A 141,100-nucleotide genomic window follows, 5' to 3' on the forward strand; every position below is an offset into this window, starting at 1 on the left:
CCCTAACATGTTGTATCGGATCACATGTTAAGGTTAACGACATCGAGTGCAGTGTTCGGTTCTAGTCTTGTTATGTTTCAAACTAATTTTCTTAGAACAAAGGTATCCCCTAACATGTTGTACAGTGTTCGGTTCTACTTGTTTAGTGATCTGAACACATCAATCAATGTTCTGATCACATGTTGCATCGAGTGCAGTGTTCAATTCTAGTCTTGTTATCTTTCAATCTGATCTTCTTAGAACAAAGGTATCCCCTAACATGTTGTACAGTGTTCGGTTCTACTTGTTTAGTGATCTGAACACATCAATCAATGTTCTGATCACATGTTAAGGTTAACGACATCGAGTGCTGTGTTCAATTCTAGTCTTGTTATGTTTCAATCTGATCCTCTTAGAACAAAGATATCCCCTAATATGTTGTGCAGTGTTCGGTTCTACTTGTTTAGTGATCTGAACACATCAATCAATGTTCTGATCACATGTCAAGGTTAACGACATCGAGTGCAGTGTTCGATTCTAGTCTTGTTATGTTTCAATCTAATTTTCTTAGAACAAAGGTATCCCCTAACATGTTGTACAGTGTTCGGTTCTACTTGTTTAGTGATCTGAACACATCAATCAATGTTCTGTTCACATGTTGTATCGAGTGCAGTGTTCAATTCTAGTCTTGTTATGTTTCAATCTGATCTTCTTAGAGACCGGGCGAGTTGGCCGTGCGCGCAGAGGCGCCCGGCTGTGAGCTTGCACCCGGGAGATAGTAGGTTCGAAGCCCACTATCGGCAGCCCTGAAAATGGTTTTCCGTGGTTTCCCATTTTCACACCAGGCAAATGCTGGGGCTGTACCTTAATTAAGGCCACGGCCGCTTCCTTGCAACTCCTAGGCCTTTCCTATCCCATCGTCGCCATAAGACCTATATGTGTCGGTGCGACGTAAAGCCTCTAGCAAAAAAAAAGATCTTCTTAGAACAAAGGTATCCCCTAACATGATGTACGGCGTTCGATTCTACTTATGTAGCGTTCTGAACACACCAAACAATGTTTTAATCACATGTTGAAGTTAACGACATCGAGTACAGTGTTCGATTCTAGTCTTGATCACTTATTTTGTGTTCTGAACACATCAATCAATGTTCTGATCACATGTTGTATCGAGTACTGGCTGTCTCATAAGGAGCTATGTATAACCGCCATCTTGCGTCCGCCATCTTGCGCAAGCATCCTTAGGGCGTCTCTAGCCATCTTGTGCAAGGATCCTTAAGCCACCTCATAAGAGCAACCACCATCTTGCGCAAGCATCCCTAGGGTGTCTCATAAGGAGCCTTGTATAACCGCCATCTTGCGCAAGCATCCCAAGGGAGTCTCATAAGAAACTATGTATAGCGATCATCTCGCATAAGCACCTTTAAGGAGTCATGTATAGCCACCATTTTGTGCAATTAGCGTCGAGAGATGGCTGCTGTAGAATTTTTCTTTTTAAATTATCCGCCATCATTTTTCAACTAAAGAGTGTAGCACTGAGGTTTGCGATGTAAGATGGCGGATGACAACTGACAAAAAGCGCGTGAGTTTGTTTACTAAACAAGAGCACGTGGAATTTGCCGCCACCACAGTTCAACTAAAGATGGCAGCACGGTGCTCTCTTGATTAAAGATGGCGGATGACAGCTAACAGAACTTTTCAAATTACCCGCTACTACAGAGAGCAGCACGTTGCTCTGTGGATTGAAGATGGCGGATGACAGCTGACGAAATTACCCGCAGCACAGTGCTCTATTGATTAAAGGTGGCGGACGACAGCTGTCAAAAAAGCACGTGGCTTTGTTTACTAAACAAGAGCACGTGGAATTTACCGCCACCACATTTCAAAGGTGTCTAGCTAAAGAGTACAGCACTGAGGTTTGTGATGCAAGATGGCGGATGACAGCTGTCAAAAAGCACGTGGAATTTGTCACCGGCACAAAGAGGGCAGCACGGTGCTCTCTGGCGGATGACAGCTGTCAGAAAAGCACATGGGTTTGTAAAGCGTGTAGAATTTACCACCACCACATAGAGGGCAGCACGGTGCTCTCTAGATTAAAGATGGCGGATGATAACTGCACGTGGCTTTGTTTCCAAACAGGAGCATAAAGAATTTGCCGCCACTACATTTCAAAGGTATCTAGCTAAAGAGTGCAGCACTGAGGTTTGCGATGCAAGATGGCGGATGACAGCTGTGATGTACCACATTTCAAAGGTAAGTAGCTAAAGAGGGCAGCACGGTGCTCTCTAGATTAAAGATGGCGGATGACAGATGCACGTGGCTTTGTTTCCAAACAAGAGCATAAAGAATTTGCCGCCACTACATTTCAGCTAAAGAGTGCAGCACTGAGGTTTCGGATGCAGGATGGCGGATGACAGCTGTGACGTACCACATTTCAAAGGTATGTAGCTAAAGAGGGCAGCACTGTGCTCTCTGGATTAAAGATGGCGGACGTCAGCTGCACGTGGCTTTGTTTATCTCACGCTAGTGAGGTTAAGTTGGTAGCACTAAGGTTTAGGCCCGCCAAGATGGCAGCACTGCCGATGACAGGTGACGAAATTTACATCTAATACGATAAAGAGGGCAGCACAGTGCTCTGTAGTTTAAAGATCGCGGATGACAGCTGTCAAAAAAAGCACGTGGCTGTCAAAGTGCTCTGTAGTTTAAAGATGGCGGATGACAGCTGTCAAAAAAGCACGTGGCTGTCAAAAAGCACGTGGCTTTGTTTACCACGCGCTAGCTAGGTTTGGTTGGTACCACTAAGGTTTAGGCCCGTCAAGATGGCAGTACTGAGGTTAGCGATGCGTTGTTGTCTGTCAAAAAGCACGTGGCTGTCAAAAAACACATGGCTTTGTTTACCACACGCTAGTTAGGTTAAGTTGGCACTACTGAGGTTTAGGCCCGTCAAGATGGCAGTACTGAGGTTAGCGATGCGTTGTTGTCTGTCAGAAAGCACGTGGCTGTCAAAAAACACGTGGCTTTGTTTACCTCGCGCTAGTTAGGTTAAGTTGGTACTACTGAGGTTTAGGCCCGTCAAGATGGCAGCAGTGAGGTTAGCGTTGCGTTGTTGTTGATGACAGCTGTCAAAAAGCACGTGGCTTTGTTTACAAATTCATATCTCCCGCCAAAATTCAAATTTCCCGCCAAAATTCAAATTTCCCGCCAGAATTCAAATTTCCCGCGGGAGGAGGCCGCCGAACTGTCCAATTATACTACTGAAGTGAGAGCAGCTTGTAAACGTAAAAGAAGGCTTATAAGAAGTGGCTCCAAACAATGGCCGAGGCAGATAAGGAGTTGTATGTAGATGAAAGAAACAGAGCGAAACAAATAATTGTTGAATCCAAAAAGAAGTCGTGGGAAGATTTTGGTAACGACCTGGAAAGGCTAGGTCAAGCAGCAGGGAAACCTTTCTGGACAGTAATAAAGAATCTTAGGAAGGGAGGGAAAAAGGAAATGAACAGTGTTTTGAGTAATACAGGTGAACTCATAATAGATCCCAGGGAATCACTGGAGAGGTGGAGGGAATATTTTGAACATCTTCTCAATGTAAAAGGAAATCATCCTGGTGGTGTTGTGAACAGCGAAGCTCAAGGGGAGGAGGAAAATGATGTTGGTGAAATTATGCTTGAGGAAGTGGAAAGGATGGTAAATAAACTCCATTGTCGTAAGGCAGGAGGAATAGATGAAATTAGACCTGAAATGGTGAAGTATAGTGGGAAGGCAGCGATGAAATGGCTTCTTAGAGTAGTAAAATTAGCGTGGAGTGTTGGTAAGGTACCTTCAGATTGGGCAAAAGCAGTAATTGCCCCTATCTATAAGCAAGGGAACAGGAAGGTTTGCAACAACTATCGAGGTATCTCACTGATTAGTATAGCAGGCAAAGTATTCACTGGCATCTTGGAAGGGAGGGTGCGATCAGTCGTTGAAAGGAAGTTGGATGAAAACCAGTGTGGTTTCAGACCACAGAGAGGCTGTCAGGATCAGATTTTCAGTATGCGCCAAGTAATTGAAAAATGCTACGAGAGGAATAGGCAGTTGTGTTTATGTTTCTTAGATCTAGAGAAAGCATATGACAGGGTACCGAGGGAAAAGATGTTCGCCATACTGGGGGACTATGGAATTAAAGGCAGATTATTAAAAGCAATCAAAGGCATTTATGTTGACAATTGGGCTTCAGTGAGAATTGATGGCAGAATGAGTTCTTGGTTCAGTGTACTTAGAGGGGTTAAACAAGGCTGTAATCTTTCACCTTTGCTGTTTGTAGTTTACATGGATCATCTACTGAAAGGTATAAAATGGCAGGGAGGGATTCAATTATGTGGAAATGTAGTAAGCAGTCTTTCCTATGGTGACGACTTGGTCTTAATGGCAGATTGTGTCGAAAGCCTACAGTCTAATATCGTGGAATTTGAAAATAGGTGCAACAAGTATGGTATGAAAATTAGCCTCTCGAAGACTAAATTGATGTCAGTAGGTAAGAAATTCAACAGAATTGAATGTCAGATTGGTGATACTAAGCTAGAACAGGTCGATAATTTCAAATATTTAGGTTGTGTGTTCTCCCAGGGCCGGCCCCCGTGGTGTAGGGGTAGCGTCCCTGCCTCTTACCCGGAGGCCCCGGGTTCGATTCCCGGCCAGGTCAGGGATTTTTACCTGGACCTGAGGGCTGGTTCGAGGTCCACTCAGCCTACGTGATTAGAATTGAGAAGCTATCTGACGGTGAGATAGCGGCCCCGGTCTAGAAAGCCAAGAATAACGGCCGAGAGTATTCGTCGTGCTGACCACATGACACCTCGTAATCTGCAGGCCTTCGGGCTGAGCAGCGGTCGCTTGGTAGGCCAAGGCCCTTCAAGGGCTGTAGTGCCATGGGGTTTGGTTTGGTTTGGTGTTCTCCCAGGATGGTAATATAGTAAGTGAGATTGAATCAAGGTGCCGTAAAGCTAATGCAGTGAGCTCGCAGCTGCGATCGACTGTATTCTGTAAGAAGGAAGTCAGCTCCCAGACGAAACTATCTTTACATCGGTCTGTTTTCAGACCAACTTTGCTTTACGGGAGCGAAATCTGGGTGGACTCAGGATATCTTATTCATAAGTTAGAAGTAACAGACATGAAAGTATCAAGAATGATTGCTGGTACAAACAGGTGGGAACAATGGCAGGAGGGTACTCGGAATGAGGAAATAAAGGCTAATTTAGGAATGAACTCGATGGATGAAGCTGTACGCATAAACCGGCTTCGGTGGTGGGGTCATGTGAGGCGAATGGAGGAGGATAGGTTACCTAGGAGAATAATGGACTCTGCTATGGAGGGTAAGAGAAGTAGAGGTAGACCAAGACGACGATGGTTAGACTCGGTTTCTAACGATTTAAAGATAAGAGGTATAGAACTAAATGAGGCCACAACACTAGTTGCAAATCGAGGATTGTGGGGACGTTCAGTAAATTCACAGAGGCTTGCAGACTGAACGCTGAAAGGCATAACAGTCTATAATGATAATGTATGTATGTATGTATAATAATAATAATTGTACCGGGTGGTACACCTCTACGCCGCACGTTTAAATCTTCTACCTTAAAGTACTCCTCTACAGGAGAAACAGTGAACTTAAAACTGGACCTACTTAAACCTTTCCTCTGAAGATGTCACTGTGTGAATTTCGACGTGTTTTTGTTTACTATTTATCAAGAAGTTTGGACATTCTCTCACAGATGTCACTGCCTAAATCTATGATCATGCACCCTGGTGCGAAGTGAAGGAACTTTCTTGAAGAAATTTTTTCATTCATAGGTTTGTTCTTTACTAAATTTCGTTCATTCAGTAGTGGGTTGGCAATATTTATCTCTCCGCCTGTTTTGAATCTAGACAATCCAGAATTTCTGTAATTAATTTCTAACCAATCACTGGCTTATTCTTCGTTTTGATGTGTAACTTCAAGACTGATCTATAAAGTAAGAGGGTGTGGCTTGATTATTCATGAAAGGTCTCGAACTTTCCCCGAGGGTTTATATACTGCTGATTTTCTTGTCTCTCGGCCACTTGATTAACATCTAACCTAGTGTATGGACGTGTAGCAGGAGGCGGGAAGCGCCTCTTTCATCTGGCAGCAGGTCTTCTGCAAGGTAATGGCCTTTTAACATCTTTATTTCTTGCTACCTCAGCAGTTTAACCCGCGGGAAAGGTCCGAAACCTTTATGATGTAACCTAATTTCCTAAATATGTAAATTTCTACCAGCTTATGAAAAAAAACTTAAGTAAATTTGTGCCTGTAATTCGGGGATAGAGAGTGATTTACCCTCTCGAGCTCCCCTTTCATTTTGGTTTGAGGTGACTACGTTTTGGTAACTGAATTTCTTTTCTTCCGTAATGTTCAGATTTCTTTCTTTCTTATACGGATGACCTCCATAGTTTGGGAATAGCCCCTGTTTCATCGGCCTAGTGCCTTTTAGGTTTTAAGAAGTTTCATGTAGGAGTGCAAATACACGCCTCCGTTCCTTTTGTATGTCGGGCCATTTACACTACCTGTTCTTTTTCTGTTAAGGCCAGTAGGTTGGGTACAAGATGCCCCCGTTTCATTTTGTAAGTTTTGCCTTGAGGGCAATTGATGGTAAAGCCTGGTATGGCCTTTAATAGGCTCGAAAAATCGAGAGCGGGTCAGCTCTTTTATGTATTGTAAACCTGCCTCTGGGAGGCCTGATATTGTAATGAGGAGCAAGGACTCCGTGTATTAGGGTATTTCTGCTCTTGAAACAAATTTGGGTTTTGAACTACCACTCAAAAATTGTAAAACTAAGGGCTTGAAGCCGAAATGTGTTAAAGATTTAAAATCTTGAATTTTCTTTCTTTCCCTTTTCTGAATCTTGTTTTTAATTTGCTATGTAATTGTTATCTCACGAAGTTAACTTGTTGCTGTTCAAAAAATATAACCTTCCATTTCTGTTTAAATTCTTTCTTGACAAAGTAGTTAGACCCATTCACCCCAAAACCTTCTTTCACCTCTCCTGATACACCAAACGACGGTAAAATAATAATAATAATAATAATAATAATAATAATAATAATAATAATAATAATAATAATAATAATAATAATAATAATCTAATACCGCTTTTCTCACATTTTTGGGCTCGGGGGTGCGAACTTTATCGCACACGTGGATATGGCACTGTTTTTATGGCAGGATGACCTTCCTGACACCAACTCTATATGGAGGGATGTAATCACATTATTACATGCTTCTGTGGTGGTTGGTGGTGTAGTGTGTTGTCTGAATATGAAGAGGAAAGAGTTCGAACAAACACATGTCCCGAGTCCCCGAGCCAGAAGAATGAATCAGACACGATTAAAATCTCCGACTCGGCTGGGAATCGAACCCGGGAACCCCTGAACCGAAGGCCGCAACGCTGACCATACAGCGAAGGAGGCAAATAATAATAATAATAATAATAATAATAATAATAATAATAATAATAATAATAATAATAATAATAATAATAATAATAATAATAATAATAATGGCACGTGTCCTCTGAAGAAACCTGGTGCAGGTCTTCGAGTTGACGCCGTATAGCCGACCACCGTTTCTATGAGAATGGAGCCCTACCTATGATAAATTCTAATGATGAAAATGGTACACACATCAAGCCATGGGAATCAACCAATGAATGGAATCAGAGCCGGGTCCCCCTGAACCAAAGGCTAGCAAGCTAACCATGTAGCCATGGAGCCGGACAAATATGTGATTTTATATAGGACTGCCATTGGCAAAATGTGAAGAACCCCTTTGCAGCTACGAAGAAACTACACAGTTACGCTCGGTTCAAGACCATCAGACCCCACTTGTTAGTGCACGGGTCCACTGGATTTGCTATTATATATTATATTATATTAAATTATATTAATATATGAATATATTATTAATATTATATTAATATAATATTATATATATTATATTTGCTATTATACTATTATCTTTGAAAATCCAGAGCAAATGCGGAGACATAGCTGTAACTGGCACTGTTTAGTGGTACCCTTCATAAGTAAATAGCCATTTGACGCGCATTTTTCAAATAATATTGATCTGTCTCAGTCTCATCCTTGGCTTTGACAATATGAAAGTGACTGAGGTATGAGCGATGCTAGTAATGCCATTCCTTGTGCAGCCAATCCCGGCTATGAATGGTGTGAAACCGTTGCTCATAGGGTCGGTTGGTGCATGCATTTCACTGGGCTTGGCAGACTGATTTGTAATAGCAACTTCTGGCTCAATGAGGAAAGCAACGGGAAACTACCTACTCCTCATTTCCCTAGTAAGCCTCTTCAGTGTTGCCTAGGCCATCTATGACAGCTGATGGCGGAGCTGTTGAGGATCCAACCAGCCTTAGGGCTGAAGACTGAACATACATACAGCTCAGAAACTCTTAGTTTGTGGGAGGTAGAGTTTGTGTTGCGACAGAAACAAGATAGAAAATGTCAATTTAAAAAAAAAATACTCTACTCATGACCTATTTTATTTCGATAATACGCACCATACTGTACGTATTTTATGCCAAAACATGACCTAGACACTGGCCCATTAGAATTTTTGACATCAACAGTGTTGTGGCCCAAGAATTTCTACCTGCTGGTCAAACTATTGAATCGGTGGTATTAATTCGATGTCTTGAGACTTCCGGGAGAACTTTTGAGGTGCCAATGATTACAATTATGGAGAAATAACTCCTGGAGCCACCATCATAACAATGTGCCAGCTGACCCATTGCTGTTGATTTGTGAAGTTTTGACGAACATGAAGGTAAATGTTATTTCTCGTCAACCCTACTCACCTGAGCTATAGTCGTAATATTAAAGGAAGCGCTCTGACAGCTAGCCCAGGAGGGTGGGCCTACTGTAGTGCCGTTGCACGGTGTTGCCACAATACTACATACCTTTCTCCTTCCCGCTCTCACTCGCACTCACTAGGAACCATTCGCGATAAGAATGTTTTGGCACCTCCAGGCGGACAGCAGGCACGTGACCTTGACGACCGAAGTGGGTCCGACCACGTTTCCATGGTAAGCATACCTGTACTTCTGTCCAGCCAGCCAGACAGTATATGGACCCTCCCTGTACTAGCTGTCAGAACGCTTGTTTTTATATTAAAACTAAAGTCCCGGCAAACTTATTTCTGTTCTCCTGAAACGACGAAGATTTCAGTAAATAGAAGAGATAAAAATGAAATTACTGATGAAACAGTGCGCTATATCCCAAATTACCTTCCAGGACTGCTTCCTTATGTGAAATGTCACTACAAGGTAGGTCTCTCCAGATCAGTCGATGGCCTCTGACGGACATTTCGTCAAACGTTGGTATCAAGACTGATAATAGTTGCAATAAAAGAACATCGAACTGTAGGGAGTCATCAAAAAATATGGAGTGCGAGGAGTCCGCAGCACAACTTACCCTGCGGGGCGAAGAATTAGATTAGTACCCCCCAGATCTTATTGTGTGATCGAAGATAGACAGGATGTACGGTGCCACTCCAGATATTTCAATTTAAATGAGGCGACAATGACGCTTATGTTCTTTGAGCCAAATGTGTTAAGGCGCGTTTGGTAGTGTGTGTATAAACCTTACTATTCAAACAAGGAATACACTGAATCCAAAGAAAAAAGAGGGGTCCGAGGATCTTACGTCAGGAGTAACGGCTAGGATAGCTTCCCTGTGGCTGTAAATGTGATCTCGAGTTTATGTCAACAGTAGTTCAACATAATAGCACATCATCTCAGTGATATTTTTATTATTTATACTATATTTCAGAGCAGAGAGCTACGGATTACATACATTCACAGCAGAGTACGTTTTTGATATGGTGGTTTAACTCACACGTTAAGCATAAGCACAGACTTGGATGGCAGGGTTGAAGACGAGACCTGACGGACAGGTGAAGACTGTACCTTTCCCTGTGGTCAGGTCACACTTGACGAACTTATGTGTGTCCTTAGGGTAGGGCAAGTGCCACCTGTCAGCTCTAGCAGCTGCGCACAAGTTGGATGGGTCAGGCTGGTGGTTGTCATTGTCATGATCATCATGATGGTGATGGTGGTCATCGTTGTGGTGGTTGTGGTTGTCCCAGTCATGGTCGTGATGGTGATAATCTGAGTGATGATCATGGTGATGATGCTTGCCTACTTCTTGAGGGTCCTCGGCGGTTGCAGTGTCGTCGACTTTTACATCTTCAGGAACCTGAGCTGGCTGTTGTTCCACATTGTCCACGGGAGCGGACTGGACGTAGGCCAGTGCTGCCAACATACACACGACGAGAAGACCTGAGGGGAAATAAAAATATTGTGTATTTCAAGTGTGATGCGTGGAGTGCATATATAATTTGAATTATATTTTGGTTTCCTTGTTAAATTTACGTAGTATTGTACTCTGTGAAATGATGATTCGTATATTAAGTTTATATGGTCTAACAACGGCGTTATTATTGATTGATAAATATTGGGTAAGAAAATTAAAAAAAAAACAACATATTTTTAGTAGTTGCATTCTGATTTGAAAAATATCATGGGGGTAAAATCGAGAAATGTCTTGATGACACTTGATTTGATTAATTGATTTTATTAAAGGTTAAGGCAAAATGGCATGGTCTTACATCTAATCAGCTGAATGCATTTACACCTTGTTGTTCACGACTTAGTATGTATTTTTATATATACCTGCATTAAAATTGTTTGTTAACGGAAATTATTAAAAGAACTTTTAAAATTTTTAAAACATGAATATTGTGCCCTACCTACTAAACAATTTAAAATGATTATGTATAACAAAATGGGGATTAAATAATATAGATATGTAATTAATTAATTAGTCACTAAATTGTATATAACTTCAGAAGACATCAACGATTTCCATGTACTCCAATACCAAATACCTACTAAATCTGTGTTAATAGTCCGTGCCATTTTCTATTGGGTAAAAGATAACATTAATCAAAAGTGTGTATTACGCTAGTGATTTCTCCGATATGTAAAATTTTACATTTTAATTATATTTGACAGAATTTGTGATAGACTACATATCAGTTTCAGTAACATGTCTATTTCACTACGTATTGCTATATCATTTCTCAGTGGCAATGGAGGAAAACAAGGAAACGGCTTGTGATTTTTTCCCTAAGATATCTTCTCCCCATGTGATATGAACGCCAAATCAAGAAAATTATACATTTCTTAGTTTTTGATATTTACCTATGTGCTATTCTTTACAATTGATTCTGAATGTGCCATTAGTTACTCGATTTGGGAGATGCATTGCTGGATGCTATTTGATGATTATCGCGAAATTTTTCTGAAAGTCCTATAATTTCTAGGAATTATATTGTTATTAAGGACCGTAAATATTTTACTTGAATTATTGTTTCTTTCCATCCTTAACTAATACTGATAAGTGACATATCACTGTAGATATTGTTATCCAAGATGAACAGTTACTCGGTGAGTAAGAAATACATTGTGGGCAAATCCTTCAACTATAAATTTGGGACCACTGTTTATAGAATAACTCTCTTATCTGTAGATGTATTTGTACCCGAATGTACAAGACATTGGGGAATTGTTTCCAAGAGTATAACATCTTGCATACAACTCTGAAGAAAAGTAATTATCAGCTGGAATCCACAATTATTGTTCCGTATATTAAGAATTAGAAAGTTGTGTCACTGACTGCCTGGGAATGAACGTCAATTGTGTGGTAAAGAATAATTCTTCGAATGATGTTCACAAGTGTAGGAAAGTGCACTGTTTAGAAAAGTCACTTACCTTTCATGCTGATGTTCTGCTTGTACTACAGACTGTTGAACATATCATTGACTGGCGGGGTTTATATACGCAATGATTTCCCTTATCTCACTCAAAAACCGCAGTATTGTGATCAGGCGTTAATAACAGGAACACTCATGTCAAACCTTGTAATTCAATAAGAGGTACAGCTGTCAATCACAGAGCTCATTACAGTTCCTGGAATTTTGATAACCTGATAGCATCACTAGGAGATGTGCGTTGAAGTGCGCCATTGTTATCAAATTCCTCCTTCATTCTGTGGTTGAGAGCATGAAATACACCCACGTAATTCTAGAGGTGTCTTTCGAGGAGCTCAACGTTAAGGTTGTGTTGGTTATTTGATGAGTAGGTAGGTGGATTAGTGGTCGGTTGGTTGGTGGAGGCATGGCTAGCTGACGTCCATTGGTCCTATGTGGTAGGGTATCAGCTTCCGGATTCCAAGATAGCGGGTTCAAACCCAGCAGAGGTTTTCGGAGTTTTGAAGGGCCGAAAATGTCCATTCGATACTCCATGTTGTACGATGTTGGTATGGTGACACATTTGGTGTTTACCCGACAAAATTAATTGAAAATCTAAGCCATAGATGCCTCAAAACACATTCGGCTTACTCTGCATAGGGTAAAACGAAACGTCAAAATTGACGAGCAGACGGCCAGATAGCGTCCAATTGAAGTGCAATCGCAGCGTTTGTCTACCCCTTAAATCCGTTTCTTGATACAGGGCTGGGGATGAGGTGAGATTAATATGGGATATTTTTACGGTGGATGCCATTCCTAACGCCAAACTTAGTTGAAGAGATAATGTGGAGAAAATGAACAATCGTGAATGAAACGTGTTAAGGAGGTGGAAATATTCGGCTATGACCTATGAAATAGAACTGTTGCGGCCTTTGCCTGGAACTGAAATAGGGAATTCACATAAAATCATTCTCAGGACAGCCAACGATGGGGTTCAAACCCACGCGAGTAGTATAATAAGCGGGTTCTGCCGCACCTCCGCCGCCGCACGCCTCCTCCTCCGCCGCCGCCCGCGGGAAATTTGAATTTTGGCGGGAGATTTGAATTTGTAAACAAAGCCACGTGCTTTTTGACAGCTGTCATCGACAACAACGCATCGCTAACCTCACTGCTGCCATCTTGACGGGCCTAAACCTCACTAGTACCAACTTAACCTAACTAGCGTGAGTTAAACAAAGCCACGTGTTTTTTGACAGCCACGTGCTTTTTGACAGACAACAACGCATCGCTAACCTCAGTACTGCCATCGTGACGGGCCTAAACCTCAGTAGTGCCAACTTAACCTAACTAGCGTGAGGTAAACAAAGCCACGTGCTTTTTGACAGCCACGTGCTTTTTGACAGATTTGTAAACAAAGCCACGTGCGTTTTGACAGACAACAACGCATCGCTAACCTCAGTACTGCCATCTTGACGGACCTAAACCTTAGTGGTACCAACTTAACCTAACTAGCGCGAGGTAAACAAAGCCACGTGCTTTTTGACAGCCACGTGCTTTTTTTGACAGCTGTCATCCGCCATCTTTAAACTACAGAGAACCGTGCTGCCCTCTTTCGTCACCTTTCATCGGCAGTGCTGCCATCATGACGGGCCTAAACCTTAGTGCTACCAACTTAACCTCACTAGCTCGAGATAAACAAATCCACGTGCTTTTTGACAGCTACGTGCTTTTTTGATAGCTGTCATTCGCCATCTTTAATCTATAGAGCACAGTGCTGCCCTCTTTAGCTACTTACCTTTGAAATGTGGTGGCGGATAATTTGAAAAATGCTTTTCGACAAGCAGCCATCTTTAATCCAGAGAGAACAGTGCTGCCCTCTATGTGGTGGCGGCAAATTGAAAAATTCTACGTGCTCTTGTTTGAAAACAAACTCACGTGCTTTTTTGACAGCTGTCATCCGCCATCTTTAATCACAGCGCTGCCCTCTTTAGCTACTTACCTTTGAAATGTGGTGGCGGATAATTTGAAAACTGCTTTTTGACAGCAGCCATCTTTGTGCACCGTGCTGCCCTCTTTAGCTAGATACCTTTGAAATGTCGTGGCAGACAATTCCACGTGACAGCAGCCATCTTTAATCAAGAGAGCACCGTGCTGCCCTCTATGTGGTGGTGGTAATTTGAAAAATTCTACATTCTCTTGTTTGGAAACAAACCCGTGCGCTTTTTTTGTCAGCTGTCATCCGCCATCTTTAATCCAGAGAGCACCGTGCTGCCCTCTTTAGCTACTTACCTTTGAAATGTGGTGGCGACAAATTCCACGTGCTCTTGTTTGGAAACAAAGCCATGTGCTTTCTTGACAGCTGTCATCCACCATCTTTAATCACAATGGTGCCCTCTTTAGCTACTTACCTTTGAAATGTGGTGGCGGATAATTTGAAAAATGCTTTTTGATAGCAGCCATCTTTGAGCACCGTGCTGCCCTCTTTGTGGTGGCAGGCAATTCTACGTGACAGCAGCCATCTTTAATCATGAGAGCACCGTGCTGCCCTCTATGTGGTGGCGGCAATTTGAAAAATTCTACATGCTCTTGTTTGGAAACAAACTCACGTGCTTTTTTCTGACAGCTGTCATCCGCCAACTTGCATCACAAACCTCAGTGCTGCGCTCTTTAGCTAGATACCTTTGAAATGTGGTGGCGGCAATTTGAAAAAAATCTATGTGCTCTTGTTTAGTAAACAAAGCCACATGCTTTTTATGACAGCTGTCATCCACCATCTTTAATCAATAGAGCACTGTGCTGCTATCATGCAGGCAATTTCATCACCTGTCATCCGCCATCTTTAATCTACAGAGCACCGTGCTGCTCTCTGTAGTAGCGGGCAATTTGAAAAGTTCTGTTAGCTGTCATCCGCCATCTTTAATCAAGAGAGCACCGTGCTGCCATCTATGTGGTGGCGGCAAATTCTACGTGCTCTTGTTTAGTAAACAAACTCACGTGCTTTTTGTCAGCTGTCATCCGCCATCTTTAATCTATAGAGCTCAGTGCTACACTCTATGTGGTGGCAGATAATTTAAAAAGAAAAATTCTACATCAGTCCTCTCTCGACGCTAATCGCACAAGATGGTGGCTATACATGACTCCTTAAAGGTGCTTATGCAAGATGATCGCTATACATAGACGCCCTTGGGATGCTTGCGCAAGATGGCGGTTATACAAGGCTCCTTATGAGGGATGCTTGCGCGAGATGGTGGTTGCTCTTATGAGGCGGCTTAAGGATCCATGACTAGAGACGCCCTAAGGATGCTTGCGCAAGATGGCGGATGCAAGATGGCGGCTATACATAGCTCCTTATGAGACAGCCAGTACTCGATACAACATGTGATCAGAACATTGATTGATGTGTTCAGAACACAAAATAAGTAGAATCGAACACTGTACTCGATACAACATGTGATTAAAACATTGTGTGGTGTGTTCAGAACACTACATAAGTAGAATCGAACGCTGTATTAGGGGATACCTTTGTTTAGATTGAAACATAACAAGACTAGAATTGAACACTGCACTCGATGTCGGAAGATCAGATTGAAACATAACAAGACTAGAATTGAACACTGCACATTGATTGATGTGTTCAGAACATAAAATAAGTAGAATCGAACACTGTACTCGATGTCGTTAACTTCAACATGTGATTAAAACATTGTCTGGTGTGTTCAGAACACTACATAAGTAGAATCGAACGCTGTACAACATGTTAGGGGATACCTTTGTTCTAAGAAGATCAGATTGAAACATAACAAGACTAGAATTGAACACTGCACTCGATGTCGTTACATGTGATCAGAACAATGATTGATGTGTTCAGATCACGAAACAAGTAGAACCGAACACTGTACAACATGTTAGGGGATACCTTTGTTCTAAGAAGATCAGCTTGAAACATAACAAGACTAGAATTGAACACTGCACTCGATACAACATGTAATCAGAACATTGATTGATGTGTTCAGATCACGAAACAAGTAGAACCGAACACTGTACAACATGTTAGGGGATACCTTTGTTTAGATTGAAACTAACAAGACTAGAATCGAACACTGCACTCGATGTCGTTACATGTGATCCGATACAACATGTTAGGGGATACCTTTATCCTAAGAACCGAACACTGTACAACATGTTAGGGGATACCTTTGTTTAGATTGAAACTAACAAGACTAGAATCGAACACTGCACTCGATGTCGTTACATGTGATCCGATACAACATGTTAGGGGATACCTTTGTTTAGATTGAAACATAGCAAGCCTAGAATCGAACATTGTTTGATGTGTTCAGTACAACTTCAATGATTAACACACACTGTGCACATATCGCATAGCTAAAAACACACTGTGCACATATCGCATACCTAACACTTCAAATGATTTGCTTAGTACGAAAATAAAAAATCTATACCGCGTAGCTAACTCGTTCATCACACTGCTAAGACACTTAGTAATTGTGAATACACTCATACGAAAATCAAGAAAGCACACTGCGTAGCCAACTCGCTCGGCTCACTCGCTTAGTAATTGCAACACACACGGATAAGAATGTTCCGAGATACTTACATGTTTTTTAAGGGAGGGTGAAAGATCATAAATTATATGTACACATGTTGTCTCCTCCAAGTTGTAAGATGAAATAGACGCAGTACTGCGAGTTTCCGCTCTAGCTGGCGAACGGAAGTAGCATGATATCTCAGCAAAAATAATACGCGTGAGCTTGCAAGTCAGACACAATGATGGATACCGCGATTCAAATCCTGGTAACTTATGCCGTCGGGAAGGGTATCCGGCGAGCATCTAGCTGTAAATCCCCGATTCTCGACAGATTCTTAATCCCAGTTCTTTGACGTCAGGAAGGGCAACCGGTCGAAAACTATAGTGTATGATGTAAGAGGCTAGATACTGCCAGTTTTGTGTCAGGAAGGACAACTAGTCTTAAAACAAAACAGATTCTTAATCCGAGTTCTTTGACGTCAGGAAGGGCAACCGGTCGAAAACTATAGTGTATGATGTAAGAGGCTAGATACTGCCAGTTTTGCGTCAGGAAGGGCAACTCAACAAATTCTTGCGATTTAAAATCTTGGTCAGGAAGGGCATCCGGCTGTAGTGATACAGCGATTTACAATCTAGCTGTAAAACCCCCGATTCTCGACAGATTCTTAAGCGAGTGAGCCGAGCGAGTTGGCTACGCAGTGTGCTTTCTTGATTTTCGTATGAGTGTATTCACAATTACTAAGCGTCTTAGCAGTGTGATGAACGAGTTAGCTACGCGGTATAGATTTTTTATTTTCGTACTAAGCAAATCATTTGAAGTGTTAGGTATGCGATATGTGCACAGTGTGTTTTTAGCTATGCGATATGTGCACAGTGTGTGTTAATCATTGAAGTTGTACTGAACACATCAAACAATGTTCGATTCTAGGCTTGCTATGTTTCAATCTAAACAAAGGTATCCCCTAACATGTTGTATCGGATCACATGTAACGACATCGAGTGCAGTGTTCGATTCTAGTCTTGTTAGTTTCAATCTAAACAAAGGTATCCCCTAACATGTTGTACAGTGTTCGGTTCTTAGGATAAAGGTATCCCCTAACATGTTGTATCGGATCACATGTAACGACATCGAGTGCAGTGTTCGATTCTAGTCTTGTTAGTTTCAATCTAAACAAAGGTATCCCCTAACATGTTGTACAGTGTTCGGTTCTACTTGTTTCGTGATCTGAACACATCAATCAATGTTCTGATTACATGTTGTATCGAGTGCAGTGTTCAATTCTAGTCTTGTTATGTTTCAAGCTGATCTTCTTAGAACAAAGGTATCCCCTAACATGTTGTACAGTGTTCGGTTCTACTTGTTTCGTGATCTGAACACATCAATCATTGTTCTGATCACATGTAACGACATCGAGTGCAGTGTTCAATTCTAGTCTTGTTATGTTTCAATCTGATCTTCTTAGAACAAAGGTATCCCCTAACATGTTGTACAGCGTTCGATTCTACTTATGTAGTGTTCTGAACACACCAGACAATGTTTTAATCACATGTTGAAGTTAACGACATCGAGTACAGTGTTCGATTCTACTTATTTTATGTTCTGAACACATCAATCAATGTGCAGTGTTCAATTCTAGTCTTGTTATGTTTCAATCTGATCTTCCGACATCGAGTGCAGTGTTCAATTCTAGTCTTGTTATGTTTCAATCTAAACAAAGGTATCCCCTAATACAGCGTTCGATTCTACTTATGTAGTGTTCTGAACACACCACACAATGTTTTAATCACATGTTGTATCGAGTACAGTGTTCGATTCTACTTATTTTGTGTTCTGAACACATCAATCAATGTTCTGATCACATGTTGTATCGAGTACTGGCTGTCTCATAAGGAGCTATGTATAGCCGCCATCTTGCATCCGCCATCTTGCGCAAGCATCCTTAGGGCGTCTCTAGTCATGGATCCTTAAGCCGCCTCATAAGAGCAACCACCATCTCGCGCAAGCATCCCTCATAAGGAGCCTTGTATAACCGCCATCTTGCGCAAGCATCCCAAGGGCGTCTATGTATAGCGATCATCTTGCATAAGCACCTTTAAGGAGTCATGTATAGCCACCATCTTGTGCTATTAGCGTCGAGAGAGGACTGATGTAAAATTTTTCTTTTTAAATTATCTGCCACCACATAGAGTGTAGCACTGAGCTCTATAGATTAAAGATGGCGGATGACAGCTGACAAAAAGCACGTGAGTTTGTTTACTAAACAAGAGCACGTAGAATTTGCCGCCACCACATAGATGGCAGCACGGTGCTCTCTTGATTAAAGATGGCGGATGACAGCTAACAGAACTTTTCAAATTGCCCGCTACTACAGAGAGCAGCACGGTGCTCTGTAGATTAAAGATGGCGGATGACAGGTGATGAAATTGCCTGCATGATAGCAGCACAGTGCTCTATTGATTAAAGATGGTGGATGACAGCTGTCATAAAAAGCATGTGGCTTTGTTTACTAAACAAGAGCACATAGATTTTTTTCAAATTGCCGCCACCACATTTCAAAGGTATCTAGCTAAAGAGCGCAGCACTGAGGTTTGTGATGCAAGTTGGCGGATGACAGCTGTCAGAAAAAAGCACGTGAGTTTGTTTCCAAACAAGAGCATGTAGAATTTTTCAAATTGCCGCCACCACATGGAGGGCAGCACGGTGCTCTCATGATTAAAGATGGCTGCTGTCACGTAGAATTGCCTGCCACCACAAAGAGGGCAGCACGGTGCTCAAAGATGGCTGCTATCAAAAAGCATTTTTCAAATTATCCGCCACCACATTTCAAAGGTAAGTAGCTAAAGAGGGCACCATTGTGATTAAAGATGGTGGATGACAGCTGTCAAAAAGCACGCGGATTTGTTTATCTCGCGCTAGTAAGGTTAAGTTGGTAGCACTAAGGTTTAAGCCCGTTAAGATGGCAGCACTGCGGATGACAGCTGTGACGAATTTACATCTACTACGATAAAGAGGGCAGCACTGTGCTCTATAGATTAAAGATGGCGGATGTCAGCTGTCAAGAAAGCACATGGCTTTGTTTCCAAACAAGAGCACGTGGAATTTGTCGCCACCACATTTCAAAGGTAAGTAGCTAAAGAGGGCAGCACGGTGCTCTCTGGATTAAAGATGGCGGATGACAGCTGTCAAAAAAAGCGCACGGGTTTGTTTCCAAACAAGAGAATGTAGAATTTTTCAAATTACCACCACCACATAGAGGGCAGCACGGTGCTCTCTTGATTAAAGATGGCTGCTGTCACGTGGAATTGTCTGCCACGACATTTCAAAGGTATCTAGCTAAAGAGGGCAGCACGGTGCACAAAGATGGCTGCTGTCAAAAAGCAGTTTTCAAATTATCCGCCACCACATTTCAAAGGTAAGTAGCTAAAGAGGGCAGCGCTGTGATTAAAGATGGCGGATGACAGCTGTCAAAAAAGCACGTGAGTTTGTTTTCAAACAAGAGCACGTAGAATTTTTCAGTTTGCCGCCACCACATAGAGTGCAGCACTGTTCTCTCTGGATTAAAGATGGCTGCTTGTCGAAAAGCATTTTTCAAATTATCCGCCACCACATTTCAATGGTAAGTAGCTAAAGAGGGCAGCACTGTGCTCTATAGATTAAAGATGGCGAATGACAGCTATCAAAAAAGCACGTAGCTGTCAAAAAGCACGTGGATTTGTTTATCTCGAGCTAGTGAGGTTAAGTTGGTAGCACTAAGGTTTAGGCCCGTCATGATGGCAGCACTGCCGATGAAAGGTAACGAAAGAGGGCAGCACGGTGCTCTGTAGTTTAAAGATGGCGGATGATAGCTGTCAAAAAAGCACGTGGCTGTCAAAAAGCACGTGGCTTTGTTTACCTCGCGCTAGTTAGGTTAAGTTGGTACCACTAAGGTTTAGGTCCGTCAAGATGGCAGTACTGAGGTTAGCGATGCGTTGTTGTCTGTCAAAACGCACGTGGCTTTGTTTACAAATCTGTCAAAAAGCACGTGGCTGTCAAAAAGCACGTGGCTTTGTTTACCTCGCGCTAGTTAGGTTAAGTTGGCACTACTGAGGTTTAGGCCCGTCAAGATGGCAGTATTGAGGTTAGCGATGCGTTGTTGTCTGTCAAAAAGCACGTGGCTTTGTTTACAAATCTGTCAAAAAGCACGTGGCTGTCAAAAAGCACGTGGCTTTGTTTACCTCGCGCTAGTTAGGTTAAGTTGGCACTACTGAGGTTTAGGCCCGTCACGATGGCAGTACTGAGGTTAGCGATGCGTTGTTGTCTGTCAAAAAGCACGTGGCTGTCAAAAAACACGTGGCTTTGTTTACCTCACGCTAGTTAGGTTAAGTTGGTACTAGTGAGGTTTAGGCCCGTCAAGATGGCAGCAGTGAGGTTAGCGATGCGTTGTTGTCGATGACAGCTGTCAAAAAGCACGTGGCTTTGTTTACAAATTCAAATCTCCCGCCAAAATTCAAATTTCCCGCGGGCGGCGGCGGCGGCGGAGGAGGCGGCGGAGGAGGAGGCGTGTGGCGGCGGAGGTGCGGCAGAACCCGCTTATTATACTAACACGCGTCTCCAGAATGAAGGTCTATAGCCGTAGTACGATATACGCGGCCACTACGGTCGGTTGAATTAAAGATAAAGTAAATATTGAAAAATCAATGTGGGAAGAAAACACGGATGGAAGATTTTGAGGAAACTGTTATACAGCTTCGTTCGTGCCACAAATTATGACAAGTTGAATGATGCAATTGTTTATTACACTTTTTGTAGTATTTCAGTTGCCAGGATTCTTGGCTGGATAGTCATCGTGGTAGCCTTTAGTTCAGATAGCCCAGCGTTCGATTTACTGCTGTATGGGAGATATTGGTGGTGGTCATCTCTTAACACTAATTGAAGGTAAAATTATAGGCCGACTCTTCGAAGAATGGTGATATCGGCAGAGAAAGGGAAGATAACATGTGCTGACCAAGTGATGTGGGATACAAGAGGTGAAAGTAAGGAGACTGGTAAAATGAATTGGCGTATGGCTTTTAGTGCCGGGAGTGTCCGAGGACATGTTCGGCTCGCCAGGTGCAGGTCTTTTGATTTGACACCCGTAGGCGACCTGCGCGTCGTGATGAGGATGAAATGATGACGAAGATGACACTTACACCCAGTTCTCGAGCCAGCGAAATTAACCAATGATGGTTAAATTACCCGACACTGCCGGGAATCGAATCCGGGTCTCCTGTGACCAAAGGCCAGCACGCTAACCATTTAGCCGTGGAGCCAGACAGGAGACTGGTAAAAGCAGGTGAAAGAAATATTAGACCCAGCTATGATCCGTAGCCGCCACCGCACCCTCACCTAGGGTCCCCTTTTAGTCACCTCTTACGACTGGTAGGGAATCCCGTGGATATCTTCTAACGTCCCCAACCACAGGGGGTACTCTAGGAGGATTTTAGCCTGTTTGATTCATTCCTCTTGTTCGGGGTTGTTAGGATGCTCTTCGTCTCCTATGATATTAGCACGAAGATCTTGCTTCCCAATGTGCGTAGTGTGTATACTGAGGAGCTTTTCGCCATCTTAGAAGCTCTGTAGTTTGTTCAGGATGACGAATGAGGCCACTTTATCGTATGTACCAACTCGTTAAGTTCTCTGCACACCATTGACATCTTTTTCCTCACACCCACCGGTGCGGCGGATGCATGAGCTTCTAGCCAGGTTGTGTGATGCGACACCATAATCACTTTCGCGAAGCTCCCAAGCCACGTTGAGATTGCGGGAAATGAACTTGCGGACGAAGCTATGAAAGAAGAGACATTTTTACCACCTACAGCTGTGAACGTACCTGCTACGGATATTTGTTCTCAGCTACATCCATCCATCTTGGCGTCCTGGGAATCGAAGTGGCTAACTATCCGAACTCCCAACAGGCTGAGATCACTCAAGAAGGTAACTGCCGTGTGGCGGTCCTCTTTCCGGCCTTCGCGGAGAGAGGCCGTAGTTTTATATAGGCTGAAGATAGGTCATGGGACATCTACGCACTGTTACGTCCTGAAAAGTGAAGACCCCCCCCAGTGAGGTCCCGACTTCACCGTGGCCCACATCCTCACAGTGTGTGCCGATCTTTCTGGCCTAAGACGGAACCTCTGTCTGCAGGTACGACTCGACCTCATACTTGCCGATGACGGGAATACTGACGATCTCGTCACTCGCTTTATGTGTCAGAGTGGACTAATCAAGGGCTTTTTAAATTTTTAAATTTCATTCAAATTCCTCCGGTCGAAAATTGTTTTACTTTTTTATAATTTCTGCTAATTTGCTCTGAGAGGATGGTTACCTAGTTGTACTTCCTCTTAAAACAACAAGCATCACCATTGGTCTTAGTGATCGTCTTAATAAACATTTCTTTCTTTCTTTCTTTCTTTCTTTCTTTCTTTCTTTCTTTCTGAATCTGCTTACCCTCCAGGGTTGGCTTTTCCCTCGGACTCAGCGAGGGATCCCACCTCTACCGCCTCAAGAGCAGTGTCCTGGAGCGTGAGACATCGGGTCGGGTGATACAACTGGGGAGGATGACCAGTATTTCACCCAGGCGGCCTCACCTGCTATGCTGAACAGGGGCCTTGGTTGGGGATGGGATGATTGGAAGGAATACACAAGGAAGAGGGAAGGAAGCGGCCGTGGTCTTAAGTTAGGTACCATCCCGGCATTTGCTTGGAGGAGAAATGGGAAATCACGGAAAACCTCGTCCAGGATGGCTGAGGTGGGAATCGAACCCACCTCTACTCAGTTGACCTCCCGAGGCTGAGTGGACCCCGTCCCAGCCCTCGTCCCACTTTGCAAATTTTGTGCCCGGACCTCCGGGGTTGGCAGCTAATCACACTAACCACTACACCACAGAGGCGGACAATAAACATTTACATGCAGTATATCACGCTATCAACCATCGCAGGGAGATGTAAGAGTGATACATCCCTTCACTCAAGGTTGGAGTCAGGAAGGGCATCCGGACGTAAAATTGGACAAATCCACATTATTATTGATCCTGGATAATTGGGAAAAAGATCAGGGGAGAAAAGTGGCAGTGTCTCAGATCTCAGTTAGTCCGGCCTAGAGGTGTAGAGGACAACGCGTGCGCCTGTCACCTGGCGGCCCTGGGTTCGACTCACGGCCAGGTCAAAGGTTTTTTAATTTTAAATGATTAATATCCCTGGTCTGGGGACTGGATGTTTGTGTCGTCCTTAATGTTCCTTTCCTCACATTCAACACTTACACTTCCGCCATTTCCAAAATACACGCAGGTGCAAAGTAGGGGCAAAATATCTTAGGTCGACGCATCGAATAAATAGAATTTTATAAGGAAACTTAAGTTACTTATTCGCACTAGCAGGATTATTTTACACATACGTTTTAGCGTCATGTGTCAACTAGGGCGTCATTAAGTGAAACATTTTTCGGAACCACAACTATAGGTCATAAATAACCGAGGTTATTCCGGTGTATGTATTGTTAGGCCTAGGATTTGAGTATTTACCCAGGAACTTGATGAAATGTACTATCCGAGCATCTTCTTGGAAAGTGTCGATACCACGGGAGAATATCCACTGTCGATATAGGATCATTATTAAAAATTATTATTAACTGCGATTTTCAATGTGAAATAAATAATTTTCAGTTTTTCATACAAGTTAGGTTGGTCAAATAAATAAAAAGTGAGAGGAAATGACTAATAATGTTATTAATTTTACGTCCTCCTAACTACTTCCTCGGTTTTCTGAGACGCCGAGACGTCGCAGTTTTGTCCCGGAACAGTTCTTTTACGTGTCAGTAAATCTACCAATACGAGGCTGACGTATTTGAGCACCTTCAAGTACCATCGGACTGAGCCACGGGTGGACCTGCCAAATTGGGGTCAGAAGACCAGCGCCTCAACCGTCTGAGCCACTCAGCCCGGCACTAAATGACTAAACTTCTCGTCCTCCGTTAAGAATATATATATTTTGTACAAACTAAAGTTAGAATTACATTAAATTTTATGATTTAATACGACGGATGTCCGCCTCTGTGGTGTAGTGGTTAGTGTGGTTAGCTGCAAACCCTGGAAGCCTGGGTTCGATTCCAGGCTCTGCCACGGAATTTGAAAAGTGTTACGAAGACTGGAACTGGGACCACTCAGCCTTGGGATGTCAACTGAGTAAAGGGATTTCGATTCTCTCCTCAGCCATCGTCGAAGTGGTTTTCCGTGGTTACCCACTTCCCCTACAGGAAAATGCTGGGATGCACCTAACTTAAAGCCATGTCCGCTTCTCTCCCATTTCCTTGCCTATCCCTTCAAATCTTCCCATCCCCCACAAGGTCCGTCTTCAACATACAGTAACAGGTAAGTCCGCTTTGGCGAGAGGTGTTCGAGGCGGTAGAGGTGGTATCCCCCGTTTAGTCCGTGAGAAAAACCAACCCTGGAGGCTAAATGGGTTAAATAATCATGAAGGATAATACTATATTAACAGACATATATTTCGGCCCATCCCTTAAATTCCAATCCAAACGACATTTTTCAACTACCGTTATTACTTTAAGTGGGTTTTTTCTTTGCTAGTTGCTTTACGTCGCACTGACACAGGTCTCATGGCGACGATGGGACAGGAAAGGGCTAGGAGTGGGAAGGAAACAGCCCCAGCATTTGCCTGGTGTGAAAATGGGAAACCACGGAAAACCATCTTCAGGGCTGCCGACAGTAGGGTTCGAACCCACTATCTCCCGAATACTGGACACTGGCCGCACCTAAGCGACTGCAGCTATCGAGCTCGGTTGGTATTTCTTATTAACTATGACTATTACTTTAAGTGCTTTGTTTATCATTTTATCTGGCCGTTGTCACACAATGTTTGAACATGCAGAAAGACGTAGGCCTGCACATAGACAGAAATTCAACTAATGATTTCTTTTCAGCCGAGCTGAGTGGCTCAGAAGTAGTATAATTGGATGGTTCTGGCGCCTCCGCCGCATCCTCCGCCGCCCGCCTCCTCCGCCGCCGCCGCCGCCGCCGCCGCCCGCGGGAAATTTGAATTTTGGCGGGAAATTTGAATTTTGGCGGGAGATTTGAATTTGTAAACAAAGCCACGTGCTTTTTGACAGCTGTCATCGACAACAACGCATCGCTAACCTCAGTACTGCCATCTTGACGGGCCTAAACCTCACTAGTGCCAACTTAACCTAACTAGCATGAGGTAAACAAAGCCACGTGTTTTTTGACAGCCACGTGCTTTTTGACAGACAACAACGCATCGCTAACCTCAGTACTGCCATCTTGACGGGCCTAAACCTCAGTAGTGCCAACTTAACCTAACTAGCGTGAGGTAAACAAAGCCACGTGTTTTTTGACAGCCACGTGCTTTTTGACAGATTTGTAAACAAAGCCACGTGCTTTTTGACAGACAACAACGCATCGCTAACCTCAGTACTGCCATCTTGACGGGCCTAAACCTTAGTGGTACCAACTTAACCTAACTAGCATGAGGTAAACAAATCCACGTGCTTTTTGACAGCTGTCATCCGCCATCTTTAAAGTACAGAGCACCGTGCTGCCCTCTTTCATCACCTGTCATCGGCAGTGCTGCCATCTTGACGGGCCTAAACCTTAGTGCTACCAACTTAACCTAACTAGCTCGAGATAAACAAATCCACGTGCTTTTTGACAACCACGTGCTTTTTGACAGCTGTCATCCACCATCTTTAAACCACAGAGCACTGTGCTGCCCTCTTTCATCACCTGTCATCGGCAGTGCTGCCATCTTGACGGGCCTAAACCTTAGTGCTAGCAACTTAACCTAACTAGCGCGTGGTAAACAAAGCCACGTGCTTTTTTGACAGCCACGTGCTTTTTGACAGCTGTCATCCGCCATCTTTAAACCACAAAGCACTGTGCTGCCCTCTTTCGTCACCTGTCATCGGCAGTGCTGCCATCTTGACGGGTCTAAACCTTAGTGCTACCAACTTAACCTCAATAGCGTGAGATAAACAAATCCACGTGCTTTTTTGACAGCTGTCATCCGCCATCTTTAATCTATAGAGCACAGTGCTGCCCTCTTTAGCTACTTACCTTTGAAATGTGGTGGCGGATAATTTGAAAAATGCTTTTTGACAGCAGCCATCTTTGTACACCGTGCTGCCCTCTTTAGCTAGATACCTGTGGTGGCAGACAATTCCACGTGACAGCAGCCATCTTTAATCAAGAGAGCACCGTGCTGCCCTCTATGTGGTGGCGGCAATTTGAAAAATTCTACATTCTCTTGTTTGGAAACAAACCCATGCGCTTTTTTGACAGCTATCATCCGCCATCTTTAATCCAGAGAGCACCGTGCTGCCCTCTTTAGCTACTTACCTTTGAAATGTGGTGGCGGCAAATTCCACGTGCTCTTGTTTGGAAACAAAGCCATGTGCTTTCTTGACAGCTGACATCCGCCATTTTTAATCTATAGAGCACAGTGCTGCCCTCTTTATCGTAGTAGATGTAAATTCGTCACAGCTGTCATCCGCAGTGCTGCCATCTTAACGGGCCTAAACCTTAGTGCTACCAACTTAACCTCACTAGCGTGAGATAAACAAATCTACGTGCTTTTTTGACAGCTGTCATCCACCATCTTTAATCCATAGAGCACAGTGGTACCCTCTTTAGCTACTTACCTTTGAAATGTGGTGGCGGATAATTTGAAAAATGCTTTTTGATAGCAGCCATCTTTGAGCACCGTGCTACCCTCTTTTGTGGTGGCAGGCAATTCCACGTGACAGCAGCCATCTTTAATCATGAGAGCACCGTGCTGCCCTCTACGTGGTGGCGGCAAATTCTACATGCTCTTGTTTGGAAACAAACTCACGTGCTTTTTTCTGACAGCTGTCATCCGCCATCTTGCATCACAAACCTCTGTGCTGCGCTCTTTAGCTAGATACCTTTGAAATGTGGTGGCGGCAATTTGAAAAAAATCTATGTGCTCTTGTTTAGTAAACAAAGCCACGTGCTTTTTTTTGACAGCTGTCATCCACCATCTTTAATCAATAGAGCACTGTGCTGCTATCATGCGGGCAATTTCATCACCTGTCATCCGCCATCTTTAATCTACAGAGCACCGTGCTGCTCTCTGTAGTAGCGGGCAATTTGAAAAGTTCTGTTAGCTGTCATCCGCCATCTTTAATCAAGAGAGCACCGTGCTGCCATCTATGTGGTGGCGGCAAATTCCACGTGCTCTTGTTTAGTAAACAAACTCACGCGCTTTTTTGTCAGCTGTCATCCGCCATCTTTAATCTATAGAGCTCAGTGCTACACTCTTTAGGTACATACCTTTGAAATATGGTGGCGGGTAATTTAAAAAGAAAAATTCTACATCAGCCATCTCTCGACGCTAATTGCACAAGATGGTGGCTATACATGACTCCTTAAAGGTGCTTATGCAAGATGACCGCTATACATAGGTTCTTATGAGATGCCCTTGGGATGCTTGCGCAAGATGGCGGTTATACAAGGCTCCTTATGAGACGCCCTAGAGATGCTTGCGCAAGATGGTGGTCGCTCTTATAAGGCGGCTTAAGGGTCCTTGCACAAGATGACTAGAGACGCCCTAAGGATGCTTGCGCAAGATGGCGGACGCAAGATGGCGGCTATACACGACTCCTTATGAGACGCTTTAAGGGTGCTTGCGCAAGATAGCTGCTGCTCTTAGCTTAGAGGCTAACGTGTCGTGCTAGTTCGATTCGTTAAATTTGGGGCTTAAATGCATAATGTTAAATATCTCGAAAACGGTGCATCGTAGAGCAAAACGGACAAAATTTTTCTACCCAATACCTCGGTTAGCAGTATGGGGAACAAGTAAAACATAGTCTAATGATGAGATCAACGGTTCGGTTCTAACTTAGGCCCTTTGGCATTAGCTCTGTTTCAGCTTGTAATGAAGCAAGTCTTCGTAACATGATCAGGTCTAGCTATGGTAGAGAGTATAACGTACCGTGCAGGTTCGATTCATTACATTTGAGGCTTAAATGCAAAATGTTAAATATCTCGAAAACGGACAAAATTTTTCCACCTGATACCTAGGTTTGCAGTATCAGGAACAAGAAAAATCATAGCCTAATGATGAGATCAACGGTTCGATTCCTACTTAGGCCCTTTGGCATTGACTGCTATCTATTTCTATAAGATGGCGGCTATACATAGCTTCTTATGAGACAGCTTAAGAGCGCTTGCACAAAATGGCTGCTGCTCTGATGAAGAAAGCTAGCTTTGCATCGTGCAGGTATTTTTTACAGCACTATACCTCATACCTTTGAAATGTGGTGGCAGGTAATTTGAAAAATTCGACGTGCTTTTTATTCACAGCGGCTATCTTTAGACAATAGCGGCTATACATAAGCTGTTAAGGCCTCCTCTTATGTCAAGGCATAGCTCTATCGAACAAGTTTAAACCTGCATCGGAATAGCTAGAGTAAGCACGTGCTGCGGTGATGACGTCATTAAGCATGTTTAGACTTGCAAATCACAGAAGAAACGTAACAAGGCTGGAATCGAAAACTGCACTCTATGCCGTTAACTTTATCATGTGATCGGAACATTGATTGAAGTGTTTAGAACACTAAATAAGTAGAACCGAACACTGTACTCGATACAACATGTCAGGGGATATCTTTGTTCTAAGAAGATTAGTTTACCGCACATTCCTTAGCTAAAGGGCTAATGGGCTAAAGGGCTAATGGGCTAAAGGGCTAATGGGCTAAAGGGCTAAAGGGCTAAAGGTGCAACAACCTCATCGATCGCTATCAGCAAGAACGCTTGTACTTTGTTAAGTGTAGAAAATTAATCTTTATTGGTAAATGGTTTTATGTTCAGAACAAGGAATGGAACCTAGGAGTTACGTCTTACCTAATAAAATCCCTGAGGTGCGATGAGTTACGTTTTTCGAACTAGTGTTTGGAACACTGAACTTTTCAAGATGGCAAGAGTGAGGTTAGCAATGTTCTGTTGTTGGATTTTAAATTCCGCGCTACAACATGCATAAGGTGGCAACCCTTGAGGTTTACTGCCGTAAAGATGGCAAGAGTGAGGTTAGCAATGTTCTGTTGTTGGATTTTAAATTCCGCGCTATAACATGCAAAAGGTGGCAGCCTTGAGGTTTACCGCCGTAAAGATGACAGCAGTGAGGTTAGCGACGCTCTATTGTCCTTCAAAGTGAGGTTAGGGTTCGTCAAGAAGACAGCTGTCAAAAAAGCACGTGGCTATGTTTACCAAACAAGAGCACGTGGCTGTGACCTCACGGTCACGTAATCAATCCTTAGCTCGACGTCGTTAAGAGCAGTATTAGGATTAGCTATTCTTAAAAGTCTTGGGAACAGAGCAGCAGTATGAATTGCCATGTTTCAAAGCGTGTACACATCACCTATCGATTTTACATGCATCGACCATCGTACTAAACTTCATCCGCTAGATCGTGCTGCTATCTTATTATAACCTATACCCATAAAATTAAAGTACAATGAATAGCCATGTTTCAAAGCGTGTACACATCACCTATCGAATTTGCATGCATCGACTCTCGTACTATACTTCTTCCGCTAGATTGTGCTGCTATCTTAGCATGACCTTAAAGTACAAAGAATAGCCATGTTTCAAAGCGTGTACACATTACCTATCGAATTTGCATGCAACAAATATCGTACTAAACTTCTTCCGCTAGGTTGTGCTGCTATCTTAGCATAACTAAGACGCATGAACTTAAAGTACAAAGAATAGCTATGTCTCAAAGCGTGTACACATTATTATTGATTTTGCATTCATCGAATCTAATACTAAATTTATTCCGCTAGATTGTGCTGCTATCTTAGCATAACCTATACGCATGACCTTAAGGTACAAAGAATAGCCATGTTTCAAAGCGTGTACACATTACCTATCGACTTTGCATGTAAAAATATCGTACTAAACTTCTTCCGCTAGGTTGTACTGCTATCTTAGCATAACTCATACACATGAACTTAAAGTACAAAGAATAGCCATGTTTCAAAGCGTGTACACATTACTTATTGATTTTGCATGCATCGAATCTCGTACTGAACTTCGTCCGCTAGATTTTGCTGGTATCTTAGCATAACTTATACACATGAACTTAAAAGTACAAAGAATAGCCATGTTCAAAGCGTGTACACATCAACTATCGAATTTGCATGTATTGACTCTCGTACTAAACTCCTTCCGCTAGATCGTGCTGCTATCTTAGCATAACCAATACGCATGACCTTAAAGTAAAAAGAATAGCCATGTTTCAAAGTGTGTACACATCACCTATCGATTTTGCATGCAACAAATATTGTACTAAACTTCTTCCGCTAGGTTGTGCTGCTATCTTAGCATAACCTGTATGCATGAACTTAAAGTACAAAGAATAGCCATGTTTCAAAGCGTGTACACATTACTTATTGATTTTGCATGCATCAAATCTCGTACTAAATTTATTCCGCTAGTTTGTGCTGCTATCTTAGCATAACCTATACCAATGAACTTAAAGTACAATGATTAGTCATGTTTCAAAGCGTGTACACATCAACTATCGAATTTGCATGTATCGACTCTCGTACTAAACTTCTGCAGGTAGATTGTGCTGCTATCTTAGCATAACTAAGACGCATGAACTTAAAGTACAAAGAATAGCTATGTCTCAAAGCATGTACACATTACCTATCGATTTTGCAAGCATCGACTCTCGTACTAAACTTCTTCCGCTAGAGTGTGCTGGTATCTTAGCATAACCTATACGCATGGCCTTAAGGTACAAAGAATAGCCATGGTTTAAAGCGTGTACACATTACCTATCGAATTTGCATGCATTGACTCTCGTACTAAACTTCTTCCGCTAGATTGTGCTGGCATCTTAGCATAACTTATACACACGAACTTAAAAGTACAAAGAATAGCCATGTTTCAAAGCATGTACACATTACCTATGGATTTTGCATGCATTGACTCTCGTACTAATCTCCTCCCGCTAGATTGTGCTGCTATCCTAGCATAACCTATACGCATGACCTTAAAGTAAAAAGAGTAGCCATGTTTCAAAGTGTGTACACATCACCTATCGATTTGCATGCAACAAATATCGTACTAAACTTCTTCCGCTAGATTGTGCTGCTATCTTAGCATAACTAAGATGCATGAACTGAAAGTACAAAGAATAGCCATGTTTCAAAGTGTGTACACATCACCTATCGATTTTGCATGCATCGACTCTCGTACTAAACTTCTTACGCTAGACTGTGCTGCTATCTTAGCCTAACCTATACGCATGAACTTAAAGTACGAAGAATAACCATGTTTTAAAGCGTGTACTCATTACTTATCGATTTTACATGCATCGACTCTCGTACTAAACTTCTTGCGCTAGATTGTGCTGCTATCTTAGCATAACCTGTACGCATGAACTTAAAGTACAAAGAATAGCCTTGTTTCAAAGCGTTTACACATTACCTAATGATTTTGCACGAAACGACTATCATACTAAACTTTTCCCACTAGATTGTGCTAAAATCATGTAAGTGTGCTGCTATCTTAGCATAACCTATCGATTTTACATGCATCGACTATCGTACTAGACTTCTTCCGCTAGAGCATGTAGCAATCGCTTTTGTGTATCCCTAACCCATGTGCATGAACTTAAAGCATAAAGATGAGCTATGTTCAAAAGCGTGTACACATCACCTATCGATAATGTATGTATCGAATATCGTACTAAACTTCTCCTGCTAGAGCGTACGAGTATCACTTGTGCGTGCACGAACATAAAGCATAAAGAATAGCAATGTATAAAAATCTTGTAAACAAAGCAGCAGCATTACGTATAGTCAAGATTAAATGCGTGCACACATCATGTATCCATGATGCACACAGTACTAAACTTATTCCATTAGAATGTACAAAGTTCGCATGTGTTTGTACTGCTATCTTAGCATAGCCTATGTGCATGAACTTAAAGCATAAAGAATAGTGATGTATAAAAATCTTGTGAACATAGCAGAGTGTTAACTACGTAGGTGTAGACATTGAACTTTACATGCTGAGGCAACATACTACGTGACCGTGACGTCACAGCCACGTGCTCTTGTTTGGTAAACATAGCCACGTGCTTTTTTGACAGCTGTCTTCTTGACGAACCCTAACCTCACTTTGAAGGACAATAGAGCGTCGCTAACCTCACTGCTGTCATCTTTACGGCGGTAAACCTCAAGGCTGCCACCTTTTGCATGTTATAGCGCGGAATTTAAAATCCAACAACAGAACATTGCTAACCTCACTCTTGCCATCTTTACGGCAGTAAACCTCAAGGGTTGCCACCTTATGCATGTTGTAGCGCGGAATTTAAAATCCAACAACAGAACATTGCTAACCTCACTCTTGCCATCTTGAAAAGTTCAGTGTTCCAAACACTAGTTCGAAAAACGTAACTCATCGCACCTCAGGGATTTTATTAGGTAAGACGTAACTCCTAGGTTCCATTCCTTGTTCTGAACATAAAACCATTTACCAATAAAGATTAATTTTCTACACTTAACAAAGTACAAGCGTTCTTGCTGATAGCGATCGATGAGGTTGTTGCACCTTTAGCCCTTTAGCCCTTTAGCCCATTAGCCCTTTAGCCCATTAGCCCTTTAGCCCATTAGCCCTTTAGCTAAGGAATGTGCGGTAAACTAATCTTCTTAGAACAAAGATATCCCCTGACATGTTGTATCGAGTACAGTGTTCGGTTCTACTTATTTAGTGTTCTAAACACTTCAATCAATGTTCCGATCACATGATAAAGTTAACGGCATAGAGTGCAGTTTTCGATTCCAGCCTTGTTACGTTTCTTCTGTGATTTGCAAGTCTAAACATGCTTAATGACGTCATCACCGCAGCACGTGCTTACTCTAGCTATTCCGATGCAGGTTTAAACTTGTTCGATAGAGCTATGCCTTGACATAAGAGGAGGCCTTAACAGCTTATGTATAGCCGCTATTGTCTAAAGATAGCCGCTGTGAATAAAAAGCACGTCGAATTTTTCAAATTACCTGCCACCACATTTCAAAGGTATGAGGTATAGTGCTGTAAAAAATACCTGCACGATGCAAAGCTAGCTTTCTTCATCAGAGCAGCAGCCATTTTGTGCAAGCGCTCTTAAGCTGTCTCATAAGAAGCTATGTATAGCCGCCATCTTATAGAAATAGATAGCAGTCAATGCCAAAGGGCCTAAGTAGGAATCGAACCGTTGATCTCATCATTAGGCTATGATTTTTCTTGTTCCTGATACTGCAAACCTAGGTATCAGGTGGAAAAATTTTGTCCGTTTTCGAGATATTTAACATTTTGCATTTAAGCCTCAAATGTAATGAATCGAACCTGCACGGTACGTTATACTCTCTACCATAGCTAGACCTGATCATGTTACGAAGACTTGCTTCATTACAAGCTGAAACAGAGCTAATGCCAAAGGGCCTAAGTTAGAACCGAACCGTTGATCTCATCATTAGACTATGTTTTACTTGTTCCCCATACTGCTAACCGAGGTATTGGGTAGAAAAATTTTGTCCGTTTTGCTCTACGATGCACCGTTTTCGAGATATTTAACATTATGCATTTAAGCCCCAAATTTAACGAATCGAACTAGCACGACACGTTAGCCTCTAAGCTAAGAGCAGCAGCTATCTTGCGCAAGCACCCTTAAAGCGTCTCATAAGGAGTCGTGTATAGCCGCCATCTTGCGTCCGCCATCTTGCGCAAGCATCCTTAGGGCGTCTCTAGTCATCTTGTGCAAGGACCCTTAAGCCGCCTTATAAGAGCGACCACCATCTTGCGCAAGCATCTCTAGGGCGTCTCATAAGGAGCCTTGTATAACCGCCATCTTGCGCAAGCATCCCAAGGGCATCTCATAAGAACCTATGTATAGCGGTCATCTTGCATAAGCACCTTTAAGGAGTCATGTATAGCCACCATCTTGTGCAATTAGCGTCGAGAGATGGCTGATGTAGAATTTTTCTTTTTAAATTACCCGCCACCATATTTCAAAGGTATGTACCTAAAGAGTGTAGCACTGAGCTCTATAGATTAAAGATGGCGGATGACAGCTGACAAAAAAGCGCGTGAGTTTGTTTACTAAACAAGAGCACGTGGAATTTGCCGCCACCACATAGATGGCAGCACGGTGCTCTCTTGATTAAAGATGGCGGATGACAGCTAACAGAACTTTTCAAATTGCCCGCTACTACAGAGAGCAGCACGGTGCTCTGTAGATTAAAGATGGCGGATGACAGGTGATGAAATTGCCCGCATGATAGCAGCACAGTGCTCTATTGATTAAAGATGGTGGATGACAGCTGTCAAAAAAAAGCACGTGGCTTTGTTTACTAAACAAGAGCACATAGATTTTTTTCAAATTGCCGCCACCACATTTCAAAGGTATCTAGCTAAAGAGCGCAGCACAGAGGTTTGTGATGCAAGATGGCGGATGACAGCTGTCAGAAAAAAGCACGTGAGTTTGTTTCCAAACAAGAGCATGTAGAATTTGCCGCCACCACGTAGAGGGCAGCACGGTGCTCTCATGATTAAAGATGGCTGCTGTCACGTGGAATTGCCTGCCACCACAAAAGAGGGTAGCACGGTGCTCAAAGATGGCTGCTATCAAAAAGCATTTTTCAAATTATCCGCCACCACATTTCAAAGGTAAGTAGCTAAAGAGGGTACCACTGTGCTCTATGGATTAAAGATGGTGGATGACAGCTGTCAAAAAAGCACGTAGATTTGTTTATCTCACGCTAGTGAGGTTAAGTTGGTAGCACTAAGGTTTAGGCCCGTTAAGATGGCAGCACTGCGGATGACAGCTGTGACGAATTTACATCTACTACGATAAAGAGGGCAGCACTGTGCTCTATAGATTAAAAATGGCGGATGTCAGCTGTCAAGAAAGCACATGGCTTTGTTTCCAAACAAGAGCACGTGGAATTTGCCGCCACCACATTTCAAAGGTAAGTAGCTAAAGAGGGCAGCACGGTGCTCTCTGGATTAAAGATGGCGGATGATAGCTGTCAAAAAAGCGCATGGGTTTGTTTCCAAACAAGAGAATGTAGAATTTTTCAAATTGCCGCCACCACATAGAGGGCAGCACGGTGCTCTCTTGATTAAAGATGGCTGCTGTCACGTGGAATTGTCTGCCACCACAGGTATCTAGCTAAAGAGGGCAGCACGGTGTACAAAGATGGCTGCTGTCAAAAAGCATTTTTCAAATTATCCGCCACCACATTTCAAAGGTAAGTAGCTAAAGAGGGCAGCACTGTGCTCTATAGATTAAAGATGGCGGATGACAGCTGTCAAAAAAGCACGTGGATTTGTTTATCTCACGCTATTGAGGTTAAGTTGGTAGCACTAAGGTTTAGACCCGTCAAGATGGCAGCACTGCCGATGACAGGTGACGAAAGAGGGCAGCACAGTGCTTTGTGGTTTAAAGATGGCGGATGACAGCTGTCAAAAAGCACGTGGCTGTCAAAAAAGCACGTGGCTTTGTTTACCACGCGCTAGTTAGGTTAAGTTGCTAGCACTAAGGTTTAGGCCCGTCAAGATGGCAGCACTGCCGATGACAGGTGATGAAAGAGGGCAGCACAGTGCTCTGTGGTTTAAAGATGGTGGATGACAGCTGTCAAAAAGCACGTGGTTGTCAAAAAGCACGTGGATTTGTTTATCTCGAGCTAGTTAGGTTAAGTTGGTAGCACTAAGGTTTAGGCCCGTCAAGATGGCAGCACTGCCGATGACAGGTGATGAAAGAGGGCAGCACGGTGCTCTGTACTTTAAAGATGGCGGATGACAGCTGTCAAAAAGCACGTGGATTTGTTTACCTCATGCTAGTTAGGTTAAGTTGGTACCACTAAGGTTTAGGCCCGTCAAGATGGCAGTACTGAGGTTAGCGATGCGTTGTTGTCTGTCAAAAAGCACGTGGCTTTGTTTACAAATCTGTCAAAAAGCACGTGGCTGTCAAAAAACACGTGGCTTTGTTTACCTCACGCTAGTTAGGTTAAGTTGGCACTACTGAGGTTTAGGCCCGTCAAGATGGCAGTACTGAGGTTAGCGATGCGTTGTTGTCTGTCAAAAAGCACGTGGCTGTCAAAAAACACGTGGCTTTGTTTACCTCATGCTAGTTAGGTTAAGTTGGCACTAGTGAGGTTTAGGCCCGTCAAGATGGCAGTACTGAGGTTAGCGATGCGTTGTTGTCGATGACAGCTGTCAAAAAGCACGTGGCTTTGTTTACAAATTCAAATCTCCCGCCAAAATTCAAATTTCCCGCCAAAATTCAAATTTCCCGCGGGCGGCGGCGGCGGCGGCGGCGGCGGCGGAGGAGGCGGGCGGCGGAGGATGCGGCGGAGGCGCCAGAACCATCCAATTATACTACTCTCAGACTATTGATGCACTGGCTTTCTGACCCCAACTTGGTACGTTCGATCCCGGCTCAGTCCCATGAAATTTGAAGGTGCTGAAGTACGTCCGCCTCATGTCGGTAGATTTACTGGCACGTAAAGGAACTCCCGCGGGATTGAATTCCGGCACCTCGGCGTCTCCGAAAACCGTAAATGTAGTTACTGGGATCTAAGGCCAGTAAAATTATTATTAATGAATATTTTTGCAGTAACTGAGGCAAAACTCACAGCTAAATTGAAATTTCATGACTTAAAATTTGTAGTAGTGTAATAGTTGTATTTACACCCGGTGGCTCGCTAGCGCCGTACCTTCTACTTTAAAGTGTCCCTCATGCACTAATGATGAATGGAATATCCAATAACTGATTTACACACGTTAACTTCATTATGAAGAGATATCAACCGGATGGTCGCTCGCTTCGTGTTCCTCAGTGATACCCTTCAAATGCGCCCCTTGTATTAGTAAACCTCATTTTCACAGGCTCAGTAGTAGTCTGGTATTTGGTACAGTAGTATTAGAGTTGCTGTCAACATATCGACTATAGCTGGTGTGTTGAGCAAAAACGAATACACAGACATAATTGTAATGTATGAAGAATCTGGTGAGAATGCAGTCGAAGCTCACAGACGGTATGCGCAGGAGTTTCCAAATAGCCGCCAGCTATCTATACAAGTATTTCACCGAACAGAGTTGCCATATGGAGCTAATGGATCATCCAAAGCACACAAAACATACAAACAACGTGTTGGTATAGTGGAATGTCTGTACGTGTATAAATTAATGAATTATTGAAGGTTATTTTCTGCATCTTTACCGTGTTTAAAAATGCACCCTGTTACGGAATGTGAATTGTGAAGTGACAGCTATTTGTTTCACATCCGGAATATAGCACGTTATAGAGCTGCTTTGCAAATCAGCGATTAAGCATCCCATTCAACGCTATTGTATGCGGGGCACTTATAAGTAGAATGTACAGGGCTAGAGGGCCACCTGGTGTAGATAAATAATAAATTGTTGTAGATGGTATGAACTAGGAAAAATATTCCTATAAAATAGAATATAGTGTATGTTGATGTTAAAAAAGTGAAGTATAGTTCACGAAAAGAAAATCACGATAATCAGAATGACGTGCCATAATACAAACACTTATGACACTGCATGTAGTTACTAATTTGATAGTTAATACTTAATTAAGGTACACTACACGACAACTACAAATAATACTATGGCTCATTGGATTTTTTCGCTCATTGATGACCGAGCTCGATAGCTGCAGTCGCTTAAATGCGGCCAGTATCCAGTAATCGGGAGATAGTGGGTTCGAGCAGCCCTGAAGATGGTTTTCCGTGGTTTTCCATTTTCACACCAGGAAAATGCTAGGGCTGTACCTTAATTAAGGCCACGGCCGCTTCCTGCCACTTCCTAGACCTATCTCTGTCTGTGCGACGTAAAGCAAATAGCACTGATGGATTATGCTCTTCAAAGATTACGGAAAATGACATTGTCACTCTTCACAGACAGCTTTGAAACTTCGATATGGAACATCATTCATTCATCAACATGAATATTTTGATGTCCGCAATGAGACGTTTTACAAGTGCACTCATTATTAATGTCAGTGCTAGCTTTCAACTGCTGACAGAGACGAGAGATAAAATTGTTTAAACTCTATGAAACTAATCATACAACTTTTCCTTGTTTGAGTTAACACTTCCCGTACCGCTTTCTGTGGAGACGGTGGCACTTCTTAATTCTTTGGTGGTAGCATTGTGTCAAGTACAAACCCGTTAGAGGTATAAGAGGTGTACTTTTGTACTTGCTAACATGAAAATATAGCCTGAATAACCTGGTTTTAAAACGTATTTCAGGACTAATATGTTGAGTATTCGGGCCGAAAGCAGCTTGTATCGTGAATAACTCTGTCATCAACTATCATAGATGGCTTAGGCGTCTTTAAAGAGACTTATATTAGAAATTAAGAGGGAGGTATTATCCCAAAGTTTTGCTCACCAAGGCGGCAGTTGTTATTACATACCATTCTGAGAAGCTCACTAAAGTGCGAGCGGCAATCGACCCTATAAACAACATTTTCACACCACATATGACAGGTAGAGGCAGCATTACTAGCACCGCTCATACCACAGTCTAATATACACAGTCGCGAAGCTTGGCTCATTTTTTTCATCCATGCGACTCCAGCGCTCCGCGTGGCCAGCAAGCTTCTGGTCTACTGAAATATTTAAGTTGTGTATAATTTTCAAGGTTAGTGTGAGGTAGTTCCATTACAAGTGATTCATTTTCTGTTAAATTAACATGGTGTTCACGAAATGAGATATGTGTAGTGCAGTTAACTGCTCCAATAACAAGAAGACACCAGAGCTATCAGTTTTTAGGTTTCCTAAAGATGCTGAAAGATAAGGCAAGGCTTATTGGCTACGGTTTACATTTTCGCATAATAGACCAATATTGTGAAGATGTATAAATAGAAGTTCAAATAAGTAGGTTTTTGGTTTGTCAATTATCCAGAAGTATAACTCAGTGGGGGAAATCCACCCAATCATTAAATTAAATAACGTTTTAACCCAATCTTTTCCTCTAACACTTAGCGATATTTTAATTTTCAGGAGTAGAAAATGGCTTGTAAACAGTAGGAAGGCTGATTTAATGAAGAAATATGTTAACTATTTGTACAACAACATACAGTTATGCTCGAATCATTTTGAAGACAGCCAGTTTATGTCAGTCGAAAAGAAGAAATTAGTGTGGAATGCAGTTCCAACAGTATTCGACATTCCAAATAAACCTCCACGGATTTCCTTAAAGTGAAGGTTATTGATTAGAGATGATGGATCCATGTCAAAGAAGAAGAAATTATCTTGTAGGCAGTCAAGAGGTGTTGAGAGAACAGGAGCTGCTGTTAGGACAGAGACTGTTTCAGACATCGCACCATCTGTATCGAGTAATCCAGTAGAAGTGTCAGCGGCAGAAGAAATACATACATTGAATGAAATTATTGATAGCCTGAAGAAGAAGTGCAAATATAAGTCAGCTGAAGTGGTTCGTTTGCGGCGGAAGTGTAGGGAGCTAAAGAGGTGTACATGCACATAAAAATGTCAAGGTAGAAAGCATAAAGTAGCTGGGAAAAGTGTTCTCTCGGACAGAGAAAAACTGAAATGTATAGGTTCCAAATACCTGACGAAGGAGGCACTTAATGTATTGTTACATCAAATTAGGAAACCAATACTAAAATAAGTGTTGAGTTAGATGGAATGTGGAAATTAAGTTATTCGCTCTAAACTTATTATACTGTATTCCGCAAGGTTACCGATTTCTGTGTCAGTACTTTGATCTCCCCTCAGTACGAACACTGCAGAAATACATGGAGGATGTTCGGCTTAAATGTGGATTAAATGAAGGTATTTTTCAATTACAGAAAGAAAAAGTAAAATATTTTCCAGAACATGAAAGATTAGTGAATATTTCAGTGGATGAAATGTCATTAATGTGCAACATGGCATATGATCCTTCTAGTGACAGTATCATTGGGTTTGAATATTTAGGTGATGACCGTACACCAAAAGTAGCAAATAGTGCATTTGTTATGATGATAAATGGGGTTTTAGCAAGTTCAGGCAGCCATTATTATATTGTCTTACTCAGGATGGAATAAGTGTCGATCATTTTCCATAGGAATGTTGTGAAGGTACTAAGCTGTTGCTAGTGAAATTATTTGTGAAACTGAGATTATATTACATCATCAAATTTTGCAATGAAAGTTTTCAGTGCCATAGAAAAAACACGAAGTACCTAAAATTCAGGTTGATGAGATCTTAACCAAATTCAGTTCAATAAAAGGTCTTATAACAAGGCTTTCCATGCTGTAGCAATAAACAGTCTAGCCTATCAGCGTGTTCTGTAAAATTTACTATTAAAATAGTTGTTCAGATGGTTGCAATATTTATAATTTACGTAGAGGTACAATCAGCTGTTGCGTAGAGAACAGTACCGGCTTGCTGCCCGCTGCGAGCGCTGGTGTCGTTCCGCTTGTTAACAGGATGCCATTTCATCACTAAGGAGCTTCGCAACTGTGTGTATTAGACTGTGGCTCATACCTCAGTCACTTTCATACTGTCACCCACCGCTGATCTGGAATGTAGGGCTGTCGCTCAGTAGGCAGATTGGAAATTTATGTAACATCTCCCTTGATAAATAATTCCAGTCCTTATTTTCTCTTCTTATAAACGACTCTGTTTCTCCTCGTGATTTATATTCATATTTATATTCATTTTGTGATCTTTACTACTTTTTAAAACTCCATTGAATATTGTTCGTCTACTAATGTTAAAGTAAGCCATCTCTCCATAGAGAGGTCGGAATATTCCGCTTGGTGGAACTGTTCATCTTCTTACTCACAAGTCTTCACAGCCTAAAGTTTGCAACATTTCTGTAACACTACTCTTTTTTCGGGAATCACCCAGAACACATCGTGCTGCTTTCTATTGAATCTTTTCCAGTTATCTTATCAAGTATTCCTGGTATAATAATGGCGTCCGGCCTCCGAGGAGGCCTAGTGCTGGTGTTTCGAATTGACGCCGTATCGGCGACTTACTTGTGTATAAGGATGGGGCCCTACCTGCGATGAATTCTAATGATAAAGACGGAGCACAATCGCCCAGCCACCAAGCCACCAGAATTTATAAATGAATATTAAATTCCCCGAACTTGTCGGAAATCTAACTCAGGACCTCCTGCACCAATGACCAGCATGCTAACCATTTAGCCATGATACCAGTCAGTAATCCTTGTTTGTGTCCCATGCTTTATAACCATATTTTTGGGGTCTTATCAGTGACTTATACGCCCTCTCCTTTTCATTTTTACTGCAAACCTGTAAATACCCTAATAATCATATGAAGATGTCCGTAACTCCAATGAAGGTCTAACCTTCTAAGCAGGAGGAAAACATAATTTCTCTGCGTATGTATCCACGTTTGTTACTCAGTACTGAATCACCATATTTCGCTGAATTCTGTAAGCTACGGGTTATTGCCTATCAAGCTACAGCATTCGTAGAGGAAAGATCGGTTCGCCATGAAATATTTAGCCGCGTTCTACAGTCCCATCATTTTCGCTGACCGTCTGAATTTGAACTAATTGTAAACCCGTTTCTGTAGGACTATAGTCAGTGTGTTTGTTACTAACCGTCAGATCGTAATTGTACTGAACGTCGATGGATATCTGGCATCGATAAACTAGGACAAATACATCATATCGATAATTTTAGCAAGTGTAATCGTGGCAGTCATATAGTTAAAATTGTCGAAAATAAAGACCAAGGATACTTACATGGAAGGAGATGAATTCTTATGGTACTTTAAAAAATTACATAGTAAATTACTGGTATATATACCCCTTCATCGCACGGGAATTTGCAGTGGATTACATGTTTCCTTCAGGAATTTATGGGAAGTAACATGGTTCTATTCGCTCGTATAATGAGACAGGTTAAAATTATATTTTCCTACGAAAGCGCTTGGCAGTAACGTGAAATGTGATGAAGTTAAACAAAGTAGAAAGAGAATGACTACGATATCCGTTTTTTTGTACGGTACAGTCCCTGGTAAGAAGTTGTGCGAAATTCTCCATCGTTCGCAGGTTGCATATTGTATGTCTGACCAATGGCGTGGCTCTCTGACGTTGATGATATTCCCCTTAGTATCTGCCCTATCGAAAAGAGTAAAATGGCTCTTTAGCTTTTCTCGTTATATTTTGCGTTATTACCCGTCGTATGATAAATAGGTACATGGCATAAAAGGAATGAAAAACAAAACATATTCGCAAACTTTTGATGGACCTAATGTTGACTAAAATATTAGAGAATCTTCCTATAAATACCAACTCCATGTGATGACTATGCACCTGATAACACAATCCTGAGTTAGTAGTTTCCAAATACATAGTTTGGTTCGAATAAGTCCAGCAGTTTTCCACTCTTAAGGACGGACGGACGGACGGACAGACAACAAAGTGATAAGTTCTAGCTCATGTTTCCTCGGTGTTCAGTTACATTAGGTGGGGTTATTTTTGAAGCCGAACAAATGTTATGCATTCATTGACGAAATGAAATGTCGTATGGCTTTCAGTGCCGGGATACCCCAGAACGGTTTCGGCTCGCCAGGTGCAGGTCTTTATATTTGACTCCCGTAGGTGACCTGCGCGTCATGATGAGGATGAAATGATGATGAAGACAACACATACACCCAGCCCCCGTGCCATTAGAATTAACCAATTAAGGTTAAAATCCACGACCCAGCCGGGAATCGAACCCAGGACCCTCTGAACCGAAGGCCAGTGCGCTGACCGTTCAGGCAACGAGTCGGACCATTCATTGATTATCTTCTGTTATGAACACTTCAGATAACTGTAGGTTTGTGATTGTGTGCGTCGCTGGCCGCAGAGCAGGAAGCCCGTAGGAAACAGAAAGTTTCTCCATCATTTGAAGAGTAAGCGAAATTATGTACATAACACAACTTATTTAAAATGGAGAGCCGTTTCATATATAGTCTACAGATTTTACATATAATCAATAGTGAATGAGAAAATATAAAAAGGAACTCTTTTGGTCTTCGTATAAACCCCTAATGTATTCAGTGATTTTTAAATATTATGCATATCGAAACCTGTTCCTGGATGAGTGGACTCTAAATATGTAGTTGGGTGGAGATCTATTCAGCCATTTACCCGTGATGGTGGAACAGACGGACATACAGACACGAAAGATTAAAAACGACCGATACGGCCTTGAGTTGACCAAAACCGGATTAATATATCAACATATGGCGAAATAAATGACATTACAACTCTATTTATAACATTGGAAATATGCTTCGAAGTATCTCGGATTATCTCTGTTTTCCATATAGATGTTCTGACGTTCAGGACCATACCCTGGAGATAAAAGTTTTAGAAGACTTTATCAAAAAATCTTATCATCTAAAACTTTCTACTGACCGAAAAGAAAATAACACGAAGGAATACTTATGTCTTCACAGTACTTCCCAGCAGGAATAGAGTTAGTAATGGTGGTAAAGGATACTACTTTAAGGGGATTTACAACTAGACAACTGTCCACCATTAGCTCAAATAAAAGGAGAAAAAGAATTTTCTATATTCCGAAAAGGTACAGGAAAAGAATGAAAAGGGACTTTGTAGGCCTCGCTGACCTACGCAAGGATGTCTGATAGGGAAGGCGAAAGGAAGAAGTCAGGAACAAATGAGAGGCAGTAGGCCCTGTGGACACAAGCTAACCATCCATCTACCAACCAAACGACCAATATTTCATGTTCCAACTAATGAAATAACAAACGAACGCCTTAACTTTGAAAACTCCTGTGATGACACCTCTTGGATTACGTGGCTGTATTGCATGCTCTTGCCTACAGAAGGAAGGAGGAATTTTGTAAGGGTGGTGAACTTGAATGCATATCTCCCAATGATGCTATCAGGGAAATCAAACAAGCTCTGTGATTGACACCTGTTCTTCTTGTTGAATTACAAGGTAAGAAGCAGGTGTTTCTATTATTAACGCCGATATCAACAATGCGTTTTTTTTGTGTGAGATAAAGGAAATCATTGGATATATAAATCCCGTGAATGTATGATAAATTCAACAGTCAGTAGTACAAGCTGAACGTCACCATGAAAGGTAGGTGACTTCTTCTAAAGAGTACACGTTTCTACACTATTTAATCTCATTCGAACAAAGTTATTCCTTTTCATAAAATAGACGTTCTTTCTCAGACAGTCGGTGATTCTCTTTTCTAATTTTTAATATATGGAACTGAAAGGATTTAGGATTATTGCTGAGAAAAATATTTTTCAAGGGTTTTGTATAGGATATAATTCTCTTAGGAACAATTCTCCATTTCTTTCGTCATTCGGGTACAAATATATCTACAGATAAGAGAGTAATTCTATAAATAGAGGTTCCAAGGCGTTGGTTAAAGGATTTGTTCACAGTAAATTGCTTACTTGTCAGACAAATGTTAATCTTGGATGGCAAAATTAACAGGAAGATATCACTTATCAGTACTAATTGAGGAATATAAGTATCAATAAATCGAGTAAAATATTTAAAATCTGTTTTCTCCATTGCCAGTGAGAAACGATATCGGCACGTGTAGTAAGATGGACGTGTTACTAAAACTGATATGTAGCATATCACAAAGTCTGCTAAAGAGAATAAAAATGTTAAATGTAAGATAATGGTGATATCAGTCACGTAATATTCAATTATTATTAATGTTATCACTTACCCAAAAGAAAACTGAGCAGTCTTTTAAAACAAATTAACCTTACTTGCTATTTTTGAAGTACACTGGAATCGTTGATGTCTTCTGAAGTGTCATTAACACATTTCTCGATTTTCCTCCACGATATTCCTTAAAACAGGATGTAATTGTCCGAAAGCTGTTTGTTAACGTTTGCCTCCATCGTTATACAAATTCCTGTCGAACATGTAAGATTTAACTAGCAATAAGAACAGAATTACTACAAAAATTAGTATAGGAGTAATAATTTCACAGAGTACAACACTAGGTATTTGTAAGAAGGTAACGAGGAAAAATATTCAAAATTAAGTATGTACTCTCACACATCACAGTGGAAATACCAAATATTTTTATTTTCTCTCAGGTCTTCTCGTCGTGTGTGTGTTGGTAGCACTGGCCTACGTCCAGTCTGCTCCCGTGGACACTGCGGAACAGCAGCCAGCTCAGGTTCCTGAAGATGTAAAAGATGTCGACGAAGCTGCAACTGCCCAGGACCCTCAAGAAGTAGGCAAGCATCATCATCATGATCACCACTCGGATCATCACCATCACGACCATGACTGGGACCACCACAACCATCACGATGATCATAATAACGATCATCATCACCATCATGATGATCATGATAATGACAACCACCAGCCTGACCCAGCCAACTTGTGCGCAGCCGCTAGAGCTGACAGATGGCACTTGCCCTACCCTACGGACACACACAAGTTCGTCAAGTGTGACCTGACCACAGGGAAGGGTACAGTCTTCACCTGTCCTTCAGGTCTTGTCTTCAACCCTGCCATCCAAGTGTGTGCTTATGCTTAACCTGTGTAATACCTCATCATATTAAAAATATGCACTGCTGTAAATGTATGTAATCTGCAGTTGTCTGCTTTGAAATAGAATAAATAACGATTAGGTTGCATATATATTCCTTCCAGTTTTATTTGATTGTTTTTTTTTCAAATTATAGGTGAAATTTCTGTTCATCCAACAAATAGCTATGAGCCACATTTATTCATTGTTACGATGGAGTTTTGGCTGAATGATCACCGTAGTGTCCTAAGGTTCTGAGGACCTCGGCTTCTATTCTTGGCTGGTCAGAGGATTTTACCTGGGTATGGATTAATTCTAGTTCGAATACTAGGTGTTTGGGTCTTTTAAATATACACTTCATCTACATTCAACCCAGCATACTACCAAGTTAAAGTAGCAGTGGCTAAAGCATCTTCCATGCAGGGTTGGTGTCAGAAAGGGCATTAGGCAGTAAAACTGGTTCAAACGAAAGAAATTCAGACCCCTTCGTAATAGGGAAAACGGGTTTTGAAGGTGAAGGCAAATATGGCGGAAATGATGTGCAAAATAATAATAATAATAATAATAATAATAATAATAATAATAATAATAGTAATAATAATAATAATAATAATAATAATAATAATCTTAGTCTTCTACCGCTTTTCCGACTTCTGTGGGGTAGCAGGTGTGAACTGCGTTGCACAGGTGGACTTCTCCCTGTTTTTACGGCCGAATGCCCTTACTGACGCCAATCCTGTATGGATCGATGTAAGAAAACTATTGCGTGTTTCTGTGGTGGTTGGTGGTGTAGTGTATTGCCTGAATATGAAGAGGAAAGTGTTGGGACAAACACAAACAGCCAGTCCTCGAGCCAGGAGAACTAAGCAGACGCGATAAAATCTCGGACCCGGCCGGAAATCGAACTCGGGTCCCTCTGAGGCGAAGGCCTCAACGCTGACCATTCAGCCAAGGATTCGGATAAAATAATAATAATAATAATAATAATAATAATAATAATAATAATAATAATAATAATAGTGGTGTGTGGCCTCCACTGAGGCGTGGTACAGGTCATTCGAGGTGACGCCGCATAGACGTCCAGCGTTTCTATGAGAATGGGGCCCTCCCTACATATGATGAATTCTAATTGTGAAAATGGCACACACACCCAGACCCCGAGCTATGGAAATTAACCAATTAAAGTTCAAGCATGGAATCAGACCCGGGTCCAGCTGAACCAAATGCCAGCACGCTAACGATTTAACCATGGATCCGGAGAATTATGTGTTATTAAATAGGACTACTATTGGCAAATTATGAAGAACGCCTTTCCAGCCACAAAGAAACGATGCTAGCAGTTATGCTCTGTTCAAGACCCAAAGGCCCCACTTGTTAGTGCATGGGTCCACTGGATTTGCTATTTGTTCTGAAAGGTTTATCTTTGAAAATCCCAAGCAAATGCGAAGACATATCTGTAACTGGCACTGTTTACTGGTACCCTTCATAAGTAAATCGCCGTTTGACGTGCATTTTTCAAATAATTAATTATAGCTCAGAAACTCTTAGTTTGTGAGAGGCAGAGTTTGTGTTGCGACAGAAACAAGAAAGAAAATGCCAATTAAAAAAACTCTACTCATGGCGTATTTTATTTCGACAATACACATCATACTGTAGGTTTCTTATGCCAAAATATGACTCCGACACTGGTCCGTTACAATTTTTGACATCAACAGTGTTGTGCGCCATGAATTTCTACCTGCTGGTCAAACTATTGAATCGGCGGTATTATTTCAATGTCTTGAGACTTCCGAGAGAGATTTTGACTTGCAAATGATTAGAATTATGGAGAAATAACTCCTGGAACCACCGTCATAACAATGCTCCAGTTGACCCATCACTGTTGATCTGTGAAGTTTTGGCGAACATGAAGGCATATGTTCTTTCTAATCAACCCTACTCACCTGAGCTATAGTCGTAATATTAAAAGAAGCGCTCTGACAGCTAGCGCAGGAGGGTGGGCCTACTGTAGTGCCGTTGCACGATGTCGCCACAATCCTACATCCCTTTCTCCTTCTCGATCTCATTCGCACTCACACTGAACCATTCACGACAAGAAAAGTTTTGTTTCCCCAGGAGGACCGCAGTCACGTGACCATGACGACCGCAGTGGGTCTGCTCACGTTTTTCTGGTAACCGTACCTCTGCTTCCTTCTGTCCAGCCAGCCGGATAGTATATGGACCCTCCCTGCGCTCGCTGTCAGAACGCTTGTTTTCCTATTACGACTCTAATCCTGGTAGACATATTTCCATTCTCCAGTCCGAAATTCACCCTGAAAGGACGAAGATGAAACTTAAATCACTGATAAAACTGTCGCAGGTAAGACCTTTAAAGAGTTATTGTCAATCTTCGGTTGCTTTTCTGAACAAGCTTCGTACTGGGCATCCACAAAGCACCATTCAGTATGTAGTATGACCTATTCTCGCTGCTGTATATGAATCGAAGGGACGATGTATTCCGTTGCGTAGCTTCCAGATATTGCCTGCGAACATTCTTCCTGCAACTGTGCACGTAGATCTCGCAGAGTTCGAGAAGCTGGTTGATGTCGGCGCAGACATCGCCATGTCACATCTAAAATTTGTTCAGTTGGTGACAAGTCTGGTGACCTTTCAAGCCAATAACGATATTTTGTCACCTCGTTGAGCCTGTTGGATGGTGCGACCTATATGGACACATGCTTTTACATTTACAATGGAAATTTGATTCATCGCACATTCGACTGGAAATGGGGCCGCAGAATCTCAATGATATATCACTGTGTTATCTCCAGCACATCCAAAACTTACCATCGAAATAATCCCTGGAAAGAACTTCAACTTTGTCATTGCGGACTTCAAGTTTTATTATTTGCTGAATTGATGATCTCGTCGGAATAAAGATATAACAATCATATTTTTCAAACGTGAAAATTTATTGATTTGTTGGTTACATCCTTTTACCGGGGAGGTCTTCAGTTCAACTAATAATAGAATTTGTCTTCATTAATTTGTCCATATATAAGTCAGTGCTAAACACGAAACCTGGACACTCTATCCTTTGAGGAAAAATTCCAACATGTTCAGTTGTGTAACATTTTGGCCCCGAAAATTTTCGAAATATGGAGGAAATTTTAATGAAGCGCAGACCTTCGTTTCGGGGTGACTGGTGGACTAAACGGTGTCTTATCACAAAACAGATAGCACAATCGCCGCTAAATTTTGTGAGATCTACAACTTTGGTCCTATGAAATTTGCCACTCCTCCATCCCTTATACGTTAGACAGAGCTGCATTTATTGACTGTAACCAAATCTCCCCAACTCGATTGCGACTAGCATTATAATAAAATCTCTCCATATTCACTGTGAATCGTGGCATTAAAATGAGCCTGACGTTATAATAGAAACTCCCGAACTCGATGTGAATGGCAGTAGGAAACCTGGCCTGCGATTGTCTTCAAAGGTTCTCAACGCGCACCTTACATCAGAAAGTCTGGGGTCGCCCCGTGGTGTTTCTCGGATAATGCTAAGGGACATGCAATATAATATAATCTCACTCACTGCGTATACAGTGATTTACGTAGAAATCCGTATGAAGTGTAGAATACCGTTGCGAAGCACAGGCACATTTGCTAGTATGAAATATTTAAAAAAATACTCCGCATCTTTGAATTTCTTCGATGAACTCTTTGCACCTCACACGCCATCTCATATTCAAGCAGGTTACTATGTTTTGGAAGGCAACAAGTGCCGAGAAGAAACAACTGACAGTCACGCTGAGGCAAGTATAAAAGTATTTATTGCATTATTTGAGAAATTGATGTGTTTGTGTTCCTATCCGGCGAGCCTCCCTCCGTTCGTGAAGGCAGGCTGGTATGGTACTTGCCTGTGGACTCGGCGGTGTCGGATGTATGAGGACACTCTCACGTTAACAATGTAGGTATTCATCTCGTTAAAGCTATCTGGAGGAAACACACACTGTAGCGCAGGTCTTAGAGCACCAAACAGAAACATAAAAATAGGACCCATTGAGTTCCAATATTTTTCTAAACACACACACACACACTCACACACACTCACACACTCACACACACACACACACACACACACACACACACACACACACACACACACACACACACACACACACACACACACACACACACACACAATCACTACTGGTCTGAATTTAGGGCAGTCGCCCTGGTGACAGATTCCCTATCTGTTGTTTTCCTAGCTTTTCTTAAATGATTTACTGAACATCTCCCTTCGTAAGTTATTCCAATCACTAACTCCCCTTCCTATAAATGAATATTTGCCCCAATTTTTCCTCTTAAATTCCAACTTTATCTTCATATTGTGATCCTTCCTTCTTTTATAAACGCCACTCAAACTTATTCATCTACCAATGTCATTCCACGCAATCTTTCCGCTGACATCTCGGAACATACCACTTAGTCGAGCAGCTCTTCTTCTTTCTCCCAATTCTTCCCATCCCAAACTTTGCAACATTTTTGTAACGCTACTCTTTTGTTGGAAATCACCCAGAACAAATCGAGCTGCTTTTCTTTGGATTTTTTCCAGTTCTTGAATCAGGTAATCCTGAACCTCACCAGGATTGCTATTGATCCAGGCTACGGATGATAAAAACTGATTAGCACTATATACTAACACTGGCTTTGTGTGACTGCTACAATCTCAAGACACACCCTATCATACCGTCTTTCTTCCAATGAATTCCATCTCCTCTGAATGCTCCTTTATATGTTCTTAAAAGGGACGCCACACACGGGGAAACCATATGATACATACACTTCTCCTTTGTGCAAACTCAATCTTGGTTCCCACGCTCCCCCCGCTTAAATCGTACTAATAAAGGCAATTGCACTTAGTACATCGGATCAGCTCGAAGCACACAGTAAGTTACAAATTTCCTGTTATTTTAACTTTAGCGAAATTTGTTCCCATGAGTAATTATCATCATATTTTCATACCTTTCTAGGCCTGCTTCATGCCGTTATTCTTCTTATAAGTGTGGTATCTGTGAATCCTTAGGCAGTATTTGAGTCTTTCTATCCTTTTCCCTGACTTTGTCGCTCTCTCACACATATTGCCACGCCCAGTCTAGCTTGCTTTGCGCCCCTTCAAGCTCCAAGCTTCTTTTCAGGCCTTTCCAGTTTCGACTCCCGGTACGGCGTTCATGATACGTTATATAATATCTCTATCACCATGGAACGATATGGTTCAATATGCAGTAACCAGTTTGACCTATCCCGATGACTTATTGTACCACATACATCGGCACATTATTGATATTTCCATTGTTGTTATGAAAAATACGTCATGTGTCGAAACAGACAGTAGCGAAGTTCGATGTTGTGCATGTCCGTAACGGAACCAGGATGTCGTTTGTTCAACGGAACACGTTGTATTTGTTTAAAGTACTGAAGAGGTTGTTATAACAGAAGGACATTTATTTTAGAGTAATATTTTCGCTCATAAGGGATAGGACGTGGAAATAACTCATGTTTGGAACATATTTCAGGCGAATTTCATGATAAGTTTCACAAAGGTCCTCTGATTAACACTGTTAGGTTACAAGTTTTTGACATGTTCCACCTTACAGAAAGTGTTCCCACTCAAAGAAGAGGTTGAATAGCTTGGCCTGTTACGGTGACAATAACCACGAGTGGTTCCTGACCAAGGAGTTACAGTTTTCGACAATAAGTTTTCGGCAGACAGCTTCTAAAATGGTTATGCTTGCAACGTACATACTTTCAAGAAACTGGGTCGATTTGCTCATCGAATACAGACTAGAAAAAACTTTTAAGTGATGTTGGATTTGCAAACATTACGGTGTGCTTTGTGATAGAGGGCTAGAGTGGCAATGGTATATGACGATCCCGCCTTCTTTTCGAACACGTGTTTTAGTGAGGAATGTCACATTCTTCTCGGTGGGTACACGAATAGACAGACAATTCGCTTCCTTGCTTTTGAACGCATATACATCATTGTTCAGAAACCCCTCCACTCTGCTAGTGTAACAATATAATGTGTCATATCTGCAACAGGTCCACTGGGCCCGAATTTTGTTGAAGATGATGTTTGATATCTTCTGAAATTATCCATATTTGATATAGAAACCTCATTACCTCATTATTTCTGAGGGATCTGTGAATATATCTTCGCGCATATAACATCGCACATAATATTCGTTAGTTCTAACACCTGTCACACTGCCAGAAACTCACTCAATTTTCTCCGTGAAAATGTTCTTGAATACATAATTTCCCGTGGAACGCATTTTTACTGTCCTTCGTACTCATATGACTTGAAACCATCCGATACCTACGTATGGGGTATTTTATTGGTGCCTATTTTTAGCAGAATCTTTCGAAAATTGTGGAATTGCAAGAAAATATCGTAACTCTTTTCGCAATTTGCAGCGACCTTCATTTGAAAACATATTTCAAAGTCTATGCGAAAGTAATGAGTATTGTTTGTTAGGCATTTTGAATATTCTTTTTAATAGAGAATGTTAGTGAACGACGAATGAAAACGTTGCTTAACTCTATGAGTAATTTTTATATTTAACTAGCAAATGTACCCGTGCTTCGCTACGGTACTCTACATTGTATACGGATTCCTCCGTAAATTACTGTAAAGGCAGTGAGTAGGCCCGTAACTTGGCAGGGTGGGCTCGCGACCACGGACCCTTAGGTGAGTCTCCAAAGCGACTTCAATTTATTAATATATATATTATATTTCACCCCCCTACCGAGGGGTTCTAGGGGCGTCTTGCTCCCACAGTACTTTTTCCACATAGTAGGTTATATTTGTACGCCCCCACCGCAAAGGGGGCTGAAGTTGAACTTTAAAAAATCCGAAGTGTCAGTATTCATGTCAGCTACCCCGAAATCTATGGATTCGACACTATTTTCGATTATTTGTATATATCACTCCCCCCCTCGCCACAAAGGGCGTGAAAATGAAAGGCCTCCACACGTAATACCGTGCGAGTTGAAATAGAACGAAAGTTGACCAAGGGAGGTCGAAAAGGATAGATGAAAGTGAGAAGCCTAGCACAAGGAAACAGAAGCAATGTCAGGACTCAGCTAAGGCCCCGCGATCGCCAACCCATACTCCCTACTTAACAGCCCCTGAGGTTGCTTGTAGTCGCCTCTTATGACACGGCATCATGATAGCACTCGAATTCGACTGCGACTGACAGTAGTAAAGGGAACGTGCCATTATAATGAAAATACCTTCCCTATTTCCAGTCATAGTGTAGTTGGGGAAGTATCATGAAATCGCAGGTGGCCTTGGGTGTTAGCAATCAAAAACGTGATGGAGTTTTTCCGTTTTAATGCCAGGCCACCGTGTGTACTTCCAGTCGCTGTCGAGTTGGAGAGTTCCCATTACAATGGGATATCTTGTTTCCTTTTTCCAATGATAATCAGTTGGGGAGTTTTAACTATAATGGCAAGCGGACTTGTCTACCGACAGTATTAGTCCAATTGGGGAGTTCGAGTAGAAGTCAGAGTCGAGTTGGGAGTTTTAATTATAATGACAGTTCTGCTTACTTATTTTTTTGCTATTTGCTTTAGGTCGCACCGACACAGATATGTCTTATGGCGATGAAGGGATAGGAAAGGCCTAGGAAGTGAAAGGAAGCGGCCGTGGCCTTAATTAAGGTACAGCCCCGGCTTTTGCCTGGTGTGAAAATGGGAAACCACGGAAAACCATCTTCAGGGCTGCCGACAGTGAGGCTCGAACCCACTATCCCCCGATTACTGGATACTGGCCGCACCTAAGCGACTGCAGCTATCGAGCTCGGTTGCTTACTTAGTGCCGGTCACAGTCGAGGTGGAGGGTTTCCGTTATTACGGTAGATCATTTTTGCTATTCCCAGTCAGATGAGTTGGAAAGTTTCGGTTAGAAAAGAAGGCCCATTTGTCTACTGTTAGCGAAATGTATTTAGGGTTCTTCAATATAATGGCAGGCCCACTGGTGGGCAGGCGGTCACAATCGAATTTCAAGGTTCCCATTATCATTATAGGTCGTCTTTGCTATCCCCAGTCACTGTTGATTTGCGACGTTTTCATTGAAATGGCATTTCCGCTTGCCTATGGCCAGTTAGTATCAAGTTGGCGACTTTTCATGACAATGTCAAGCCTTCTTGCCTATTACCAATCAAAAATGTGTTCGGGCGTGTGGGTTATAAAAGTAGGTCCCCTTGCTACTGCCAAACCCAGTCAATTTGGGGGTTCCCATGATAACGGCAGATCTTCTTTCCTATTTCCGGTTATCGTGTTTTGATTATATTGCCAGGCCCCCTTGCGTATTGGCAGTCACAACGAAGTTGGACAGTTTTCATTGTAATATTATTCCAGTTTGTCTACTGCGAAAAACATTGAGTTGAGGAGTTAAAATTATATTGGCAGGCCCCCTTACCTTCTGCCAGTCACAACCGACGTGGGGTATTTTCATTACAGTGGCAGATCCTCTTGCCTATTGCCAGTCACAGTCGAGGTGGAAGGTTCCCTACCGCTACAGACAGTAGATTTGAGCAGCTTTGGTTATGATGACAGCCAACGGCCGTAGCCGTGTTGAAGCACCGGATCCTGTGAGATCTCCGAAGTTAAGCAACACTGGACGTGGTCAAGATTTGGATGGGTTGCCACGCGCTGTTGGGTGGGGTTAAGGGAATGGAGGAGCGGAAAGGGACTGGCCACCCTACCGTACGTAAACTCCGGCTCAGGCACACCTCTCCGGAGGTTCGGACCTGCCTTCGGGCAGAATACACCCTTTAGTTATGATGTCAGGCATACTTTCTCTTATTGCCTGTCACAATGGACTTGCGCAGGTTTCATTATAATGGCCGGCCCACTTGCCTATCGATAGCCACAGCCCTCTTTCCTATATTCAGTCATAGTGTAATTGGCGAGGTTTGGTTATAATGGTAGTCCCGCTTGCCTACTGCGAGTCACAATCGAGTTGAGGAGTTTTAATTATAGTAGCAGTTCCCCTTGCCTACTACCAGTCACATTCAAAATGGGGAGGTTTCATCATCAATGCTGGTAGAGTTTACCAGTGCTAGTCACAGTCGAGTTTGAAGTTGCTATTATAACGGCCGATCTCCTTTCCTATTTCCAGTCATAGTCGAATTGGGAAGGATTTTTATAATAGCAAGCCCCTTACCTACTGCAATTCACAATCGAGTTGAGGAGTTTTAATTATAATAGCACTCCCCCTTGCCTACCACCAGTGTCAATCAAGCTCGAGAGTTTTCATTTTAAGGGCAGACCCCCTTACCTAGGGCCAATCGCAGTCAATTCGGAGAATTCCCATTTTAACGTAGGTCTTCTTCCCTATTCCCAGTCAGTGTCGATTTGGCCAGTTTTCATTATGTTGGCATGCCCCCATTTCTACTTCCAGATAATCAACAGTGTGCTTGGAAAAATTAAGTAACACTGATGATCTTCCCATAATTAGGAGTCTATTCGTTTATGGGATCAATTTCATTTAATTTGTCACCAGTACACGTACTGAAGCGAAGGAAGAACAGAGTCATTGAAGAACCTCTTGATAAACAATGTTTCGTGTTTTATTTTCTGGTGCACATATAAACAGGGACTTGCTGCTGCTGACTCGGGAACATGCGACGTACAGTTGCCCGTGGGAAAAGCAGGGTGATCTGAGGTCAAGTCCAGCAATACTCAACGTCTGGCCTTGGGATTTATTAATAGTCATCGCAAAGCAGAGGCTGACTGGAAACTGCAGACGCTTGAACTCAAACGGGTAGTTGGTTGGGATTAGTGGTATCCGCGGGATAAGAACTGACTCTCCTTCACCGCATCCAGTCATGATAGTTGCCTCTATCACATGTTTGTGGAGGGCGTTTACCTGAAGTCTTGTCCCATTGCACAAATTAGGTGGGCTGAGATTGCGCATGAGTATGATTGGTGCGCCGATCTTTAAGGTAATTTTGTGCGATGGAAGCCCCGGAGCCGTTATAGAATTCAGGAACTCAGGAGGATAGTGAACTGCGTCGTCAGAGTTGATTACTTCATTGACAGACGTATAAACTGTCTCCTCGCCGTGGAACATTGTGAGGATAGTCGAATTAATGTACGCCGCTTGTTCATTAGTTGGAGTTAAGATCGCTCTGCAGCAGAGCCATGAGATGGGTTTGCTCCTAATATTTTCTACGTCCGGGTACACCGATGAAATGAGAGCTTCAAGGTTAGAAAGCGACAAACAAAATTCATCAGAAAGAGTAATGATCCCGTTACTGTCTCCCAGTGAGCCGTTCCCAATCGACAACAATATTTCAGTGAATGTATGTATGTTTTCATCACCACCTAGATGTACCCTCATATTCTGTGTCAGAGACAGTTTTTTGATATTTGGCCAAAGTGATGATCTCCGTAATGAAGCGTTCACTTCATCTGCTCTGCTCCCTCTTGGAACAACCGGTAACGTTTGACGAAAATCACCAGAAAAGAGGATAGGGACACCTCCAAAGAAGTTATCACTGTTTCGGATGTCCCGCAGCGTTCGGTCAACTGCTTCAATCGCCTTTCTGTGAGCCATAGTGCATTCATCCCAAATTATAAGACTGCAGTCTTGCAGAACCTTGGATATGTTACTTTGTTTTGTGATGTTACATATTGGTGACTCTGTGCAGTCAAGATCTATAGGCACTTTAAACATCGAGTGAGCAGTTTTGCCACCGGGTAAAAGAGTGGCTGCGATCCCCGAAGAGGCTACTGCTACAGCAATCTTACTATCCTGTCTGATCTTAGACAACAGTAAGTTAATCAGGAATGTTTTTCCAGTTCCGCCCGGAGCGTCTAAGAAAAACATTCTACTTTCCTTATTTCTAACACAGTTTAATATTTCCCGATATACTACAGTCTGTTCATCTGTAAGTTTTGGTTCATTTAATAGAACAAAAGACCTTAACGCTTCTTTATTGTAATTTGTTTCCCTGAGATAGTCAGCATTTAACGTTTGTAAGATCTGAGGGGAAGGAAGGCCGTAAATGTTCAAAGGCTGACCGCCAATCGATAGAACGTATTCTTCGAGGTCTTGAAGACATCTGTCTTCCACATGGGCGATCATTTCATGAGCAGTACCGTCGTTACAGGGGGAAAGTTGTCGTAAAAAATCTTCTGCTAGGCTCTCCTTATATTTGTTCCACAGATCCAACGGATCAGAGAGACTGCAAAAGACTAACAATATGCCAAAAAGCCGGCGAAGTTTTGCTGGGCTTTGTGAAACTATCGCCTCCTTCAGTGTCTCTTCCCATTGAGAGTCATCCAGGAGTAATCCATGGGCTTTGCATGCACTCCGATATGTAGGGTGAAGTATGCCATTGACGGTGCGAAGGTCAGTGAAGGATGTTGGTCCCCTGACAGTGAACAGAAGCATGCGTAAATAGAAGCACTCGGAATTATTAGGATGGACTGCATACACTCGGCTAATTACGTGCTGCTTTCTAACGCCCGAAAATGCTACCACAGGTACTCCTTTCTTTCTTCTTACAAATGTACCTTGCTGTTTGTTATACGTATAGTAAGAGGGAACGTCTTCATACAACAGTGTCTTAGCAAAATCATCTGTCTGACATAAGTTAAAGAATGCCATTAAGGTGGTGTTACGTGGATTTTCTACTATGTCATGAGCCGTTTCTGCAGTAAAGACAATTCTTTGAAAATTTTGTAGATGAACATCTAAATGCATTACTGGAGGATACCTTTCATGGATAGGAAATGAAAGAATTCGCCAAACTGCTTCTGAGCTGGATATGTACCTTCCGCTCTGATACTGGCACACTTCATCATTTTTGTCTTGCAAACCTAAGACTGCCTGATCGCTTCCTTTGTTGATGTACTTACAGATGTATTTGATGGACTTAACACTGCTACAGTATTCAACATTGATGTGTGTTTTGAATACCCTAGACAAAACAGGACAGTATGGCACTATCCATCTATTATCCACTTCCATATCCTGTCCATTTATCATAAGGCGTGCAGTGAAGCCACCCATAGAAGGAATCCTGCGCTTGTAGGATGGGTACCCATCGTTCCCTGTGACAGTTTCATTGACGAATGCTCGTGGGTATCGTTTTGAGCATCGTCCACCTTTCATACATGGTGAGCCTACGTTGAAAGATCCGCATGGTCCATGGACCATGTGACATTTAACTATGTTAAAAAGCTGTGGATCTTTATCAGGATCTGGAAATTCAGCACTAATAACCTTATCAATATCGACGGGTCGTATCTTGTCCTCAAGCCATAATAATATGTGGGCGTGAGGCAAGCCACGCTTTTGCCATTCAACAGAGTACATAAAACAAAGAGTTGGCCCAAATATTTGTTCTCTGGTTAGTAAGTCCATGAGAGATTTTAATTTCATGTGAAATACACGTGTAATAATGTCGTGACGATCATTCGCTGACTGACCATTATATACGGCATTACCAATTTCTTCCCATTTTGGATTAGTTGTAGCTGTAATAAAAAGATCTGGACATGAGTATTTTCGCACATAACAGAGTGCATCTTGAGATCGCTCGTGCATATATCGGGGTCCTCCAGTGAAAGTGGACGGTAAAATGACTAACCGTCCCAAATCTGCCATGTTACCCTCGTCCTTCCTCAGGGCGTCTTTAAGGTGAATGTAGCTCTCAGCCCTTAATTCCCTTTGGTGTGTTCTGATATAGACTAACCTTTCAGTCTCTATTTTAGCATACATGTCTACCCAGAACTGATTGGACAGTTGACGGTAACAATGTAAGTAGTTTACCTCGCCTTGTCTTATCATTATACGATAAGAATAAAACTGAAGAGAAGATGTTTTCTTGAGAGGGGTCTTTAGTTCTCCGGTTCGTGGGTCTACGTGGTACAGTAGGAAGTGGTAGCCATCATCTCCACGAGGGAACATCAGGGGATATTGAAGAGCGTCGTATGATCGGTGGGTTTCAGATATTCGTCTCAGGCCCTGGTCTCTTGTCCGAAGCACGATGTCTCGCTTATCACATTCGTGTCCAACCAATATGACAGCTATCTCGTTTGTTGTCGGCTGATTATAACAGCCTCTGTGCTCACCAGCAGGAACTCGGTCGGCGTGGATCACAATCTTGTGGGTGTCACCGTCCGGCATTGTCTCTAGAGTTGTCTTCAGTTCCTTGACATATGGGTTCACATCATGTAACATGCCCTGCAAATCATTAACTAAATGGGTTTTTAAATTTGGTATTATTGCTGTTCTTTGATCTACCTGTGCTTTGTGGTCTGCAATGAAATATATTTGAAGATATTTAGAATTTTCATTGTTTGCAGGGAGAAGTGAACCTATTAAGTGGTATACTTGTCCTTGAATTTTGAATGTTGGCATAAAATTTCCTTCCACTACTTTAGTAGCTCCGAAGCTTGTCATTTGGAATGCGCTGTTGTAGGCTCGCACAAATTGAAGAAAATGGCGAGAGTCAGTATGCGTCCCATTTAACAGAGAAATAAGAAGTTCCGGTAGAGGAGTTAGATGATTTAATTTAATTTTTCCGGAAGAGCAGCACATTCCCTCTGGCTCTTGCTTCCATTTGAGAGCCCTACAGAAAGGGCACACTTTACTCAAAGACCCTATATGGGCTCTTGGATGGTAGTCGATAAGAGGGTTATAAGCAAATGCACTTCGCTGCTTTTCATGCCATGGAATCATATTAGGACACCTAGATTCAATTGACGTTGAATGTAATTCTCTAACATTGGCATGTCTCACTCTATCTTCATCTAACCGTCTGAGATATTCATCAGTGGTCTCTGATGAACGTCTTTCTGCTGCACGTAGTCTTTTCTCTTCCTGCTGGACATTTTGCATTTCGTTTAACGATGCGTAGGTACTTCGTCGTTGTGTTAACGCCTGAGAATATTCCTCCGCAGCTAGGTTTTCGCGTGTGAGGGAATGGTGCTCTCTGTCATGCTCCATTCGAGCCATCCGCTGATCCTCTGATTCTGTTTCTCTTAAACGCATCTGTCTAAATCTTTGCGATCTGAGTATTGCCTCGCGGTCTGAAGCAGTCTCAGAAGCCCTAGATGTGGACTGGCGTGCTCTCTGTGAGCGAAGCCTGGCCTCGCGCTCAGAAGCAGTCTCCGAATCACGGTCAGTGCTCTTCCTCAGTCTGTCTGCATTGAGTCTGGCTTCGCGGTCTGAAGCAGTCTCAGACGCCCTAGATGTGGATTGGCGTGTTCTCTGTGAGCTAAGCCTGGCCTCGCGCTCAGAAGCACTCTCCGAATCACGGTGAGTGCTCTTCCTCAGTCTGTCTGCACTGAGTCTGGCCTCGCGGTCTGAAGCACTCTCAGACGCCCTAGATGTGGACTGGCGTGTTCTCTGTGAGCTAAGTCTGGCCTCGCGCTCAGAAGCACTCTCCGAATCACGGTGAGTGCTCTTCCTCAGTCTGTCTGCACTGAGTCTGGCCTCGCGGTCTGAAGCACTCTCAGACGCCCTAGATGTGGACTGGCGTGTTCTCTGTGAGCTAAGCCTGGCCTCGCGCTCAGAAGCAGTCTCCGAATCACGGTGAGTGATCTTCCTCAGTCTGTCTGCATTGAGTCTGGCCTCGCGCTCAGAAGCACTCTCCGAATCACGGTGAGTGCTCTTCCTCAGTCTGTCTGCACTGAGTCTGGCCTCGCGGTCTGAAGCAGTCTCAGACGCCCTAGATGTGGACTGGCGTGCTCTCTGTGAGCTAAGCCTGGCCTCGCGCTCAGAAGCACTCTCCGAATCACGGTGAGTGCTCTTCCTCAGTCTGTCTGCATTGAGTCTGGCCTCGCGGTCTGAAGCAGTCTCGGAAGCCCTCAATATCTTAACTTTTTTAGCTTTTGATATGGACCGTCCAATGTTAATTCGCTTCCTAGCAGGCATGGTCAAAGGAACAGTCACAAAAGTGTCGAAACCCAATCAGTAACTCTGTAATGGGCAGCAAAGTGCATGTGGTGGTGATTATTTTCTGTTGGTGACGGTGGTGTTGGTGATTATTGTTTTAACAGGACGTACAACGGGGCAACTATCCTCTATTAACACTAATCAGAAGAAAACTGAAAGAGATCCGATACTTCGAAGAATGAAGTTATCGGCAAAATAAAGGGAAGGGCCGCAATGAGCTCGAAAATATCAAAAACAGAAACCCCTCCCAGAGCAGAAACTGGGAAGGCAGGAAGTACTAAGGGGTAATAGTCAACAAAATAGAGGTAGTTGTGATTATTGTTTCGAGAGGTAGTACAAATGCGCAACAATCTTCTGTTAACACTAATCAGAACGAAATATGAAGAGATGCGATACTTCGAAGAATGAAGATATCGGAAAAGGAAGATAAAGTCCACAAAGGGGTTAAAAATCGCAATCAGCAACAGAATTGAAATGGCCGTATTGGTGATTGTTTCAAAAGGAAGGACAACTCCTCAACAATCCTGCCTTATCACTAATCAGAACGAAATTGAAAGAGATCCGATACTTCGAAGAATGAAGATATCGGCAAAAGAAAGGGAAAGGCCGCAAAATGCTTCCAAATAACAACCACAAACCCCGCCCAGAAAAGAATTTCAGATGCAGTGGTTCCCAATGAAATTAGAGTATCCGAAAATTTCTAAAGTGGAAATAAATTAACGTACCGTCGCAACACTTCTGAAACAGGAAACAATATTTCAGATATTTTTAAACGCAATAACTGACATGACACTCACATAGATATGTTAACAATCTCAGTTAGAAAGTAACAATGTAATACAGAGAAGAACTAAGCGCCACCAGTGTGAATACCATTAAGCAGTCAAGTTCCTTTTGCTCAGAGCAATATTGATTTCGGTTACGCTTATCGACATGGATGATATAGACTGCTGAAGCTGACCGAAGTAGCTGTTGCCTGTGACTCACGGGTGGCCCAGATTGGTTGCGCAGTAGTGTCGTAGGACAGGTATCCTAATTAGGATAAAACCTTCAATACTGGTATTTTGAAGGTTTATGATGAGCCGAAATTATTATGTTATTATATTTATGTTTCGTGTCCATGGACGTATAACGTGCGGACGTACGGCACACAGATTTCCAATATGGCGTCAAGGAACAGCACCATTAGATCTCTGATGTAAAACATGTATAAATTCTATGTAGATTGTTTTAGAGAGCGATTGTTTTCTTTTTTGTATTCCGAGAGAGGCACTGAATGTTTTCTTCTATCTGACAGGATAAGTTCGTAGCGATAATAAAGTTGCTTTTAGAATACGTAAAAGTGTTCTCGTGTGATATTTTTATTGCGTAAAATAGAAAATCGCATATAGAGAACGACAGTAGATGTTGGTTTTCCCCACAGGAGCACCGTGACTGTGTAGCACACAACCGCACGTGTATCTTATTTCTTTGTTTATAGCTGTCTCTCTTATAAAGGAAAGATTTCCATGTAACATCTGTACGTAATTTCTTTCCTTATATTGCTGTTGGTGTATATAGTGACCTACTGTATTTTGCGTAGCGTGTGCATCGTAGTTCGTTTCTGTGAACCGCCTGTTGCGTGGTGAAGGTGGGAGGGGGGGGGGGAGGAATACATCCGGGTTATTCCCTGCCTGTCGTAACAGGTGACTGAAATCGCCCCAGGGGTCCTTAACTTGGCAGGGTGGGCTCGCGACCACGGACCCTTTTAGGTGCACTTACTTATGCCACGCTCCTCACTTTAGCTATATTATCCGAACTTCCGTGGTCTATTCTTGTTCTTTGCAGACTCCGACGGCATAAGAACATTCGAGGCCTCATTTCCACGCCCTTCGCGGATAACTTAATTTCGGAAGAGTCGGATTCCTCCATTTTTGTCACTGATTACTGTTAATATAGGATGGTTGCCCCGTTGTAGTTCCTCTTGAAACAAAAATCAGCACCATCACCACTCTCTTCTCTCATCCGACTTGTGTTCTTATGTTTGAGAGATCTCGGGAGTTGGCCCAATTTTAAGATCGTATGCCGTTCCTGAGGCCAACCGAATGTGGAGGATTGTATTGAACAATTACGCCTTTCTGCTGGGATTCAATCAATCAATCAATCGATCGATCAATCAATCAATCAATCAATCAATCAATCAATCAATCAATCAATCAATCAATCAATCAATCAATCAATCAATCAATCAATCAATCAATCAATCAATCAATCAATCAATCAATCAATCAATCAATCAATCAATCAATCAATCAATCAATCAATCAATCAATCAATCAATCAATCAATCAACATACATACGGAGTAATTAAGGAAGAAAATAATAGTTAAGAAATCTGACATTAATGGAAAATAGATTATAATAACTGAGGAGAGCCGGATGACGACAAATATGTAAATACCAAGTGAATGTATTGCTCTTACTTATGCCCCTCAATAAATTATGCTGGTGTGAGTTATGGATATAAGAAAGCCGTAACAGAGGAGCAAATTAGGCGCAGGGATTCTTAGGTAAACATATAAGATGACTAATGGTGTTATTACTGAAGCTGTTCGAGAACGGTTATAGGCCTAACCTCCAACGATATTCCGCCATTATCCCGCAGAATGGCCGATTGACACCTCTCTTGTTATTCTACCGCCCCCACCCACAGGGGGACGTTGTCGGTCTGTCGGTCACTCAATGCAGAGCATGGTACCAGCAGAAAATTGTAAATTTCTCCGTCATGTGAAGAGTAAGGTAAATTATGAACATAACGAAAGTTGTTTATAATGAAGAGACGTTTCACGTACGGTAAACGAAGTTTACAGAAAATCAATAGTATAAGAGAAAAAGGAGGAAAACCATTCTGGTTTTCCTATAAACCCCCCATCTATTGTAATATTTTAAAATGATATGCACATAGAAACCTTCCCCGGGATGAGCATACTCTAAATATGAAGTTTGGTTGAGATCTATTTAGCCGTTTCGACGTGATGGCTTTCGTATAAACATCCCGTGTATTGAAAGATTTTAAAATGATATGCATATCGAAACCTTCCCCGGGATAAGTATACTGTAAATATGAAGTTTGGTTGAACAGACAAACAGACAGACAAACAGACAAACAGACAAACAGACAAACAGACAAACAAACAAACAGACACGAAACGTAAAAACCACCGATTCGGTCTTGAGTTGACCTAAAACGGATAAATATCTGAAAAATTGGCAAAACAAAAGAAATTACAGACAGCGGACCCCCTACAATTTTATTTATATAGATAATTTCGCTGCTGTAGAATCCTGGAGCTGACGTTGCCATGGTACGGTATTCTACATTGTATTCGAATATCGAAGTAAATAGTGTACATGCAGTAAATAAGATAGTTTTAAAATTGCATGTCTCTTAGCGTTATCCGAGAAAGAGCATGGGGAGGTCCCCGTACGTTTCCAATGTAAAGTGTTTGTTACGGATTTGTGATATAACGGCAGGCTCACTTGCCTACTGGCATTCACAATCAGGTTGGGAAGTTTACATTATAATTGCAGGCCCCATTGCCTACTATGCGGACAGAATCGATTTGGGGAGTTTTCGTTAAAATGGCAGCCCCCCTTTCCTACCTCCAGACAGATTACAGTTTTTATTATAATGGCAGGCAATTACCCTACTATCACTCGAAATTGAGTTGTGCAATTATCATTATAATGACAGGCCCCTTTTCCTACTGCCAGCCAGCGTACTGCCAGTCACACCAAGTTGGTGAGTTTCCATCAAAATAGCAGGCCACTATGCCTAATGCCAGTCACATTTTAGATGAGTACATTTCTTTATAATGGCGGGCACCCTTGCCTACTGCCAAACACAATCGGGTAGGGGAGTTTTAAACAAAACTGCATGCTCACTTACCTTCTGCAAGTCAAATCGAGAAGGGAACTATTCATTACAATTGTAGGCCTTCCTTACTAATGACAGTTACACAGGAGTTGGAGAAGGAACCCTTTCCTACTGCCAGTCAAAGTCGGTGTGGGGAGTACTGATTACAATAGCAGACCGACCCTTTCTCGATCGCTAAATCGACATCAGTGAATATATATAGATCGACATACGAAAGTATATGCGTGTTTACAATATTGAAGACCTTCATTTACAGATTAACTGCTACTAAACGTACGTCATATCGACAAAGGATTATACCATAAGACACGCCGGATTTAGTGGCCTAAATGGCTGGTCCAATGATATGTCATCTATTCTTGGGTCAGATTTAGAAACGTGGAACAGGGTAAAGGTTTTGTAAGATCATCTCACATTACATTACTTTTCGGATAATAATGTGACAGCTACATACGTAGCATTTGGCTCACATATGGCTACTGAGTGGGCCAATTTTCGTGAAGAGTTTGATGATTCTGTATTTCATATAAGTAATTGAAAGTATGAATAATGCATGTGAAAATTCCAAATTGACTTAACATCGATTAATAGAGAAAAATCAAACGTAAAAGGGATACAGATACGGCATAAAGTCATAAGACCAAGGTTGTAGATCATTCCAAATTGAACGGAGATTGTGCAATCCGTTACGTGATAGGAATTTCCGAAGGTCTGCACCATCATTAAAATTGCCTACATATTTCGATATTCTTCGGGGATAAAAAATGAAAAATTTAATGATATAGGATTTTTCTTTCGTTACAGGCTAAAACGTATAATTTTGTCAAATTTCAATTATCTTCTTATTCTTCTGGCAGATTATGCCACAATGTGGATTTTGGGCGAGGCGGGTAAAAATTAGGACTTTCAGGAAATCAAAAATTATGGAGATTGTTATTATTACCCCTTAAACGGAAAGCTGTACGAAAATTTCGCCAAAATAGTCAGTGTAGAGGTACACAGTCGTTACGATTTGATTTATATAGATAAGGAATCTGCTCCATGTAAAACACCTTTTGGGCTATGTCCGCTGGACTTAACCTGCAAAAGTGACCATTCATGATATCTCCCTTATTAATCCTCCTGACGAAAAAATGCACATGAAAAAAAAGGTTTAGAGGTGGAATTCCATCAGGTTTGGTCGATTTCCAGTCAGGTTGGTCTTGTTCTGTATATATTGTGGAAGAGTAAAATCACCATTTCGGTTCCTTATAAACCGCCAGTCCATTCCGGAACATGAAATGTTATTTACGTTTAAAACCTACCTTTGGACAGGTGGATGCTAAATATAAATTTTGTTTCGAATGTCTTCAGTAGTTTTCAAGTTGTAAGGAATACGCTTTACACGCACCCGCTCGTGAGTTAAGTCCGATGGGACTTCTACAGAAAAACGGTCCTTTAATGATATCTCCCTTATTGATCCTCGTATCGAAATGATGCACATGAGAAAAAAAGGTTTAGACATTAATTTCTACCAAGGTAGGTAGACTTCCATAAACTTTTGTTGTGTATATTTTTTGGAAGTGCAAAATCACTGTTTCGGTTTCGTATAAACCCCCAGTTAGTTCAGGGATTGAGAAACAATATTTGCCCTGAAACCTATCAAGGACAGGTGTATTCTAAATACGAATCTTGGTGGAAATGCATCCAGTAGTTTCTAGCATTCACGTACATACGGCGTAATTAAGGAAGAAAATAATACAGTTAAGAATGTTGAAACTAATAGAAAATGGATTATAACTGAGGACAGCCGGATAACGACAAATAAATAAATGCCGTGAGTTATGGATATAATAAAGCGCTAACAGAGGAGAAATTTAGGTTCAGTGATTCTTAGGTAAACAAATATGAAGATGACTAATGGTGTTATTACTTAATCTATTCGAGGGCGGTTATAACCTCCAACGATATTCCGCCAATATCCCGCAGATGAGCCGATTGATGCCTCTCTTGCCATCTACCCAAGGAACAACCACGAATTTAAAAGCATGATGAGGAAAATGGCAATACGTTACTTCCCTACTGGCATGCAGTCAGAGACGTTGCCATGGTAACCTGTAGGTTCGTTGTCGGTCTGTCGGTCACTAAATGCAGAGCATGATACCAGCAGAAAATTGTAAATTTCTCCGTCATGTGAAGAGTAAGGTAAATTATGAACATAACGAAAGTTGTTTATAATGAAGAGACGTTTCACGTACGGTAAACGAAGTTTACAGAAAATCAATAGTATAAGAGAAAATAGAGGAAAACCACTGTGGTTTTCCTATAAACACCCCGTCTATTCAAAGATTTTAAAATTATATGCATATCAGAACCTTTCCTGGGATGAGTATACTCTAAATATGAAGTTGGGCTGAGATCTATCCAGCCGTTTCGACGTGATGGTGGGAAAACCACTCTGGTTTTCCTATAAACCCCCCGTCTATTCAAGGATTTTAAAATGATATGCATATCTAAACCTTCCCCGGGATTAGTATACTCTAAATACAATGTTTGGTTGAGATCCATCCAGCCGTTTCGACGTGATGGTGGAAAAACCATTCTGATTTTCCTATAAACCCCCCATATATTCAAATATTTTAAAATGATATGCATATGGAAAACTTCCCCGCGATGAGTATCCTCTAAATATGAAGTTTGGTTGAGATCTATCCAGCCGTTTCGACGTGATGGTGGAAAAACCATTCTGGTTTTCCTATAAACCCCCTGTCTATTCAAGGATTTTAAAATGATATGCATATCAAAACCTTCTCCGGGATGAGTATACCCTAAATATGAAGTTTGGTTGAGATCTATCCAGCCGTTTCGACGTGATGGTGGAACAGACAAACAGACAGACAAACAGAAACAATTTTATTTATATAGATTTTTACACTCGTTCTTCACCCCCTTTCCATCCCCGCCCAAAGGAGTCCTATGAGTGCCTTACACAACAGTATATTTTTTTCCCAGATATTAAGTCTTATTTGTACCTATTTTGGTTGACAGCTATGCCCAAACGTACATGCATAATCTCACTGCTCTAGAATCCTGGAGCTGACGTTGCCATGGTTACGGCAGTTCATTTCTTTATCCGATTCCTAGAGCAGGGGTAGTGTGGTGCCAATATCTCCGTAACGGTTGGTTTTAGGGCCTTAAAACATGGTTTTCGGGCCCGTAGGGCTTACCGAGTTTTGTTCTTTGCGTCAAGAGGATTAAATTGAGCTTTGTCTCGTCCTTATACGACAAATTCGATATTTTGCCTATAATAGTATAAGAGAAAATGGAGGAAAACCGTTTTTCCTATAAAACCCCCGTCTTTTCAAAGATTTTAAAATGATATGCATATCGAAACCTTCCCCGGGGTCAGTATACTCTAAATATGAAGTTTGGTTGAGATCTATCCAGCCGTTTCGACGTGATGGTGGAACAGACAAACAGACAGACAAACAGACAAACAGAAACAATTTTATTTATATAGATGAGTTAATTTAACTGATTTTAAATGTAGAGTGGTGAGTTAAATTGTCCACCAACAGGTTTGGAATGAAACTAATGTCAAATAACATTAGTTTGCAATACTCTATCAGTGTACTTCTGTTGTGGGAAACGTTCTCACCGTGCTCCCGTGTAAGTGAAAGTGTTGTCACATATCCAGGAGGAGATCATGGTGAATGTTGTAAACTGCGAGAGTGGTTCGTACCCTCTCACCATACCAGTGTTTTTGTAACATGGGGACGCTATCATTGTGATGGTGTGAGTTCTCTCTGATTGTAGTGATCACTCATCCAGGGGTTGATCACGGTGGATGCATGCCACTGATTATCCATCTGTTGATCGCAAGTGAGCCGTTGTGCTCACTGTTGTTTTCAAATATCTGTAGATTCAATAGTCGTTGGGCTAAGAAGCTGAACTCCTACTTGCCTTCCCTTTGCAGTGTTATGATGTTTGAATCAATCACTTCCAGACAGTCACTTTCATTGTTGTACCCTTCAGTTGAGAATGGCACACATGCAATACCAGCAGCGTGTTTCTAACATATCAAAGACGGGCTGAGTGGATCAGACTGTTGAGGCGCTGGCCATCTGATCCTAACTTGGCAGGTTCGATCCTGGCTCAGTCCTGTGGTATTTGAAGGTGTTCAGATATGTCAGCCTCGTGTCGGTAGATTTACTAGCACGTAAAAGAACGCCTGTTGGACTAAATTCCGGCACCTTGGAATCTCCGGGCTAGGACTGATAAGGTAGCGGTTGTGACATTAATTAAGATACATCCGCAGAATTCGTCTGGGGTGAAAATGGGAAACCACGGAAATTTAGAGTATGTTAATTCCCACCACATATTGCTAAGGGAGTTCAGAAAATGGCATGAAAACATTTAACATTTTAATGCGTTTTTATGACTTAAATATATTTTAAATATTTAGAAGTATTGAGTACAAAATTAGCTGTGAGGCTATTTGATGAATAGTCGCAGTTTAAGCATAATATCGACTTTGATGGCAGCATTGAAGACGAGGCCTGATGGAAAGGTGAAGACAGTACCTTTCCCTGTGGTCAGGTCACACTTGACGAACTTGTGTGTGTCCTTAGGGTAGGTCAAGTGCCACCTGTCAGCTCTAGCGGCTGCGCACAAGTTGGATGGATCAGGCTGGTGGTTGTCATTGTCACCATCATTGTGGCGATGGTCGTTATTATGATCATCATGATGGTGGTGATGATTCCAGTGTTCATTGTGGTGGTTGTGGTGGTCCCAGTGGTGATCATGATGATGATGTTTGCCAAAGTTTTGAGCGGCTGTACGAGTAACGGAGTCGTCACCTTATTTTACATCTTCAGGAATCTGAGCTGGCTGCTGTTCCTCTGTGGCTACGGGACCGGACTGGACGTAGGCCAGTGCTGCCAACACACACACTACGAGAAGACCTGAAGGGGAGCAATATTGTTGTGAAAGTGAGAAGCATATTGAATTATTTATTTATTCAGCATTCGTTTATATATACATCAACATATCACTCATCCCTGGGAAAAATCAAATAAGTCATTTTTTTCAATTTTTAAAATGTTATGCTCTGTATCCTGTGGCACGAACTGAATAAGTTATTTCATAGTAATATTGCAGAAATAGTCAAATTTTACTTCTAGACTATTCAAGAACATAAAACAGTCCATGGTAAGAACCAAATAAGTTATCTTTTTAATATTCGGAATATTGTTAATAACATTGGCTTCAACCAGATAAGTCAGTTCTTTTTGTCTGTAGTATGTTTTATTTTGTTACTGTGTGCGTGGGCGTTATTATCTTGTAAACGAATTATTGATAGTGAAATTACATACCTGCTTTTGTGAATGAGAACTTTTCAATATTACTAACCAGCAATATAGAAATGTGGCTTATATTACTTTAGTTTTGACTGCTCCAGATACAAAAATAATGCCTGGTCAATAAAGAACAAGTCAGTTTCATTCACGATCCAAAGAAGATACTTCATTAATATTTTGAATTAAACAAAATCAAAACAAAATAATTATTTGAAAAGCAGTTTCATACAACGCAGAAAAATCTGACAACTTTTAGCGAATACGTGATTTTTTAATTTTTCTTTTTTCAATGTTTTAATTTTTGTTTTAAATTTTTTTATTCCTTATTTTTTTACTGTTTGAAAAATGCTTTTCCTGAGAACTTTAATTTTTTGACTTATCTTGTTATTCCCTGGGATGAGCGATATATCAGTACCCTGCATATAGACAAAACCACTACCGTACTTCCCTTCCAGGTTTCTTTGTTTACGTATTCCCTTTAGAATAACTACATTTCACGGGGAATCACTTACCTTTCATGGTGATGTAGAGCTTATCGTACTACTGACTTTTGAATGCATTCTCCATGAATTTTATTTTCTCGCACTAAATCAAACTGTCACTATCTAATATTAACAAGTGAAACACTCGTGTCATATCTTGTAATTTATTGAGAGGTACATGTGTCAATCATGGAACTGATAAAACTTCTGGGTATACTGGTATCACTCACTATACAATGTTTGACGTTCGAGTTTACTACTTGCAGTTCATTCCGGTTAACAATGAACGTTAAAATCATTCCAAATAGGGATTTTGTTCAGATTGCACGGGTATATGGCTGAGGTGTGCTTTCCAGAAATTGAAACGGTTTGGCCAAGTGTAACATTTAGGCCAGTTTTCGAGTTTTCCACTATCCGTAACCTTGGCACTTGATGGAGTAGGTCCGACCATATTTGCCTCCAGGAATAAACCTTGTACTCATTTTTGGTTAAAGCTGAGTGGACCTAAAGAAGTGGAAAACTCGATTCTTAAATTTTTGGACTTTCTGACGGGGAATCGAACCCACGTTCATCTGGGGGAGCCGAGCACTCCTTTACGGCCTCAGAGTGGAACTTAAAGTAAAATTGCTTACATGCTTTCTTGCTTGTATACCCTGCAATATCAGGCTTGAAATTCCTCTGGGAACGCAAAATCCTTCTCACGAAGAGCATACGTGATTGTGGCTTTGTGCTAGCTGCGATGTAATCGAGGAGCAAATACTGTTTTCAACAGGAAATATGATCAAATGTGAAACATGTACAGTACATTCACCACATTAACTGGAAAGTGTGTTTATACTTTAAAAAGTTATCGTGGTATATGGTTTACTATTGAATCTGGTACAGCGTATTGCGTTGTAACTTTATTCGCTTCTTCGTTACCTTTTAATCACTATTAGCGTCTGCACACATCCGCAGCACAGATACGACACAACAGTTGTTGAACGCCCACAGTTGCGGGCTATGGACGTAGCAAAACAAGGTCACCCACACCAGAGAATAAAGAAAATACTGCCGTAAATTTTTTTTCACACATAATGCCCAATAGTTATCAATAGTATTGCTATTTTTCTTTCTGGAAGATTTGAAATTCCATTTCTCCTAAATGTGATGACTTTCTGGTTGATGAAATGTTCCATATTGAGCCTGCGGTCTTCCAAGGAAGTGAGGCGTACTGCCATTTGTCATTAAGGAAATTCTGCCGGGATTTGAATAGGTAATATTGGGAAGGGGCAATGTCCGGTGAATAAGGTGGATGAAGTAACACATCGTAGTCGAAATCGCGCTACGTCCTAGGGGTCATCACTGACGTATGATCTGACGTTGTCTTGATAGAAGATTCCTTCCGTGTTTACCAATTCATATCTTTTCTCTTAAATGGCGACTTTCAATTACTCCAACTGTGAACATTATTTTTGGGAGCTGATTATATCAACAGTGAGAATAAATTCAAAGTACAGAACTGCTTTTCAGTCCCACCAAATGCACAACACTGCTTTGCTAGGACGAAGACCTGTTTTCGGAACTGATAGAGGAGCTGATAGATGTTGCTCTATGATCTAACCTTTCGGATATTGTCATAAACTATCCACTTTTCATCGCCTGACACTAGCCATTTCAGGAAATTATCCTTGTGATGGCTCTGCAATAAAAAATCACGGATGGAATGCGCAGCAACAAATTCTGGTCACTGAGTTTACGCGGAACCCATATATAGCACATATTTAGGTAACCGAGATTCTTTAAGTGCATGGCTACCAGGTGTATGCGTACGTCTTTTCCGGTTTCAGCGAACAGGGTGCAGCGTATGAATTTGACACATAGGTCAGTTTGTTTGTTTAACATTAACCAACCAACACGCACAAGTTGAATCCGCCAAACACTAGCGTCTGTGTTGTGTCGTTTAGTGATCATGTCGACGTTTGTGCCTGAAAAATACTGGTAATATTTGCGACACGCATTGCTTTTTCTTATTTAATCAAAAGGAAGAGGCTGTGAAAAGTCATCGTTTGCTGGTAGAAACATATGGTGAACATGCTCTATCGATTAGAACATGTGAGACAATTTATAGTGGTGATTTCTATGTGAAAGGCTGTGCGCGCTCTGGTACGGCATTGTGTATTATGGACTCTTGAAGTCCGGGGAAACCGTCAATGCACAACGCTATCGCCAACAAATGATTAATTGAAATCACGCAATGGTCGAAAGACGACCGGAATTGGCCAGAAGTCACGGCAAAGTGATTTTGTCACTCAACAATACGCCGTCTCACATAGCAAAACCATTGAAAGATACCTTGAAATCGCTTGGATGGGACATCCTTCCGCACACGCCGTACTTCCACGACCTAGCGCCACCTGACTGTCACCTCGTCGCATCAATGGGGCACGCGCTCGCAGAGCAACACTTCAGAAAATTCGAGGAAGTGTGAAAATAGCTCGACGAATGATTTTCCGCAAAAGACATGCAGTTTTTCTGGCGTGGCATTCATAACTTACATGAAAGACAGAATCCGATGGCCAATGTTTTGAATAAGCAAAAAATGAAATTCCCTTGAAAATAACGTGTTTTCTATACCACAAAAGCCGGCTAAAACTTATGCATACGCGTGGTATACTAGCACGAGGTGTGTTCAGCGCAGTTTCCCGCGTTGACGTCCGTCGATTGCTTGCAATTAAATCCTTCATTACTTACACGTCTGCCACTATCGGCAGCCCTGTCCGCGGTTTGCCTTTTAGGGAGAAATTGACCGTTCGAAGTCGGAAAAACCACTTGTTGACGTGCCCGATTCTCAATGCACCTTCTCCATACATTGCATAAAATACAGCGTGATTCGGCCGCCCCTTCCAATGTAGTTTTATGCAACCGACGATATTCATTCCGTCCTGAAAACATCTGCCCTCCCGGTATGCTCAGAAAACACAACCGGATATCTTGACCACCTCACCATGATAGGGCGCCGTAATGTTATACTCGTATTAAACACTGGAAGACATGCGTGTGCGTTCTAGATCATATGAACCTACACACCGGCGAAACACTAAATTGATATTGTGGCCGCAGTAAACCTGATACTTGCTATAAGCGGCCCGGGGTTCCGTACGGAACCGTAGTGTAGTTGGTAGAGGCGTGGCAGAGTAGGCTTGCATGCCAGCGGGGAGGTTCGAGTCCGGGGCGAAGATTACATATTTGTGAAAGATTTCTTAATACGTACCGCACGCAATGTAACTTCAATCCCAGCTTTCGTGCAATTTGTGTGTATGAATTAATGTGTTTGTGGCCCCAAGAAGTGCCGATTAGTTAGCAGGCCGGATACATACAGAACGGAAATAATAGGAACACAACTGCCCTGACAATGTTTCATCGCAGTAAAGCCTCGGTGTGATGACCGTTTTGGTTTATGCACATTCGGACCCGGTGTCCAATGGATCCTCTTGCACGCTGAAGCATTCCAGGTATAATTGCTCGGCAAGCGTCCGTGATGAGTTGCCGGAGCTGGTCGGGGTTTTCCGGCGCTTGAGTGTAAACGACGTTCTTCCCCACAAGAAGAAGTCTAGCGGCATTAATCTGGTGATCTGGAGGGCCAAGAAACAGGGCCTCCTCGTTCTATCCATTTCCCTGGCAGGTCCTCATTCAGATAGTTACGAACGGGCAAAGTCGAATGTGGTGTAGCTCCATCCTGTTGCAACCACATCGTCAAACGATGCAAGGGCACATCCTCCAGTAGCAGTGGAAGTTACTGACACAGAAAATGCAGGTAACTTGGGCCCGTCCAAGGGTCCTCAAATAAATAAGGTCCAATTAGGCGACCCCCCCAGTTTCCACACCAAACATTCACTCCCCATCGTACTTGATGGGTCGCCTGTCGCACCCAGTGAGGATTGTCTGGACTCCAATAGTGAATGTTATGGCGATTTACGTTCTCATCATTGTGGAAGCACGATTCGTCCGAGAACAAGATATGCTATACGAATGCTGCATCATTGAGAGCCTGCCTAATAGACACCGACCGAACTCCATTCGAGCCTCGAAATCTCGCCCATGGAGCTCTTGGTGTAGCTCAAGATGGTATGGGTGAAATTTATGTTCATGTAGTATTCGCCAGTCCGCCTCTGTGGTGTAGTGGTTAGTGTGATTAGCTGCCACCCCCAGAGGCCCGGGTTCGATTCCCGGCTCTGCCATGAAATTTGAAAAGTGGTACGAGGACTGGAACGGGGTCCACTCAGCCTCGGGAGGTCAACTGAGTAGAGGTGGGTTCGATTCCCACCTCAGCCATCCTGGAAGTAGTTTTCCGTGGTTTCCCACTTCTCCTCCAGGCAAATGCTGGGATGGTACCTAACTTAAGGCCACGGCTTCTTCCTTCCCTCTTCCTTGTATTTCCCTTCCAATCTTCTCATCCCCACCAAGGCCCCTGTTCAGCATAGCAGGTGAGGCCGCCTGGGCGAGGCACTGGTCATCCTCCCTAGTTGTATCCCCCGACCAAATGTCTCACGCTCCAGGACACTGCCCTTGAGGTGGTAGAGGTGGGATCTCTCGCTGAGTCCGAGGAAAAAATCAACTCTGGAGGGTAAGCAGATTAAGAAAGAAAGAAAGTATTCGCCAGACGGAATTATTGAGAGCTGCCTCCATAACGGTCTCTTCTGTTTAACCCGATGTAACGAGCCTATCGCGGACTGGTGGCTGGTTGGAAATTACGCCTGTTGTCCTTAGGCGTCTTTCAGCACGGCGGAATGTCGTAGCAGCCGGGTGCCGCCTGTCGGGATACCGTTCCTGGTACAGACGTAGTGCCTCGTATGCGTTTTGTCTTGCTTCCCCATAAATGAGGAGCATGTCAATGTATTCGTCTGTGGAAATCATGCCGAATGACAGCAGAAATTACAGCACATTCAGGCTCTAACCAGCGGAGTATGCGCAGGGCACAAGGTGACTAATAGCGTCATTCTATTGTTTGAATGTGGCAAACGTGGGCTTGTGTTTACGTATTCAAACATCATACCGATGGAAAAATATTTGAACGACGCAGGATTTGAACCTCCGCTGGAACATTCCGTCGTTTGGTAGGCGAATGCCCAACCATATGCGCTACGCTAGTACATACGCCATCCATTTCGGGGTTTAAGACTTTAATTACTACACTGCTACCTAATTTTATGCGTTGATTCCCTTCTTCGTTACAGCCGGTCACGAGGCATGATACATTAACATAGTTACATGATAAAAGGTCGTTGCTACGTGACTTCAAGGCGTCATGTTTTGCGAACGGATGATATAACATTTCGCTATGATTCTGAATCGTGTGCAAAATGTGCTCACTGATGATTAGTACCATGCAGTACGCCTGCAGTGGAATAGCACCCTTATAACCATGTGCACGTTGGTTGGGCTGCAGCAAACGGTGTTGGAAGGGGCTGCTGAATCACACTGTATAATTGTTTTCTGTGAGGCAGTTTTCCCTTTATGATAACAAAACAACATAATATTCCGAAAATATTTACTTTCATCGTCCATTCTCGTATGAAAGGAAGACAGGTCCACTTCTATGCGACCAAGCAGAGTCACAAACACGTATGCCAGAGCCGGTCTTATAGTAGTCCCTGTGGCGCAGAAGTGTTTCGGAAACGTTCATAACTTAGCTGCATAGCGGGTGTAGTATCGTCAGGCGTTCCGCAATGGAATCTAACGGTACCTGCAGACGAACTGCTGAGCCCAGTAATTCAGTTCTATAGCTTAATTGTTCATGTTAAACCTTGAAAATTATATTACGAAACAGTTTCTTTTCTTTTAATATTAAAAATAAAATCTGATAATTTTTACAAAAAATATCGGTAATGTCCAAAATTTGGCGAAAAACACCTAGAAGTGAAGCGATATTTTTCTATACGATGATGCTTATGATACAGTGTCAGTTATATACGTTGGTAGTTTAAAGCTTCTTGACGTTTTAAATTTACTCTTATGCCATTTTTAACCCATTGCTACAAATAAAAATGGTAGATTTTGAGCAATTGGAAAAGTATAAATGGGACGTAGGGCATTGAATTGTTGTTATGGGAAGTACTTCTAATGGAAATCAGGTTTGAACAACTGGGTATTAGAGATTAACTTGGCATAGTGCAGTATCCTTTGTGATAGAAAATATATTCACAGAGGGATGTATGAGGAATACTCAATACTAGAAATTTCTGCGTAATAGGGGAATGTACCCCGGTATCGGACGCCACTCAGTATCGGACAGTATCAGTTTGGGGTTTCTAGTAAAATATTGCAGCAATTTTTGTACAGTTAGTAACAGGTTCCTTCCAGGGAGGCCTGAGAGGGACTATTGTATTTCCGTGAACCGAGAAGTGAACACGTTTTAGAGGATGTCCTGTTTTTGGCCTGCATCTGCCTGCACTAAGATGATCTTGTGAACCTGTTACTACAGTGCTGGTGAGTGAAATATGATTTCCAACATTATTTATTATTTACCATATCTTAATGTAAGAGTACGGAGTATGGCACTGCTTTTCTTTACACGTGTTACGCACGGTGATTTTTTTCAGTTTCTAGTGTAAGGAACTCAATATCAAAGAAGCTTGCGGCACCCGGAATCGGACAAAGTTATTTGTAGGTTTATTACCGATTCTTGAAGTACTTGCCGTTGTTGAATGGAAATATGGGGAAGAAAAGAGGAAACTGGACGGAAAAACATGAAATTAGGTGTTGATGAAGTAAGACGGGATAAATTGAGCATTAGGGAAGCAAGTGAGCAGTTTAGCGTCCCTGAAAGAAATTTAGGTGACAGATTGAAATTGCTGTCTTCAAGAAAAGAGGTAGAAATTAAAACTGATATGGGTACATTTGAAAGTACGTTTTTTGAAGCGGAGGACAAAGCTTTATATAAGCATGTGAAAATGCTAGACAGCCTTTCAATGCCACTACGTAGGGATAATTTTTGAAATTTATATCTCAGTACGCGGAGAAATAGAAACTAAAACATCAGTTTAATAAGGATAAGGGTATGGCGGGCAAACGATTTTATTATTAATTTATAAAAAAGAATCCCGACCTGAGTTTGAGATTGTCTGAATCCACCAGCCTACAGCGGGCGAAAGGCTTCAACAAGGAGCAAGTGGATAAATGTTTTGACAAGCTCACTGAGTTCAGGTTTCGATATTTATTTCATCCTTCGAGGATTTTCAACGCTGACGAGACTGGCGTTTCGGTTATGCACGAGAATCAGTTGAAAGTGTTATCGGTGAAAGGGAAGAAAGTAGTTGGCAGGCTAACTTCCGGGGAAAGGGGATAAAACTTTACTGTTCTTCTCTGCATAAATGCCTCAGGTGACCAGTTTGTCCTTCCATTATTTGTTTTCCCCAGAGTGAGAATGGACAATGCTCTGACGAAGTTTTCACACATGGGAAGTGTATTTGATGCCCATCCGAGCGGGCGGATAACTAAAGATGGATTCCTAAAGTGGATGCAATATTTTGTCTTGAGAATGAACCGAAGTGAATATAATCCAGTGTTACTTATTGTTGATGGCCATACTGGCCACAAATATTTGGATGTCATTCTGTTTGCTCTAGACCACAACGTCCACATGCTGAGTTTGCTACCTCACATAACTCACCTCTTGACCGAGTGATCATGGAGCCATTCAAGAATGCCTTCAACGAGGCTTGTTCCATGTATATGAGGACCTATCCCAATCTGAAAATTACGTTGAAAGATATTTCAGGTCTAGTTGGCTCTGCATTTATCAAGGTGTGCAGAATGGAGCTTGCTCAGTCAGCATTTTCTTGCTGTGGCATCTATCCCCTGCACCGGAACATCTTCAGCGACTTAGATTGCTTCACGTCCTCGAAAGAGTTGTTACCAACAGTTGCTAAAATTCCTTCCAATAGCCAGATTACTTCGATACAGGCGTCATCTGAAGCATAACCAACTACAACAACATTCAGTCCTTCAGCTTTATCATGCATATCATCCAATTTCACGGCCTGTAGGAGTGAAGATTCAGATGGGCTTAATCAAAATAAATCTCTGAGTGCAGACTACTTCAGGAACTTAGTCCTCTTCCAAGTGAGAATAATATTAAAAATTTAAACCTGAGGAAAAGGCGTGGAGGCCAGAGTGAAGTTCTAACCTCCACCCCTTTCAAACAAAGGCTTTAAGAAAAAGAAAACTCAATGCTGCGAGGAACGAAAACATCTGCAAAAACGGTGCGTACAAAGGAGGAAGCTCGCGAACGAAGAAGCAGAGCGAGACTCTGACATTTGATTGTCAAAAGACTGACTGCATCGTCTGTGGGGAGAATTTTAGTGAAGACTGGATTCAATGCATCATATGCAAGGGCTGGGTGCATGAAAACTGTGCTAATATTGAAGAGGATGCCCTTTATTACAAATATGATATTTGTGTTAGAAAGTAATGGAATGGTACAGTGTAATAGGAAAATAATATAACAATACTAAAACTGCCCGATACCATGTGCCATGTTTTTAAAATTATGAAAACTCAAGCATTTATAAATACTAAACATTCATTTCCCCCATTACTTGCTGCGGATTAAAGCATTGCCCCTGTTAAATATAAACAATATATGGTTCGTAATAATAATTTTAATTAGACCCTTTCCAAAATTTATTATTCAAAGAGAAGCTTAACTCTCCGATACCGGTGTACCTCCCCCTATTAAAAAGAAATGTGACAATGGTAAGTTTACAGACCAAGCAGAATGTACATGACAATATCGAGATGATGTAAAATTTCCCTGTAACTTACATTACTTTGTAAAAGTATAATGTAAAATTCACAAAGAGTGTAACCATTTGACCATCTCTGTAATCGCAGGATGAAGTTCAATTTTAGCTTAAAACCTTCAGTTTGAATTATCATTAAGATCATACTGGTTATCCGTGTATCTCATGAAGATATCAGATTTATGATGCTATCTGCAAAGAGTGACATTGTTACTCTATTAATGAATACATCGTACTAATAAAGAATGAACTTTGATCTGACTGCGGTTCCAAGGTATTTCTCTCGGGTGGGGACGGTATATCCTTTGATTGGTCCTAAAGACACATTGTGACCCTGGTAAAAACACTTCTGTAAGTGGCTCTAGAGGATTGGATAGATTTCTGGCAGAATTTTGCCAGCAACAAAGGGCAAGGATATTCTGCGGTAATTACCACACTGGTATCAGTCCCCTTTTTAAATATGGTCACTATTAGTGCATCTCTGAGATACGGACACATGGTTTCCGAGTCCCGGATTGTGAAGTGATCTTCTTTGCTAGACAAATGCAAGAGAAGTCTAGGGAACACAATTGCAACCTATGTAGGGCATTCATATATCCTGTAAAGGTCTTTTACTCGATTAATAGAGATGTTGTCTGGAAAATCTTATCGCTAATTGGCTGTCCTCCAAAATTCATTAATATCCTTCGACTCCTACATGACAACATGTATCGTACCATTCTTACGAATAATGGACCTGGAGAGCATTATGAGATATCTACTGTTGTAAAGCAAGGATGTGTAATTGCTTCCAAACTATCCTCAATTGTTGTTGGAACCATACTTTACCTTGTTAAGGGTGAACTACCACAAAGCATATAAATAGAGCACAGGTTTGAAGGAGGTTTATTCAACCTTAGCAGACTGCATGCCAAGACCATTTAACAATATTATTGGTTTTAAATCCTACTATATACTCTTATGGTTTTTGTAGACGCTGAGCTGCCGGAGTTTTGACCAGCAGGAATTCCTTAAAGTACCAATAAATCTACTAACAAGAGACCGGCGTATTTGAGCATATCGGATACCACTCGATTGAGCCAGGATCGTAGAGGCGCGCGGCTGTGAGCTTGCATCCGGGAGATAGTAGGTTCGAATCCCACTATCGGCAGCCCTGAAGATGGTTTTCCGTGGTTTCCCATTTTCACACCAGGCAAATGCTGGGGTTGTACCTTAATTAAGGCCACGGCCGCTTCCTTCCAACTCCTAGGCCTTTCCTATCCCATCGTCGCCATAAGACCTATCTGTGTCGGTGCGACGTAAAGCCCCTAGCAAAAAAAAAGAGCCAGGATCGAACCTGCCAACATGAAGTCAGATGGCCAGTGCTATACAATCTGAGCTATTCAGCCTCGCTCCATATTTTATACATTTCAACCAATGACAGTGGCATTATGCACGATGCCAGACCGTGCAGACCACAGGCCACCACGTGGGCTAATAATAATATCAACATACAGTGTAAATCTCTTTCCTGCACTGACGATGAATAAGCGGAAGCACGATTGACTACGTTTTAAGCTTACCCCATGACGCAGCAGCTCTGAAGGGCCTTGGTCTACAAAGCGACCACTGCTCAGCCCGAGAGACTGTAGATTACGAGGTATCGTGTGGTTGGCACGACTAATTGTCTCGGCCACTATTCTGGGCTTTTCAGACCGGGGCCGCTATCTCACCATCAGATACCTCCTCAATTGCTATCACGCCCGCTGAGTGGACCTCGAACCAGCCCTCAGATCCAGGTAAAAATCTCTAACCCCGAGCCTCGGATCAAGAGGCAAACACGCTACCCCTGCACACGGGGCAGGCACAATCATGACATTATGAAACTCCGCTATGCTGATGACAATGTCGTTCTGGCCAGCTCAGAATAAAATCTACAGACCACCCTAAATGCTTTCACAAAAGCATACAGGAGCATCGGTCTAAGTCTCAACATCCAAAAGACACAGATATTGCATCAGTCTGCACCCAAAGCCAATTCTCATGCTCTTACCTTCACAGTCCACGACGTGATCTTGCAGAACATCCAGCTCTTTGGTTATTTTGGTAGTCACATTTCACCAAATGCTAACATAGATGTTGAAATTAAATATCGCGTGAAATGTGCTAGTGCAGCATTCGGTCTTCTACAACAAAGGGTCTTTGATAAAAATAACATCAGTACTCAGACAAAACTTCATGTGTAATACCAACACTCCTTTATGGGTGTGAAACGTGGACCGCTCACAGGTGGCACATAAAATTCCTGGAGAAATATCATCAGGGCTGTCTGAGGAGGATCCTTAAGTTCACTTGGCAAAATCACCGAACTAACATCAATATCTTGGAAGAAGCCTGTACCAACAGCATTAAGGCTATGATCATGAAACATAAACTTCGTTGGACAGGCCATGTCATACGTATGCTTGATTTTCACCTCCCGAATCAAATTATGTTTGTTCAACTGAAGAGTTGCAGTCGACCGCAGGATGGACAACAAAAAGGTTCAGGGACCTAATTCAGACATGAAGAATTGCCACATCAACACCACTAACTGGGAAACAAAAGAAGCTAACCACCTGGAAAGGCGTTGTCTTACCGAGCTCGATAGCTGCAGTCGCTTAAGTGCGACCAGTATCCAGTATTCGGGAGATAGTAGGTTCTAACCCTACCGTGGCAGCCCTGAAGATGGTTTTCCGTGCTTTCCCATTTTCACACCAGGCGAATGCTGGGGCTGTACCTTAATTAAGGCCACGTCCGCTTCCTTCCCAGTCCTAAACCTTCCCTGTCCCATCGTCGCCATAAGACCTATCTGTGTGGGTGCGACGTAAAGCCAATAGCAAAAAGAAAAAAAAAGGCGTCGTCTTATCCACGAAGATCCTAAGAACTTCGAGCAACAACGCCGGAGATTTGCAACTGAGAAGCGAATTCCTCGGGAAGAGGGGGCGTTCCTCAGGTTGAATAACCATCAACAACTGGATCTCAATGCTGGCGACGTTTGTCACCACTGTGGAAGAATTTATGGCTCGAGGATTGGCTTCTACAGTCAACTAAGAACTCATAGACTCACTTTTTAGGAAGGCAATCATACTCGTCAGCTAGTGATAGCCTATCATAACATTTCTAATTATATCATTAGTTCATTATTTACCGAGCTCGATACCTACAGTTGCTTAAGTTCTGCCATTATCCAGTATTCGGGAGATAGTGGGTTCGTGCCCCACTGTCGGCAGCCCTGAAGATGGATTTCCGTTGTTTCCCATTTTCACACCAGAGAAATGCTGGAGCTGTAAATTAAGGTCATGTACACTTCCTTACCACTCCTAGCACATTCCTGTCCTATTATCGAAATAAGGCCTATCTGCGTCGGTGCGACGTAAAGCAACTTGCAAAATAAAAAAAAAGTTTATTATTATGATTCCATTAACCTTTATTTATTAAATACAATGGTGTGAGTATTTTTAACACTTACAGAGAGCTTATTTACGAGGAACAATTGAACTGCCAGTTACAATGTCTCCATTATTTTAATGAACGGTAATAGTAATCGGCATTCTAGTTTATCCATTTTACTAGCTGATGTACCCGCGCTTCGCTACGGGATTCTCAGAAAGACTGACCTTGTAGTTTTCCTAACTGAAGTAAACAAAGGCCATTACAAAAACGTCAGTAGGAAAGTAGCGATGTTATAATAATAATAATAATAATAATAATAATAATAATAATAATAATAATAATAATAATAATAATAATAATAATAATAATAATAATAATTTCAAGTGGCTATTTCTAGCCGGGTGCAGCCCTTGTAAGGCAGACCCTCCGAAGAGAGTGGGCGGCATCTGCCATGTGTAGGTAACTGCGTGTTGTTGTGGTGGAGGATAGTGTTACGTGTGGTCTGTGAGTTGCAGGGATGTTGGGGACAGCACGAACACCCAGTCCCCGAGCCAAGGGAATTAACCATTTAAGGTTAAAATCTCCGACCCGGCCGGGAATCGAACCCGGGACCTCTGGACCAAAGACCAGCACGCTATCCATTTTCGTATAAAATACTCGATCAAATGAAAAACCGCACATTTTCTCACTTTTAAGGAACAGTACTACGGTGCCGATCTAACAGTCCAAAGTTCCAGAGCTGGAATGACCAGGCCAAAGACATCCGTCATCACTCCTCTGCCATAATTCTCTTAAATATGCAAACTGCTCATTCCAATCAGTGCCTCAGAGTACGGATTGAACAGCTCGAATGCTATGATGAACCAGTGTGTTATGTACCAGTAGTATCAGAAAATTTATGAACCAGAGGAATAGCATGCCAAAGAAGAAAGTTATCCAACTCCCCAGCTACTTCCCGCTAATATTCAGGCAGGCTGTTACACTCGGTACGACCGGGCGAGTTGGCCGTGTGGTTAGGGGCGCGCAGCTGTGAGCTTACATCCGGTGGATTCGAACCCCACTGTCGGCAACCCTGAAGAAGGTATTCCGTGGCCTCCCATTTTCACACCAGGCAAATGCTAGGGCTGTATCTTAATTAAGGTCAAGGCCGCTTCCTTCACACTCCTTGCCCTTTCCTATCCCATTGTCGCCATAAGAACTATCTGTGTCGGTGCAACGTAAGGCAATTTTCATCCTAACTATCGTAGATGTGTGGCAACAGAAGACACAAAGCCCACCACAACAAACAATGGTCAATGTAAAGTTATTGTTGATCAATGCTACGCGCTTTCAATATTGTAGGCCTTCACATTTAGTTTTCTTCCGACTCTGAAATACCACTCTTATCATAGTCTGTACGATAAAATTGAATAAAACATAAATGGTCGGAAATTGTATTCTCTATAACTTTTGTTATGTAGTACTTTTCGATAGGACCAATAACATAGGTATTTAAAAATTAAATTTTAGGCGTCTTCCCCTAAACTACAATTTCATACAGGGCGCATAAAACTGTTTATAGTTTAGACTGTAGTTTCTTATTCACCGACTCTATATACCAACTTTCATTAAATTCTGTTAACCCATTTTCTCGTGGCTCGGCGTTGGTATGGACTTGGCAACAAAAATACAAATTCATGAATATCTGTGCTATCAAAGCCGGTGCGGCAACAACGTATGACATAAATGATCGGAAATTTAATTCTATATAACTTTAGTTATGTACTATTTGTCGATAGGACCACTAACAATATAAATATTTGACGATTAGATTTTAGGCCTTCCCCTAAACTACCATTTCACTCAGCGCGAGTAAAATGATTTATAGCCTAGATTGTAGGGCCTCATCCCCCGACTTCACATACCGATTTTCATTAAATTCTCTTCAGCCGTTTCCTTGTGATGCGTGTACAGACAGACAGACAGACAGACAGACAGACAGACAGACAGACAGAAATTACGGAAAAGTAAAAAGTGCATTTCCTTGTTGCTGTGGACATGACCGATACAGAAATATAATTCTTTTCAAATTCTGAGCAATGTACAGACAAAACTCTTATTTTATATATATAGATTTATTTGTCTTCAGTAGTGGCTAAGTTAGGACTCATGGTCCTCTCTTACACTTAACCACTGTTATAGCTTATTTGTATTTACTCCTTACATTCTTCTTTCTTTCTTAAACTGTTTGCACTCGAGGGTTGTTTTTTCCCTCGGACTCAGCTAGGAATCCCACATCTACCGCCTCAAGGGCAGCGTCTTGGAGCGTGAGACATTGGGTCGGGTGATACAACTGGGAGAACGACCTACTCCGTACATTTGGATTAAATTTTAAGTTTTCTCAGCATTTATTACTCTAAAAACTACAGTAAAATGTGATTATACAATATGCAGGAAAGCTTTGCTTCGTAATTTACAGGTGTGTAAGATGGTTTGTTTGTCCAACCGTTTCCCATTTCTCTGTTGGGTCGGGTATGAGGTGAGATGAAACTGTCGTGGCGGGTTTTGATGACCGGATGCCCTTCCTGACGTCAACCTCATAAGAGGAATTAATGAGATGAAATGAATGACGTGATATATGATACCAAGTGGAAGGGTGAGACGCGGTGCCGGTATGCAGCCTACTCCTGTCGAATAGCACCAAGGGGTCTGCTGAAGGCTTAACGTCTCCATCCGACGAACGAATCACCATCAACAGCGTCATATGCCGTCACTCCATATGAGCACTACGGAGAGGTTTGGAATTTAATCCAGGGTTTTGGCACGCAATCTAGTGATTAGAAATTGTGTACCACTACCTCCCCTACCCTGCCAGTCAACATTATGATGGTGAAAACTTTTTCGACCAACGGAACTCGAATCGGCTAACCACGGTGTCAGACCGTTTAGACTTCAACGCCTTAACGATAATGGCCACCAGGCGGGTTTGTTATATGGAACAAATACAACGTCCGTCTCTGTGGTGTAGTGGTTAGTGTGATTAGCTGCCACCCCCGGAGGTCCGGGTTCAATTCCCGGCTCTGCCATGAAATTTGAAAAGTGGTACAAGGGCTGGAACGGGGTCCACTCAGCCTCGGGAGGTCAACTGAGTAGAGGTGGGTTCGATTCCCCCTTCAGCCATCCTGAAAGTGGTTTTCCGTGGTTTCCCACTTTTCATCCAGGAAAATGCCAGGATGGTACCTAACTTAAGGCTACGGCCGCTTCCTTCCCTCTTCCTTGTCTATCCCTTCCAATCATCCCATCCTCCCGCAAGTCCCCTGTTCAGCATAGCAGGTGAGGCCGCCTGGGCGAGGTCCTGGTCATCCTCCCCAGTTGTATCCCCCGACCCAGAGTCTGAAGCTCCAGGACACTGCCCCTGAGGCGGTAGAGGTGGGATCCCTCGCTGAGTCCGAGGGAAAAGCCAACCCAGGAAGGTAAGCAGATTAAGAAGAAGGAGAAGGCAAATACAAATATTGTGATCACAGGGACCACAGGTATGCAGTGATTAATTTTGACGCTACGCGCGCTTAAACATCCCAGTTCTACTGCCAACCTCTCAAGTGTTCGCGCGTAAACGTGACACACTGTTTGCTTTCGATTTACATTTTAGCTGTACGCAGTGAATATGGACAAACACACAGTATCTTAGGGCAGATGTTCGAAATATCTACCTCCAACTTGGCGGAACAATTCACATGACGCAGCAATGATTCTTGTATTATTTGGAAAATTGCCGGCATTCTACAGCTATTTATCTGCCTCTCTGGATCAGTGGTAGAGGTAGTCGGATTTTAATGTTGGAAACATATCTTAGCAGACTCACCCATACTACGAAAAACGTAAAATTTAGCAATTTTCTGAAATGTGTCGAAAGTTGAAGAGATAAAGGGCCCGGAAAGGTGAGTCTTGGATAGCTCTATTAATGTAAAAAATAAAATTTTAAAATCCCCCCCCCCCCGGTCTAAATGCAGTTCCGAGAAAACAGCCTAAAATCGCTTGTTTCTTTACTTGTTTTATTTTTTATTCAAATCCTAGCCAAATTAACTTATTTACACAATTCTTTCTGTAATGTGTTCCTTGGTTCAATACCCTCAGGTGCTTTTTGATTTTTGAAGAATGTCCACACCGAATGTAGTTATAAGAGCTTAAGTGAAACTCTGTATTGACTCACATTAGCACTCGTACTGGTGCTAATCTAATCGACCAGATAATGATGACTAAGAAAAGGATTGTAATTTTTAGGAATAAAAAAGTTCTCGTAATTAATTTTTTTTATTTTTACTTAACATTCATAGCTCATATCCCTAGAATGGTTTCACCATTGAGTTGCTTGCCTCAAGGGCTAGAACTGTGGATTTTTGAAGGGCGGACAAGATCCCACTGGGCACTCTGTTAGACGATGTGTATAACCGATCTCTGGTGACACATTTGGTGTTTACCCGACAAACTTCATTGAAACTCAGCCATAGATGTCCAAGAGAGTTTCAGTTTACTCTGCCATCTAGTGGGCCTAGAGTAAAATGGAACGTCGAAATTGACGAGCATGCAGACAGATGGCGTCAAATTAAAATGCTGGCGCTTGGTACGGTAGCTGAAGCCATACAATTATTATTTGTTTTTCCCGGCGCTTCTCCGACACGATGTTCAGGAGTAGCGACGGAAGGACACAAGGAAGGCAGGAGGAAGGTCATGCGGACAGCGACTAAACAACACGTGTGATTCGTTAACGATCGGGTGTCTGGAAGGGCAGCAGCGGAAACTAATCTGAAGATAATATTTTGACATTTAAGGCTGGTTTACACGGGAAGAGTAGCGAGGCGAGTAGAGTAGATAATAGAGTAGCTACCTCTACTCTACCATTGTCTGGTAGAGTTGACACTCGTATCGTTCATACGGGAGTATAGTAATAGCACCATGTCAAGGCTAGTGAAGCGTTACAAGAAGAAGCAAATGAGGAAAGACGGGAATGTGTGAGAGGCTGGATTAGTAGGAAAGATACACTCGGGGTATCAGCACTAATTCTGAGAGAACTTGCGACAGAGGAGAAAGGAGAATACAGAAAGTTCCATTTTTACTCCTTGCATTCTCTAACATTGTCCTAAACCACTTAAGAGTGGGAGTGTAAATGTCTGCTGCATCACCTCCAGACTTTTTGGATTTACGAATTTTCATCATTTACCGGTGGTAGATACATCGTATTTTTTATTTTCTCTTTCAGTTCCATTACACCAAAACCCTCTTTACCCATTTTCCTAACCAAGTCCTCTTCCGCCGCCCGCCTCATATTCTCGTTTCTTGAAATAATTCTGTTTATGTTCCATAAGTATTTTCACGGCAAAGTTCTACAAATATGCATGTTTCTTCTTCGTTCCATTTCATACTGCGCCAAACAAACGTACAGATGCTAAATTTACTCCACTCCACGGAATGCCACAGGGAAATTACGTAGTCAAGTAACGCGCTTACTGAAAAATTGAACGTCCTCGGCCTTCTCTGTCAGCTCTGGGAGCTCGGTTCCGCTGGAGGGGGGAGGAGTGTAGTAGAGTTACTTTACCACAGCGGAAACCTACTCTACTCTACTGCCTACTAGCTACTCCACTCTACCTGCCAATATCCCAGTTGTTTATATGATGCTAGTAGCTCTACTATCTACTCTACCCTTCTCGCTACTCTACCCGTGTAAACCAGCCTTTATGGCTGGGAGTCATCCGAAAACTTGTCTAACATGACGCGACAAAATGTGCGATGGAAGTGTAACCATGGCAACCGTGCAGGCAGTGATGTAAGGTATGGACGGATGGTCAAACAATGTTACCTAGCAACCGCGCAGGCTATGTCTTATGCCTGGTTGCTATCTGAAATTAGCAGCCGTTGATGGATGGCCATGACCGGGAGACATATTGATGATCATTTTATTTTCACAAAGGGAAAAGTGGTTTCTTTTTAAGAATACTTTTTCAAGAAAATCTAGTAGCGTACAAAACTTTCAAACAAACGGAAAGGAAACCGACGCCAAGGAATGCAGATCGTTATACTACTTCTCAGGGGGAATAAGAGCTAGTAATGGTGGTGGTTATTACTATATTAAAGGGAAGTAAAACAAGATAACTATCCACCCTTAACTCTAATTAAATGAGAAAAAGAATATTAGTTTCGATATTTTAAATAATTATTAAAGTCTTGGGAAAAGGAAGAAAACGGACACTACGGGATTAGAAAATACTGTATAGGTCTCACAATCTTACTCAGGGGATGTCTCATAGGAAAGGCGAAAGGAAACAAATGGTAAAAAAGTAACTTCGCAGGAAGCCTTGCGGACCCATCCACCCACCAAGCGACCACTAATCCACCTACGAACTCATCAAATAACCAAGGCACCCCGTAACGTTGAGAGCTCCTGGGGAAACATCTCTAGGATTACGTGGGTGTATTGCATGCTCTCACCTACAAAACGGAGGAGGAATTTGATAACAGTAGCGCCCTTGAATTAAGAACTCCCAGTGGTGCTATCAAAAGTCCAAGAACTGTAATGATCTCTGTGATTGACACCTGCACCTCTTGTTGAATTACAAGATACGACCTAACTGTTTCAATTATCAACGCCTGATATCAATACCACGTTTTTTGTGTGAGATAAAGGAAATCATTGGGTATATAAACTCCGTCAGTCAATGACAAACTCAACAGTCAGTAATACAACCTGAACATCACCATGAAAGGTAGGTGCCTTTTACACTTTTCTACACTTGTGAACCTCATTGGAACAAAGTTATTCCTTATCGTACAATAGACGCTCTTTCTTAGACAGTCAGTGACTCAGGAGGATTGCTGTTGAGAAAAATATTTCTTCAGAGTTGTGTGCAAGGTTTAATACCTAAGAAACAATTATCTGATGTCTTCGATATTCCGGTACAAGTTAATCAACATATAGGAGACTTATTACGTAAGCATCGAGGATTTGCCCACAATTTACTTCTTACTCTTGGATGAAAATATTTATGGGGATATATCAGTAATAGCTAAGGACTGAAAATAATTCAAGTAAAATAATTACAGTCCTTAACGACAACATAATACACAAACTATAGGACTTTCAGAAAAAAAATCGCGATGAACATCTAAAAGCATCCAGCAATGCATTCCTCCGATGCAAGAAAGGTACATTCAGAATCAGTTTGAGAAAAAGCACATAGGTAACTATTAAAAACCCATAAGTGTATTCATTTCTTGATAAAATACGAGTATATGGCATTCATCTCCGTAGGAGTCCGACTCGTTGGCTGAACGGTCAGCGTACTGGCCTTCGGTTCAGAGGGTCCCGGGTTCGATTCCCGGCCGGGTCGGGGATTTTAATCTTAATTGGTTAATTCCAATGGCACGGGAGCTGGGTGTATGTGTTGTCTTCATCATCATTTCATCCTCATCACGACGCGCAGGTCACCTACGGGTGTCAAATAGAAAGACCTGCACCTGGCGAGCCGAACCCGTCCTGGGATATCCCGGCACTAAAAGCCATACGACATTTCATTTCATTTCATCTCCGTAGGGATAGGATTATTTCAAAAGCTCCTTTGCCTCCATCGCCACTGAGAAACAATATTGATTGTCATTTTAAAATAGACGTGTTACTGAAATAAATTAGTAGCCGATCACGAAGTATATTAAAATATAAGTCAAATGTTAGATAATGGTGAATTCACTCACGTAATATTCAGTTTTAATTATTGATTACAAGCACTCGAAAAACGGCACAGTCCATTAACACTAATAAACCTTAGTAGGTATTGTATAATGGAGTACATTGAAATAGTTAATGTCTTCTGAAATGTCAGTAAATTATTTATCGATTCCTCACCCCATTATATGCTTTCAATTATAATCTAACAGTCTATAATCTGTTTGCTAATTTGCCTCCATCATTATGTAAATATCCAACGGATTTCCGTCGCACATGTAGGATTTATCAAGCAATAAGAACGCTATTGCTAGAGCAATTAGTATAGAAATGTCCGGCTCTATGGCTAAATGATTAGCATTCTGGCCTTTGCTCACAGGGGTCCTCGGTTCGATTTCAGGCAGGGTCGGGAATTTTAACCATCATTGGTTAATTTCGCTGGCGCGGGGGCTGGGTGTATGTGTCGTCTTCATCATCATTTCATCCTCATCACCACGCGCAGGTCGCCTACGGGAGTCAAATTGAAAGACCTGTACTTAGCGAGCAGAGCAGGTCATCGGACAGTCCCGGCACTAAAAACCATACACCATTTCATTTCAGTACAGGAATCCTAATTTCATAGAGTATAATACGCCTTAAATTTAACAAGGAAACAACTAAAAAAAAAACCACTTCTCCCTTTGCGAAAATCAAATGACCACAAATATGCCTCTCGGTCATGTCCAACGAGCCATACGATATAGCCTGCACGGTTGCTATATAACAATGTCTGGCTATCCATTCATACCTTACATCACAGCCTGCACAGTTTCTACTTCCGTTACGCACATTTACGGACTATCCCCAGCCATAAGACATATTTATGTCAAAAACAACTCACAGATTAGCATGTACGTATCGGAGTGGAATAACACATATTTTTATTTTCCCTCAGGTCTTCTCGTAGTGTGTGTGTTGGTAGCACTGGCCTACGTGCAGTCCGCTCCTGTGGACACTGCGGAACAACAGCCAGCTCAAGTTGCTGAAGATGTAAAAGATGTCGACGATTCTGCAACCGTCGAGGACGCTCAAGAAGTAGGCAAGCATCATCACCATGATCACCACTCGGATCATCACCATCACGACCATGACTGGGACCACCACAACCATCATGATGACCATAATAACGACCATCACCACAATGATGGTGACAATGAAAACCACCAGCCTGATCCATCCAACTTGTGCGCAGCCGCTAGAGCTGACAGGTGGCACTTGCCCTACCCTAAGGACACACACAAGTTCGTCAAGTGTGACCTGACCACAGGGAAAGGTACTGTCTTCACCTGTCCATCAGGTCTCGTCTTCAACCCCGCCATCCAAGTGTGTGCTTATGCTTAACCTGTGAGAAACCTCATCATATTAAAAACATGCACTGTTGTAAATGTATGTGACCCGTATCTATCTGCTTTGGAATAAAATATAATTAAACACAAAGTGAATTTCTCTTTCCTTCCAGTTTTATTTGATAGGTGTTGTTAATTATAGGTGAAAAACCCTGTTCACCTCCATACAGCTAGCACCATAAATGATTAATTGTTAATACGGAGGTTTGTCCAACTCCTTGGCTGAATAGCGAGCATAACGGACTTCGGTTCAGAGGGCTAAGGGTTCGATTACTTTAACTGCATATGACACATTCCTCTAGGTTCGGATACTGGATGTTAGTGTTCGTCTCATTATACATCTATTTAACTTAACGGAAGAATAATCATCATCAAGTTGGGAAAAAGGGCCAGGAAGATGAAGATGAATATGACTGAGATTGGCCCAGTTGTACAAAGACATCTGACTCGAGATCAATTTAGAATCTAGTCCTGAAAATGAACTGAGAATACGACTTCGTCGCGTTGTACAAAACTGAACTCGGTTTACACATGTGCAGTTCAAGTGTAATCGGAGTTCAGAAAAGTGGACGTTGCAACACCGCAAAACAAATAAAACACGAAATAGCTTTGCCCTTTGGATAATACTTAAACGGTGAGATTGACCTGGCTGTGAATGTCAACAAACTAAATACGAAATCGCTTTGCCCCTTGGATAATACTTACACGGTGAATTGAGCTGGTCGCGACTGTTGAAAAATGAAATACGAAGTTGTTTTCCCACGTGATTGTCGATATTTTGTGATCTCACGAAGTAAGCATGTTTAGTAAACTTGAAAATTAATTAATTATTGAAGTAATATTATAAAACTAAATAATAACAGCGTGTTTGTCCTGCAGTAGGCTGTTGTTTATATGGTATTCACATAACCTCACTTCTGAAAAGAAATATCCAGCGATCTTCAGCAATACTATTTAACTACTAGCGTTCGAGGTAATTTTAACTCACCTCGATGTTATTAAGGTATTCTTAAGCGGATAAGATACAAGGAAATATTTTTCAAGGCTTCAGGTCTATAGTTCCATGTTTAATATGAATGATAATGGTCTAGGTTCAAGGAGATTTGTCAGTCAAATCTGAACTTAGATCAAGAAAAGGTGATCTAGGATTAGCGTTTGTACAACGGAAAGTCAAAGTTCAACATGACTGGCGGCCATTTTTCCTCGTTAAATTCAGATCAAATGTTTTATACAACCGGGCCATTGTGCGTTATTATATAGGGATAATATTGACACAACGTTAAAACCACCTTTATAGCCACAAAGAAAATATCCCAGCAGTTACGCTCGGTTGAAGACCCTCGGGCCCATTCGTTAGTGCTTAGGTGCACTGTCTTCCCTATTCGTACAGGCAGGATTATACACTCATTACCAAACGCAGCCTAGACACTAGGCTGAAAGAACATAACCATCATTGTTGCCTCATATACCTTGAAATACCTGGAGTGGCAGCGCAAGCTCGGTCTTTCCTCGGGCACACATTTACAGAGTCCAATTCTCTGTCCCATTGGCGAGTTCCTAGTTGTTCTCCAGAGTATTCGCACCCTGATATTCTTTTGATGACTCCCTATAACTCGATGCTCCTTTGTTTCCAAGATTGTCAGTCTCGATACCAACGTTTGACGAAACATCTTTTAGGGGCACTTGACTGATCTGAAGAGACTTGCCTCGTGGTGACATTCGCTTGGTCTAAATCGTCAGGGGTGCATAATAAAGAGGCCCCCGTCACACTTGAGTGGGAGTGGGAGTGACAATGTAATGTTTATTGCTTTGCATTTGGTAATCACATCTATTTGTGTTCAATCATGGCAGTGAATGTTATTGGTTTTAAATCCTACTAATTACTGGTATGATTTTGGAGACACTAAGCTGCCGGAATTTTGTCCAGCAGGAATTCTTTAACGTACCAAGAAATCTACTAACACGAGGCTGGCTTGCTCTACAATCTCAGGTATTCAGCCTGGCTCAAATAAATTTCAGCCAATGACAGTGGATGTTCATGCGAGTTGTATGAAAGATGTCGCACGATTTATGTAGTAGGTTATGAATGAAAGTATATTCCTGGGAGCGTATTGGTGGTAACGTCTCATTGGTAATGAACATTTCACTCTCCTACAAGTATTACGAGGTAAAATTTGTGTTATTCACTTTTCGAAATAATGAACGTTTTGCTGATGGGCTGTTAGTTACATTTCTGTATATTTATACCGATTTGAGGAAATCACGGCTCTGTTTACATCCTTCCCAAATCATGCTCGTTTCACGCACAAAGAAGCTTGCGAGGTAATGAAACTGCTTCAGAAAGAAAGAAGAGGCAACATATTACCAGAGTTTGTTGAGCGAGACGCTATCCGATGCTAGCACCACCGCCATCTACCTTTCTCACTGCTGTAGAAATATAGGCGCCACTTGTGCCATTTAATTTCGACTTAACAGTACTGGATGGCACGCATTTAGATTCTGAGCTGTGGGATTGGTGGCCTTTTCGTTCACGCTGCAGGGCCCTGAATTTCGATATACTGGGAACTCTGCACACACTGTGACTCTCCTCATTGGCACTTCCTGTATCCGCCGCAACACTGCAAATTATACTATCGTGGATACTGCTATCACTTCTAACACAAATTCCTCAATCCATTTTTTCATAATGAGCGATCATTTCCTACATCTTCTAGGTCAACCTAACATGAAACACATTGTTTTACTTCGTCGGCGGTCGCGTAGTAGTGTTCGGCCTACAAGTGGCCGCGGCTGGTCCATGGTCAGACAGCTTTGCATTCAGACCGACCAACTCAGCAGAGGAGGGGTGACCACAGCTCTATCGTAGTTCTACGCCTCTATTTTCGGGAGATGGTGAGGGGTTGTTCTGAGAATGGTTTTCCGTGTTTTTTCATTCTCCTCAACCAAGACGAATGCCGGGACAGTTCCTAGTATGGGCTACGGTAACCATCTCCTTCTCCTGCACCGTAACAAATCTTCTGGTCTGAGAGACGGCGTCACCGTCTAAGAGGCCCGCCTCCCTCTTCAGAGGAGGAATGAAAACATTTTAGTAGTAGTTAGTAAAATATTGTTAATTCTAGGAATTCCAGTGGATCCCATCATTGTAACTGTATCGAGCTCTGCTTGCTGTACATACTATCTGCGTCTCACGAAAAGTCGCGGCAGCTTGTAGGCACGACACGAGTAACAGAAACTACACTAAGCTGCAAACATTAGTCATGACGAATACTGGGAGCTCTCTGAAGGAGATGCGTGTTTATTAAACTGTTCAGTATGCAGTACTTACAGTAAATGTGTACCTAAACCACAATTGCACTACCAATTTGAAACTTCACAGCAGCATCTTAGTTCACAAGGATCACCGCGTACGGAACCCATGTTTATTGTCAGGCCTTGAGACTTGAGATTGGCGCATGCGCACCAGCTATGCTTACCCTACGCACCCCTTACCCCGCATGCACGCGTCTTCTCGTCATACGACCATAGTATCCGACTGCTGGAATCGGCTTTTGCACGTTTTCTGTAGGACTGGTACAACAATAACGCATTTTCTTATGTCCACACTATTAATAATAATGTAATTTGCTTTACGGCCCACTAACTAATTTTCTTACGGTTTTCGGAGCCGCCGAGCTGCCGGAATTTAGTCCCGCAGGAGTTCTTTTACATGCCAGTAAGTCTACTGATATAAGGCTGACGTATTTGAGCACCTTCAAATACCACCGGACTCAGCCAGGTTCGAACCTGCTAAGCTGGGGTCAGAAGGCCAGCGCATCAACCGTCTGAGCCACTCAGCCCGGCTCTACACTAGTAAATGCGGACGATTCTTTCGCATTTCACCCCTGTCGTACAGTTTTATGTTTATAGGTTAATAACTCTTGAGCATAATGCATTTAAGAACTCGAAACGTCACTTTAAGGTAACATATAATGTATTAAAAATCAACGCACTCTACCACAACACACGGCAGCTCAAAACATAAAAAAAAAGGTGCATCTGAAGTTACCTGCACATAAATAATTAAGGAGTGTTTAAAGTGAAAACTACTCACATTTAGGTTTAATCTAAATAAAGTTAACGTAGCTGTACATAAGGTTTCGACAAATGCACAGACAATGTGTACACATGTTACGTTGACCACAAAGAAGCGATTAACAGTAGTGCATTGCTGATGGAAATGATTGCAGCCCCCTCTATTATCTATTCCTTAACTATAAGATATTAGATTGTGATGAAATCATAATTCTCAACAAATCAAAGTATAGCTTAATAACGGGTGTCTTACATAAAAACTGAACGGTACTGTTGTTGTTGTTGTTGTTTGGGTCATCAGTCTATAGACTGATTTGATGTAGCGGTCCATTCCACCCTATCCTGTGCTAACCTTCATTTCTTGGTAACTACTACTGTACATCCTACAAATGTACTCTAATGTGTTTGTTATATTCATACTTTGGTCTAGGCTACTCCTGCTGTTTGGACCGGCTACACTTCCCTCAAAAACCAACTGAACAAGTCCTGGGTGTTTTATTTTTGCTATTTGCTTTACGTCGCACCGACACAGATAGGTCTTATGGCGACGATGGGATAGGAAAAGCCTAGGAATGGGAAGGAAGCGGCCGTGGCCTTAATTGAGGTACAGCCCCAGCATTTGCCTGGTGTGAAAATGGGAAACCACGGAAAACCGTCTTCAGGGCTTCCGACAGTGGGGTTCGATCCCACTACCTCCTGGATGCAAGCTCACAGCTGCGCTTCCCTAACCGCACGACCAACTCGCCCGGTCTGGGTGTTTTATATATGTCCTATCATGCCTCAAAATCGTTCTAGAACGATAGTAGAATACTCAAATTCTCCGTATCGTTGACTGAAATAAACGGGCCGGCCTGAGTGACTCAGACAGTTGAGGCGCTGTTCGTCTGATCCCAACTTGGCAGGTTCGATCCTGGCTCAGTCCGGTGGTATTTAAAGGTGCTCAAATACGTACGCCTCGTGTGGGCAGATTTACTGGCACGTAAGAGAACTGCGGGACTAAATTCCGGCACCTCAGCCTCTCCGAAAACCGTAAAACTAGTTAGTGGGACGTAAATCCAATAACGTTTTTACTATTACTAGAAATAATCGATTAATTTAAAATAGCAATTGAATTATGGTAAAACTAAGTGCGACAGCAGCTAAGAGTAAAGATAATTATAGATATTTTTAATACATTTATTTTAGTCCACCCTGTGGTGTAGGGATAGCGTGCCGGCCTCTTACCCACAGTATTCGTGTTCAATTCCCGGCCAGTCCAAGAACGTTAATTGTGGACTCAGGACTGAAACAGGGTTCACTCATCCAAATCAATATAATAGTCAAAAGGGAGAGAGAGAGAAAGAGTTAATATTTATTATATATCAGATTGGAAGGAGATTAAACAATTTCGTCACCTTTTATTTCTATCCCGCTTCAAGGATTGGTAATTACCTAGTCGGGAACTGCTTCGTAAACTCTCATCGGGTTAGCCACCAGGTGCCGCATGCTGTAATGATTAAGTTTCCGAAACGCTTTCCGGTTGCATACACTGTATATTCTCCTGGGACATGGACAGGTGTTTTGTGCTGTTAATAGCATGACAAGGTTCTAGATTGAAATGACGTCGGTAGATGAAGAGTGGGTCTCGGCCCATAAGTGGCCACGGCTGGTCCGTGGTCCAACAGCTCTGCACTCCGACCGGCCAACCGAGCAGAGGAGGGGTGGCAACGGCTCTACCGTGGCTCTACGCTTTTGCATTAGGGAGACGGGGCAGGGCTGGACTTCACAGCTGGCCCCAACCGTCGGCTGTACTGAGAATAGTTTTCCGTGGTTTTCGATTATTCTGCACTAAGGCGAATGCCGGGACAGTTCCTAGTATATCCCACGCCTTCCAACCCCTTCACCTTCTCCGAGCATCTCCTTCACCGTAACAAATCTCCCGGCCTGAGAGACGGCGTTATCGTCTAAGAGGCCCGCCTCCCCCTTCAGGGGTGGAATGAAAACGTTTTAGTTGTAGTTGAAAGGATCATGTTCCTCAAATTAACAATTTTTAGAATAAAAATTCTACAAAATCAAGTCTCTCTCTCTCTGTGCGTTTGTCTGAATTTTTTTTGCAGCGCCTATCTTTGTATATGGAGGCGGAATGCTCTGTAAAGATTCTTTGGTGTCTTAAAAGTTATTAGAACAGATTCAATCTGAACTGCATGAAAATGGATTACGTTGGTAACGTTTCTTTCTAATAACACAAGCTGACACCAGCTGAAAAATGCACGGAAAATAGTAATGAGATGATTATGTGAAACGTAGTTAGTACCTTGATAGATAACAACTCACCGAGCTCGATAGCTGCAGTCGGTTAAGTGCGGCCAGTATCCACTAATCGGAAGATAGTGGGTTCGAGCCCCACTGTCGGCAGCCCTGAGGATGGTTTTCCGTGGTTTCCCATTTTCACACCAGACAAATGCCGGGGCTGTACCTTAGTTAAGGCCACGGCCGATTCCTTCCAATTCCTTGGAATTCTATCCCATCGTCGCCGTAAGACATATCTGTGTCGGTGCGACGTAAAGCAAATAGCAGATAACAACTCTCTAACTTATATCTAAGCCGAGTTGAGTTTCACAAATGTGGGAGTGTTGGCTTTCGGTGTTCAGATTAACGTCCCAGCCTCGGTGTCGTTAAATGTTCTTGACCTGGCCGGAATGGAACCCGGAGTGGTGGTGATGATTACTGTTCAAAGAAGAATTACAACTGGGCAACCATCCTTTATTAACAGTAATCAGAAGGGAAAGTGGAAGGGCTCCAATCCTTCGAAAAATGAATCTAACAGCCAAAGAAATGCAAGGGCCACGAAAGGAGTACAGATGAAGACTTCCTAGGATTTGGAAACCTAGTACCGTCGGGGTCGGAAGAACATTGGAGGTCGGATAGGATAGATGAAAGTGAGGAGCCTGGCACAGGAAAGTGGATGCATGGCCGTACCATGGGAGTCTCGATTTCCCAAACAGCTAGGTCTAAATCATTGATCATACTCATTTTTCACATGGTCAAGATGAGCCGAGTGCCCATGTGAACACTTTTATCTCCATGATATGGAGTGCCTGCTTGTGTCTTCTTGCCATTGGATGATATTCTACCCTATAAAGTGCTATGAGCACACTGAAGTCCTATCCTGTGAATCTTTGCCCTAAGATCTTCAGATAATATTGTTTCATCGTAGACAATACTTGTGACTGGTTTCAACTTGAGACCATCCGGGTAGCAGGAGTGGTAAAGTAAACTGGTGTCTTGGTAGTACCAGGAATCGAAACCGATCTCTGGAAACGGAAGCTAAGAGAGCTAATCATTACAGGTAGACATCACAGGTGGTGTCTTTGTCTGAGGTGAACATTGGCCCAATGTATTCAAATTGCGTGGTCTTATGCAATTCCTGATTGGCAACAATGATGGCGCCGTTGGTTGAGCTATTCATATTCCTCCCGGTCTAGTCTGGGGAAGTAATACGCAAATGACCTTTACTATTCTGTACTATAGAAACTGTAATAAAATGTTCTTAAAAATGTTATTGGCTCTTCGTGCCGCTAACTACTTTTACGGTTTTCGGAGACGCCGAGGTGCCGGAATTTAGTCCCGCACGAGTTATTTTACTTTTCAGTAAATCTACCGACACGAGGCTGCCATAATTGTGCACCTTCAATTACCAACAGACTGTGCCAGGATTGAACCTGCCAAGCTGGGGACAGAAGGCCAGCGTCAGAGGCAAGCTCGCTACACCTAAACCTCGAGGTGGATTGTCTAGGATACTACTTCACACTATTTTCTAAATTCCAGACTTAATATATTTTTTCAACTAGGGGGCTGCCTAGCCAAGATGGTAAAAGCGCATTCGATTCACGTGGAAGGACAAGATTTCGATTCTCTATCATGAAGTCAAAAAATCTGGAAACGAGTCTTGTAATTCAGGAGAGACATCTTATTCTGCCACGACAGAAATAAGTACAACTTTATTTTTTGGGAAGGAAAAGACAACTAGGCATGGAGTTAACCACTCCGTCACATTTACCGCTAAGGTTAGAGGAGTGGAGGCTTTCACATCGAAATTCCAAGTCCTGTACGGAGATGGATTCTTTACTTTTAAATTTTCTTCAGCAAACACTTTAACGTCACTTAAAGATGTATTTGTTTGTATCCATAGTAATTAATCTAAAATGACATTTAAAATAAATGTCACCGGGCGAGTTGGCCGTGCGCGTAGAGGCGCGCGGCTGTGAGCTTGCATCTGGGAGATAGTAGGTTCGAATCCCACTATCGGCAGCCCTGAAAATGGTTTTCCGTGGTTTCCCATTTTTACACCAGGCAAATGCTAGGGGCTGTACCTTAATTAAGGCCACGGCCGCTTCCTTCCAACTCCTAGGCCTTTCCTATCCCATCGTCGCCATAAGACCTATCTGTGTCAGTGCGACGTAAAGCCCCTAGCAAAATAAATAAATAAATAAATAAATAAATAAATAAATAAATAAATAAATAAATAAATAAATAAATAAATAAATAAATAAATAAATAAATGTCACTGTTAAATATCAGGTTACCAAATGGAAGGAATTTGAGGAGTAGATAATAGAGAGCCTAGACATTTAGGAATTTATATGTTAATGAAAACTTAGAGAAGCGAATAACAAGTATACTCTAGCCCGGACAACATGTCTGCTACGAGACTTGCATAAACATTAGAGCATGACGTACTTTGTAAAACGTGGATTCGGGAAGAGTGAATTTGAATAATTGCTATATTTGATAGCAACATATTTCAAGCAACATTTGACCATCTTTTTATATAAAGCATTTAACGTCCTTCTTACAGCAGGGCAGCCGTAAGCGACTTAAGTTGGGCTGAGGCAGCCGCTGTAGCGCAGGGTACAAACACCGTGCTCTCTATTTGGGTTTATAAGAGAAACCTGTATTGATTGATTTTAATTAATATTACTAACGCCTCGCCCGATAGGATAGAATTTCTCTTTATACAATATATTTATCATGGTCGATAATTATTTTTTAAGCGTGTATGCAATCTTATAGGAAATGTTACCTTATAAAAGATGCTGGAAGTGTCATACTTCATAATGAGGAACTTCAAAAACACCATTAGGATTTTCTGCACATCAATATTGAGAGTTATGATTGTTCATTCGACAATTAAGATGAAATCAGGCCTCATACGAATGTGGGTCGAATGAACGATCATTCAATGATAAGAGATACCACTCACAATATCCCATTCTTATGGCTGGATCAGCAGGTTTTAAACAGTTGGCCCCTGTAAACCTGTACGGTTTGATGTGTAACAGCTTTATAGCTGTGTGTGCAGAAGAAACCGAAACCCCTACGTGTTTTGCTAATGTTGTGAGTGATTTGTTTTGTGACCGTTCAAGATTCGCAGTAAAGCCATGTAGAATTTCCTCTGTTAAAACTTTTCGTGTGCGCGAATTTTTTTTATTGACCACTGAGCCAGTCGTTTCAAATTTATTTACAATTACGTGAATCTGTGCTCACGAAGGTGAGACTTTACCTGGAAATGGCTGAACAAATGCATCGGGAACCTGTCGAACCGACTCGTACTTAAAATAACTTCTACATACGAAAAAGACATTGATGACGGTATCACCGTGTTAACAGCTGAGATTCAGACTGGCTACTGATGCTAGGTCGAACATGTGCACGCTCCTAACAAGGTGACGAACTACGCGTACAGCTGCTTAGGTCTTGTAGAGTAGAAACGCCGCTGGACGGTCTGGGTTTAAAAGAAAGCCACTGTACACTTTTTAATTGTTATGTTTTATTGAATATAGAGCTAAGTTTGTATAGTTTCACACAATTCAAAGATGTTTCGTACTGAACTGGAAAATTACAGGTCAGGCGTAAGCACAGACTTGGATGGCACGGTTGAAGACGAGACCTGATGGACAGGTGCAGATAGTACCTTTCCCTGTGGTCAGGTCACACTTGACGAACTTGTGTGTGTCCTTAGGGTAGGGCAAGTGCCACCTGTCAGCTCTAGCGGCTGCGCACAAGTTGGATGGGTCAGGCTGATGGTTGTCATTATCATCATGATGGTGTTGGTCGTTATTATGATCATCATGGTGATCGTGGTGGTCCCCTTCATCATTGTGGTGGTGGTGGTGATGATCCCACTGATGGTCATGGGGATGATGCTTGCCTACTTCTTGAGCCTCCTCAGTGGAAACAGTGTTGTCGATATCTTTTACATCTTCTGCAAGCTGAGCTGGCTGCTGATCCGCTGTGTCTACAGGAGTGGACTGGACGTAGGCCAGTGCTACCAACAGACACACTACGAGAAGGCCTGGCAATAAGAAGATTGTTAATAAAGTATGATTCTTAAGTATATAATACACTTTTCTTCAATATACTTTATGTGTAGATCTACATTTTTTCAATGATGAAAACATTTCTTAGCAGATCAATTTTACGAAAAACGCAAAATTAAGCAATTTCCTCAATTGTGCCGAAAGTTGAAGGTATAAAGGGCCCCAAAAGGTTTAAAATTGTGCGTCTTGGATAGCTCTATCGAACAAAAAGTTCGAAAATCACTTTCCGCCTAAATGAAGTTTCGGAAAATGAGTCTAAGATCTTGTTTCAATACTCGTTTCCTTTTGGATTCATTCCCTAGGCAAATTAACTGATTAACATATTTCTTTCTGTGTTGTGTTGCTTGATTCAATAACTTACTCTCAGAGGATTTTTGATTTTTGAAAAATGTCCACACCGAATGTAGTTATAAGGGCTTACAGTAAGTGAAACTCTGCATTGATTTACATTAGCGCTCGTAGTGGTAGGAAAGGCAAACTGCTAATATAATCGACCGGATATGCCATCATGCCGGCACGTCGTAAGAAACATTTAGCGTGTCCTTTTGGGTTTGGAAAAGTTGAGAAAACAACAAAAAAATTACAAATGCGCCAACAATAAGATTCAGCGATGAACCGGGTTCCAGTCGGCAATCAGATGAAAATGTAATAATGATCGACAGTACTTTGTATTCGATGATTAAGAAAAGGATTGCAATTTTTATAAATAAATAAAGAATATATTCTCATACTTTGTTATATTGTATTTACCTAAAACCGAGCTCGATAGCTGCAGTCGCTTAAGTGCGGCCAGTATCCAGTATTCGGGAGATAGTAGGTTCGAACCCCACTGTCGGCAGCTCTGGAAATGGTTTTCCGTGGTTTCCCATTTTCACACCAGGCTGTACCTTAATTAAGGCCACGGCCGCTTCCTTCCAACTCCTAGCCCTTTCCTGTCCCATCGTCGCCGTAAGACCTAACTGTGTCGGTGCGACGTAAAACAACTAGCAAAAAAAATATTTACCTAAAATTCGTAACTCATATCCCTAGGATTTTTCAACATTGAATTTCTTGCCTGAAGGGCTAGGACTGTGGATTTTATAAGACAGTTGGAAGGAGAATAAACAAAAGTTGAACTTGTATGATTTCCTCACCCTTGTTTGGAGGAACTGGAGTAAATATCATGCTATTTCAAGTTTCTTTATATGAAATGTCTTTGAAACAGTAATTACTAAAATGTATCCTTTGCCATATATTCTGGATCGTGAATTCTTAATGGCTGAAATATTTGTTGAAATAACCAGAGTTTATGGTGCACCAAACTTTTTGTATAAATTGTAGTTTAAGATAATTTTGAAGATCTACCTAAATGGAAGATAAGAAGTATTTTATGCAGCTATCGACAAAGGGAACAAACTTGTTAGAGAGGAAAGATCCTGAAGAAATAATAATTGCTAGAATGATGTATCCCCGAGTGAATTTGGTGCCTTTTTTCATGTAAAGTGTGCTATTACAAGGTCCTTGCATAAACATAACAAGGAAATAAGCTTTTTTGGGATGTATTTGTTCTGATTGTTGTTAATATATTATTGGAAACATTGTTCAGGAAAGATATATACAGTACGCCAGCTTCTAAAATGAAAAAAAAGTTGCTTTACGTAGCACCGACACAAATAGGTCTTATGGTGACGATAGGAGAGGAAGGAGCTAGGGGCGGGAAAGAAGCGACCGTGGTCTTAATTGAGCTACAGCATGGTGTGACAATAGGAAACTATGGAAACCCATCTTCAGGGCTACCGACAGCGGGGTTTCAATCCACTATCTCCCGAATACTGGATTCTGGACGCACTTAAGCGACTGCAACTATCGTGCTATGTACGTCAGCTTCTTTATGCCTTAAAAATGTACAGATTCTGCAAACACGTTAGAGGTTAAGGAGTTGTCGGAAGGAGAAGTAGCAGGCCAAATGGTTATCTGATAAAAACAGAGCAAGACAGTACGTTTCATTACGAGTGGAAGTAAAAGTTGAAAAACAAAATGATAGAAATAAATTTAAACTACACAAACATAAGATTACAGGACAAGTACCGTAGATCGTGATGTGTCATTAGAGGATTCTTAAGAAATCTTCCACTTACGGAACGTGAACTCCGGCCACAATACAAAAGAATGGTGAAAATTATTTGTACCAAGAGACGGTCCTTGTCTTTTCTCTGACTACTTTTTATCCGGCTAAGTGATTCTAAGAGAATCTATGACGTTCTAAGAGATGACGAGTACAGCGGAGAATGCGATTAAGGATCGTTTTAAATTGGAATAAAAAGCTGGTGATTTAAGAATTTGGATTATGTTTTTTCTCAGAGGTGAATTAAACATGGTGTCAAATTTCCCTTCAGGAAAATCAAATCATAAATATCTTTCAATAAATGAAATCCATATTCATAAGGATAGTTTACTTGCATGTAACGAATTGTTTTTGAGAGCCATCTGCATGGCATTTGGAGTCGACAAGTGTAATATTCAGTGCATTGAAAGGTCATGTGCAATGAAATAATCAGGTCTCTAGAGTATGAGAAGAAACCTCTCAGTCATGGTCATACATCAGTACTTCACATCACAGCCTACAAGATCGCATCGACCATGAGTACTCTAACTCTCCTCCTTGATATAATATGTGTCTTAGTCATAGTCATCCGTCAATATTTCACATCACAGCCTGCACGGGTGCTAGGAAACATGACGTCACATGTTTTGAATCGCTAATTTCGTGACAAAACTTTTAAGATGACCTCCAGCCCATAAGACATATTTGTGTCATTTTGAATTTATTTTGATTACTTTTAAGGCAAAAAATTATAAAGTCCAAAGTACATGGTGCAAAACTATCTGGCATCTGAGAGCGCTTCAGGGAAAATGACATAATGATGTAGAGAAAAAGTGTCAGTTTACGATGTCGGAGGCTCCAAGAATGAAATATAAATGAATCGCAAAAAGTTGAAAATCCCTTGCGTCAGTCAGTCGTTCCAAAATAATATGGGAAATGTTAACCTTAATAAAATATCACTTCTTCAGAAATGATAATTACTGCCTGTTACAGCTAACCATAGAAGGTAAGATGGTGATGGGTGGGGAGGATAATGTTGGGTATGTAACCTGCGATAGTTGTTCGACATCTACTGTACATCAATCCTTCTTCAAGTACCAATCCTTTATCGGGTATAGGCAGCAGGAGAGACGCAAAATAGGGGGAAAACTTCAGGATGGTCACCAGACTTCTGTGAGGAAACGACGCCAGAAAATGATATAAATTAAGTAACCATGGACCATGATGCGAGACGATCTACTAAATACTTCACTATGAAAATGACATGTTTATGTCGAGAAAAAGTGTCAATATTTTCTTTTGCTATTCCCGATGAAATTCACTACCTGACTTACTAAATAATTGTAAAATTGAATCCCTTCAGTTGAACAAACTTGTGCTATGGAAATTGAAACCTTTATCTTTCATGGTGAAGTAGATCTACCACAAGTGACTGATGACTTTCCATCATCTCACAAGCGTTATATACCCGATGAATCTCATTATCTGAAACTTAATCGCGACATTTCTGTCTAACAATGACAATTAAAATACTCGCGTTTTATCTTGTTCATCGAGAATTACATATGTCAGTCATGCAGCCCCATTGAGATCTCAGAACAGTGATAGTGTGATTCATAGAAATTGGAATTTAAGCAGTCATTGAACAGTGCACATGTTTGTATTTAATTTCCTTACTCATTCGATATGATGCTGTATCCATTATAACCTCCGCAAGAAAACTCAGTGAATATAAATGATTTTAGAAGTACAGTCAACTTTGGGGAAAGAATGATTCTAGTCTCTACTTAGTCCTTGGTTCTGTCTGTTTATTTGTGACGGCTAATCTCAAGAATCATTGAATGGATTTTGATGCTGTTTTCATCATTCTATAAAGCATTTATCGAGAAAGGTTTATGTGTAGAAACATTCATCTATGACCAATCATGATTTCAGTGAAGCAGGTCGAAGGAAAAACTGCCGTTCGTGCGGCTTTTTAGCTTACGCTGACTAAACCATTAAAGATACATCTGTACTATGAGGGAAAGAATTGTTCAGCATAAGAAGTCCGCGACAGCACATATCTATGTTGAACACATAGCTCACTACAAGAGTTTGTATGTTACAGTGACGACTGAAATGAAGCAAATGTTCGTGCGACATTGTAGCTTATGCTGGCTAAACCTTTAAAGATTCATCTATACTATGAGGCTAAGAATTTCTCAGTATATGAAGTTCTACAAAAACGTCCGAGACAGCGCATATCTATGTTTAATACATAGCCTACCGGGCGAGTTGGCTGTGCGGGTAGGGGTGCGCAGTTGTGAGCTTGCATCCGGGAGATAGTGGGTTCAAACACCACTGTCGGCTGCCCTGAAGATGGTTTTCCGTGGTTTCCCATTTTCACACCAGGAAATGCTGGGACTGTGCCTTAATTAAGGTCACGGTCGCTTTCTTCCCACTCCTAGCCCTTTCCTATCCCATCGTCGACATAAAACCTATGTGTCGGTGTGACGTAAAACAAATATGTAAAAAAAGCACATAGCTCACTACGAGCTTTTTTATGTTACAATAACGACTTAAGTGCATCAAGGCGAAAAAAAAGGTCTCCGAGCTCCTTTTTAGCTTACGCTGGCTAAGTCGCTAAAGATGCATTAATACTGAAAGGGTAAGAATTGTTCAAAAAAGTAAGTTCTACAAAATGTTACGTGACATCATATATCTATATTTAATACATAACCCACTATAGATGGTTTTATGTTACAGTTTGCAGTTGAAGAAACGCGAAAATTTAAAAATATTTACAGAGAAAGAATGACTTCACAAAGACAAAGGGAGTCATCTTTCTCCAATTCTCTGCCCACGTTTGAGTGTATTACAGAGTACACACAGCAGTTGATTGTGAAGGAACTGTCCATTACCCTACACAATTTCTAAATTCTTTACATCCTTTCGGCTTGCCACCATACAAGCTGACTTTGAAAGTGGGGGTGGCTATTGTATTATTACATAGTCTTCACCCGCCAAAGTTGTGCAAAGGGACGCGATTGGTAGGGACAATTTTGAAATACTGATTAAAGCTACTAACTTAACTGCTGCGGCACACAAGAAGCGGTCCTAATACCGACAATCCCTGTGATTCCTTCATATTTGCCTTTTGATTCTGAACAAGTCCAATTCCCGGCAAGAGTCTGCTATTGCATGACAATAAACAAAGCACAGTACCAGACACATAACGTGGCTGGAGTTGATCTCAGTGAAGAATGCTTTTGTCAAGTCCTTCCGCGCGTCACAATAAAACAAAATATTTTCATGTTAATTACTGGAGGAGAAACGAATGATGCCGTATACAAGGGCAAAAATCCTCGGTTAAAAGTAACCCATCGCCTTAAATTCACAACTGATCCCTTGCAAAGCCGGGGCGGGTAGCTAGTAAGCTCACCGGACAAAAAAAAGGTCACATCTCTATTGTTCTCAGCCAGCGAGGTGACCTTGCACTGGAATGTCCAGGAGTAAAGCCGGCTACGTGTTCATCCAGGCCGTTAAGTGGCTATGCATACCTTTCAGGCGTTATAAATGGCGATACGAACAGATCTTTGTCCCCGCCAGATACTATACACTGGCTGAAATGTATGCTTACAAGTTAATTAACTGATTAACATACCTGTCAAATGATAAAATCTGGTCACAGGAAGTTTAATAAATTTCATCCCTCCTCCTGCATAATGAAGCAGTGGCGTATCCTGGAATCTCCACCGAGGCATGCAACTAGTAACCATGCAGTAACACAATGTATTAAGTAAATTTCAATACTGCTCACCCTAATTACAAATAGGTAACTGGACTCTGCGATTCTTTTTGCAGAATTCCTTGGTGACGTCACCGTAGAAGTCCTCACATGTTTTCATCTCAACAAGAATATATTCCTCTATAGACATCATTCCTAATGCAGAGAGATGACTTTGAGAATTGCGGACGAAAGATTTTATTCGCTTTAGGGCCGAGAAAGAGCGTTCTATACATGATGATGTAGCGGGAATAGCTTTAATCAATGTGCACAAATTATAAAGCTCGGGAAGACAGTTGTGGAGACCACTGGTCAATACGATTTTCTGGATTTGAGCCTCAGCCTTATCTTTGAGGTGTTCAGAAGTGAACGTTGCTGTCAATTCGGATTTAAGTCGTACTATAGCAAAATATCTTCCATAAACTTCAATCAATTTATTGAATTGCTCTTCAGGAAAATCGCCAGAAAAAATGAAAATTTCTTACAATGGAGCATTTCAGTGAAGGACAAATCTCCTAATGAACAGAAGCGATATTTTAACTGTGCTAGAATAATATCATATATTTCCAGGTAAACCCTCCTTTAGGGCATACTCATCTTTAACCGAAAATTAAGTTTCTTCCTTTCTTCTCTTCCTTGATGGATCAAATTTCTCTTCTGTTCTGTCCCAGATGTTAGCAAATCTCCTGTTTCGCATTACAGATACTTTAGTTTCTAAATAATTCACTTCTCTGGTGCAATATGCAATGTCTAGGGTCTTAGATTGAAGGATGTTGTATGTAACATCAGTCAATGAAAATATTTCATTAAAAACGTTCAGAAGAAAATTGAACTGAAATTCTATTAACTTCGCGAGAAACTCGCTTGCCTCATTAATTGTATTGTTATCCCATTTCCAGGGTTCCTCCAAAATACTTTCGTAAAGCTCTTGGAGAGGAGAACGATGGTCTGTACTAAACGGCTAGAATAGTTGCACCTTGTTGGAGCTAGTTTAGGAAACCTTTTCTTGAGGATACTGTCAGCAGGTTAGTTCTCTTAGAAGAGTTACTAAAAAAAGTCGCAAAGCCACTCATCGTTGCGAAGAATATACGACATTTTTTTGTTCATTACACGGCTTGAGAGAGGACTAAATTAAGCTTCTAAGCGTAGCGGTGGGTGAATATATCCTCTGGAACTACTTCGTTTAATTTAGCTTGAGTATCATTCAGTTGACCTGCAAGCACCGCCGCTCCACCGATAGTCTGCGCAACTAATTTTTTGCGGCAGTCAACGTTATCCAGACACTCAATTGCAAGTCTCACCAATGAATTCGCGGTCCTATCAGAACTCACGTTATAGAAACCAACAAATCTTTCAAAAACATCACCAATAAGAACCTATCTGAGGACAATAGCTACGTGTGAAAAGTTCGAAATATTAAAAGAAGTCTCATCGATCATAACTCCTATGAATTTAGCTTCCCCAACTTGAATTTTTATTTCAGCGGTCATTACGGTGCAGATGATTCGTATTAAATGGTTCTGAATGAGTGGAGAGCGTCCTGTAAATACACTCACTGTTGTGAAGTGACTGTCTAAATTTTCATCAAACTCGGCTAACAATTTAATTAGTTCTTTGCAATTCCCTCTGTTGTTTGATTCGCTAGCCTCATTGTGCCCACGGAATGGTAACTCTTGCTTCCCCAAAAAGCATGTCACCGCAGTCAGCAGTTTCAAAATTTCCCAATTTTTCTCAATAGCTTCGTTGTGCCTTAGAACATTTTCCTGCTTCTGCTTATCCAACTGCAAATCTATCCTAGTTTTACCAAAGGTACCTAAGGATATCCATGCGTGGATATGACAATCTGATTTCTCGTGCCTCGCAATACCAGTGTGCAGATTGCTTAGATCTGCATATTGTGCCATTTCACCGTTCTATAGTTGCTGTATTAGGAACAAAAATGGCGCTCCAGCCATTAAAGAATTAATTTAAAGCAATTAGCAGCGGTACGAGCCGATGAGACAATAAATTCAACCGGCAATCACGGAAAGAACCACTTTTAGAAGGCGGTGCGAAAGAATGACGAGAGCGGATTATTTAAACCGATTATTGAAAAAAAAGTCTTCCATTAGAACAAATCTCAATCCCGCACTGCATCGAAGAAAAGACGGAATCGAGTAAAGAAACCAGTATTTATCAGATTCTTTAATCAATTGTTGGAGAAAAGATCAAATCTACGATAACCCGCTTAACATCAGCTGTGGTTGACACATATACGTGAGATTATAGACCAGCTGTTAGGAAACGTCAAGTTGGATCTGTACTACGTCACGGTTGGGCTCGGAACATTGTATTTGCCCGATACTGCACAACGTCAAGAGAGCTGAATTAAACGGAAAATAGAGTGCAATTTTAAAAGCACGTAAAATTCACACCGTTTCGGCGAGCAAGGCAGTTGAAATAAGACGATATTTAGAGCTGTTATAAGCAAATTAGACGGACCAAATTGCATATATACTTTTCGCATTAGCACTACTAAGCAGATTACAGCATGTATAAATCAACTAATGCCTTGTGTTATTCTGTCCTTGACGCAATGAAGACCACTATGATGTTCTAAGAAGCTGAGGCAGAGACTACTCCGGCTATGGTGACGCTTCACGAGATTGATGACCCAGGAGGGCGGTAAACAGCTGTGAGGACGAGATGGACCCGATTACCTAAGCCGAACCATGGAGCGAGGCTTACCATCCCATGACGATTAACAGCGAGATGGAAATCACTACCCAATAAGCAAAGTTAAGTCCCCATTTGAGTCGTGTCGTAAGTAGAAACTTTTATCCTTTTGGTTAATATATAATGTGCATTATGACATTGTGTGTGCGTAGTTAATATACGAGTGTACTTACAAGGAAATAGGTATTCATCTGAAGTTACCGTAAATCCCAGACATAGGTGTAAAATACCAGTGAATGCCGTTCGTGAGTTTGTCAATATGGTAGTGGAGAAGTGATTGATATTTTTCTTAATTCGTTGTCAGTGAAGTGTTAGAGTATTAAGAGGAAGCTAATATATACATGCGTGATGGCTTTAACAATATAACAAGCGTAAAGATCGTATTTAGGGAATGTTACAATAAAATATAGTGGCACAGTTTTAAGGTTACGATGTGCTGTTCTTTGATACTATGACAGTAATGATAATGATTTATATATGTGTAGGTTATGGCACATATGTTGCGCATTTTGATGAAACGAGTGCTTTGATTATGAATGCTACGCGATAATTGAAATGTTAAATGGTGAATGTAATAAGCATATGAGTTGATAGTATATTATGATGGTGATAGTTATTGTTACTTAGGAAGTTGGTCATAATATTCTTCGAGAGATGGTAGTATGTGTAGGTTGCACATGCTAAGGTATAGGTATTGAAACATACTGTTTTCAATTGCTATTTTATTCCCTAATATATATATATATATATATAATACAGATTAGGATACGATCTCAATGCCATCAGTATAGAATTAATTGAGTGAGTAGGATCATCAGAAGAGCCGAGAGGCCACTTACGTCAATATTTAGGCCTTCACTGACATATCTACGATTGTTTTCATGTATTCTCACATACGGCAATTTAACTTATGATTTTATGAGAGCAGTTTAACACATCACTGGTAACTTAGTCTTTCATATGTGGATTTTAGATGAAGATAGAGTCTTCCTATGTGTCAATTTTTCCACCTATGGTATTATTCGTTGGAAGGTTAATTAAATACACTTGGTAATGCTATATTAAGTCATATACGCACTTCAATTGAATTTCAACCATGAATTAAAATAATAATTGAATGATTTAGTCACATAAACCTTACAATGAAATTAATTTGAGATTGCTTACGACTTAAAGTGGACTTAGATTTGCTTATATGGAGGTCAGTTGAAATGAAATATGAAAGATATAAAAATTTGAAACCTCAACTAGAGAAAATCCCTAATGGACAGACATTAATTTTCTCACACGATTTTTCTACTGTGCGTGGACATTGATGTGAAGTGTTCAGCCGAGAGATATGCATTTCTTTTATTGCATGTGAATTCAGGTTCAGACGATTGAATTTTGGTAATTTTCAGGAGCAATACAGTTTAATATGGAAAGATTCCAGATCTTAATTAATTAATTGATTGATTGATTAATTATTGGCCACCTTCTTTGCGTTTTCACATTTTCAATTGAAACCCAACTTGAACATTGTATATAGTAGGGAGTATAGCTTGTTTACTTAACTCATTTGGATGCATCCAATTTTTACAATTATGTTGAATAATTTTACTAGATTATGTAATTTTGTTTTTTTCATTTAATTTTCTTGGATACTACTTAATTACGCTACAATTCTTCGACAGGCCAGGATTAAGATATAGATGAATGAGGCCTAATTTCATTTATTTATTAAAGGTTTTTCCAAACCTGTTTTCTCCAATGCAATATAATTACGTCACTTAGAGATGCTGATTGCGTAGGAAACCAGCCACAGTGTATAAATAATTTTTCAAGATACTCTACCTTTATTTCAAATCATACTTAGACCAATTTATTAATAAAAGCTGAGTAGTGAAAACATTAAATTCTTTCAATGTCTACTTAGAATAAGTACTAGATATAAGCTTATAATGACTAATTCTGATTGCGATTATGATGATGACATGTACGGAATTCTTGACAAGCCATGATAATCTGATTTTTACGATAAATTCCGGTATCATACAAGTACGGTATCCGACTGATAGCGTGTTGAAGACGTTCATCTACGTAAGTTGGGATTTACCGTAGGCCATCGGTGTTCTTTCTCACGCGGAACTCACAACCCAGCAATATTTGGCAGATGAAATTGTTATTAAGAGCTAGTTTGGAACTCGTGTATCCCCACCTGGACGCGGGAGTGGTGCATGTAGTAATTGGCGCCGCAACGTGTTGCATTTCAAGAGAAAAACACCGTGGGAGAGAGACGTTGGTCATCAGACCATGTACATTTGATGCTACGTCATATTCATAATGAAGAGAAAGGCATTAAGGTCAAGAAATGGAGTTGTTGAGTCTTGTAGAATTACGCAAACATGTGGCAGTCTTGAAAATTTTTTTTTAATGAGAACCTTGATAAGAAGGGAAGGTATTTTAGAAATTGATTGACAGAGGATTTTGAATGTATGGACCAGATGATGGAGTGAAAATGGAAGTATCGTGCAAAACTTAGTTATATCCGGTAAAAGAAGTTGTCGTTTGACCAGATAAAATTTTTATATTGGGATCGAAGAAAGCACAGGAGGACAATGGACTGTGAAGTCGAGTAGATGCCCAATAATAATAATAATTAGAGATAAGAGAGAAGAGAAACGGATGGATGAGATGAAGAAAATATCTCAGGACGGCTGGAAATAATCGAATTTCTGTCTAGAGGAAGCTGAGGTAGAATATGAAGACTTTATAATTGTAAATATAAATAATTGGAAGTAAATTTAAGAAATGTTGTTAATATGTTAGTCACAATTTATTATGAAATAACTTAGATATAGGAAGTAGATGGTAAGAAATTGAGTTATTTGAACCTTTTTTAATTATTCATGCCAGAATTAAGGTTTGGAATCTTAGTCATTAGGGTAAATGTTTCATATTTCATGGAGTAATTGGGTCAACCTCGTAAGCAAAGCCTAGTCAGAGTAGTTAAGCCTATATTTAAGCATAGTACAAGTACAGTTGAGTGAGTAAGAATAAGAATATTTGTGAATATTGAACTATAGAGAAGTTAGGGCAGAATTAGAGTATTATCTGAAATAATAGAGAACTCAGAAATAGTACGTAAAAGTAAAGATGTCGACGTTAAGCCAATTAAAAGCACAATTTTTAAGAGTACCAGAAGGTACAGGAGGAGAAGCAAGAAAAATACCAGAATGAGCAAGAAGAGAAGGAAAGAAAGCAGAAAGAAGAACAACAGGGAATGTTCGAAATCTTAAGAGGAATGATGGAAAAGCAACAGGGAATGATGGAAGAAACTAAGAGAGAAAGGCAAGAAATGAGAAAGCAAGAGGAAAGATTAAGGGAAATGATGGAGGAAATGAATAGGAAACAGGAAGAGAATGAGAAGAAGCAGGAAGAGAAAGAGAGAAAACAGAAGGAAGAACAGGAAGAGAAAGAGAGGAAACAGAAGGAAGAACAGGAAGAGAAGGAGAGAAAACGGAAGGAAGAACAGGAAGAAAAACAGAAGCAAATGATGGAAGAGATGAAGCGGATGAAGGAAGAAATCATCAGTAAACAAGAAGAGAAACAGAAGCAAATGATGGAAGAAATCATTAGTACACAGGAAGAGAAACAGAAGCAAATGATGGAGGAGATGAAGCAAGAGATGAAGGAAGAGATCTTGAAAATAGGATCAGAAATGGGCAAGATCAGGAACCACATGGAGGAATGGAAAGCAGAAATTAGCGGAAAAGTGGAAGAGAAAAACCAGAAAATACAAGAAGAAATAAATGACATCAAGAAAGAGATGATAGGGAGCAATAACTATCTACAATCTCTAAAGGAGAATGAGATAAAGAACCTGACAGACAATATGGAGAGATTGCATATAGATTCCCAAGAGAAATGGAAACAATGCGAGGAGAAGATTGGGAAGTTAAGCGGCGAAATACAGACAACGAATGCTGATTTGGAAAAGAAATACGAACAAGCTGCAGATCAGATCGGAAATAAAATGACGGAAATAAGAGACGAGATCGAGCACAACAAAGAAGAACTAAATCAGAGGATGAGTAAATCTGAGGAAGGACTTCGGCAGATACAAGCTCAAATACGAGAGATCCGAGATGAAGAACATGGAAGGACCGTTACGATATCCAACGACGAGTGTCGTAAGAACGTGGAATTTCAGATGAATGAGAGAGAAGCTACATCTATACCGGTTACGCGTTCGAATCACAGTATTGTGGAAAGGAATACAGAGAATGGAAGCAGTTGGAGTCCCACTATAATAAACGTAATAAAGACATTCGACGATAGGCCTAAACATTTTAATAACACCACGAGTATTTCACCAAAACGTTTTCTTCGGGAAATGGATGATTATTTTAGAGAGCATGGTATCCCAGAGGAGAAAAAACTGAAAGTAGTAGAAAAACACTTGGACGCAAATCCTAGTTTGTGGTTCCAAGCATTCAAATATACTTTTCATGAGTACAGCGATTTTAAAACAGCATTCTTGCAGCACTTTTGGAATCCAGACGTTCAGCACAACCTACGTTTAGAACTCTATTCCCGTAAATATGCTTCAAATGGTCAAACAGGGTTCAGCGATTTCTTTGCCCACCAGTTTTACCGTTTTCAGGACCTGGATTCACCACCCAGCGAACTCGAAGCAATTAAGACTATACAACGTCAATTTCCATTAGACGTTCAACGATTATTAGCTACTGCTAACCCGGTAACCGCAGTACAGATGGAGACAACGCTAAGGCAGATTGACATGACTACGGTACCACATCCTCACAGGATAGCTAGGAACGGTTACAGTGAAGAAACTGTTAACATACTTACGCAAGATGACACGAGCAGAAATACCCTGGAAGAACGTAGGATCATAAACAGAAAAAGACAATGGGGTAATCCAGAAAATGGAAGAAAGGAGGAAGAAAAATGTCATTGCAGGAGAGGAGCCTATGGTCAAGGGACATATATGGGAAATAGGAGATACAAGCCCAATATGCGACTGAGGAATCAGTATCGAGAAGGCAGAGGAAGAAACAATTTCAGAGAGAGACCCCGATACGAAAGAAGGAATGTTAGGGATAGCCAAGAAAAGGAAAGTTACAACCGAAGGTACATTCAGGAACTGAATGAGGCCCGAAAAGATAAAATTATATGGGAAAAGGCTATAAGAGATCAAGAAGTAAATACTGACGTGGAAGGAGCCGAGAGTCTTGAACTACAAAGATTTAAGAAACGAAGACAGGAATAACAGACGCTCAATCCCAACACAAAGGAATTTGAGTATAGGAGAGAGAGCGAAAGGCCAACAAGCAAAAAAAAAAACCGCCGATTTCAGATTAGAAGGCGAAATTGAGAAGGTAGAAAACGCAGGAAATTTCAAAATTAACAGTTATTTTATAACGCAAGTAGATTCGTGGGAGATTGATTCTGAAGAATTGGTTAAGGACTTAACACAGCATCATATGAAGAAAAGATATAATTTACCTATTATAGTAGCAAGAGTAGGAGAACTTAAAGTACATTGCCTCGTGGATTCTGGAGCCAGTATTGGTGTGTTATCCAAAGAGCTTTTCCAAGACATGAATAAAAGAATGAAACTACTAACAATACCAGTGTCAAAAATTAAGATACGGGGTATTGTACCTGACAAGACAGTGGAGTGTAATGTACAAACATATCTGGAGATTAATATAGGAAGCAGAAATTTCGAACACCTATTCGTAGTCATGAACCGAATCAAATATAACATCATACTAGGAATAGATTTTATGACAGTCACAGGAATGACCATTGACATGGAGAAACAAGAGATAAGATTTCCTATTTGCGATGAGAATACTGAAGAAAAACAGGAAAGAATTAAGATCAATGAGGGCGTTGGTGTAGTTAATAGTGTGAAAGTCGAGGAAGAAGGAGAGGACCCACAGTCAGAAAGGAATCCGAGATTGCAGATAGAAGGGAATGAGATGTCAATGTCATGTGAGAATATACTAGAAAGTATTGAGAAGGTCATGATTACAGTGGAGGAAGAAAATATACCAAACATCTCAGAGGCAGTTGCAAATGCCAAAATTTCACCTGTTGAAAAATCCAAACTTCACGGAATCTTGCAGGAATATTCAGATCTATTCAGGAACAAGCCAGGACAGATTCCCAATTTTAGGTACAAGTTGTTGGTAAATGATTGGACACCTTTTAAAGGGAAATTATATGGGGTACCAGAGAAATATTTCTCAGAAGTAAAATAAATTATAAAAGGCATGGAGGATGATGGAATCATCATGAAAACCTCCAGTCCATATTTGAACCCGTTAGTAATAGTAGTGAAAAGCAACGGGAAACTGAGAATTTGCCTAGACGCGCGATGCTTAAATAGCCGGCTAATTCCTGAATATAATACTGTACCGAAGATTAAGGATATTGTACAAAAATTCCGAGACATGAGGTATTTTTCGACGATGGACTTCACGTCTTCCTATCATCATATTGTCCTTGAAGAAAAGTCTCGACTGCTAACGGGATTCATGTTTGACAGTCAGACTTATGTCTACTGTCGGTTGCCTTTCGGGATGAAGAACAGTTGTGCCGTTTTGGTGAGAGCCCTGGATAGGAATTTAACTCCAGAGGTGAAGGAATTTCTAACTTGTTATGTAGACGACCTCATTTTGGCAACCAAGACATTCGATGATCATTGTGATAAGCTGGAGAAGTTATTTCAGAATCTAAGGACAGCTGGATTCAAAATCAACATAGCCAAGTCCAAGTTTTGTCAGGAAGAAGTATTATTCGTTGGTCACATGATAGATGGCACAGGGGTACGACCAAACCCAGTAAAAATCCAGGCGATATGCGACTTTCCTCGACCAAAACGCGTTAAACATGTACGACAATTCCTCGGAATGGCCCAATTCTTTTCTAACCACTGTAAAGGCTACACTCAAACTGCAGCACCTCTACAGGATCTGTTGAAGACAAATAACAGATGGAAGTGGGATGAAAAAGCGGAAAGGGCATTCCAAGAATTGAAAACTTTGCTGACCAGAAGTATAAAGTTAGGCTATCCTAATTACGAAAAGGAATTTATTATCCAGTCAGATGCCTCGAATGTCGGTATAGGCGCGTGTTTGTACCAAGAGGAAGAGGGAACACCTCCTAAAAGAGTATATTTATCCTTCACCAGTCGAAAGTTGAGGAGTCATGAAATTCATTACACTACTACAGAACAAGAGCTACTAGCGATAGTCTATGCTCTACAGCAGTGGAAAAAGACCATCTGTGGATATCCGATAACCGTCAGATCGGATCACAAAGCATTGACTTTCGGACTTAAAGCAGCAATGACGAACGAAAGGATAACAAGATGGATGTTGTTCACTCAACAATTCCAGATAAAGATAGAATACTGTAGTGGAAAGGAAAATATCCTAGCCGATGCTCTAAGTCGAAACCCCGTGGACAACATGGAGGAAGTCCATAAAATAGAGCTAATTCCAGAAGATGAGGATATTCTAGAAAAATTAAGGAATATTATACAGTTGCAACGTCAGGATGAGAAGTTGAAGAATATCATAGACAAGCTAGAAAATAGAGATTGTGGTTCTGAGGCAAGGTCGAAAATATCAAGAGTATACAGCATCGAACGGGGTATGCTCATGGCTAAGACAGGCAAAGATCAAGATAAAGTACGCATCGTATTACCTTCAGTATTATATAGAGAAGTGATCTGGCACGTACATCGAATCACAGGACATGGCGGTATGGAGAAAGTGACTCAAGTCATCCTAGAAAAGTTCACTTGGAAAGGAAATAGAAGGACTATAAGGAATATAGTAAGAACTTGTGATATTTGCCAGAAAGTTAAACAAGGTAATTGTCTAATAAGGCATGAACCAAGGGCCATATTACCACACAAAGCCAGAGAGCTATATGCTATCGATATATTTGGTAAGCTTCCTACGGCTAAAAAAGGAAATAAATTCATCGTGGTAGTTATGGACGTTTTCTCAAAGTACGTATCACTTCAACCAATACAGCGTGCTAATTCAAAACAAGTAATACGGCGTCTACTTAAACACATATTGCCTAACATGGGAAAACCCGAGAGATTGTTGTCCGACAGAGGAACCCAGTTTACATCATTTCAATTTAAAGAGGCTATGGAAGAGATGGGAATTAAACATGTTCTATGTTCAATAAGACATCCAGCATCCAACCCAGTCGAAAGATATATGAAAGAAATAGCTAAATTTTGCCGGATATACTGTTCCAAGCAACACTGGAAGTGGATAGATGTACTTGAGAAAATTGAAGAAAGCATTAATAACACTGTCCACGAATCCAGCGGCCAAATCCCAAAAGTTATTCACTACAATATTAGACCTGAGAGACCATGGGACAAAATAATTCAGCTACCTACCGAACCAAGCTTAGACCAAGATAAGCTGAACCAACTAGTTCGAGAGAGGATGTATAAACAATCCCAGAGGAGACTGAGGAGGATACAACACAAGAAATTCCATCCTGAATTGAAGAAAGGCGACCTAATATTAGTAAAGAAGCCAGCAATCTCGAATGTATCCACTAAAGTATTTGCAAAGTTCGTACATTTATTCGATGGACCATTTGTTATACATCGATCATTTGGGAACAACGCATACGAAGTTCACGACCTGAATGGGAGAAGTAAAGGAATACACAATGCGGCAAATATTAAGTTATACTTCAAGGAACAAAGGGATTAGAGTCTATCAAATATCGCAGTTAAACAAGGAATGAGAACTGGAATGGCCTATGACAAGAACGAACCAATTGATCTGTAAAAAAAACTTACAATAATGCTCTCAAAATTCTGACTAAGAACAGTGAAAAGTCCCATTATGATATTAGAAATAGATGAGATAAATATATAGCAAGCCATATATTTAAATCAACGTGGGAGGAGTAAATGTGCCATTTCACAGTTCTATAGTTGCTGTATTAGGAACAAAAATGGCGCTCCAGCCATTAAAGAATTAAAATAAAGCAATTAGCAGCGGTACGAGCCGAAGAGACAATAAATTCAACCGGCAATCACGGAAAGAACCACTTTTAGAAGGCGGTGCGAAAGAATGACGAGAGCGGATTATTTAAACCGATTATTGAAAAAAAAGTCTTCCATTAGAACAAATCTCAATCCCGCACTGCATCGAAGAAAAGACGGAATCGAGTAAAGAAACCAGTATTTATCAGATTCTTTAATCAATTGTTGGAGAAAAGATCAAATCTACGATAACCCGCTTAACATCAGCTGTGGTTGACACATATACGTGAGATTATAGACCAGCTGTTAGGAAACGTCAAGTTGGATCTGTACTACGTCACGGTTGGGCTCGGAACATTGTATTTGCCCGATACTGCACAACGTCAAGAGAGCTGAATTAAACGGAAAATAGAGTGCAATTTTAAAAGCACGTAAAATTCACACCGTTTCGGCGAGCAAGGCAGTTGAAATAAGACGATATTTAGAGCTGTTATAAGCAAATTAGACGGACCAAATTACATATATACTTTTCGCATTAGCACTACTAAGCAGATTACAGCATGTATAAATCAACTAATGCCTTGTGTTATTCTGTCCTTGACGCAATGAAGACCACTATGATGTTCTAAGAAGCTGAGGCAGAGACTACTCCGGCTATGGTGACGCTTCACGAGATTGATGACCCAGGAGGGCGGTAAACAGCTGTGAGGACGAGATGGACCCGATTACCTAAGCCGAACCATGGAGCGAGGCTTACCATCCCATGACGATTAACAGCGAGATGGAAATCACTACCCAATAAGCAAAGTTAAGTCCCCATTTGAGTCGTGTCGTAAGTAGAAACTTTTATCCTTTTGGTTAATATATAATGTGCATTATGACATTGTGTGTGCGTAGTTAATATACGAGTGTACTTACAAGGAAATAGGTATTCATCTGAAGTTACCGTAAATCCCAGACATAGGTGTAAAATACCAGTGAATGCCGTTCGTGAGTTTGTCAATATGGTAGTGGAGAAGTGATTGATATTTTTCTTAATTCGTTGTCAGTGAAGTGTTAGAGTATTAAGAGGAAGCTAATATATACATGCGTGATGGCTTTAACAATATAACAAGCGTAAAGATCGTATTTAGGGAATGTTACAATAAAATATAGTGGCACAGTTTTAAGGTTACGATGTGCTGTTCTTTGATACTATGACAGTAATGATAATGATTTATATATGTGTAGGTTATGGCACATATGTTGCGCATTTTGATGAAACGAGTGCTTTGATTATGAATGCTACGCGATAATTGAAATGTTAAATGGTGAATGTAATAAGCATATGAGTTGATAGTATATTATGATGGTGATAGTTATTGTTACTTAGGAAGTTGGTCATAATATTCTTCGAGAGATGGTAGTATGTGTAGGTTGCACATGCTAAGGTATAGGTATTGAAACATACTGTTTTCAATTGCTATTTTATTCCCTAATATATATATATATATAATACAGATTAGGATACGATCTCAATGCCATCAGTATAGAATTAATTGAGTGAGTAGGATCATCAGAAGAGCCGAGAGGCCACTTACGTCAATATTTAGGCCTTCACTGACATATCTACGATTGTTTTCATGTATTCTCACATACGGCAATTTAACTTATGATTTTATGAGAGCAGTTTAACACATCACTGGTAACTTAGTCTTTCATATGTGGATTTTAGATGAAGATAGAGTCTTCCTATGTGTCAATTTTTCTACCTATGGTATTATTCGTTGGAAGGTTAATTAAATACACTTGATAATGCTATATTAAGTCATATACGCACTTCAATTGAATTTCAACCATGAATTAAAATAAAAATTGAATGATTTAGTCACATAAACCTTACAATGAAATTAATTTGAGATTGCTTACGACTTAAAGTGGACTTAGATTTGCTTTTATGGAGGTCAGTTGAAATGAAATATGAAACATATAAAAATTTGAAACCTCAACTAGAGAAAATCCCTAATGGACAGACATTAATTTTCTCACACGATTTTTCTACTGTGCGTGGACATTGATGTGAAGTGTTCAGCCGAGAGATATGCATTTCTTTTATTGCATGTGAATTCAGGTTCAGACGATTGAATTTTGGTAATTTTCAGGAGCAATACAGTTTAATATGGAAAGATTCCAGATCTTAATTAATTAATTGATTGATTGATTAATTATTGGCCACCTTCTTTGCGTTTTCACATTTTCAATTGAAACCCAACTTGAACATTGTATATAGTAGGGAGTATAGCTTGTTTACTTAACTCATTTGGATGCATCCAATTTTTACAATTATGTTGAATAATTTTACTTGATTATATAATTTTGTTTTTTTTCATTTAATTTTCTTGGATACTACTTAATTACGATACAATTCTTCGACAGGCCAGGATTAAGATATAGATGAATGAGGCCTAATTTCATTTATTTATTAAAGGTTTTTCCAAACCTGTTTTCTCCAATGCAATATAATTACGTCACTTAGAGATGCTGATTGCGTAGGAAACCAGCCACAGTGTATAAATAATTTTTCAAGATACTCTACCTTTATTTCAAATCATACTTAGACCAATTTATTAATAAAAGCTGAGTAGTGAAAACATTAAATTCTTTCAATGTCTACTTAGAATAAGTACTAGATATAAGCTTATAATGACTAATTCTGATTGCGATTATGATGATGACATGTACGGAATTCTTGACAAGCCATGATAATCTGATTTTTACGATAAATTCCGGTATCATACAAGTACGGTATCCGACTGATAGCGTGTTGAAGACGTTCATCTACGTAGGTTGGGATTTACCGTAGGCCATCGGTGTTCTTTCTCACGCGGAACTCACAACCCAGCAATATTTGGCAGATGAAATTGTTATTAAGAGCTAGTTTGGAACTCGTGTATCCCCACCTGGACGCGGGAGTGGTGCAATATACAGGTTTCTTGCTGTTCCAAGGGGAATTTTCAGCAAAAAACATTAAGCAAGGCCAACAGAATAATTTGTTTAGTGACTCAAAGCCGCAGAGCCAAACAGTTTTACTGTAAGTTTCTGGATTGAACGTGGAAATACAATTCTTGTTTTCTGATTTTAAATTTGCGAGGGAAGGGAGAGGTCTTCCGGCTTTAACTATTTGAATATTTTCATCAAACGAACGGCCAGTAAATGGCCTTTCAAACAGATTTACAATTATATCCGTTTTAGACTCATCCATCGTTAATACCACATATGCATGAAATATAACAAAACGACGAAAACGACGAATTGTACAGGAACAGTACACACAGAATGAACTCACTAATCAACAAAACACACAATGAATGAACTCACTAGTCAGCCAGAACTCAAACACTGGAGGTTAAGTCACCCCAGTGGCATTGGTCAGTTTCGTCATGTTGGCTTCTCGCTGGGGGGTGATCTGTGGGTCCCGTTCGGTGTAAACGTGGACATGCCGACTTTCTCCAAGTTGCTAACAGATGGCAGACGGTAGCAACGTGTATGGGGTGACAAAGTCTGACCAAGTTTCAATTGCAGCGCCATCATTCGGAGGGTTTCAGAACTACGTATGCCACCGAATGCAATTTTAAGATTGAATGCCTTACACCCTTAACTCGTCCATTTGCTGTCTCTTTATTTCTAGAGTGGAATAGATGGCGAGACTACACCAGCACCACAAGTAGTCAAGCAACGGAACTAGTACAGTTGCGCGCAAATTTTGAACTTCTGAGAGATGAAATCGTTAATATTTGATTTGAAACAACCTAAAATCGTACTTCAGACAGTTCTTTGCGTTATCATAACGCATGCAATGAATGCCTTTCATTCAACGAGAATACGCCCCTGAAATGAAGGGAGAAGATGAGACATACATAGGACCGATGAGAATCAACAGAATGACCTCACGTACAGGGATGTTATCGAAACAAGAGTGGGACACTGTAAATCTGTATGATTATCTGGAAATACAGGGAGAAGATGAGGACATTTAATGAATGAAAAAGTCACGGAAGAAGACTGTCCAAGGAATTGAACAATATTTGTCTGTCAGGTACAGCAAAGGACTCTAGGATTAGCGGAAGTTCTGCAAGGATGATAAGATCATTCCAATGAGGTGTCCCACATTGAATTCCCGTATGCACTAATGTGAGAGAGACATTCACCTACAGGCTAATTCCACCCATCACTGGTACAAAATTCACCAGTGTAGTGGACAAAATGGTCTAAGGGTATCTGGCCAATCTGGTTCTTACTTGAGGATCTAGGTTAGATTCCCGGCCAGGTCAGGGATTATTACTTGATTATGATGGCTGGTACAGGCTTAACGATCCATCTGTGAATGTCACTAATTAGTCGCCCTAGTGCCCACGCAGAGATGGATCGTTACGCATGTACAGATGGCGCACCGAACGAGTTCCGTGCTCAACCGCACGCGCACTGCCTCTACGTGAGCATAAGGCAGTAATGATCAGTGAGACATTGATGTTTCAAGAGGACAGTGCACGTCAACATGGATCGATGTAAGGATGCGACAGAGTGGCAAAAAGCGGCAATCCTGTTCGGCCGTATCTATGAAGTTGCTGGACTAGTTGGTGTTTTGCAGCGGACTGTGCAAATTGTCTACTAGCAGTGGTGTACAGCAAGTGGCCACGAAATACGACGTTAGAATTGTGGTCCGAAAAAGATCGTGACTGAGAGGGACCGGAGATGCATTTCACCGTTTGTGAATCAAAACCATTCCAAACCCGACAGGAAATGCTGCAGTCAGTGAATGAAGTTGCATCCCAACCTGTTAGTAAGCGAACATTGCGACGAGAACTGCATGCAATGAACATATGGAGTCGGTCACTTCGCAAGAGGCCATTGCTCACACAGGCACACAAAGCTGCGCGTCTTCAATTGGCTAGAATTCATCGAAAGTGGGCAGTAGCTGACTGGCGGAACGTAATGTCGTGTGACGAAATACGTTTTTGACTGTATTCCAATGACGCACGTCTTCGAGTACACCGAAGGCCAAATGAAGCATTTCATCCTGGATGTGTGCAAGGCCAGGTTGAAGCCCTAGGTGGGGCTGTGATGTTTTGGGGATTGGGACCCAGTTTATTTTTTATTTAAACATTCTGGATGATCAGACGTTGCCTTCCAGTCAACATCTGCATGATGAGTATGCTATAGATAACCCGATTTTTCAAGATGAAAGCAACGAACTTCATTCGGCTGGATGCGTGTGTGACTGGTTTTATGAACACTCCCCCATCGTATTTCATCGTAATTGGCCTGCAAAGTCACCGGACTTGAACCCCATTGAAAATCTGTGGGACATGTTGGAACAGCGGGTAAAACGCCGACATCAGTATCCCCACAATTTGGTGGAACTGCGCGATCAAATCCTTAGCGAGAGTCTTAATCTTGATGCGACGTATCTGCACAACCTTGTCCACTCATTTCCTAACCGAATCCAGGCGGTTATCAAGTCCAGAGGCGGAGTTACACAGTATGAAATGATACTTGTAATGACTTATCCAGGGGTGACTAACTTTTTGTCCGGTGAGCTTAAGTTTTATAAGACTTTACCTCCTGTCAATTAAACTTTTCGCAGACACAGATCAATCCCATATTATTATTATTATTATTATTATTATTATTATTATTATTATTATTATTATTATTATTATTATTATTATTATTCCCTCTCTTTTAGTCGAAACCTTCGTAAGGGTGTAGTGGCATCACGCGACAATCCTTTTGGTGATCTTCCTCCAGGAGTTCCTGCTTTGGGCATGGTGAGTTGCTTGCTGTAAGCTCATCCTGGTCAAGCTCTTGATCTGGTTCATCCATCGTAACGGTGCACGTCCTCCAGGTCTTCGGCCGTCGACTTTTCCCTCTATGATAAGTATTTCCATTACCTTCTGTCTTCTGGCAATATGACCAAAATATCTGAGTTGTTTTTGATTGATACGGGTCGACAGTCTTGTTCTGATGCCGAGCTGTGGCAGGATCGATTCGTTAGTACGGTGTGCTGTCCATGGTGTTCTCAGCAATCTCCTATAGCACCACATTTCTATAGCATCAATCCTGCGGCGATCCGCTGTCTTCATCGTCCAAGTTTCTGCTGCATATGTCGCGATAGGGAAGATCAGAGTTCGAATGAGGATGAGTTTTGTCTTGGAAGTGATGGAGGTGTCCTTCCAGATACGAGTAAGTTTTGCTGTTGAATTTCTCGCAGTCGCAATGTGCTTACGGATCTCAGGTTCACAGTCTCCGGTATTTGTGACAATAGATCCTTGGTATTCGAAGCGACTGACAACCACATAATCAGCAATTCTTGTTATGGCAGGTCTGTTGTTATTAAAACGGTCTACAATCATCACTTTGGTATTATTATTATTATTATTACTTTAACCAGAGGGAAAATTGGAACAGGTCTGACATTTCGAGAAATTAAGGATCGGCGGAAGAAAGGTAAGGGCTACAAAGGGCGTGAAAATGAAAGACCTCGTAAACCTAATACTGTCGGGGTCGGACAATTATAAGTGTAGCCCAAGGAAGGTCGGGTAGGAGAGATGAAAGCGAGGAGCCTGACAAAAGTAAGTGGAAACAATGCCAGACTCGGCTAGGGGATTCGTAGTAACTAACCTACGCTCTCAAGATGTAAGGCCCTGGATTCTCTTGTAGTTGTCTTTTACAACTGGCAGACGATAATGCGGGCGTATAAAACTGCGTACCCGGAACAGTTAGAAGTAAATATCCTGCATAAGTTTTTACCGGTACATTAAAATGAAATGGGTAACTTCTGTAGTTCTTAATGATATGTACAGAGTAGTTCTCGACACCGTACACCCCTGTGGATAGAATAACACCCACGGTATCCCCTGCTTGTCGTAATAGGCGACTAAAAGGGAATTATGAGCGTGGGTTGGCGATTACGGGGCACTTAGCTGAGTCCTGAAATTGCTTCCACTTACTTGTGCCAGGCTCCTCACTTTCATCTATCCTATACGACCTCCCTTGGTCAACTCTTGTTCTTTTCCGACCCCGACGGTATTAGAGTACTCGAGGCCTAGGGAGTCTGCAATTTTCACGCTCTTCGCGGCCCTTGTCTTTCCTTATTCGATATATTCATTTTTCTCTCTGATTAGTATTATATAGAGGATGATTGCCTAGTTGTAAATCCTCTTAAAAAACTATAATCACCACCACTTCTCGACACCGAAATCAACAATGATTTTAAAATCATTTCTACGATGTATAAGTTCATAAAAACGCTATTTTCTTAAGTTTCTAGCGATTTTTGTTTACTAATTGGCATTGAAATTATTTTCTAGATGAATATTGTAATTCAACATATTATTCTGCCATGTTATGATGACAATTCTTCATTAGTTTTTGAAATCCCGTAAGCTATGAACATTTAAACCAATCTTTCAACAATTGTAATATTTATACAGCAAAAGGCATATATCCATGGCATGCTGAATCAAGATTTAAATTTTAGAAGCAATGAAAGCATTTAAAATTTTTCTACGTAATTAATTATTCAGTTCATTTTATTTTTCCACACATATTCAATTCTTTACTTAAAAATAACCGATTCAATTTTTTCTGATTTTATTAGGTGAGAAATCTATAGCATAATTAATAATTTTATCTTTTCCTGCTTTAACAAATATCTGTGTTTCATTCATTAGTCGTATAATCTTGCCAATACTGTGGTATTATTACATCGATATTTTCTTGGAATATGATACCAACTAATTCATTATCGACGTAATTCAGAAAAAATGTTATTAAATACAAAAAATACTTTCATATTATGTTAACTCGAAGAGTAAATAAAAGAATCAATTCAGAAAAATATTGAACAGTGACTGTGGAATGAAAGACTAAAGTTGTGCCGAAATTTCGAAAGCAATTTTCTCAGAACTGCTAATTTTGAGTTACGTCACTATTGTTCTGTGCTAACGACCGATGTCCTGGGTTATCGCTGATGTAAAGCAGGTTGTGTCTTACCCGGGGTGAATATTCCTGCTGTACGGATTACAACGCGAACAGACCAGATAATTTCCATTAATGATATTGAAACATTTAGTGAAGTTATAATACATCCGATATTAAATTAAAATTAATTCCCACACCTGTTCGTCTGTGTACTGGTTTCATGATTCAAATACCTTCATATTTGAAACAAGTACATTGTTTTATGGGAAGACAACGGTGTTATCCTAGCGTAACAGATCTGTACATATATATTTTCAAAATTGGTGTTCAAAAGCCCCAAATTCAGATGAGTGATGATTGTTAATGTAAAATTGCGCAATGCCCACTGTGTTCCATGCTTCCATATTATTTTCATCGTAGATTCTGTGTCTAGTCGTCTACATCACTCCAAGATTTGTGGACCATAAGATACCTCCAGAGAGATGAGCATTACATGGTAGTATATTGTGTCATGCACCGGGTGTCACAAATTCTGATGTTGGTGGAAGTTGTTTTATGAGGCAAAACTAAGAGATCGGGTAAGTAAGAGGAGAACGATTTTTAAAAAATTTGACCAGAACAAGAGATATTCCGCGGATATTCTTTCACTCCATATATAGCGACACGAAGAATAATCAAATTCTTGTCAGGAATGGTTGTGGAATACCTTCACTAAAAATGTATTTTGTAAAAACCTCTTCAGATATAATCTTCAAATTTTACAACAAGAAATGTTACACCGTATTTATAAAATTCTACGATGAGACTACCCAATTACACACAGGAACCTAGTTCAGTATGATACATAAAGAACCGTACAACACAGCGCAAGGTACAGCCATATTGTTTGCACATAAAGGGAGTCTTGAATTGCTCTACATGATCGGTTTTTATTTCCTGATTGTGCAAAGTACTCAAGATTTCACACAATGTCAAAAAATTCTTTCCATCTTTTGGATTCCGTCAGATGCAGGTATTTAGACAGACAATTACTAATTACAGTAAAGCCCCGACTATTCGTAGAATTGGGTGGCAAGGGTGACGCGGATAGCGAAAATTCCGAATAACCCTAGAAATACAGCCATTCTTCTATGTTCTCTTCGTCGACATTCTCAACCCCCGGAACGTATGTCACTAGGTCAACAAGTGCAGCGGACAACATGACTTCATCCTCTTCTTCACAAATGTTTTGATTTGCTTTGTTGGCTTGGATTAAAATGTTTTCTTGAGCTTCGTAATTTAAACAAATCGCGGCACCAGCGGATAGTCGGGGCTTTACTGTATATTGCAATGAATAAGCCTGAAATAAAGGTATTTTATTTTTTCAGGCAGCTGTATATCCCCATATGCATTAGAATACCTATAAAAGCATTCATTTATTCAAGCGTTTTTTTACCCAAACTTTATCTCTTTTCGAACCACTGTTCTCTATAATCCACATGTAATTTTGTACTCTCAAATATATTGTTTCTTTAGCATCAGGTGGAAAATTCGGTACAGGCCCATAGTTCAAAGCAGAATTATTTGTAAAATTAAGCCTGATAGTATTTATCCAAGTAGGTCTAATATTTTAAGTGGCACAGTACCTGAATGAGCATCTCCCGTCATATCCAAGTTCTTTGAGATGCGTTTCTATGCCGAATACTTCCACATGTCTTCCGTTTTCTTTAGGACAAAATGATATCAAACCCTCTATCGTTGAATTTCTCAACACATTGTTTTAATTAGTAACGATTTTCCCCTTCGTTGAATTCTCCTAGAAACAAATGACCTGCACAGAGTAGAAAAAACTGTTTGTTTTACAAGTTCTCTTGGAAAAGACCTACAGCCATGTTGCTGCAATGTGTTTACTTCCCGTCAGCTGTCAAGAGGTTATAGATCATGGACGAAGTGATATAAATTTATTTGTTGTTGTTTAGGTCATCTGTCAGTAGATTAGTTTGATTCAGCTCTCCATGCCACCCTGTCCTGTGTTACACTATTCATTTCTATATAACTACTACATCCTACATCTTCTCTAATCTGATTGATACGTAAGTCTACCCCTGCCGTTTTTATTGTCCACACTTCCCTCAGAAACCACCTGAACAAGTCCTGGGTGTCTTTAGGTGTGTCCTATTATTCAATCTCTTTCTCTGTTCAAATTCCGCAACATTTATCTCTTCGCATCAGTTCGATTCATTATTTCTTCATTCGTGATACGATCGACTTAGCTCATCGTCAGCATTCTTCTGTAACACCACATTTCAAAAGGCTCTATTCTCTTCCTTTCTGGCCTAGTTATCCACCACGTTTTACTTCCATAGAATGACACGCTCCAGTTGAAAGTATTTAAAAACGTCTTTCTAATTCCTGTACCAATGTCCGAAATGAGCAGATTTCTTTTCCTAAAACAGTTCTTCCTTTCTTGTGCTAGTCTCAATGTTATGTCCTCCTTACATCTGCCATCAGTAGTTATTCAACTACCCAAGTCCTTGAAGACTTTATTTCATAACTAATATTTGCTGCATCACCAGATTTCGTTCGACTGAACTCCATTACTTTTGTTTTGGAGTTGTTAATTTCATCGTATACTCCTTCTCCAGCACTGTGTCTGTACCATTCAGTAATTTCTCCAGATCTTCTTCGGACTGAGATAGAATAACACTATAATCGGTAAATCTCAGAGTTTTAATTTCCTCTCCTTGTATTGTGATTCCTTTTCCAAATTCCCCTTTTATATCCTTTATCACCAGTTTTATATAAACATTAAAAATGAGAGGGGATATACTGCAGACTTGCCTCAAACCTTTCTTTATTGATGTTTATTTTCTATAGCCTTGGTGATTCTTATCACAGCAGACTGATTTTGTAAACGAAGTATGAAAAACGTACTGGACTCGCACGGTGTCAGAGGAGTGGCCTTTGGTTTAGAGGACGTGAATCCGGTCGTGCCTGCGATTTTAATTTTGCCTATTTTAATCCTCTAGCTCGAGAACTCGGTGTTTATCTTACCACAGATCTTAATTTATACACCTCAAACTGCAAAACACCATATAAACAATGAATTGTGAATACATTCCTCGACATAGGTTTGGCATCCGGCCGTAAAAATGGGTACAATCCAGACAAAGTGCTTCTTCGGGTAATTGGGAAACTTCCAGGAAGAAGAAAGAGAAGAAGAAAAGTAAGAAAAGGAAGAAGTCGTTCACCTCATCATATACGAGGGTAAGTCAATAAGTAAGTTTCCCTAAAGTTATGCAGGGAATAGGTAAGGACAGATCAAGATAAAAAACTCCTTTTTTAAAAGGATTACTCCTCTACTTTTCAATATAATTAGCAAAGTTATTCAAGCATTTTTCAAAGGTAAATTGAGCGGCTCTTTTCCTTGACAATGGAAAGAATCGTCCTGTTTGTAGAACGTCCGTAACTGATTCAGTGCTTCTAGTCTGTTCTCCAGTACTATTTCATCAAAGTTATTAACCAATGTGTCTCTTGTTGATCAAGAGCAATTGCGCCCTTCTGTTTGGAAGGTTGCTCCCGCCTCAGTAAATTCACCCCACGTCTCTTATTGGACGGACATCACCCTTCGTATTCAGAAACAACTCTCCTGTGCATATCGACCAGTTCCGTGTTTCTGGGTTGGAGATTTATGTGGAGAGCGTCATCACTTTTGCGTGGACAGAAAACTGACACTATGGTAACTAGGCAGCCAGTGTTCGTTATCTCTCTATACTAAGTCTTAATCGTCTTCCTCACGTTATCACCTCGTGCCAGAACTCAACTACTACTGAAATGTTTTCATTCCTCCCCTGAAGAGGAAGGCGGGTCTCTTAGACGGTGACGTCGCACAGTGGGTAATTTCTAGCATCCAAACCAAAACCAAACCCCATGGCACTACAGCCCTTGAAGGGCCTTAGCCTACCAAGCGACCGCTGCTCAGCCCGAAGGCCTGCAGATAACGAGGTGTCGTGTGGTCAGCACGACGAATCCTCTCGGCCGTTATTCTTGGCTTTCTAGACCGGGGCCGCCATCTCACCGTCAGATAGCTCCTCAATTCTAATCACGTAGGCTGAGTGGACCTCGAAGCAGCCCTCAGGTCCAGGTAAAAATACCCGATCTGGCCGGGAATAGAACCCGGGGCCTCCGGGTAAGAGGCAGGCACGCTACCCCTACACCACGGGGCCGATTTCTAGCATCCAGCCGGCCAATAATATTTTCAACCCTTGTCTTTGGTTCGCATTTTCTATGAGTCGTGTATATAAGGCTCTTGGGTACAGTAATTAAGTATTGAAAAGTCGTGCTGTCTAAATACCTAATCTCACCGAAGGCCTAAAGTGGCTCTCCTCCGTTAGGGCATCATATTCTGGCGATGCGAGCGCGCAGTTATTATTATGTGAGGGCTCAGTAAAGACGACAGAACTAAATACGTCTTTAGCTTGCAATGTGATTATATTAAATGAAGGTATTTATTTTATTAAGTATGTTGCATTTTCTGAAAATTACTATATTGTTGTCCGCAATATGCACTTAAAATTCAGGTACACGGTGTCCCAGCGCTATCTAATTATACATATTTGAGCTGACTTTAAAAATGTATTGTCTTTGATTTCCGTCTTTTGGATGAGTTATCTATACTTCAATGAATAGAAAACTGTGACTTTTTTCTGAGACCAGGCGCGACCATGAGAGCAATTAATTTTTTTCAAAAGCCATGTACTCTGTAACCCGGAGGCCGGTTTTCGAGCTGTTGAGGAACAACAGGGAATATAAGCGGAACGATGATATTGCGAATGTTGTAATTGAACATTTAGGCTTTGAGGATTGTTCTGAGGATATATACAAGTCAATAAGGAAATCTGTCAGTAGTTTGTTTGCTAAAATTCGATCACACTGGACAAAATATAGTAGAAAAGGGGACAAATTTCTGAAGTACAATAAAAGTTGGCTCGAGCAGAGAATGAGCCTTGCAGAAGGACGTGCATCATAACAATGTTAGGATGAGCCTGCCAGTACTATAGCTCATTCCATGTTAAGAAAACAGTATTGTTCTTATGACAACATGGTTGCCATATCGAACGGCTCCGCTCAACGCCATCACGGGAAAACGGCGGCACATAAATTTGTGAAATTAAGTATGTAAGTTCAAGACAAAAGGCTGAAGAAACTAAGCTACAGATTACTTTTATGAACTAAAGGGGACGTGGGGTTTACAGGGGCCACTTTTGGTTTGTACAGAATCAGAGGTAAAATACGGCACACAAGAAACCTCAGCACTGAAGTATAAGGCAAATTGCGAGAGAAAATAGACAAATAATTTTATGGGCTCGAGGGGCGGGTGATGTATTTAATTGCATTTAATAAATTTATACAGACATTAAAAGCTAGAAAACAGACGCAATAAATAAATACTCCAGATGACTAAAAAAGATCACAGTATTCATGTCAAAGAAATAAATCACACACGTAGGCTTATCGCACAACTCTCACTCAACACAATACATTTACGCACTGATTTAAAGAATAAATTGCACACGCAATAAATAAATACTGTTTCGATACAGAAGTTCAGGGAGGAAACACGTCTATTGGTTGATATCCGAAGCAAAGTGCTGGCAATACCAATGATGGAAACGGCTAGAAGATTTTTCAGAGAGGCTTCCACTTCTGAAGATATCACTGGAGTAAAATTTAATAAACCATCTACGTGCCATCGTAGAAACTCTTTCGTGTGTGTATGCCATTGATAAAGTGACATTTGGCATGTATGAAAAGGAAAATATACAACTGTACTTACAAAAATACAAATCGTACTATATGCCTGTAACTTTGCACAAACTCCTGGTTCACGGAGAGGAGGTCATTAGGCACTGTATTATACCTACAGGACAACTCTACGAGGAAGCCCAGAAGACCAGGAATAACGATAATAGGAAAACTTCCATAAAGACACAAATACTGAGCTTTTCCATACGCTGCTTATATCATCGGACTTTTATATTACCAGCTTAGGGAAATCAAGGAGGAGGAAGTTGATTCCGATTTCACGAGAAGTGCTCAACTTACTGTCTGAGCCTCCTGTATCTGGATCTACCGAAGGAGATAATGACAGTGATGATAGCGATTCTGATGTAACTGCATCTAATGAATAAATAGTTTGGCAGTTACATGTATTCTTGTATCTCTTTTTCAACATTCTAAACAGCATGTCCCACTATTAACATCTATTCAATTTCTTAAAGCTATAACGAAAAATTATTGAAATTACAAAGATTACTAATGATTCCTTCCCTCTTCCTTGTTTATCCCTTCCAACCTTCCCATCCCCCAGCAAGGCCTCTATTCAGCATAGCAGGTAAGGACGCCTGGGAGAGGTACTAGTCATTCTCCCCAGTTGTATCCCCAGACCCAGAGTCTGAAGCTCCAGGACACTGCCCTTGATGCGATAGAGTTGGGATGCCTCGCTGATTTCGAGGGAAAAACCAACCCTGGAGGCTAAAAGGATTAAGAAAGAAAGAAAGAAAGAAAGAAAAAAAGAAAGGTTACTAATTCTATTCCCGGCGTAGTAATTTGTTCTTTGTACTTGATTGACCACACACTTAATTATCTCCAATATTAGCAGTTACATACTAAGTTTTATGTAAATCAGTCCATTAGTTTCCGAGATACGATTTTTGGCCGGCTAGATTCCTGAAATTACGCAGTGTGCGTCGTCTCTCAGACCAGGAGATTTGTTACGGTGAAGGAGGTGCTTGGAGAAGGTGAGGCGGTTAGCGGCCGGGGCCTATAAAAGGAACCGTCTCGGCATTCGCCTTAGAGCAGAATAATGGAAAACCATGAAAAAACATTATTAGGACAGCCGATCGTCTCCTGAATGCAGAAGCGTAGAACCACGGTAGTGCCGTGGCCACCCTTTTTGTGCTCGGTTTGTCGGTTTAAGTGCAGAGCTGTCGAGTAACGGACCAGTCGTGGCCACCTGTTTGACGATACCTACTTTGCATTCACCGACGCGAGGATTCTGGCTTCTATATACAGTACATACAAATGGGGCCGTGTTTTAAACGGGTATCCACGGTCTTCGACTAACGTTTCCTATAGGTCACAGCAAAGCACGATAACATCGCAGACAGCAGAATTGTTCTCATCATACGTACCGTATCTTGAGAAACACTTTGGTCATAAAATTGTGTGCTAAATAGGCGACCATTTTGTTGGACGTAGATCTTGATAAGTGGGACTATTTTGTGACATGTATGGGAATGTTGTATGCTGGATCAGCTGCCATATTGTTGGACGTAGTTCATGATGTTCCTTATTTCTTTCGACCCCTTTCATGCTGCAAGAGGCTAGCAACATAAAATTCTGTAATCGCTCCAAACCCAACAACATATGATTATCAGTGTAGGTGAGAAATTTACACAAATGTATTTTGCCCACAGGAGCAGATCACTGGAGTAACGTCCACTCACGACAGTTCATCCATAAACTTCACCATTTTGCGACGGTCGCAGTGCCAATGTTCTGGTTTACAGACTCAGACACTTGAGCGCAATCTATCGGCGTGACAACACATTATCCCATAGACAAGTTAAAGTAATATATATTCCTTTATAGGGAGAAATAAAGGGAAACTGACTTGTCTGACTAACTCTTGTATATAATTATCATCGATGTTAATCGGACAGGGAAATATATCCAAATAAATGTTTGAAAGGAAAAATTCTAGATTTTATTTTATATTAGAGCGTCAAGAACCGATCATACAGTGTGCACAATTTTGTTTGTTATTTTAAGCAGAATTAAGTAAGAATAGATAAAATGTTAGTAGTTGAGAGATCACGGCTTAGGCATAATCACAGACTTGGATGGCGGCGTTGAAGACGAGACCTGATGGACAGGTGAAAACTGTACCTTTCCCTGTGGTCAGGTCACACTTGACGAACTTGTGTGTGTCCTTAGGGTAGGGCAAGTGCCATCTGTCAGCCCTGGCAGCTGCGCACAAGTTGGATGGATCAGGCTGGTGGTTGTCATTGTCACCATCATTGTGGTGATGGTCGTTATTATGATCATCATGATGGTGGTGATGATCCCAGTCATCGTTGTGGTGGTTGTGGTGGTCCCAGTCATGATGGCCATGGGGGTGATGTTTGCCTACTTCTTGAGCGTCCTGGGCGGAAACATCTTCTGAAACCTGAGCTGGTTGTTGCTCAGCGGTATCCACGGGAGTGGACTGGACGTACGCCAGTGCTACCAACACACACACTACGAGAAGGCCTGAAAAATAAATAAAAATATTGATGAATATAATAAATACTTATCGAACAAAAGAGGTGAACAAGAAGATCTAGAAAGGAAAGAAAGGGCAATTTTGGGACCCCGAAAGAATAAAGATATTTGGATGAAAACAGAAATGAAGACATCTACTGCAATATAAAGAAAATTACAGATATAGTTAAAAGAGGAAGACTATAATTTTTTAATGGTCACCTTCACAGGATGAACGACAGATTAATTAAGAAGAATTTTGATTACATCTCCAACATAACATTCCACCGGTAGGCTGGAGAAGTGCGAAGGCATCTACACTGACTGACAGAGCAAATGCAACACCAAGAAGGAGTGGTCAGAACTTTATGCCAATTGCAGGGTAGACTGACGTCACTGAGGTATGCTCATGATGTGAAATGCACCGCTGTGCTGCGCACGTAGCGAACGATAAATGGGACACGGCGTTGGTGAATGGCCCACTTCGTACCGTGATTTCTCAGCCGACAGTCATTGTAGAACGTGTTGTCGTGTGCCACAGGACACGTGTATAGCTAAGAATGCCAGGCCGCCGTCAACGGGGGCATTTCCAGCAGACAGACGACTTTACGAGAGGTATGGTGATCGGGCTGAGAAGGGCAGGTTGGTCGCTTCGTCAAATCGCAGCCGATACCCATAGGGATGTGTCCACGGTGCAGCGCCTGTGGCGAAGATGGTTGGCGCAGGGACATGTGGCACGTGCGAGGGGTCCAGGCGCAGCCCGAGTGACGTCAGCACGCGAGGATCGGCGCATCCGCCGCCAAGCGGTGGCAGCCCCGCACGCCACGTCAACCGCCATTCTTCAGCATGTGCAAGACACCCTGGCTGTTCCAATATCGACCAGAACAAGTTCCCGTCGATTGGTTGAAGGAGGCCTGCACTCCCGGCGTCCGCTCAGAAGACTACCATTGACTCCACAGCATAGACGTGCACGCCTGGCATGGTGCCGGGCTAGAGCGACTTGGATGAGGGAATGGCGGAACGTCGTGTTCTCCGATGAGTCACGCTTCTGTTCTGTCAGTGATAGTCACCGCAGACGAGTGTGGCGTCGGCGTGGAGAAAGGTCAAATCCGGCAGTAACTGTGGAGCGTCCTACCGCTAGACAACGCGGCATCATGGTTTGGGGCGCTATTGCGTATGATTCCACGTCACCTCTAGTGCGTATTCAAGGCACGTTAAATGCCCACCGCTACGTGCAGCATGTACTGCGGCCGGTGGCACTCCCGTACCTTCAGGGGCTGCCCAATGCTCTGTTTCAGCAGGATAATTCCCGCCCACACACTGCTCGCATCTCCCAACAGGCTCTACGAGGTGTACAGATGCTTCCGTGGCCAGCGTACTCTCCGGATCTCTCACCAATCGAACACGTGTGGGATCTCATTGGACGCCGTTTGCAAACTCTGCCCCAGCCTCGTACGGACGACCAACTGTGGCAAATGGTTGACAGAGAATGGAGAACCATCCCTCAGGACACCATCCGCACTCTTATTGACTCTGTACCTCGACGTGTTTCTGCGTGCATCGCCGCTCGCGGTGGTTCTACATCCTACTGAGTCGATGGCGTGCGCATTGTGTAACCTGCATATCGGTTTGAAATAAACATCAATTATTTATCCGTGCCGTCTCTGTTTTGTCCCCAACTTTCATCCCTTTCGAACCACTCCTCCTTGGTGTTGCATTGTCACTGTCAGTCAGTGTATAATGACTGAAGATCAAAGATGTCAGCATAAATAAGAGGGTGGCCTTCCGGCGACAAATCATTTCTTTGGATTTTTCGCTCCAGCAAATTCGACGTCACCCTCAGAGGGCGTTATCAAAAGAAAAGAGCAGGTGATTATCCGGCATATGAAGAAATTCTAGGAAGACAATAGAGGTATTGCACCGTAATCTTAGGTTCTAAGAGGTCTATAGTTAGTCAAATTCTTTAATAAAAAAACGTTTCATGTTTACGCCCGGAAAGATTCTACTTAACATTTGTGGTCATATTTCAATTAATCAATTCTCGTGGAAAATAAGCCTTCGGTACTGGCTGTTCTAGCTATGATATTGCCATTGGTAAGGTGTGTCTTAGGAGCTATCAGGCTGTTGTCGCATTTCGATGAGTATCAACGTTTCACCTACTTTAAAGCAGACATTTTCAAGTCGATCTAAACTTATTGTTTGAAAACCATTATACATTATTGTCCGGTTTGGACCATTTTATAGTTATATGCATGCTTTGCAAGCTTACCGACGTTTCGAATACATCACATTGTTCATTGTCAAGAAGGCTTGAAACATTCGATTCAAGGCAATCAGCCTCTCCAGGTAGCTAGATATTGAGTACCTCGCTGCCTAAGTTTATATAGGACCAAGCTACATGTCGTCAGTCATCCAGGGTCCAATTAACAAGGTCACACTTCCAGTTGAGACGCTGTGCCCGGTGTAGTGGTGTTAACAAGGGCACTCTGGTAGGTCTTCTGCTCCCATAAACAACTCACATTAAAGTACGCAGCACTGATCTGCTGGATATGCGTCTGGTAGCTCCAGTGTTTCCGGACTAGAAAGCAAGAATAATGGCCGAGAGTATTCATTGTGCAGACCACACGTCAGCTCGTAGTCTGAGCAGCGGTCGCTGGGTAGGCCATGTCCTTTCGAGGCTGCTGAGCCATTAGGTTTGTTTTGGGTGTGGGCTTTCGTATCTCCTGCATTGAATGTGGATGTGATTTGAGCGAGTGTGGGTGGTTTGGAACTACGAACAAATTCTCGCCAGGCCTTCGATAAGGTATTCCCGATACACATGTGACACTGTCGATCAAGGATTGTTAAATGTCCACACAACTCCGACAGTGGAATGTTCCATGTATCTGGTCCCAGCTACTATATTCCGTTCGAAAGACGATCATTCACGACACCGTGCCACAATTAGCACAGGTGGTGTTTAAACTCATTCTTGAGATTTCAGATCACAACTAATACGTGCATGGGTACTTCCAAGACGTCACGATACTGTGTCGCCCCCGATTATTACCTTTAAATGCGTATCTTTCGTGTCGATTGGGGAAGGTTCCTTGTGAGCCGAAGTCCAGCACTCTGCATCTTAGCATCTCATTCCAGTCACTTTTTATTCCCGTTGCTCACGGCAAAAATGTTTCGTAAAACTTTTTGTACAACTAATTTTATAAAAATATGTCGAAAACAAGTTTTGTTTTATTTGATAAAATCCGTGGAAGCATCAGGATGGTCATGTATAAACTAACTTGAACAAAGATATGTATGTGCTGACAAGAATTGAGTTCTAAGCCCATTTATCTTCGCCTACACTTCAGCCTGGATTGTGTTCGACGGAACTTGGGACAAAAATTCGACGACTGAGTTTCTTCCTCCCTTCATGCATTTCTGTCGTGATACAATGGAGTTTTAACCTCATAAAAACACGAACAGCTTCCTTGGTCCACCCGGATCCTGCCACTTTAGAAGTGTTTGTTCATGTTTACCACCGCCGTCTAGATCCTCCTGTGATGATTAAAAACGAATAGAACATGTCCTATTTTATGAAACGTTTTATTAACGGTTTTATAAAACTTGAATTTGACCGTGAGCAACAGCAATGATATAAAGTCAAATTATTGTACAATGAATGAATTTGAAGCACAGTTTTACCATGAGCAACAGGCATGAGTATTAACATTAGAATTAAAGCCAAATGTCTCCCTTGATCATCGTAATTTATCAGATGAAAACTCCAATGCGGTTTCCACTGGGATTCATAGATCGGCAGTCCGTTGAAAACCCAATAGCTGAGCTAATCAACTGCGTTTATGGTGTCCCTCAAATGAGCATAATTTTCTCCCGAGTTGTATTGAATGGCTTGTTGAAAGGAGATTATCTACTATGAAAACGTTCTGTTAGAATGAAGCACTTACCTTTCATGGTGAAGTAAAGCTTGTGTTAGTGAGTTCTACTTGCATAGTCCACCGCCAAGCTTAATATAGTCATTATCTTACATTATATCTCATGTTTTTAATCAGAAAGTGACAATTGGACGTAGTATGTCTTATCTTGTTATTAATCAAGTGGTCAATATGTCAATCACATCGCAATCACTTCAGAATCATGATAACTGTCTTTCTGACGATTGGTATTCCTGTTAGAAAGATCCATAATCTTCAATTCATTTATGTTAAGAAATATCCTTCTTCATTAGCACGTATTAGCCGAATAAGTTTGGTTACATATTTCTCCTCATACTTACATTTTTGGAAAAGTATGGGTGTATTGTTATTTATTGTTAAGCCTAAAAGGTTTTTTGTTTTAATCTCAAACGAAATGAATGACTTAAAATGATTATATAAAATCTGGAAACGGTGTGAAAAATCAAGTCTAGCTTTTGCTGATGATTTAGCGATCTTTTTTACATGCCCTTCCTGAAGCCAACCCTATATGGATGGATGTAATCGCTATAGCGTGTTTCTGTTGGTGGTTGATAGTGTAGTGTTTTGTCTGAATATGAAGAGGAAAGTTTTGGGACAAAACAAACACGAGGCCCCCTGGCCCGAAGAATTCATCAGATGTGATTAAAATCCCCGACCCAGCGGGGAATCGAACCCGGACCCTCTGAACTGAAGTCCTCAACGGTGACCATTCAGCAAATGAGTCGGACAAGGGTGACGTTCAACAAGTTTCCAACTTCTTTGAAACTATCTACGAAGGGAAGGAACGGGAATTTGCCACCTGGGCGACAGTCTTAAATGTAGTTCAGTGGTGAATGTTAAAGGCACCTTTTTCGCAGAATGTTTAAAATCCCACGGGAAGGTCAAGTCACAAACGAAGACGTACTTAGTCGAGACCTAAAATTATACGAAGTCCTT

General features: G+C 41.4%; 4 protein-coding genes across 5 annotated transcripts; 2 read left to right on the forward strand and 2 right to left on the reverse strand.

Moving 5' to 3' along the window:
* Nucleotides 1–9,785: 9,785 nt before the first annotated feature.
* LOC136873993 (high-affinity zinc uptake system protein ZnuA-like) lies at nt 9,786–70,730 on the reverse strand. Of its 2 annotated transcripts, none has more exons than XM_068227665.1 (2): nt 70,682–70,730; nt 9,786–10,322 (listed from the first exon to the last, which is right to left on the reverse strand). In XM_068227665.1, exons 1-2 carry the CDS (start codon nt 70,686–70,688, stop codon nt 9,883–9,885), a joined length of 447 nt encoding a protein of 148 aa, XP_068083766.1. In that variant the 5' UTR covers nt 70,689–70,730; the 3' UTR covers nt 9,786–9,882. The 2 variants fall into 2 exon arrangements, with proteins under 2 accessions (XP_068083766.1, XP_067003533.2); XM_067147432.2 differs by lacking the exon at nt 70,682–70,730 and adding an exon at nt 11,817–11,935.
* On the forward strand, nt 44,480–46,064 carry LOC136873998 (protein disconnected-like). The gene is made up of 2 exons (XM_067147445.2): nt 44,480–44,516; nt 45,506–46,064. Exons 1-2 carry the CDS (start codon nt 44,510–44,512, stop codon nt 45,955–45,957), a joined length of 459 nt encoding a protein of 152 aa, XP_067003546.1. The 5' UTR covers nt 44,480–44,509; the 3' UTR covers nt 45,958–46,064.
* An 18,754-nt stretch (nt 70,731–89,484) lies between the features above and the next one.
* On the forward strand, nt 89,485–92,017 carry LOC137500926 (trigger factor-like). Its single transcript, XM_068227667.1, has 2 exons — nt 89,485–89,585; nt 91,476–92,017. The coding sequence occupies exons 1-2, from the start codon at nt 89,579–89,581 to the stop codon at nt 91,919–91,921; spliced, it is 453 nt and encodes a 150-aa protein (XP_068083768.1). The 5' UTR covers nt 89,485–89,578; the 3' UTR covers nt 91,922–92,017.
* A 43,635-nt stretch (nt 92,018–135,652) lies between these two features.
* On the reverse strand, nt 135,653–140,210 carry LOC136857602 (uncharacterized). Its single transcript, XM_067136386.2, has 2 exons — nt 140,156–140,210; nt 135,653–136,220 (listed from the first exon to the last, which is right to left on the reverse strand). Exons 1-2 carry the CDS (start codon nt 140,160–140,162, stop codon nt 135,790–135,792), a joined length of 438 nt encoding a protein of 145 aa, XP_066992487.2. The 5' UTR covers nt 140,163–140,210; the 3' UTR covers nt 135,653–135,789.
* Nucleotides 140,211–141,100: the final 890 nt, after the last annotated feature.

The sequence above is a fragment of the Anabrus simplex genome, chromosome 1, assembly GCF_040414725.1.
Source record: "Anabrus simplex isolate iqAnaSimp1 chromosome 1, ASM4041472v1, whole genome shotgun sequence".
NCBI lineage: Eukaryota > Metazoa > Arthropoda > Insecta > Orthoptera > Tettigoniidae > Anabrus > Anabrus simplex.